A 127,500-nucleotide genomic window follows, 5' to 3' on the forward strand; every position below is an offset into this window, starting at 1 on the left:
TGTGTGTGTGTGTGTGTGTGTGTGTGTGTGTGTGTGTGTGTACTCACCTAGTTGTGACTGCGGGGGTCGATTCACAACTCCTGGCCCCGCCTTTTCACTGGCCGCTACTCGGTCACTCTTCCCACTCCATGAGCTAAATCATACCTCTTCTTAAAGCTATGTATGGATCCTGCTTCCACTACATCACTAACCAGGCTATTCCACTTCCTGACAACTATGTGACTGAAGAAATACTTCCTAACATCCCTGTGGTTCATCTGAGTCTTCAACTTCCAACTGTGACCCCTTGTTCCTGTGTCTCATCCCTGGAACATACTGTCTTTGTCCACCTTGTCTGGAACGCAGGCGGGAGAGATACATGATTATATACACCTGGAAAATCCTAGAGGGACTAGTACCGAACTTGCACACGAAAATCACTCACAACGAAAGCAAAAGACTTGGCAGACGATGCAACATCCCCCCAATGAAAAGCAGGGGTGTCACTAGCACGTTAAGAGACAATACAGAAAGTGTCAGGGGCCCGAGACTGTTCAACTGCCTCCCAGCATACATAAGGGGGATTACCAATAGACCCCTGGCAGTCTTCAAGCTGGCACTGGACAAGCACCTAAAGTCGGTACCTGACCAGCCGGGCTGTGGCTCGTACGTTGGATTGCGTGCAGCCAGCAGTAACAGCCTGGTTGATCAGGCTCTGATCCACCAGGAGGTCTGGTCACAGACCGGGCCGCGGGGGCGTTGACCCCCGGAACTCTCTCCAGGTAAACTCCAGGTAATACCTCTCGGTATTTTATATGCCATTATCATATCCCCCCTATCTCTCCTGTCTTCCAGTGTCGTCAAGTCGATTTCCCTTAACCTCTCCTCGTAGGACATACCCCTTAGCTCCGGGACTAGTGTTGCTGCAAACCTTTGCACTTTCTCTAGTTTCCTTACATGTTTGGCTAAGTGAGGGTTCCAAACTGATGCCGCATGCTCCAATATGGGCCTAACGTATACAGTGTACAGGGTCCTGAATAACTACTTAAATAGATGTCGGAAAGCTGTTCTTAGGTTTGCCAGGCGCTCGTATGCTGCAGCAGTTATTTGGTTGATGTGTGCCTCAGGAGATGTGCCTGGAGTTATACTCACACCAAGATCCTTTTCCTTGAATGAGGTTTGTAGGCTCCGGCCCCCTAGATTGTACTCCGTCTGTGGTCTTCTTTGCCCTTCCCTAATCTTCATGACTTTGCACTTGGTGGGGATGAACTCCAAGAGCCAGTTGCTGGAGCAGGTCTGCAGTATGTCTAGATCCTCTCTGTAGTTCTGCCTGGTCCTCGTCCGACTGAATTCTTTTTAACAAATTCACATCATATGCAAACATGGACACTTCGGAGTCCATTCCTTCCGTCATGTCGTTCACAAATACCAGAAACAGCACTGGTCCTAGGACTGACGCCTGTGGGACCCCGCTTGTCACAGGTGCCCACTCTGACACCTCGCCACGTACCATGACTCGCTGCTGTCTTCCTGACAAGTATTCCCTGATCCATTGTAGTGCCTTCCCTGTTATCCCTGCTTGGTCCTCCAGTTTTTGCACTAATCTCTTGTGTGGAACTGTGTCAAATGCCTTCTTACAGTCCAAGAAAATGCAATCTACCCACCTCTCTCTCTCTCTCTCTCTCTCTCTCTCTCTCTCTCTCTCTCTCTCTCTCTCTCTCTCTCTCTTGTCATACTGCCGTCACCCTATCATAGAACTCCAATAGGTTTGTGACTCAGGATTTCCCGTCCCTGAAGCCGTGCTGGCTGTCGTTGATAAGATCATTCCTTTCTAGGTGTTCCACCACTCTTCTGATAATTTTCTCCATGACTGTGCATACTATACACGTCAATGACACTGATCTGTAGCTTAATGCTTGTATCTTTGTGTGTGTGTGTGTGTGTGTGTGTGTGTGTGTGTGTGTGTGTGTGTGTGTGTATGTGTGTGTACTCACCTAGTTGTACTCACGTAGTTGAGGTTGCATGGGTCGAGTCCAAGCTCCTGGCCCCGCCTCTTCACTGGTCGCTACTAGGTCACTCTCCCTGAACCGTGAGCTTTATCATACCTCGGCTTAAAGTTATGTATGGATCCTGCCTCCACTACATCGCTTCCCAAACTATTCCACTTCCTGACTACTCTGTGGCTGAAGAAATACTTCCTAACATCCCTGTGATTCATCTGTGTCTTCAACTTCCAACTGTGTCCCCTTGTTACTGTGTCCAATCTCTGGAACATCCTGTCTTTGTCCACCTTGTGTGTGTGTGTGTGTGTGTGTGTGTGTGTGTGTGTGTGTGTGTGTGTGTGTGTGTGTGTGTGTTTGTTTGTTTGTACTGATGAAATCATGCGCAATAAAAGACTCTTGTGGATAACAACTAATTTATCATATGCATTTCTGATAAACTAACCGTAAGTATTACTAAGCTACTTAACTCTAAACTCAGAATAAATTTTATATTATTGCCTAGGTAATATTTTACATAAACATAAATGCAACTGGACAGATTGCAAATGATGTGATAAATTAAAAAAACAAATACATTGGAATTAAATCGGTTCAGTGACCCGAGTAACGTAGCATTGAACGGGATGTTGAAATCAGAGCATGAGAAATGATTGACGATCAATGGTTATAACATTTATGTGAGATATAATTGAAATATATGATAGTGCTTTTAACAGTATTAGTAAAGATAGAAAAAATTATTAACTCCATTTCGTCCACACAGTGGACTTGATCAAGGCACAAACAGTCCGTCTCACGTACAATCTACCCAACATTCTCCACTTGACTCTCCACACTATACATGCTCATGTACTATTCACCCAGGTAGATCTATTTGTGACTTGATAAAGCCCACTGTGTGGGCGAAACGTTGTCAATAAAGAATCACGTTTTCAGCATTTGTGTCTATTTTTCCATCGTGTCGGTATTTTATACCATTCATCTCCATATTAAAAAAGATGTAGGAAGACGGGGTACTTTATCCACTCTTATTATTGTATCAGTGGTACTTCACCTCGTTCTGAAGTCAAACTGACATGGGTTAATGATATTGTGTTTTGTTATGAAGTTGTGTATTTGTTTATGTATTATTTTTTTTCAAATATTTTTTACGTAAAGGCAACCTTCCAGTCGTCCTTCAATTACTGACTTCTGTTGGAACCACTTTTGATTATTGCTGTAAATCTCGTTAGTTTAATTATGTTAGGAATAGCATTGCCTTAACTTGATGTATTGAACAATTCTGTGATTATTGGGCATAACATGTAAGAAATATGTTATGCCTAATATAGGGAACAGGATAAAATATGAACCAGCTGTAAGCCAGCGATTTCATTCGGTCAGCAGACTGTACTTCGATGTGCTGGACGAGTTTAATACAGACCAGAGTCTTTCTCAGAATAATGTTTTTGAGAAGAGTACAGCCTGCGTGTAGTTTGCTTCTCATCTTGTGTAGAAGCTGTCTACTTCCTCTCCTCCTAGTGGAGTCTAATGTGGTTCCTTGACAATGCGGAATCTGATACAAATGTAGGCACAAGAGTATGCCATTAATTATGTAATGAATTTCGGGTAAGCTAATCATGTCTTACATATATACTGTATCAGTACAGCTTGTCTGAATCACTACACACACACACACACACACACACACACACACACACACACATACAATGACACTGGTTATGTGTGACAAATTCGTCAAGTACAAGCAAATTACATAGAATTTATATAAATTTAATGATTTACATTTTTATTCAGTGACGAAACTTGGTGGCGAAATGAAAGTATGAGAATTTACGAACAGTTAATAAATATAACATTTATGTGAGATTTAATAGAATTTTTTTAACAATACTAGTAAAGTTGTCGGCAGCTAGGAAACTCTTGGCATTTTCAGGAAGAGAATTCGAAATTTTTGGGCCTTTTATCTGCAAGAAATTTTTAAACAGTTTGAGACGTACAAGTAGAATGTCAAAGGGACATTTGTTCCTTGTACTGTGTCCATGTGTTCTGTTGCAGCTCTCCAGATAGAATTTAAACTCTTGAGTTAATGGTTGAGCTGAGAATCCTTTAGACATAACGTGCACATTTTATTCCTTGTACGTAACAGTTACACCAATCAACGAGACACTTGTGAAATGCCTCAGCATGCTAGTGACTTTCCTTGTAATTAATATTTTATATTATGTAAACCACACATTTCATTTCATTTATTCTGGAAACGTTTCACTACCCAGTGGATTCTTCAGTTCAGTGTAGAGAAAGGTGGAAGATAAGGAGGAACTCGAGGTAAACAGTCCCTGAGCCTGGAGTCGATGTGTCCAGTACATCAGTGTTGATGGACTGGACATAGATTGAAGATGCTCAAATGTTTCACATGTCTCATTCATCAGCTTGTCCGTTTTCCTAAACCATTTATTCAGTCAGACTACTCACGTCTCGCCGGTGTTTAAGGCTGGAATGACTGATCAATCCAGGCTGGGTCCAGGCGAGAGATGAGTCATCTTATGGGTTCTCTATTCTGTCCGGAAGACGCAGGTGTGACGAGGGGCAGCCAGTCCAAGTAAATGGAGCATACTCAAGGTGTGAGAGAGCGCTTGTGCCTTACACAGAGTTTTGTAGCTCCTAGTGACGAGCAGGTAAGAGTAAGTTTATTTAGGCACAGTTACACATATGTACAATTATCATACAGAGTGTAATTTACCTATGATATCCCAAAAGAGTCAAAGATCAACAAGGCACAATACCGTGGCTGGAACAAAGTCAAAGTGACTTCCATTTGGGTTTTTGTTACGCCTTAGTTCTGTTACCTCTCTCTCTCTCTCTCTCTCTCTCTCTCTCTCTCTCTCTCTCTCTCTCTCTCTCTCTCTCTCTCTCTCTGAGGAAGAACATAAGTGATAATGGTGGTACCTCAAGGTGATCCACCTGGCTGATGACTAGTTTTGCCAAGAGCTAGGTGACGCAAGCTGACCAAGGTGACGCAGGCTGACCAAGGTGATGCAAGCTGACCAAGGTGACGCAGGCTGACCAAGGTGACGCAGGCTGACCAAGGTGACGCAGGCTGACCAAGGTGACGCAGGCTGACTAAGGTGACGCAAGCTGACCAAGGTGACGCAGGCTGACCAAGGTGACGCAGGCTGACCAAGGTGATGCAAGCTGACCAAGGTGACGCAGGCTGACCAAGGTGACGCAGGCTGACCAAGGTGATGCAAGCTGACCAAGGTGACGCAGGCTGACCATGGTGATGCAAGCTGACAAAGGTGACGCAAGCTGACCAAAGTGACGCAAGCTGACCAGTCTGATGCAAGTTGGCTAGGATAACGCAAGGTGACGCAAGCTGACCAACCTGACGCAAGTGTGGGTCGCATCCCGGGACAAAGTTAACCTAATTTTCCCGAAATGTTCTGCTTAAAATTTACAAGTAGCTTTCTATATAGTAGTATGTCAATTGATGTCAGCGAGGCCCGTGTACCATTTACATGTAGTTGTAGTAAATAAAAATATTACATTATTATTACTACTACACCTCGGGAAAACGGAAGCCATACTCTTTGGCGCGAAAAATAAATTAAAAGGGGCAAATAATTTTAATGCCTCTTTGCAAATATACAGGGTCTAAAGCCAGCAACGAACGACAAAATACCTTTCATCCATTGACAGCTTGCAGAGGCAAATGCAATGTTCGCAGCTTTCACAGAGACACACATAAAGGATCACTTGGACAACGAAATATGGATCCCGGGTTACAACCTATACAGATGCGACAGAGTGAACAGGCAAAAGGGGGGGGGGGGGTTGTCCTGTATATCGCAGAGTCACTTATTTGCACAGAACTGCTTAATGCCTCAAATGATGTAGTTGAAGTTTTAGCAGTAAAGATCGAGAACCAAAATCTATAAAGTAAAAGGACACAAGTGCAACCAATGTGACATTTATTGTGGCAACGTTTCGCTCTCCAGGAGCTTTATCAAGCCATTACAACGGAACAATGCTCTTCTCCAGACTGAGGGACTGACCACCTCAAAACTTTAAGGGTGATGGACTGATTACATCGTCTTCAAGTATCTTCTGCTTCTATCAACTTTTCTGTACTCGACTGAAGAAGCCTACTGTGTAGGCGAAACGTTTCAAAATAAAGATACCTAACTGTTGCATATGTGTCTTACCTAACAATCTGTCGGTATTTTATACCATTTTAATGTTCAATACATGGACACAGAGGGTATATAAAGGCTCAGAGTGAGGTGAATACTAGTGAGGTACCATTTCGATGTTCACTAGTGGTAGTAGTAGTAGTAGTAGTAGTGGTAGTGACAAAAGTAATACAATATGGTAGAACAATTAATTCGTACATGAGTAAAAGGATATAAAAGCTATTACTTGGGTAACATAAAAATAGGATGGACAAATATAAACTGGAATGAGGCAGGTTGTTTCAGTGTTCACTCTCTGTGCTTTGTGTAGTATAACAGGAGAGACTATGTGATGGCAGGGTTTACTGTTTTCAGGAGGATTCTTGCTAAGACTTCGGAGATGGTAAAGCTGCCGTTGTTTTGTTTAATTGTATTCGAAACAGCGATCAGTGCTGATTCAAGGCACTTGCGTGTGCGGAAATTAGTTTCTTTTATCACTAATTGGGCGTCTCTGAATTTCATAAGATGATTGGTGGAATGTCGGTGTTGTACACAGGCGTTGTTTAAGTTGTCGTTCCTACATGCGTATATGTGTTCATTGAGGCGGGTGTCGAGGTTTCTTGCAAGAAACCTCGATGCAACATCCCCCCAATGAAAAGCAGGGGCGTCACTAGCACGTTAAGAGACCATACAATAAGTGTCAGGGGCCGAGACTGTTCAACTGCCTCCCAGCACACATAAGGGGGATTACCAACAGACCCCTGGCAGTCTTCAAGCTGGCACTGGACAAGCACCTAAAGTCAGTTCCTGATCAGCCGGGCTGTGGCTCGTACGTTGGTTTGCGTGAAGCCAGCAGCAACAGCCTGGTTGATCAGGCTCTGATCCACCAGGAGGCCTGGTCACAGACCGGGCCGCGGGGGCGTTGACCCCCGGAACTCTCTTCAGGTAAACTCCAGGCCCCTACAACAACAAAGAACATCATCGTGTGTAAGCTGGTAGTGGCCCCTACAACCACAACAACACCACCATCATGGCTTTGTTACGGATGTACGCTGCCAAGACTATCATCACTGGAGGACTCTTACGTAGTTATATTGACACTCATAAGTATGTACACACCTTGTTCTTGGTCACCAGTGTACGTGTGCATTAACACAGACATATATCAGTGGTCTGTATTATTATGGTGGCTGATGGTTCCTCGACTCCAGTGATGCTTCACTGTCTTTCTTGTAATAATAATCTTTATTTCTACAAATAAATGATACAACTTATACATACCGTAGCTGACATCAGTGACATACTACTATATAGAAAACCTCTTGATATGCAGAGAATTTCTGGGAAATTAGGTTAATTTTTGTCCCAAGGATGCGACCCACTCCAGTCGACTAACTTCCAGGTACCTACTTACTGCTACGTGAACAGGGGCAGCAGGTGTATTAAGGAAACATGCCCTAATGTTTCCGCCTGTACCGGTGATCAAACCACGGTGCTCATTGTGTGAGGCGAGTGCGCTACCAACTCTGCTATGGGTCACTCTTCCACTCCCTTATTACTGTATAAAAAAGATGTTTGAGGGTTGACCACCTGCTGTAGGTACTACAAGGTTGTAGATTAAGATATATGTGCAACAGTTGGGTATCTTTATTGATGAAATGTTCGCTTATACAGCAAGCTTCTTCAGTCATATACAAAGGCAGCAGGTGTAGTAGTGAAAGTTGATGTAATCAATCCATCAATCTTGGTGAAAAAGGATTTGAGGTAGTCAGTCCCTCAGCCTGGAGAAGAGTTTAGCTCCATGGAGCTGAACTGGCTTACAGTGGCTCAACATACACCAATAGGCGCTGGGCAGGCACCTGAAGTCAGTTCCTGACCATCCGGGCTGTGGTTCAACAGTAACAGCCTGATTGATCAAGCCCTGTTCGACCATAAGGCCTGGTCACAGACGGGGCTGCGGGGGCATTGACCCCCGAAACCCTCTCCAGGTATACTTCAGGTATCCTGATGGTTTCACACAGTCGTGTTATTCAGACAAATATTCAGTATTATACAAAACCTAAAGAAATCAGTTAAAGGCAAGCAAAATTCTAAATAATTCCAAATGTTATTACAAATCTTTTGTAATGATGCACATAGTAAATTTCTCTTTGACATCACTCCATGTAAATGCAGAACCTTTAATCATTGTTCATGTAACAGTCATCTCAGAGTTCCTAGTATTGAACAAGTGTTTCTTACTAACCAAAGATCAACTAGTAAAATAACTAGTAATCTTGATGTCTCACATACATACACTAACAAGGGAAGAATTCAAAGATGACTGAAAAGAATGAAACAAATTTCCTCTGCCATTACAGAACAAGTGGTCGTAACATCATCATCGACATCAAGTGGAACTGAAGGAACTCTGATTGCAATCAACCATTAACGATCAAAGCATTAATGATCAAAGTCATTAACTTTGTTGAGTGTCACTAATGATAGAACTGGCATTTCAGACAGGGCTGCTACTATCACTCTTTAGTCTGCTCTTGAAGACACAGGAGTTATACACCAGAATGATTTGCAGTAGTAGACAGAAACAAAATAAGGAGAGCCGGGAAGAAAATGAAATTAACCAGTCAGGAAAGATATACTGCTGAAACATCTTTGGAGAGTATCTACAGGCAGGCCTTGCTTTATAGCACTTTGCTCTACAGCACTTCAATGAAACAAGAGTTTTCAATTACTATACCCATTCTTCATTTATTCAGACTTCCTACAATAAACGTATTCGCCGCTCACTATTAACTAAGGATGAAATATTTTAAGGTAAGTAATGTGTGTCCTGTACAGTGGAAACTTGGTTTTCGTCATTAATTCGTTCCAGCAAGTCTGATGAAAACCAAATTTGACAAAAACTGAAGCGATATTTTCCATAAGAAATAGGGTAAATCCAATTAATCCGTTCCAGACACCCAAAAGTATTAACAAAAAATACATTTTATGGAGAATAACTATAGTTTTACATATAGAAAACAATGAGAAATAAATACAGCCTCTCCTCACTTAATGACAGATTCCTGTTCCTAATGCTGCAGCGGTAAACGAATTTGTCACTAAACAAGGAGAATACTATAATGGTAGTGGGTTTATGTGAACCAACTTTGATATTGCTTTAATGTCACCCTTGCACCATTTATAACATGTTTAGTATATTTTTAAATGTTTATAAAGTAGTGTACTGTATATTGTAATAAACAGAATAGAGGAAATCAGCTCTAATATACTACATTATTTAGGTATGCATGCTGGTCAGAGAGCCTGTCATAAGTCCGAATCATCGGTAAACGAGTATGTCTCCTTTGGGTTGTCTTTCTTCTGCCTTGTGTATTTGTTCCTTCTTTATTTATTTATTTCTTCCCCTCTTTGTTCTTGCTCTTACCCTCTGTGGGCATCTAACTCCCTTGCAGTGCTCCTCTTTCTTAATATTTGACTGGCCACGCCTCTTACTCCCGCCCACTACTACTTCCTTCCACCTCCACTACTACCACCTCCTGCCTATATATACCCATCTTGCTCTCCTTTTCGTTAGTGTGACTTTGTAAATGGTCCAAGTTGGACTGAAACGTTGTCGTAAGCTCCTCTCTTCTGTGTGCGGGTTATTTGTGTATCATTCCAGTCACGGTATTGTGCCTTTTTTGTTATTTAAAGACTAATGAAAGGGATAAATGAACATTTAATATCACTTTTACTTTTACTGAAGACTCTTGTTGGCATATGGAAGACACGAGGAGGGGAGAGGGAGAAGGACTTCAGGTATCAAGTCCCTATCCGGGGTTACTTCCCTTCTTTGTTTTTTACTGGCACTGGACCCCTGTCGCACAAAAAAATCTGTCCAGAGAGGTCTGTTTCTGATGTCTCCTTAAGATTTGCCTAAAATGGGATGAGGCATCGTCACAGAACATGTTGCAGACATGGCTTGCAACAGCTTTGTTCGGGTGATATTTCTCCACAAAACTTTGCAACTCACTCCACTTTGCACGCATGTCCTTAATCACTGAAGAAGGCACATTCTCCCCTCTCTCTTCCTCCTCTGAAGCAATTTCCTCAGCTGTGGTCTGTTGCTGTTCCAGTTGAAGGTGTTGCATCTCTTCAGTGGTTAGCTCTTCCCTGTGGTTGTCCCCCAACACTTCCACATCCTGGCCACTCACATCCAACCCCATGGACTTCCCCAAAGACACAATAGATTCCACAACAGGCTACTTTGCTACGAGTTCTTTCTTGAGTTCTTTCATGTTTTTCGCGTTCTTTATCAAAGGGCTGGCTCTCGGAACTTTCTTTGGCCCCATTGCTTATTTAGCAGTCACATTCGATGAACAAGCACAAAAAACAATGGATTATTGCAAAATGTTTCAGATGAACATGCAAGGTAATACTCACTCGATGAGAAACAAAGCCAGACTGACTCAGAACTCTTGGGATGCTTTGTGTTGGCGCTGGCAGGCGGACACGTTTGGTACAGCAGACCGACGAAAACTGGGACAAAATTTTGACGAAAAAAGTCGTCGAAAACCAAATTCAACGAAAACCAGGGCAAACGACAACCGAGGTTCCACTGTATATGCATTTTTTAGGCCTAGGTATATTGCTTACTTAATATATGATAGTGTAAACATGTTATCAGGCTTTTATATTCATTTGAATGTGAAAAAGTCTATGATTCAATTTACAGTTATTTTCACCTTACAGGGGTAGCCTGGAATGTAACTTACTGTATAAGTTTGGCCCTTCTTTATTTTGACAGAAGAAAGAATAAAGGTATAGTACTAGAAAAAAGTTGGGTGGTAAATGTTACCAAAAACTTATAACAGAAGAACACATCACTTTTAATTATTGGAAAAACATAAAAATACAGGATTGGCCCATTCTATAACCTAATTCCTGTGAATTTTGCCATATCTATCATAGTTTTATTTTTATGAATTGTTGAAAGCAAGTCCAAATAATCATTATTCCAGCTTTTGAGTGATTGGAAATCTCCCATTCCCAAGTCTGGAGCTACACAGTTGCACATCTTATCTCTTCACTTCCTTTGGGATGGAGTTAGAACTACAGTGGTACCCTGAGTTTAGAACTGCTCCCAGCTCGATCAATTATGTAAGTGTATTATTGTCAGTGCTTTTGTAAGCGTATTGTTGGGGGTCTGAAACGGACTAATCTAATTTACATTATTCCTTACGGGAACAAATTCACTCGATAACGGCATATGAACAGCCTTCTGGAACGAAGAAAGTTCGAAACTCGGGGCACCACTGTATCTGATTGATAACCTGAGGATGACAATGAGTTCTCTTATTAATTAGAGGCCTTAAACAGTCCCTTATCCAATAAAGGGTTCAAGAACCAGATTTGCAATTTTTAGGACATGTAACTCCCACGTAAAGCTCAGCTCAAAATGATGAATTAGACACCTGTACACCACTTGGGTATCTTCACTGTGGAAGCATTTTGCCAGCTAGTGGTTTCATCAGTCTAGTACAGAGAAGAAGGGTTCAAGATTAGGGGTTTGAGATAATCAGTCCCTCAACTTGGAGTTGATGTATTCAGTCCATCAATCTTGGTGGACTATTTCTAATTCATCATCATGTCTGTTCTCTGAGCCAGTCATCTTCATCAGCTCAAAATATTTCTTCCTTTTTGAAATTTTTTTTTGACCAGAAGGATATTGGTTCTACAGATATTCAGGTTACGATGTGTGGGACTGCAGTCAACACAGGTCCTAAAGGAGGCATCATAAAAATTATTGACAAAATAAGCAATGCGCTGCATATATCCAAAATCAAATTATTATTTTCACTATTATTTTTCACTCTTATTTTTCACTATTATTTTTAGATTTTGGTGGAAACTAAAGATAATGGTGTATGTTCCTAGGATTTGAAACTGGTTTAAAAGACATCACTATAATGTTATTCCTTGTTATTTATTTTTTATTATCACACTGGCCGATTCCCACCAAGGCAGGGTGGCCCGAAAAAGAAAAAACTGCAACATTAACACCCCTCCTTCAGAGTGCAGGCACTGTACTTCCCATCTCCAGGACTCAAGTCCGGCCTGCCGGTTTCCCTGAACCCCTTCATAAATGTTACTTTGCTCACACTCCAACAGCACGTCAAGTATTAAAAACCATTTGTCTCCATTCACTCCTATCAAACATGCTCACGCATGCCTGCTGGAAGTCCAAGCCCTTCGCACACAAAACCTCCTTTACCCCCTCCCTCCAACCTTTCCTAGGCCAACCCCTACCCCGCCTTCCTTCCACTACAGACTGATACACTCTTGAAGTCATTCTGTTTTGCTTCATTCTCTCTTCATGTCCGAACCACCTCAACAACCCTTCCTCAGCCCTCTGGACAACAGTTTTGGTAATCCCGCACCTCCTCCTAACTTCCAAACTACGAATTCTCTGCATTATATTCACACCACACATTGCCCTCAGACATGACATCTCCACTGCCTCCAGCCTTCTCCTCGCTGCAACATTCGTCACCCATGCTTCACACCCATATAAAAGCGTTGGTAAAACTATTCTCTCATACATTCCCCTCTTTGCCTCCAAGGACAAAGTTCTTTGTCTCCACAGACTCCTAAGTGCACCACTCACCCTTTTCCCCTCATCAATTCTATGATTCACCTCATCTTTCATAGACCCATCCGCTGACACGTCCACTCCCAAATATCTGAATACATTCACCTCCTCCATACTCTCTCCCTCCAATCTGATATCCAATCTTTCATCACCTAATCTTTTTGTTATCCTCATAACCTTACTCTTTCCTGTATTCACTTTTAATTTTCTTCTTTTGCACACCCTACCAAATTCATCCACCAATCTCTGCAACTTCTCTTCAGAATCTCCCAAGAGCACAGTGTCATCAGCAAAGAGCAACTGTGACAACTCCCACTTTATGTGTGATTCTTTATCTTTTAACTCCACGCCTCTTGCCAAGACCCTCGCATTTACTTCTCTTACAACCCCATCTATAAATATATTAAACAACCACGGTGACATCACACATCCTTGTCTAAGGCCTACTTTTACTGGGAAATAATTTCCCTCTTTCCTACATACTCTAACTTGAGCCTCACTATCCTCGTAAAAACTCTTCACTGCTTTCAGTAACCTACCTCCTACACCATACACCTGCAACATCTGTCACATTGCCCCCCTATCCACCCTGTCATACGCCTTTTCCAAATCCATAAATGCCACAAAGACCTCTTTAGCCTTATCTAAATACTGTTCACTTATATGTTTCACTGTAAACACCTGGTCCACACACCCCCTACCTTTCTTAAAGCCTCCTTGTTCATCTGCTATCCTATTCTCCGTCTTACTCTTAATTCTTTCAATAATAACTCTACCATACACTTTACCAGGTATACTCAACAGACTTCTTCTTCTTTCAACGTACCAGCCGTATCCCACTACTCAACAGACTTATCCCCCTATAATTTTTGCACTCTCTTTTGTCCCCTTTGCCTTTATACAAAGGAACTATGCATGCTCTCTGCCAATCCCTAGGTACCTTACCCTCTTCCATACATTTATTAAATAATTGCACCAACCACTCCAAAACTATATCACCACCTGCTTTTAACATTTCTATCTTTATCCCATCAATCCCGGCTGCCTTACCCCCTTTCATTTTACCTACTGCCTCACGAACTTCCCCCACACTCACAACTGGCTCTTCCTCACTCCTACAAGATGTTATTCCTCCTTGCCCTATACACGAAATCACAGCTTCCCTATCTTCATCAACATTTAACAATTCCTCAAAATATTCCCTCCATCTTCCCAATACCTCTAACTCTCCATTTAATAACTCTCCTCTCCTATTTTTAACTGACAAATCCATTTGTTCTCTAGGCTTCCTTAACTTGTTGATCTCACTCCAAAACTTTTTCTTATTTTAAACAAAATTTGTTGATAACATCTGACCCACTCCCTCATTTGCTCTCTTTTTACATTGCTTCACCACTCTCTTAACTCTCTCTTTTTCTCCATATACTCTTCCCTCCTTGCATCACTTCTACTTTGTAAAAACTTCTCATATGCTAACTTTTTCTCCCTTACTACTCTCTTTACATCATCATTCCACCAATCGCTCCTCTTCCCTCCCGCACCCACTTTCCTGTAACCACAAACTTCTTCTGAACACTCTAACACTACATTTTTAAACCTACCCCATACCTCTTCGACCCCATTGCCTATGCTCTCTGTTTATATCTTACCCTAACTGCCTCCTCTTTTAGTTTATAAACCTTCACCTCTCTTTTCCCTGACGCTTCTATTCTCCTTGTATCCCATCTACCTTTTACTCTCAGTGTAGCTACAACTAGAAAGTGATCTGATATATCTGTGGCCCCTCTATAAACATGTACATCCTGAAGTCTACTCAACAGTCTTTTATCTACCAATACATAATCCAACAAACTACTGTCATTTCGCCCTACATCATATCTTGTATACTTATTTATCCTCTTTTTCTTAAAATATGTATTACCTATAACTAATCCCCTTTCTATACAAAGTTCAATCAAAGGGCTCCCATTATCATTTACACCTGGCACCCCAAACTTACCTACCACACCCTCTCTAAAAGTTTCTCCTACTTTAGCATTCAGGTCCCCTACCACAATTACTCTCTCACTTGGTTCAAAGGCTCCTATACATTCACTTAACATCTCCCAAAATCTCTCTCTCTCCTCTGCATTCCTCTCTTCTCCAGGTGCATACACGCTTATTATGACCCACTTCTCGCATCCAACCTTTACTTTAATCCACATAATTCTTGAATTTACACATTCATATTCTCTTTTCTCCTTCCATAACTGATCATTCAACATTACTGCTACCCCTTCCTTTGCTCTAACTCTCTCAGATACTCCAGATTTAATCCCATTTATTTCCCCCCACCGAAACTCCCCTACCTTCTTCAGCTTTGTTTCGCTTAGGGCCAGGACATCCAACTTCTTTCCATTCATAACATCAGCAATCATCTGTTTCTTGTCATCCGCATTACATCCACGCACATTCGAGCATCCCAGTTTTATAAAGTTTTTCTTCTTCTCTTTTTTAGTAAATGTCTACAGGAGAAGGGGTTACTAGCCCATTGCTCCCGGCATTTTAGTCGCCTCATACGACACGCATGGCAACCTTGTTATTAAAATGAAATGTGATGAAATTTGCATTTATATATTTTTTGAAAATAAGAAACTTGATGTTTTGTATGGAAATTCAACCTGCTGGCAGTGGCAGACAATATTGTAAGTTTGTGGGATTGAAACCTAGGTGGCAAAAGCTCTCGCTTCACACGATGAGGGTCCGGGTTCGATTCCTTTCGAAGGGGTGGAAACATTGTACATGTTTCCTTACACCAGTTGTCTATGTTCACCCATCAGTGAAATGGGTACCTGGGTGTTAGTCGACTGATGTGGGTTGCATCCTGGGACAAAAAAGACCAAATTTGCCCGAAATGCTCTGCATAACAAGCGGATTTCTATAAACGTAGTAGTATGTTATTGATATCAGCTAGGCCTGTATACCTTGTATATATACTTGTAGTAAATAAAGATATTATTATTATTATTATTATTATTATTATTATTATTATTATTATTATTATTATAATTGTTATTATTCCTTGCTGTTATAACCAGTTTTAAAGATTTTGATGTATTTTTTTGTGTTTTGTATTTTGATTTAGTGGCAAAATATATTATCACAGGTCTCCAAGTAATTTTAACCCTTAAATGGTCCAAACGTATATATACGTTTTTTCAACATCTGAAAGTATGTAAAAAAATGTAGATCTTCTTTTTATGTTTTACATTTGAAAACGTGTAAAAAAAACTTTAATCTACATTTTTTTTTTTGTTATATTTGAGAATATGTAAAAAAAAAGTAGATCTACTTTTGTAGCACTATGAATTTGAACGTCAATCTCTTTGGACCATTTAAGGGTTAACATGGGTGTGCCACTTTTCCACAGTATTACAAAACGGAAATTGAAGAGTGCAAAAACACTTCCCTCACCATAGAATGTCCCAATATACAGGTGATCCTGGACTTATGATGTTTGAATTACGATATTTCAACTTTACATTGGTGATGAGACTTAAGATAATTACCCAGCATGCAGATGACAAGTCCTTAACTTGTATTCGTTTATTAACTTTTCAGTATTGGTACACCTACCATCCAACTTACGACCTGCTCGACTTACGACCACTTGACTTATGACCGTGTTTTTTATGCCAAATTTCTGGGAAATAAACAACTATTTGTGTTGTACACAGTGTTTATCCTAAACCTTACAGTATAAAATACAGTACTAACAGCATAAAAAGTAAAGTAAAACATGAAATACCAAAATAAAACAATAAAATAAAGTCATTACAAAAATGTGATGTTGATATTCAGTAGTAAAGTTTGACTTACGACCATTTCGACCTTCGAACGGTTTCTCGGAACCGAACTCGGTCGTAAGTCGGATGGTAGGTGTATTTAGTTAGTTATAGCAATTATTTGTTTATTTACTTACTCAAAGGCAGTATTTATTTATTTATCATATGTATATTCACATTCAACTTACGATTTTGATTTACAATGGGTTCGTTGGAACATAACCCCATAGTAAGTCAGGGAGCACCTGTATTGTTTTTATTTATTACTACATCACCATATTATACCAGAATTATAGAATTCCTAATCTGCCTCACAAAACTACGGTACAGGTCCACTTCCCTTTATCTGAAACTCTTGGGGTCAGTAGCGTTTTGAATTTCAGAATTTTTTGAGTTTCAGAATGAAGGTGGGATCTAGGGCAGCACCCCATAATCAAACATTAACCCTTTGACTGTCGAGACTCCAAATCCTGTCGCAAAATATTTATTTTTTCTTATGAAATGATAGAGAATCTTTTCGCAATGGTAATGACACCAAAAGTATGAAATTTAATGGAATACTTACGGAATTACGCTCTCATGAAGTTAGTGATCTCGGCAGTATTTACGTATCGGCAATTTTGCCAACTTTGAGCCCTATTTTCGGCTAATTCCCTTGTTCCAATCGACCAAACTCATAGCTATGTCTTTAGAACTCCATTTATTCTATCGATTTAGTACAAGAAAGAACCCATTTACCAATTTCAACTACCCAGTAAAGTGGTCAGAAATTGGCAATTTGGCCAATTTCACATAAATTAAAAAAGATGCCAGTTTCAAAATAGGGTCTAGAATAAACAATGCAGACATTCCTGGCACTAAAATAACATTTTCCCTGTTCATTAGTCATGTCTGCAGGCCCCTCTTACAGTATATTACTGTTGCTTTCTGTTTTGAATTTTTATTCACACAAAAAATAGGAGATTTACTGTTATGCAGACTACTGCATTATTGTAATAATTGTATAAATAATGTCAGCCCATTTGTGACTGCATATCAGAATGGCTAGTTGGACACTTATTGGACATTGGTTTACTCTTGAACGTCGGCAAAAATCGAACATTTCTGCTTCTTTGAAGTCAATTTCAAAGTCATTTTCCTCGTGAAACCAATCAAAATCATCTCTATTTCTGTAACGTCTTCCATTCTATCAAATGAGACCAAGAAAATGACAATACAACCAAAAATACTATACAAAAATACACTTCAAAGTCGGCGTTTTAATCTAGAAACCCAGTCAGAGTTTTTTTCTCTGATGTGCTTCGTGCTGCAAGATTTTTTTTTTTATACTGAGCACACTGACCACACACACCCATTCTCTCACATGTGGGCTTACCAGCTTTCTCCCACTTGATTTGAAGCCACTAGAATTTTGGCGTATTAATACGTCACCGACACTGGCTCGTAAGCTGTATATATATGACGCCGACAGTCAAAGGGTTAGCAATGCAGCAAAAGCATATGAATACTCATACTAAGTGGGATAAATAAAGACTACAAATACTACTACGGTTTATTTATAGAGTAATATATATTGATAAATGAAATAATGGGATAATTATAGACCAGGAACTTGATTCTCAAGACAATTGATGGATGGCATTTTTAAGGACTTCTTCAAGCGTCATTTGTCTTATTAATTAACAGATTTCTGTCTAAGCAATCTTAACAGAAGTTTTTTCACCACAGATTTTCAGACATTTTACACTATTATGCTTCTTAAAATTCTGCAGCCAACCATCTGAATATTGATACTTGCCTTCAATGTTCAGTTCTTCATGGTATATTCTAGCTTGTTTCATGACCAACAAACCAATCAGTGGCATATGTTCACTTTGTTGTCAAATCCACTCCATTAGCACACAGTCAAGATCTTTGTTTTTTTGCCGTATGCAGTGTTTTCCTATTTTTCATTAGTTTTGGGTCATTACTGTCACTATAATACAGTGGAACCCTGGTTTTTATCCTTAACCCTTTCAGGGTCCAAAGGCCAAATTTCAAATGCGCACCAGTGTCCAAGAATTTTCAAAAAATAATTTTGTTATGTTTTCTTATGAAATGGTAGAGAATCTTTTTCTGAAGGTAATAAAACGAAAAGTACGAAATTTGATGGAAAATTGACGAAATTACGCTCTTGCGAATTTTGTTGTGTCAGCGATATTTACGCATTGGCGATTTTGCTGACTTTGACTCCCATTTTCGGCCAATTATATTACTCCAGTTGACCAAATTCTTAGCTATTTCACTAGTATTACTTCTATTCTATCGATTGAGCACAAGAAATCACCAAGTCAACTGTTTCAACTACAAAATAAAGTGATTGGAAATTGGTAATTTGGCCAATTTAATGCAAAGTTCAAAATATTCTAATTTTAAAATAGGGTCCAGAATAAACAATGCAGGCATTCCTGGAACTAAACTAACATTTCCTCTGTTCATTAGTTACAGTTTCAGGCTTTACATATGAATTCCATATTGATTTTTTATTCACATAATGAATTTTTATTCAAACCAAAAAATAGAAGATTTACTGTTATGCAATACTGTAATAACTGTATAAATAATATCACCACATTTGTGAACGTATATTAGACCCACCAGCTGGCGTGTATTAGACGTGTGGGATCATTTGTTTACTTTTGAACATCGGCAAAAATTTAACATTTCTGCTATTTTGAGCTCAGTTTCAACCCATTTCCATTACTAAAGCCAATCAAAATCGTCTCTATTTCTGTAATATATCTTCCATTCTATCAAATGAGACCAAGAAATCACAAATACATCTATAAAAAACAAATGAAAAAACACTGCAAATTTGCTGTTTTAATCAAAAATTACAGTCTCAGTTTTTTTCTCTCATTATGCAGTGTGCTGCAGGATTTGTTTTATGTGGTTCACACATACCACATAGATGTGTTCTCTCATATCTAGGCCCAAATTTACCGCTCACAGCTTATCAGAGTGAGCTGAGCTCATGGCGTAGATCTACGGTTTGGGCCCTCAATGTAAAGCCGTAGATCTACGGCATGGACCCTGAAAGGGTTAATTCGTTCCAGAAGGTCGGTCAAAATCCTATATGGACGAAAACCGTAGTAATATTTCCCATTAGAAATAATGTAAATCCAATTAATCCGTTCCAGACACCCAAAAATATTAACAAAATATACATTTTATTGAGAACAACTATAGTCTTACATACAGAAAACATTGAGAAATTAATATAAATGACTAATTTTAATGGCTAAATGAACATTTCAATTACTATTACGTACCTTTATTGAAGACTCTTGTTGGCGTATGGAAGAAGGCGAGGAGGAGAGAGGGAGGAGAGGTTATTGTTTCGAATACATGTACATCCATTCATCCTGGCGAGCTTGGCCACACGTACGCCACTTTCGTATTTTGCTACAAGCTCTTTCTTGAATTCTATTGTGTTTCTCACCTTTTTTACCAAAGTGCTTGCACTAGGAACTTTCTTTGGCCCCATGGTGGCTTATTTCACAGTGGCACTCAATAAACAAGCACAAAAAACAATAGATTATTATGAAATGCTTTGGATGAATGCGCAGAGTTTTGCTCATTGAACAAGTGACAGAGGCAGACTGAGTCACGTATATGTGAGCAGCTGCACTCCGGGCGGGCGGACGTATCTGATATGGACGATTTTCGAGTGGAGGTACGAAACCCAGGATAAAATTTTGCCCAAAAAAGTGGTCGAAATCCGAATTGTACAATATCCGCACCAGACGAAATCCGGAGTTCCACTGTACTTCCGTAACTTGTCTTTCTGTTTCTTTAAATCATAAACAGTGGTAGTTCCAACACCATATTCTTCAGTAAGACACCGCACTGACACACCATGATCAAGCTTCTGCAATAACTCTACTTTCTGCGTTATTGATATCATCAGATGCTTCCTTTTCTTTTTCTCACTGTTACCCATAGGGGTATCTGCAGCTCTTTTTGACATTTTCACAGTGAAATTAAGCAGCCACAAAAAAAGCAAAAACAAAATATCAGCGAACAGCAGACACACACACGTGAACGCTACAAGCGCTGAGACACAGCTGATGCCTGCCACTCTGGCTGACATTCCACACTCCACGAGAAAACTTCAGTTTTCGGATCTTTTTGAATTTCAGATAAAAGGATGTGAACCTGCAATATCCCACTCTTGTGCTGTTTATAACTTTATTTTACAGTTTGAACCAAATTTTATTTCAATATTTTTGTATTCATGTTGGTTATTCTCACAAATTTCTCCCATTAGAGTGTTGTTAGTGGCGTGCAAGCAGACTATTGCCCAGCAACTTGGTCTTCCGGAGCCACCCAAGCGTCCATTAGTTCCACATTTACGATTTTTGAAACACTATCTGGAAGTAAACAAAATGAACTTTCCCGGTTTGACACACAGAGGTATGTCTATTTGACTTGGATAAGAATGTAATACAGCCTCTCCTCACTTAACGACAGAGTTCTGTTCCTAAGAGTAGATTGTTAAGCGAATTGGTTGTTAAGCGAGGAGCATACTATACTGGTAGTGGGTTTGTGTCAACCATCTTTAGATATTTTTTTAATGTCACCTTTGCACTGTTTATAACATTTCTAGTATATTTTTAAATGTTTAAACACTAGTGTACTGTTTACTGTAATAAACAGAACAGAGGAAATCAGCTCTAATATACATTACTGGTTGGAAAGCTGGTCATAAGTCCGAGTGTTCAGTAAACAAGTACGTCACTAAGTGAGAAGAGGCTGTATTGCAATTTCTAACTTAGAAAAATGCCTAAAGCTCCATAGATATCATCCCTGGAGGTTATTGCTGTGTGTTTTGTCATTGTCACTGTTGAAACTTTCTGTTTTAGGCAGGTGAATGCACAGTCTGACTCCACATTTGTTTAATAAGCAGTGAGCTGGGTATTAGTCACTGTCAGCCACTTCTTCTGACTCCAGGTTTGTTGAATAAGCAGTGAACTGGGTATTAGTCACTGTCAGTCACACTGCTCCTAGCTGACACTGAGGTAGAGGAGGTGATGGAGGCATTGTCAGCCACACTGCTCCTAACTGACTCCAGGTTTGTTTAATGAGCAATTAGCTAGGCATTATTCATTGTGAACCACACTGCTTCTAGCTGACTCCAGGTTTGTTTAACCCTTTCAGTCGCTGTTATGTAGACCTACATCATTAAGGCCAGGGTCCTTCACTTAGTTCTCTGTCGTGAGCTCAGCTTACTCAGGTAAGCTTTGAGCAGTAAATTTTGGCCTAGATATGAGAGAATGGGTCTGTGTGATGAGTGTGTATGGTATAAAAAAAAAGTCCTGGTGTCTTCAAGAAGGCACTGGACAGGCACCTATAGTCAGTACCTGACCAGCCGGGCTGTTGTTCGTAAATGAGTTTACTTGCAACCAGCAGTAACAGCCTAGTTGATCAGACCCTGATCCACCACAAGGCCTGGTCTCAGACCAGGCCACGGGGTGTTAACCCCCGAAACCCTCTCCAGGTATACTCCATGCAGTGCATGATGGAAAAAGCAAAACTCTGACCATTTGTTCGGCTTAAAATAGTGATGGGGTGTTTTCTAAGATGGTGTTTTATGATTTTGTTTACCATTTCTTAAATAACATTTGATAGAATGGAAGGCATACTACTGAAATGATTTTGGTTAGTTTCAGAACCAGTCCAGTTGAACCTTGACTTATGATATATGAGCCATCGCTCGGTCAGTTTTTTGCTCTGAGTTATGAGCCAAAATCCGAATTACGAACAAGCTTGCCAAATTTCTTTTTTCTAGCCATGGGTCCTAAGAAAGTAAGTGCAAAGGACAGAGCTGAGAAGAAAAAGAGGATGATGTCCATGAAATCATAGATAAACTCTCCATTTTCAGAAGGGGAAGAATGGGAAGGTATGGTCAGTGTGGGAGCGGGAGGTGCCGTCATCACTCACCATATTATGGCTTATTTTGTTTTTTAGAATATATATCATGTTTCTATGTTATTTATATTGTTTATTATGTCACTTTAGGTCAGTCGTGATAGGTAAATAAGTCGTAGAGTTGATATTAGCATTATGCTGAAGTACAGTGGACCCTCAGTTAATGACGTCATTGGATAGCGTAAAAATCGGATAACGACACATTTTTGTGTCAAAATATTGGCTCAGTTAACAACAAAGAACTCGGTTAAAGTCATTTGTCCCGAACGTGTCCGTGCGGCCTGAGCGGCTCGGCCACTCCATGTACAGCCAATGTTCCACTGTTTACAAACCAGTGAGGACGATTCCATGCGTACATGCAATACATTTGTATTATTCCATTATTTTAGTGCTTGTAACTGCTAAATAAGCCACCATGGGCCCAAAGAAAGCTTCTAGTGCCAACCAGCCCTTTGGTAAAGGGCTGAGAGAGATGGGGAAATGTGCCTTTTTTGGTGATTCTGCAATATGTACAATACTAAAGCAGCAGGAGTCTATAAAGGCTATAGCAGCAACCAGCAATAAAGTATAGCATTAACTGTAGCAAGTAGGTTAAGCGACTAATCAATAGAAAAAGGACAGCACGAACCTAACTCCTCCAGTGTTGTTAAAGTTATGTAGGGCGACTAACAACACCACCGTCTCTGCTGCCGCCTCCAAGACCACTATGTACGGCTTATGCTCTCAATGGGCCTTATACATCCAACAAGAACAACACAGCAACTCTCGTGACATACTTAATGACATATTTTATTCATTCTAGAGTATATATCATGTGTCTATGTTATTAATATTGTTTATTATGTCATATTAGAGGAATTGTGCTAGATAAATAAGCCGTAGAGCTGGTAAGACAGGACTATCTTGTCCTGTCTCCCAACACAATTCGTAACATACACCACAAACAAACCTCTCTGGAAAACTTTTTTGAGCAACAGGGGTCCAGTGGCTCTCAAGCTGGTCCTAGTGGCATTAAAAAACAAAGGAGGGAAGTAACCCAGGATAAGGACTTGGTACCTGAAGTCTTTATGGAGTGGGATTCCCCTTCCAAACAGTTTTAAACTCCTCCATCCTCTCCCCTCCTCCTATCTTCCATACATCACCATGTCTTCAATAAAGGTAAGTATGATGTTATTATTGTTTTATTCTTCATGTATCATTGTTTTCTGTGTAGGTAAATGCATATTTCACATAGAAAACATTTTTTTTTAATACTTTTGGGTGTCTGAAATGGATTAATTGGATTTCCATTATTTCTTATCCCTTTCAGGGTCCAGAGGCCAAATTTCAAAGTGCGCACCAGGGTCCAAGAATTTTCAAAAAATAGTTTTGTTATTTTTTCTTATGAAATGGTAGAGAATCTTTTTCTGAAGGTAATAAAACAAAAAGTACGAAATTTGATGGAAAATTGACGAAATTACACTTTCGCAAATTTTGATGTGTCAGCGATATTTGCGCATTGGCGATTTTGCCGACTTTGACTCCCATTTTAGGACAATTACCTTATTCCAGTCGACCAAATTCTTAGCTATTTCACTGGTATTACTTCTATTCTATCGATTGAGCACAAGAAATCATCAAGTCAACTGTTTCAACTACAAAATAAAGCGATTGGAAATTGGTAATTTGGCCAATTTAGTGCAGAGTTCAAAATATTCCAATTTCAAAGTAGGGTCCAGAATAAACAATGCAGGCATTCCTGGCACTAAACTAATATTTCTTCTGTTCATTAGTTATGTTTTCAGACTACAAATGAATTCCATTTTGATTTTTAATTCGCATAATGAATTTTTATTCAGACCAAAAAATCGAAGATTTACTGCCATGCAATATTGTAATAACTGTGTAAATAATATCAGCACATATGTGAATGTATATTAGACCCACCAGCTGGCATGTATTAGATGTGTGAGGTCATTTGTTTACTTTTGAACATCGACAAAAATTTAACATTTCCGCTACTTTGAGCTGAGTTTCAAGCCATTTTCTGTACTAAAACCAATGAAAATCATCTCTAGTTCTGTAATATATCTTCCATTCTATCAAATGAGACCAAAAAATTGCAAATACAAATATAAAAAACATACGAAAAAACACTACAAAGTCGCTGTTTTAATCGAAAATTACGGTCTCAGTTTTTTTCCTCTCATTATACACTGTGTGCTGCAGGATTCGTTTTATGTGGTGCACACATACCACATAGAAGTATTCTCTCATATCTAGGCCCAAATTTACCGCTCACAGCTTATCAGAGTGAGCTGAGCTCATGGCGTAGTTCTACAGTTTGGACCCTCAACGTTAAGCCGTAGATGTACGGCACGGACCCTGAAAGGGTTATGTGGGAAAATTAATTCAGATAACGACAGAATCGGTTAAAGGCAAGCTCTCTGGAACGGATTAATGTCGTTAACTGAGGGTCCACAATATTTTGTCCTGCCTCCTGAGAGCAGGAATTCCGCTGGAACGGATTAACCCCTTGACTGTCGTAACCCCAAATCTTGAGGTGTCTCTTGGTGTCGACACCAAAAGAATGAAATTTGATGGAAAACTTACAGAATTACGCTCTCGTCAAGTTAGCGACCTCGGCGATATTTACGATTCGGCGGTTTCGCTCAATTTGAGCCCTATTTTCAGCTAATTCCATTGTACTAGTTGACCAAACTCATAGCTATTTCTTTAGAATTCCTTTTGTTTTATCGATTGAGTACAACTACCCAATAACGTGGTCAGAGATTTGCAATTTGGCCAATTTCACGCAAAATAAAAAATATGACAATTTCAAAATAGGGTCCAGAATGAACAATGCAGGCATTCCTGGCTCTAAAATAACATTTTCTTTGTTCATGAGTCACATCTCCAGGTCCCTCTGATATTACTCTTGCCTTCTATTTTGAATTTTTATTCAAACAAAAAATAGAAGATTTACTTTTATGCAGACTACTGCAATATTATAATAATTGTATAAATAATGTCAACCCATTCATGACTGCATTTTAGAATGGCTAGTTAGACATTTATTGGACAATGACATCATTTGTTTACTTTTGAACATCGACAAAAATAAAATATTTCCCCTATTTTGAGCTCCATTTCAAGGTTCTTTTCATAGTAAAACCAATCAAAATCACCTCTATTTCTATAATATGTTTTCTATTCTATAAAATGAGATGATGAAAATGAGAATACAACCATAAATACTATATGAAAATATGCCACAAAGTCTGTGTTTTAATCCAAAAACACAGTCAGGTTTTTTTTTCTCATTATGCACTGCGTGCTGCAGGATTTTTTTTATATGGTGCACACTGACCACACAGACCCATTCTCTCACATGTGGGCCTACCAGCTTTCTCCTGCTTGATTTGAAGCCGCTAGAATTTATGAGTATATATACATCAAAAACGGTGGCTCGTAAGACGTATATATACGACCGAAACAGTCAAAGGGATAACATTTCTATTTTTATCCCATCAATCCCAGCTGATTTACCCCCTTTCATTCTACTCACTGCCCTCTGTACTTCCCCTACACTCACAACTGGTTCTTCCTCATTCCTATAAGATGTTTTTCCTCATTGCCCTATACATGAAATCACAGCTTCCCTATCTTTATCAACATTTAACAATTCCTCAAGATATTCCCTCCATCTTCCCGATACATCTAACTCACCTCTCATATTTTTCATTAACAAATCCATTCGTTCCCTAGGGTTTCTCAACTTATTAATCTCACTCCAAAACTTTTTCTTATTTTCAACAAAATTTGTTGATAACATCTCACCCACTGTCTCGTTTGCTCTCTTTTTTTACATTGCTTCATCACTCTCTTAACCTCTCTCTTTCTCTTCATATACTCCTCCCTCTTTGCATCACTTCTACTTTCTAAAAACCTCTCATATACTAACTTTTTCTCTCTTATTAATATCCTTACATCATCATTCTACCAGTCACTCTTCTTCCCTCCTGCACCCACTTTCCTGTAACCACAAACTTCTGCTGAACACTCTAACACTGTATTCTTAAACTTACCTCATACATTTTCTACCCCATTGCCTATACTCACACTAGCCCATCTGTCCTCCAACAGTTGTTTATATCTTACCCTAACTGCCTCCTCTTCTAGTTTATAAACCTTCACCTCTCTCTTACTTGCTGCCTCCATTTTCCTTGTGTCCCATTTAACTTACTCTCATTGTAGCTACAACTAGAAAGTGATCTGATATATCTGTGGCCCTTCTATAAACATGTACATCCAGATGTCTACCCAACAGCTTTTTATCTACCAATACATATTCCAACAAACTACTGTCATTAAGCCCTATATCATTTCTTGTATACTTATTTATCCTCTTTTTTTTAAAATATGTGTTACCTATAACCTAACCCCTTTCTATACAAAGTTCGGTCAGATACTTCCCATTATCATTTACACCTGGCACCCCAAACTTACCTACCACACCCTCTCTAAATGCTTCTTCTACTTTAGCATTTAGGTCCCCTACCACAATTACTCTCTCACTTGGCTCAAAAATTCCTACACACTTCCTTAACATCTCCCAAAAAATCTCTCTCTCCTCTACATTCCTCTCTTCTCCAGGTGCATACACACTTATTATGACCTGCTTTTCAGATCCAACCCTTATTTTAATCCACATAATCCTTGAATTTATACATGTATATTCCCTCTTCTCTCTCCATAACTGATCCATCAACATTATTGCTACCCCTTCCTTAGCTCAAACTCTCTGATACTCCTGACTTAATCCCATTTATTTCCCCCCACTGAAACACCCCTACCCCCTTCAGCTTTGTTTCGCTTAGGGCTAGGACATCCAACTTCTTTTCATTCATAACATTATCCATCATTTCTTTCTTATCATCTGCACTACATCCGTGCACATTCAAACATCCCAATTTTATAAAGTTTTTCTTTTCCTTGTTTTTAATAGTTTATGTAGGAGACTGGTTACTAGCCCATTGCTCCCGGCATTTAGTTGCCTCCTACGACACGTATAGCTTACGGAGGAAGAATTCTGTTCCACTTCCCCATGGAGAACAAGAACTAGGAAGAAAATAGAAGAAAACCCAGAGGGGTTAGTACATAAGGTCCACATCCTTTTTTCCGAAATTCTGAAATTCGAAAAGTTCTGAAAACTGAAGCTTTTTCGTGGAGTGTGGGGTGTCAGTCATCTCTGCATAACTCCAACACCACCATGTTGGAACTACCACTGTTTATGACTTAAAGAAACAGAAAGACAACTTACTGATGTACGTATTACAGTGACAGTGATGACCAAAAACTAATGAAAAATAGGATGATGATGATGATGACATTGTGAACACAGGTGAAAAAAGTCCGCATTGACGATATGGTGAAAATGTGTGATCAGTTAATTGCTGGTCTTGAACAACGTGCATTTATCAGTGAGAAAGAGATTATGGCAATTTACTCAGAGAGAGATTGCTTAGACAGAAGCTTTTGTTAATATGACAGATAACACTTGAAGTCTTTAACCCCTTGACTGTTGCAACCCCCACTCCTGAGGTGTCTCCTGGTGTTGCAAAATTTAAAAAGAAAAAAATATTTTTTCTTATGAAATGATAGAGAATCTTTTCCCGATTGTAATCACACCAAAAGAATGAAATTTGATGGAAAACTGATGGAATTACACTCTCGCGAAGTTAGCGACCTCGGCGATATTTACGAATCGGCGATTTCGCCCACTTTGATCCCTATTTTCGGCTAATTCCATTGTTCCAGTCGACCAAACTCATAGCTATTTCTTTAGAACTCTGTTTTTTTCTATTGCTTGAGTACAAGAAACTGCCCATTTACCAATTTCAACTACCTAGTAACGTGGTCAGAAATCTGCAATTTGGCCAATTTCACGAAAATTAAAAAATATGACAATTTCAAAATAAGGTCCATAATAAACAATGCAGACATTCCTGGCTCTAAAATAACATTTTCTTTGTTCATCAGTCACATCTCTAGGCCCCTCTGATGTTACTCTTGCTTTCTATTTTGAATTTTTTTTTTTAAACAAAAAATAGAAGATTTACTGTTATGCAGATTACTGCAATACTGTAATATAATTGCACAAATAATGTCAACCCATTCATGACTGCATTTTAGAATGGCTAGTTGGACATTTATTGGACAATGACATCATTTGTTTACTTTTGAACATCGGCAAAAATCAAACATTTCCCCTGCTTTGAGCTCCATTTCCAAGTTCTTTATATAGTAAAACCAATTAGAATCACCTCTATTTCCATAATATGTTTTCCATTCTATCAAATGAGACCAAGAAAACGAGAATACAACCATAAATACTATACAAAAATAGACCACAAAGTCGGCATCTTAATTAAAAAAAAATGGTTGGAGTTTTTTTTTCTCATTATGCGCTGTGTGCTGCAGTATTTTTTTTATATAGTGCACACTGACCACACAGACCTATTCTCTCACATGTGGGCCTACCAGCTTTCTCCTGCTTGATTTGAAGCCGCTAGAATTTGAGTATATATACGTCAAACACTGTGGCTTGTAAGACGTATATATACGACCGAAACAGTCAAAGAGTTAAAAACGCCGTCTGTCAATCGTCTTGAGAATCATGTTCCTGGTCTATAATTATCCCATTATTTCATTTATCATTATATTACTCTATAAATAAACCATGGTAGTATTTGTAGTCTTTATTTATGCCACTTAGTGTGAGTATTCATACGTTTTTGCTGCCGTGTTAATGTTTGATTATGGGGTGCTCCCGTAGACCCCACCTTCACTCTGAAATTCAAAAAATTCTGAAATTCGAAAGACCACTGGCCCCAAAGGTTTCGAATAAAGGGATGTGGACCTTATGTGTGCTTGTACATGCATGTGTATTGTGACCTAAGTGTAAGTAGAAGCAGCAAGACATACCTGCATCCTTGCATGTTTATGAGACAGAAAAAGACACTAGCAATCCTCCCATCATGCAAAACAATTACGGGCTTGTGTTCCACACTCATTTGGTCGGACGGTAGTGCCTCCCTGGGTGGTTGCTGTCTACCAACCTATTATCTAATACCAACTTAAATTTTGACTTAAATTTGGCTAAATCACTGATATGTAAATTACATGAAGACCACAAGCTTTGCACCTGTGTAATTCTGTAAATTTTCCATCAGATTTCGTACTTTTGGTGTCATTACTTTCAGTAAAAGACTTTCTACCATATCAAAAGATTTAAAAAAAAAAAAAAAGTGGAGACTGGGAGCACTATTAATTTCAGGGGTCTGGGCAGTGAAAGGGTTAACCCTTTGAGGGGTCCATGGTATAGTATTACAGCATTGAACTAAGGGTCTATAGCATAGTACTACAGCATTGAGCTCAGGGTCTGGTATAAACCTTGGTAATAAATACCGACAAGTTGGTTTAGAAAGACACGTAAGCAAACACTATGACATATTTATTAGAAAACGTTTCGGTCCTGGGACCTTGATCACTTCTGTGATCAAGGTCCCAGGACCGAAACGTTTTCTAATAAATATGTCATAGTGTTTGCTTACGTGTCTTTCTAAACCAGCTCAGGGTCTGTATCATAGTGCTACAGCATTGAACTCAGGGTCTGTGGCATAGTACTATGGCATTGAGCTTAGGGTCTGTGGCATATTAATGCAGCATTGAGCTCATGGCCTGTGGCATAGTAATAAGAACATAAGAATGTAGGAACACTGCAGAAGGCCTACTGGCCCATGCGAGGTAGGTCCTTATCAAAACGACCTCTACCTAAAGCTACCCAAGAAATAACTCCCGTACCCAATGACACCAATCAAACCAGCCCCTCCCACTCATATATTTGTCCAGTCTCTTCTTAAAGCTACCCAAGGTCCTAGCTCCTATCACCCCACTGGGAAGACTGTTCCACGCATCTACAACTCTGTTAGAAAACTAGTACTTACCTATGTCCTTTCTAAATCTAAATTTATCCAACTTAAATCCATTATTTCTGGTTCTTACTTGGTTCGACACCCTCAATACTTTATTAATATCTCCCTTGTTTATGCCCGTCATCCACTTATACACTTCAGTGATATCTCCCCTCAATCTACGCCTCTCCAGAGAGTGGAGATTTAAGGCTTTGAGTCTATCTTCATACGGGAGGTTCTTTACACAGTAAATCATTTTAGTCATTCTTCTCTGTATGTTCTCTAATGAGTCTCCATCCATCCTGTAGTAAGGGGACCAAAACTATGTTCTTATGTCCCCTTATGTCGCATTACTCTTATGAGTAATGCGACATTGAGCTCAGGGTCTGTGGCATAGTACAGTGGCATTGAGCTCATCTCACTCAGATAAGCTATGAGCAGTATGGTTTAAAATAGTGAATTAGCACTGTATTTTTGGATGGTTTTTATTTTTTTATTCTCAGTTTCGTTTGATAGAAAGGAAGACATATTACAGAAATAGAGGTGATTTTGATTGGTTTCAGAACTGAAAGTTGCTTGAAAATGAGCTGAAATTGGCAGAAATATTCAATTTTTGTCAATATTCCTGAAGACGCTAATCATGTCACTCGTCTAATACGTGTCCAAGTGGCTGATATGATTTGATTTTATGAATTTGCTGACATTATTTATACAGGTATTACAACAATGCAGTAGCCTGCATAACCATGGCCATATACTTTACATTTGGTTCCATCATCTGTGTGTCTGCCAGAAGTACTTGTAACCAGTCCTAAGCCTGACAACTACATCAGTCAGTCTTTTCATATCGTAAGTTTTTCCATAAAAGTACTTATCTACGTTCGTCTTATAGTGGGTTATAGACCTACTCAGGCTTCTAACTGGATTCCTATAACATGCAGTTTCATTATTTACTTTTAATTTTATTCCTAATGCTAGACACTGACACACCAAAGTTATAGCCTACATTTTCCTTCAGGGCACTTTTTTTTGGCTAACGTATGAAGCTTGGGTTGTAAATGCTGCAGCGAGGAGGCGGTAGGAGGCAGTGGAGATATCCTGTCTAAAGGCAATGTGTGGTGTAAATATTATGCAGAAAATTCGGAGTGTGGAAATTAGGAGGTGTGGAGTTAATAAAAGTATTAGTCAGAGGGCTGAAGAGGGGTTGTTGAGGTGGTTTGGTCATTTAGAGAGAATGGATCAAAGCAGAATGACATGGAGAGCATTTAAATCTGTAGGGGGAGGAAGGCGGGGTAGGGGTTGTCCTCGAAAAGGTTGGAAGGATGGGGTAAGGGAGGTTTTGTGGGCGAGGGGCTTGGACTTCCAGCAAGTGTGCATGAGCGTGTTCGATAAGAGTGAATGGAGATGAATGGTATTTGGGTCCTGACAAGCTGTTGGAGTGTGAGCAGGGTAATATTTAGTGAAGGGATTCAAGGAAACCAATTATTTTTATATAGCCGGACTTGAGTCCTGGAAATTGGAAGTACAATACCTGCACTCTAAAGGGAGGATTCGGGATATTGGCAGTTTGGAGAGATATGTTGTGTATCTTTATACGAATATGCTTCTAAGCTGTTGTATTCTGGGCACCTCTGCAAAAACAGTGATTATGTGTGAAAGTGTTGAATAATGATGAAAGTACAGTATTTTCTTTTTGGGGATTTTCTTTCTTTTTGGGTCACCCTGCCTCGGTGGGAGATGGCCGACTTGTTGGAAAAAAAAAAATCAATTTTATTATGAAGGAGTTATCCAGTGTGTGATGGAATCCATAATAAATATACATTAATTTATTTTTCGCATATTTATTAATATCTATACTGGCTTCTCCAATGAGCATGTTGATAGGGTCATTAAGTGAGTCAAGAGCCTTCAGTGATGACATAGAATCAGTAATAATCATAGAGTCAGGCTCAGTGTCATAAGTTAACTTTAACACCATTAGGATGGTAAACAATTCAGTTTGTAGTGTAGATGCCTAGTTGTTAATTCTTATGCCTAACTCAACATAGTTCCTATCATTCTTAATTAGGGAGGTGGCAGCAAGAGCAGATGCAGCCCTGCTAGTAAACTCTTGCTCAGATCCATCACTTGTGATCAATTATTTCTAAATGTAAGTGAGAAATTTCTTCCTGAGCAATTGCTTTTGCAAGTGATTTAAGAAAGGGATTACTAGTGGTGAACTTGTGAGGAACTTGCAGAAATGCTTTCTTTACAGTATGTAATTATTATCGTTATTATTATTTTTTTTTTTTTCAACAAACCGGCTATATCACATCGTGGCAGGGTGACCCAAAAAGAAAAACTAAAGTTTTTCTTTTAAAATTAAATAATTTATACAAGAGAAGAGATTACTAGCCTCTTGCTCCCGGCGTTTTAGTCGTCTCTTACGACACGCATGGCTTACAGAGGAAGAATTCTGTTCCACTTCCCCATGGCAAATTATTATTGTTACCATTATTATTATTATTATTATTATTATTATTATTATTATTATTATTATTATTATTATTATTATTGTTATTATTATTATTATTATTATTATTATTATTATTATTATTATTATTATTATTATTATTATTCTTTCAACACACCGGCCGTATCCTACCAAGGCAGGGTGGCCCAAAAGGAAAAACGAAAGTTTCTCCTTTTACATTTAGTAATATATACAGGAGAAGGGGTTACTAGCCCCTTGCTCCCCGCATTTTAGTCGCCTCTTACAACACGCATGGCTTATGGAGGAAGAATTCTGTTCCACTTCCCCATGGCAAATTATTATTGTTACCATTATTATTATTATTATTAAGTGATTTTAAATGAACACAGCTTCCTTGGAGGGGTGAAATGCTCTTGTTGTCTAGTGATACAGTTCATGCAAGTTATAAAATTTAATGGAATTCCATGTTTTTACAACTATCTGTGGTATTTTGGATTAGTTGAGAATTGTTCTTTCCATGGTATTGTGGATCAGTACAGTAGTGTGAGTTACTTGAGAATTGTTCTACTCTCGATACTATGGATTAATTGTGAGCTGTTCTAGTTATGGTGCTGTGGGTCAGTTGAGACTTGTTCTAGCCACAGTATTGTGGGTTAGTTGGGACTTGTTCTTGCCACAGTATTGTGGGTTAGTTGAGACTTGTTCTTGCCACAGTATTGTGGGTTAGTTGAGACTTGTTCTTGCCACATTATTGTGGGTTAGTTGAAACTTGTTCTTGCCACAGTATTGTGGGTCAGTTGAGACTTGTTCTAGCCACAGTATTGTGGGTCAGTTGAGACTTGGTCTTGCCACAGTATTGTGGGTTAGTTGAGACTTGTTCTTGCCACAGTATTGTGGGTTAGTTGAGACTTGTTCTTGCCACAGTATTATGGGTTAGTTGAGATTTGTTCTTGCCACAGTATTGTGGGTTAGTTGAGATTTGTTCTTGCCACAGTATTGTGGGTTAGTTGAAACTTGTTCTAGCCACAGTATTATGGGTTAGTTGAGACTTGTTCTAGTCACAATACTGTAGCTCAGTTCAGTTCAATTCAATTCAAGTTTATTCTCTATAAGGGTTACAATGTGGGGTTTACAGGTTTTGGGTATTGTGTGGTTTACATGTTATAAAATACTAATTACAGAGGGGTCCACTAGGACACCTAGCATGGCTAGGCATTTCGAGCAGACTTAGATTAATTTTTTTATTATTATTATTATCACACTGGCCGATTCCCACCAAGGCAGGGTGGCCCGAAAAAGAAAAACTTTCACCATCATTCACTCCATCACTGTCTTGCCAGAAGGGTGCTTTACACTACAGTTTTTAAACTGCAACATTAACACCACTCCTTCAGAGTGCAGGCACTGTACTTCCCATCTCCAGGACTCAAGTCCGGCCTGCCGGTTTCCCTGAATCCCTTCATAAATGTTACTTTGCTCACACTCCAACAGCACGTCAAGTATTAAAAACCATTTGTCTCCATTCACTCCTATCAAACACGCTCACGCATGCCTGCTGGAAGTCCAAGCCCCTTGCACACAAAACCTCCTTTACCTCCTCCCTCCAACCTTTCCTAGGCCGACCCCTACCCCGCCTTCCTTCCACTACAGACTGATACACTCTTGAAGTTATTCTGTTTCGCTCCATTCTCTCTACATGTCCGAACCACCTCAACAACCCTTCCTCAGTCCTCTGGACAACAGTTTTGGTAATCCTGCACCTCCTCCTAACTTCCAAACTACGAATTCTCTGCATTATATTCACACCACACATTGCTCTCAGACATGACATCTCCACTGCCTCCAGCCTTCTCCTTGCTGCAACATTCGTCACCCATGCTTCACACCCATATAAGAGTGTTGGTAAAACTATACTCTCATACATTCCCCTCTTTGCCTCCAAGGACAAAGCTCTTTGTCTCCACAGACTCCTAAGTGCACCACTCACCCTTTTCCCCTCATCAATTCTATGATTCACCTCATCTTTCATAGACCCATCCGCTGACACGTCCACTCCCAAATATCTGAATACATTCACCTCCTCCATACTCTCTCCCTCCAATCTGATATCCAATCTTTCATCACCTAATCTTTTTGTTATCCTCATAACCTTACTCTTTCCTGTATTCACTTTCAATTTTCTTCTTTTGCACACCCTACCAAATTCATCCACCAATCTCTGCAACTTCTCTTCAGAATCTCCCAAGAGCACAGTGTCATCAGCAAAGAGCAACTGTGACAACTCCCACTTTATGTGTGATTCTTTATCTTTTAACTCCACGCCTCTTGCCAAGACCCTCGCATTTACTTCTCTTACAACCCCATCTATAAATATATTAAACCACGGTGACATCACACATCCTTGTCTAAGGCCTACTTTTACTGGGAAATAATTTCCCTCTTTCCTACATACTCTAACTTGAGCCTCACTATCCTTGTAAAAACTCTTTACTGCTTTCAGTAACCTACCTCCTACACCATACACCTGCAACATCTGCCACATTGCCCCCTATCCACCCTGTCATACGCCTTTTCCAAATCCATAAATGCCACAAAGACCTCTTTAGCCTTATCTAAATACTGTTCACTTATATGTTTCACTGTAAACACCTGGTCCACACACCCCCTACCTTTCCTAAAGCCTCCTTGTTCATCTGCTATCCTATTCTCCGTCTTACTCTTAATTCTTTCAATAATAACTCTACCATACACTTTGCCAGGTATACTCAACAGACTTATCCCCCTATAATTTTTGCACTCTGTTTTATCCCCTTTGCCTTTATACAAAGGAACTATGCATGCTCTCTGCCAATCCCTAGGTACCTTACCCTCTTCCATACATTTATTAAATAATTGCACCAACCACTCCAAACTATATCCCCACCTGCTTTTAACATTTCTATCTTTATCCCATCAATCCCGGCTGCCTTACCCCCTTTCATTTTACCTACTGCCTCACGAACTTCCCCCACACTCACAACTGGCTCTTCCTCACTCCTACAAGATGTTGTTCCTCCTTGCCCTATACACGAAATCACAGCTTCCCTATCTTCATCAACATTTAACAATTCCTCAAAATATTCCCTCCATCTTCCCAATACCTCTAACTCTCCATTTAATAACTCTCCTCTCCTATTTTTAACTGACAAATCCATTTGTTCTCTAGGCTTTCTTAACTTGTTAATCTCACTCCAAAACTTTTTCTTATTTTCAACAAAATTTGTTGATAACATCTCACCCACTCTCTCATTTGCTCTCTTTTTACATTGCTTCACCACTCTCTTAACCTCTCTCCTTTTCTCCATATACTCTTCCCTCCTTGCATCACTTCTACTTTGTAAAAACTTCTCATATGCTAACTTTTTCTCCCTTACTACTCTCTTCACATCATCATTCCACCAATCGCTCCTCTTCCCTCCCACAAACTTCTGCTGAACACTCTAACACTACATTTTTAAACCTACCCCATACCTCTTCGACCCCATTGCCTATGCTCTCATTAGCCCATCTATCCTCCAATAGCTGTTTATATCTTACCCTAACTGCCTCCTCTTTTAGTTTATAAACCTTCACCTCTCTCTTCCCTGATGCTTCTATTCTCCTTGTATCCCATCTACCTTTTGCTCTCAGTGTAGCTACAACTAGAAAGTGATCTGATATATCTGTGGCCCCTCTATAAACATGTACATCCTGAAGTCTACTCAACAGTCTTTTATCTACCAATACATAATCCAACAAACTACTGTCATTTTGCCCTACATCATATCTTGTATACTTATTTATCCTCTTTTTCTTAAAATATGTATTACCTATAACTAAACCCCTTTCTATACAAAGTTCAATCAAAGGACTCCCATTATCATTTACACCTGGCACCCCAAACTTACCTACCACACCCTCTCTAAAAGTTTCTCCTACTTTAGCATTCAGGTCCCCTACCACAATTACTCTCTCACTTGGTTCAAAGGCTCCTATACATTCACTTAACATCTCCCAAAATCTCTCTCTCTCCTCTGCATTCCTCTCTTCTCCAGGTGCATACACGCTTATTATGACCCACTTCTCGCATCCAACCTTTACCTTAATCCACATAATTCTTGAATTTACACATTCATATTCTCTTTTCTCCTTCCATAACTGATCATTCAACATTACTGCTACCCCTTCCTTTGCTCTAACTCTCTCAGATACTCCAGATTTAATCCCATTTATTTCCCCCCACCGAAACTCCCCTACCCCCTTCAGCTTTGTTTCGCTTAGGGCCAGGACATCCAACTTCTTTCCATTCATAACATCAGCAATCATCTGTTTCTTGTCATCCGCACTACATCCACGCACATTCAAGCATCCCAGTTTTATAAAGTTTTTCTTCTTCTCTTTTTTAGTAAATGTCTACAGGAGAAGGGGTTACTAGCCCATTGCTCCCGGCATTTTAGTCACCTCATACGACACGCATGGCTTACGGAGGAAAGATTCTTTTCCACTTCCCCATGGACAATAGAAGAAATAAAGAGGAACAAGAGCTATTTAGAAAAAGGAGAAAAACCTAGATGTATGTATATATATATGCATGTGCGTGTCTGTGAAGTGTGACCAAAGTGTAAGTAGGAGTAGCAAGATATCCCTGTTATCTAGCGTGTTTATGAGACAGAAAAAGAAACCAGCAATCCTACCATCATGCAAAACAGTTACAGGTTTCTGTTTCACAGTCATCTGGCAGGACGGTAGTACTTCCCTGGGTGGTTGCTGTCTACCAACCTACTACCTATTAATTCTTAACATTAAATCCTTACAGATTATGGTATTAAGGCTAAGTGACTATATCATAATTTGTGAGTTTAGCAATGTGAATGCTTTTGTTTTGGCACAATACAAAGTGTCTGTATTGGAGTATCATAGGCAAACTTATGACTAGTAAGGATTTATTATTTTAAGATTAAGATTAGTATTTCTGGGTTTATAGTCAGTGGGTGAGTGAGTGTAATTGTGAACCACCAGGTGGTTATCATGTAGTTAGTTGTCGGGGTGGATCAGGGAGATAAGATGTTTTCTAACTGTAGTTTTGAAAGTGATGAATGTGTCTGCAGTTCTAGAGTTTTCAGGTAGGGTGTTCCAGATTTTAGGTCCTTTGAAATACATTGAATTTTTGTAAAGGTTTAATCGAACACGGGGAATGTCATAGAGATGTTTGTGTCTGGTGTTATGCCTGTGGATCCTGTCACAACTATCAAGAAAGCATTTTAGATCAAGGTTGATATTGGAATTTAAGGTCCTGTAGATATAGATTGCACAGTAGTAAGTGTGGATGTTCTGAACAGGGAGAAAGTTTAGATCTATGAAGAGTGGGGGGGGGGGGGTGTTGCCAGGGATGGGATTTAGTGATTATTCTTACTGCGGCTTTTTGTTGGGTTATTATTGGCTTTAGGTGTGTTGCTGCAGTTGAACCCCAAGCACAGATAGCATAGGTGAGGTATGGATATGTAAGTGAATGGTATAGTGTGAGAAGTGCAGTTTGCGGCACGTAGTATCGTATCTTGGAGAGGATCCCCACCATTTTGGATACTTTTTTTGTTATGTGTTGGATATGGGTGCTGAAATTTAGGTTGTTGTCGAGGTATAGGCCAAGAAATTTGCCCTCATTATGTCTGGCAATTAGAGTGTTGTCGATCTTGATGTTAAGTTGCGCAACACCTGCTCTGCTACCAAACATAATATAGTAGGTTTTGCCAGTGTTAAGTGTAAGTTTATTGGCTGTCATCCAAGTCGATATTTTGAGCAGCTCCTCGTTAACAATGGTGTTGAGGGTGGCAAGATTAGGGTGGGAGATGACATAAGTCGTGTCGTCAGCAAAGAGAATGGGTTTCAGGTGTTGGGATATGTTTGGAAGATCATTGATGTAAATGAGGAAGAGCAGGGGTCCAAGAACACTTCTCTGCAGAACTCTAGTATCAAGTGGCCGTATTGATGAGGCTGTGTCTTTAATGGTGACATACTGATACCTATTAGAAAGGTAGGATTTGAAATATGCAAGCATATGGCCTCTTATACCATAGTGGTCAAGTTTGTGGAGTAGGATGCCGTGGTCTACTGTGTCAAACGCTTTTCTTAGGTCAATAAAAATTCCTAGCGGATGTTCCTTATTTTCCAATGCTGTGTAAAGCAGGTCTAGCATTTTTATAATTGCATCGTTAGTGCTTTTATTTTTCCTGAATCCACATTGGCAGGGGTTGAGTATGTTTTGTGACGTTATAAATGAATGTAGTCTCCTGTGCACGAGTTTCTCGAAGATTTTGGATAGCAATGGTAAGTTTCATATTGGCCTATAGTTGTTTACATCTCTAGGGTCACCACCTTTATGTATTGGTGTAACCCTTGCTGTCTTGAGTAGTTGAAACTTGTTCTAGCCACAGTATTGTGGGTTAGTTGAGATTTGTTCTGGCCACAGTATTGTGGGTTAGTTGAGATTTGTTCTGGCCACAGTATTGTGGGTTAGTTGAGATTTGTTCTGGCCACAGTATTGTGGGTTAGTTGAGATTTGTTCTGGCCACAGTATTGTGGGTTAGTTGAGATTTGTTCTGGCCACAGTATTGTGGGTTAGTTGAGATTTGTTCTGGCCACAGTATTGTGGGTTAGTTGAGATTTGTTCTGGCCACAGTATTGTGGGTTAGTTGAGATGTTCTGCTCACAGTACTGTGGGTTAGTTGAGATGTTCTGCTCACAATACTGTGGGTTAGGTGAAACTTTCTCTAGCTATTATATTATTACTTTATTCTTCTTAATATTCAAACATTTTTGTATTTCAGAACTTTTCATTAAGACTTCACAACTTTGGAAATCTCTGGCTCCCACTGAAAAAGAGAAGTGGACATGTGAATATGAGAAAGATAAGATAATATATGATGACAGGTAGGTTAAGACACTTATCTTTGTGATATATGATAACAGTAGGTTATGACACTTTGTAATATATGATGACAGGTATGTCAAGACTCATTTTCAAATATATGATGACTAGTGCATAATTAAAGGTGAATACAGGAAAGAGTAAGGTTATGAGGATAACAAAAAGATTAGGTGATGAAAGATTGAATATCAGATTGGAGGGAGAGAGTATGGAGGAGGTGAACGTATTCAGATATTTGGGAGTGGACGTGTCAGCGGATGGGTCTATGAAAGATGAGGTGAATCATAGAATTGATGAGGGAAAAAGAGTGAGTGGTGCACTTAGGAGTCTGTGGAGACAAAGAACTTTGTCCTTGGAGGCAAAGAGGGGAATGTATGAGAGTATAGTTTTACCAACGCTCTTATATGGGTGTGAAGCGTGGGTGATGAATGTTGCAGCGAGGAGAAGGCTGGAGGCAGTGGAGATGTCATGTCTGAGGGCAATGTGTGGTGTGAATATAATGCAGAGAATTCGTAGTTTGGAAGTTAGGAGGAGGTGCGGGATTACCAAAACTGTTGTCCAGAGGGCTGAGGAAGGGTTGTTGAGGTGGTTCGGACATGTAGAGAGAATGGAGCGAAACAGAATGACTTCAAGAGTGTATCAGTCTGTAGTGGAAGGAAGGCGGGGTAGGGGTCGGCCTAGGAAGGGTTGGAGGGAGGGGGTAAAGGAGGTTTTGTGTGCGAGGGGCTTGGACTTCCAGCAGGCATGCGTGAGCGTGTTTGATAGGAGTGAATGGAGACAAATGGTTTTTAATACTTGACGTGCTGTTGGAGTGTGAGCAAAGTAACATTTATGAAGGGATTCAGGGAAACCGGCAGGCCGGACTTGAGTCCTGGAGATGGGAAGTACAGTGCCTGCACTCTGAAGGAGGGGTGTTAATGTTGCAGTTTAAAAACTGTAGTGTAAAGCACCCTTCTGGCAAGACAGTGATGGAGTGAATGATGGTGAAAGTTTTTCTTTTTCGGGCCACCCTGCCTTGGTGGGAATCGGCCGGTGTGATAATAAAAAAAAAAAAAAAAAAATAGTGCATAACAGCATTCATCTTTGTAATATATAATGAGAGGTTTTAAATATTTACCATTTTGTAGTCCTGATCTGTTAACTCATAACAGAATTCCAGGAGGGTCCCCCTTATACAGCATGTTAGTTTCCAGGCTACTGCTGTAGAGAGAAAATTGCTGTAAAGTGAAACATAGCCTTTTTTCACTTTCAAATGCATATAAAAGCCTGATAATATGTTTACACTGTCATATATTAAGTGAGCAGTAGAGCTAGGCCTTAACCCTTAAACTGTCTAAATGTTGCTCTACGTTTATGTGTGTAGCGTTTCGACCTTTATTTTCTCAATTTGAAAGAATGTAAAAAAAACATAGATCTACATTTGGAGCCCCCCCACACTTGGACGTAGATCTACGTTTGGACAGTTTAAGGGTTAAAAATGCATGTACTGTATATACATTACTTTTTCTTCTTCTTTCAATGCACTGGCAGTATCCCATCAAGGCAGGGTGGCACAAAAAGAAAAGCGAAAGATTCTCTTTTTAACTTTAGTAATGTATACAGAAGGGGTTAACATACATTACTTACCTTAAAATATTTTCATCCTTACCTTATAGTGAATGGTGAATACATTGTTGTAGGAAGTCTGAATAAATGAAGAATGGGTATAATTCACAGCTGCTGTATTAGTGAAATGCTATAAAGAAAAGCACTGTAAAGTGTGGCCTGCCTGTCCAGTTTGTTTATCTTGCAAATATTGTTCCATATGTTTAACTTTTTTTGACTAAAAGATTTTCCTCTTTTTATGCAGATTTGTTTTATGCAACTCATATGTTATGTGATGTATATTTTTGTTGTGAGGGTTGTATGAAAATATAAAAATACCTAACAATACAGAACAGTATATGAGCTAAGCACTAAGCCCACTTTTATACTATTATATCTAATTGATGCTTAGTGTGTCTCTCCTTCTCTCTCTCTCTCTCTATTTTTTTAACAGGGTTTCACAAGGTTAGGTTAAGGATCCCTAACTTTATTGACAAGTTAAGGATTCCTAACTTTATTGACAAGAGCTGTTACCTACATCAGCTCATTTGAAAGCATTTTTATTATTATGATACATACAAGTAGGGAACAGGATGAAGTTGGAGCCATCTGTGGGTCAGCATTTTCATGTGATTAACTGATTTTATCTCATTGATATCATTATACTGTATGAATGTGTTCTAGACTCGAGTCATCCTTGGGGATAAATGATCTCAGATGAAGTGATGTTCTGGAGAAGGGTACAGCCAGAGTGAAGTTGCTGCTTTCTGCCCATCTTATGGTATAGAAGCTTGCTTCTCGCTGTCCTCAAAGTGAGCCAAGTGTGGTACTTTGACAGTGTTGGCCTTGTAACAGTATGGCCACCCACATCCCTCCTATGTTGAAGGCTCTGCTGAAATGACAGATCTATCCAAGATGGATCCAGGCGAGAGATGAGACATCTTGCTCTGTTCTCTACTCTGTCAAGCAGTTGCAGGTGAGAGGAGGGGGGGGGGGCAGGCAAACCAAGAAAGTGGAGCATACTCAAGGTGTGAGCATACTTGTTCTTCATACAGAATCTTGCAACCCCTACTGTCAAGCAGATGTGAGATAGGACAAAGTGCTGTAAGCTTCCTGGCTGCCTTGTTTGCAAGATTTACAACGTGGTTCTTCATGGTCAGTTTGGAGTCAAATTTCACCCCAAGGATATCAACGTCTTCCCCAGGTATCAACACCCTCCCATTCATACTCACTAGTGCACTGGCATTACCATCATGGTGCCTAGAGACCATCATCATTTGTGTTTTCTCAGGTGCAAATGTTACTTGCCATCGGTTTCCCCAAGCTGATATAGCTCTTAGCTGGTGATTGATGTAGCTTAGAGCAGCTGGCATTTCTTGTCTTGGATAAGTGAATGTCAGAGTACAGTCATCTGCATATGCATGGGATTCCATCACATTGGTCCCAGCACACTTCCTTGTGGAACACTTGCCCCAGTAGAATGTCTTGCTGATTCTGTTCCATTGAGAACTGCCCTTAGAGATCCACCATGAAGGTAATCACTGAGGAGACATAGTGTAGAGCCTGCAATTCCCAGTGCTTGCAGTTTTACCAAGAGGCCCTGGTGCCACACTCGGTCAAAAACACCAGCAATGTCCAGTGCTACTACACAGCTGATTTTGGTTTCATCTAGTGACTGGTGCCATTTAGTGGACAGGTTTAACAACAGATCAGCAGCAGAGTAACCTTTCCTGAAGCCATATTGATGGCCACAAAGTAGTGAGTGGTAGTCAAAAAGCTCTGTCATTTGTGTTGAGATTATTGTCTCAAGGATCTTGCCAGTGATTGACAGGAGTGACACTGGCTTGTAGTTGCTGATTTCTGCTCTGCCTTTTTCCACAGAGAAGGCCATTTACACTGTACTAGGCAGTGCTGAAAGATACAAGTTAGAGGTGCTGCTAGCTGGTCTGCACATCTCAGCAAGCTTGGGCTCAACTTGTCTAAGCCCACAGCCTTTTCTTGGTCAAGCGATTTAAGAAGGAAATGCACTTCCTTCTGCCTTATTGTCACCACTAACAGTTTTGACACAGTTCTTGCAGCTAGCCAAGCAGGGTCCCTTGCTGGATCAGGAACTTGCATTTTGGTAGCAAAGTATTCGGCAAATAGGTGTTGACTACTAGTAGAGGTGGTCCCATCCTGTCAATTTAGAGGTGGAATGAATTCATCAGGCAGATAACCTTGTCTGTCCTTGACCAGGGACCACCAGGTTTTGGAGCCTACTCTACCTGATGCTAGCTTTCTTTTTGTGTCCTCCTTTCATTTAGCAATGGCCCAGTTTTGAACTTCACCCATATGCCTACAGGCATACCTGTGCAAGTTCCTGTTATAGGCTGTAGGATGTCTCTTATACCTTCACCATGCCTTGTACCTAGCAGTAACAGCCTCTCTACAATGAAAGCCAAACCAAGGCTTCGTCACATATTGCCGGTGAGGAATGTGTTCTTGTTGTAGATTAAGGATGTGTCCAGTGAAGGTTTTCACTTGGTTGTCAATATCCCCTTGGAGAAGAGCACTCCAATCGGTGGTGGTGAGCCCAGAGCAAAGGGCTTCATGGGACTGAAAAATTACCTGGGTGGGCTAAATTGGGATATCCTGACTATGGGTCAGGATATCCCTGACAACTTTTGTTCTGAGTAGGGAAATTAGATTTAACAAAAATGATCCCAAATGGATGAACAATAGATTAAAACATCTCACTGGTCAAAAGAGAGGCATATATAGGCATATCAAAAGAGGGGATGGGCAGTTAAGAAATCAATATATTCAATTAAAGAGAGAAATAAAGAAAGAAATAAGAAAAGCAAAAAGGGATTATGAGGCTAAGGTTGCAAGGGATTCAAAGACTAACCCAAAAGGGTTCTTTCAGGTATACAGAAGTAAGATTAGGGATAAGATTGGCCCACTTAAGAGTAACTCTGGTCAGATCACTGACAGTGATAAGGATATGTGTGAAATTCTTAATACCTACTGCCTCTCAGTTTTCACCCAGGAAAATACTAGCGATATTCCTGAAATAATAGATTATGTAGAACAGGATGATAAACTATATACGATTGCGGTAACTAGTGATATGGTCCTCAGACAAATAGAGAAACTAAAACCTAACAAATCCCCAGGTCCTGATGAACTGTTTGCAAGGGTGTTAAAGGAATGTAAAGAGGAACTTAGCATACCTTTGGCTAATCTTTTTAACATATCACTACAAACTGGCATAGTGCCTGATAATTGGAAAATGGCAAATGTAATACCTATTTACAAGGCATGTGACAGGTCCTTGGCTTTGAACTATAGACCAATAAGCCTTACCTCCATAGTGGGAAATTTTATGGAATCAATAATTGCCGAAGCAATTCGTAGCCATCTTGATGGGTTAAATTGATTAATGAATCTCAACACAGTTTTACAAAGGGGCATTCCTGTCTTACAAATTTACCAACTTTTTTCACTAAGGTGTTTGAGGAGGTAGATCATGGTAATGAATATGATATTGTGTATATGGGCTTCAGTAAGGCTTTCGATAGAGTTCCACACCAGAGGCTATTGAGGAAACTTAAAGCACACGGAATAGGAGGAGAAATTTTTTCCTGGGTAGAGGCATGGCTGACAAATAGACAGCAGAGAGTTGGCATAAATGGGGAGAAATCAGAATGGGGGCACGTCACAAGCAGTGTTCCTCAGGGGTCAGTGTTGGGCCCGTTGTTGTTCACAATTTACATAAACGACATAGATGAGGGAATACATAGCGAAATAAGCAAATTTGCTGATGACACCAAAATAGGCCGTCCAATTCATTCTAATGAGGACACTAGAGCACTCCAGGATGATTTGAATAAACTGATGCAATGGTCGGAGTAGTGGCAGATGCAGTTTAATATTGAAAAATGCAAAGTTCTAAATGTTGGACAGTTAAATAACCATGCCATATATAAACTAAATAATGTAGATCTTAATACTACTGATTGCAAAAAGGATTTAGGAGCTCTGGTTAGCAGTAATATAAAACCAAGACAACAACAGTGCATTAGTGTTCGCAATAAAGCCAACAGAATTCTTGGCTTCATATCTAGAAGTATAAATAATGGAAGTCCTCAGGTTGTTCTTCAACTCTATATATCCTTGGTTAGGCCTCATTTAGACTATGCTGCTCAGTTCTGGTCACTGTATTACAGAATGGATATAAATGCACTGGAAAACGTACAAAGGAGGATGACAAAGATGATCCCATGTATCAGAAATCTTCCCTATGAGGATAGACTGAGGGCCCTGAATCTGCACTCTCTCGAAAGGTGTAGAATTAGGGGGGATATGATCGAGGTGTATAAATGGAAAACAGGAATAAATAAAGGGGATGTAAATAACGTGCTGAAAATTTCCAGCCAAGACAGGACTTGCAGCAATGGTTTCAAGTTGGAAAAATTCAGATTCAGGAAGGATATAGGAAAGCACTGGTTTGGTAATAGAGTTGTGGATGAGTGGAACAAACTCCCGAGTACAGTTATTGAGGCTAAAACGTAGTGTAGTTTTAAAAATAGGGTAGATAAATACATGAGTGGGTGTGGGTGGGTGTGAGTTGGACCTGACTAGCTTGTGCTGCTGGGTCTGATGCAGTGCTCCATCCTTGAGTGGAGATGACCAGACTGGGTGGGTCATTGGGCTAATCCAGGGGGGGGGGTCATTGGTCTAATCTGGTGGGGGGGGACATGGACCTGCTCCACATGGGTCAGTAGGCCTGTTGCAGTGTTCCTTCTTTCTTATGTTCTTATGTTCTTAATTGCCTCTTTCCCATAGCCAGGTTGTGCATGTGGACTCCTCACCTCGTTCTGTTGGGATCTTAAGTGTTGTAACAACAGCCTTGTGGTCAGACAATCCAATGTATCTGAGGGGTTGACAAGTGACTATACCTTCTGCCAGATCACTCACTACTGGGTCAGGGGAGGAGCCAGAGATGTGAGTAGGGAAATCAACAAAGCTTCTCATGTCAAATACTGCAAGAAGGTCATCAAAGTCCCTCCGTATAAAGTATTGGTTGAGGTCACCAACAATTATGATATGTTGACAGTTGTGTTGGAGCAGAAGGGAGTCCACATTTTCCATTAGGAAGTTGATGGAGTCTGCACATGCACATGCTAGTACAGAAGTACTAGTGTTTATGCTTAGCTTGAAGAACATCAATGTGCTGGGCATGTACGCTTTTAGAGAAGCACACAACACCACCACCTTGCCCTTGCCTGTCTCTTCTCATCCATGAGATGTAGCCAGCAATTCTTGCAAAATTTTCTGGCGTCCTGTTGTCCAAAAATGTTTCAACAACAGCTATCATGTTGGGACGTCGAGTGTTCACAAAACTGTGTGTGAACACTCCAACATTAGTAATGAAACCTTTAATGTTGGCCGACAGGATGCTGATAGACTGGCTCCTCATGATGTGGTCAGCTTGAAGTGGTGGGTGTGTAAGGCATGTAAGGTGCCTGCCCTGCTCCCCATCCTGTTATGTAGAAGCTAACCTCTTGCTGTCCTAGGAGTGAAGTCAAGTATGGTACTTTGACAGTATTGGCTTTTTACATAACAGTAAGGCCACCTGCATCCCTCCAGTGTTGAAGGCTCTGCTGAAATGACAGATCTATCCAAGCTGGGTCCAGGCGAGAGATGAGGCATCTTGCTCTGTTCTCTTTTCTGTCAAGAAGTCACAGATGAAACGGAGGGCAGGCAGTCTAAGAAAGTGGAGCATTCTCAAGGTGCTAGCCTACTTGTGCCTTGTACAGAATCTTGCAGCCTCTGCTGTTGATCACATGCTAGATATGTTGAAGTGCTGTAAACTTTCTAGCCGCCTTGTTTGCAAGATTTACAACGTGGTTCTTCATAGTCAGTTTGGAGTCAGATTTCACCACAAGGATATCAACTTCATCCCTGTGTACCAACACTCTCCCATTCATACTTACTACTGCTTCAGCATTACCATCATGATGCCTAGAAACCATCATCATTTGTGTTTTCTCATTAGCAAATGTGACTTGCCATTGTTTTTCCCAGGCAGATTCAGCTGTAAACTGGTACAGTGGAACCTCAAAAATCGAACTTAATCCATTCCAGGAGCTAGTTCTAAATTCGAAAAGTCTGAAATTCAAAGCAATATTTCCCATAAGAAATAATGAAAATACAATTAATCCGTTCCAGAAACCCAAAAATATTCACACAAAAAATACATTTTATAGAGATTAATTACAGTTTTACATACAACAAATACTATAGTTTTTAATTATGTATAGTAATACAGTACATATAAAATAACATTTTTACTTACCTTTATTGAAGATTGGTGATGGCATCTGGAAGATAGGGAGGAGGAGAGAGGGAGTAGGGGTTAGTGTTTGGAAGGAGAATCCCCCTCCATTAGGACTTCAGGTAAAGCCCTCTCTGGGGTTACTTCCCTTCTCTGTTTTTTAATGCCACTAGGACCAGCTTGAGAGTCACTGGACCCCTGTCTCACAAAATAACTGTCCACAGTCCTCTGTTTCTGGCGCCTCTTTAACATTTCCCTAAAATGGGACATGGTTCTGTCACTGAACTTGTTGCAAAGATGGCTTGTTTCAGCTTTCTCTGGGTGGTACTTCTGCACAAACATTTGGACATCATTCCACTTGGCACAAATCTCCTTAATCTTTGAAGAAGGCACTTCATCCACTCCCTCTTCCTCCTCCTCTGAAGCAAGTTCCTCAGCTGTGGTCTGACACTGCTCCAGATGAAGCTCTTGCAGCTCTCAGTGGTTAGCTCTTCCCTGTGGTCTTCCACCAACTCTTCCACATCCTCACCACTCACCTCCAACCCCAGGGTGTTCCCCAATGCCACAATAGAGTCCACAACAGGCAGAGGGTGAGCTGGGTCAGGGTCAGGGTCAGCCTCAAACCCTTCAAAATCCCTCTTTTGGACACAATCTGGCCACAATTGTCTCCAAGCAGAGTTCAAAGTCCTGGAAGTCACTCCCTCCCAAGCCTTACCTATAAGGCTTATGGAGTTGTAGATGTTGAAGTGATTCCTCCAGAACTCTCTTAAGGTCAACTTAGTGTCTGTGGTCACTTCAAAGCACTTTTCAAACACTGCTTTTGTGTAGAGTTTTTTGAAGTTAGAAATGACCTGCTGGTCCATGGGCTGGAGGAGCGGAGTGGTGTTAGGAGACAAGAACTTCACTTTTATAAAACTGAAGTTCTTAGACAAGAGGTCTAATAAGTTTGGAGGATGAGCAGGAGCATTGTCCATTAACAGGAGGCACTTGAGTGGCAATCTCTTTTCCTGGAGGTATTTTTTCACACTGGGGCCCAACACTTCATAGACTCGCTCTTTGAAAATTTGTCTTGTGACACATGCCTTATGATTAGCTTTCCACAAGACACATAACTTGTTCTTAAAGACATTGTTTTTCTTAAGCACTCTGGGATTTTCTGAATGATACACAAGTAAAGGCTTCACTTTAAAATCACCACTAGCATTAGCACAGAACAAAAGAGTAAGCCTGTCTTTCATAGGCTTGTGTCCTGGCAGTGCCTTTTCCTCCTGTGTGATGAAGGTCCTTTTTGGCATTTACTTCCAAAACAAGCCTGTTTCCTCACAATTAAACACTTGTTCAGGTTTGAATTCTTCACTGTCTATGTACCCCTTAACCTGTAAACAGTCCAAACGTATATATACGTTTTTTCAACATTTGAAAGTACGTAAAAAAAAGTAGATCTTCTGTTTGTTTTTTTACATTTGAAAATGTGTAAAAAACTTTGGTCTACTTTTTTTTCTTTGTTACATTTGAAAATATGTAAAAAAAATGTATATCTACTTTTGTAGCACCACACATGTGAACGTAGATCAGCTTGGACCGTTTATGGGTTAACCCTTTCAGGGTCCGTCCCGTAGATCTACGGCTTTACGTTCAGGGTCCAAACCGTAGATCTACGCCATGAGCTCAGCTCACTCTGATAAACTGTGAGTGGTACATTTGGGCCTAGATATGAGAGAATACATCTATGTGGTATGTGTGCACCACATAAAACAGATCCTGCAGCACACTGTGTATAATGAGAGAAAAAAACTTAAATCATGATTTTTCGATTAAAACAGCAACTTTGCAGTGTTTTTTCGTATGTTTTTTATAGTTGTATTTGCGATTTCTTGGTCTCATTTGATAGAATGGAAGACATATTACAGAAATAGAGATGATTTTGATTGGTTTTAGCACTGGAAATGGCTTGAAACTGAGCTCAAAGTAGCGGATATGTTAAATTTTTGCCAATATTCAAGAGTAAACAAACGACCTCACACGTCTAATACACGCCAGCTGGTGGGTCTAATATACATCCACAAATATGGTGATGATATTTATACAATTATTACAGTATTGCATAACAGTAAATCTTCTATTTTTTGGTGTGAATAAAAATTCATTAAGTGAATAAAAAATCAAAATGGAATTTATTTGTAAAGCCTCAAAACATAACTAATGAACAGAGGAAATGTTAGTTTAGTGCCAGGAATGCCTACATTGTTTATTCTGGACCCTATTTTGAAATTGGAATATTTTGAACTTTGTGTTAAATTGGCCAAATTAACAATTTCCGATCACTTTATTTTGTAGTTGAAACAGTTGACTTGGCGATTTCTTGTGCTCAATCGATAGAATAGAAGTAATACTAGTGAAATAGCTAAGAATTTGGTTGATTGGAATAATGTAATTGGCCTAAAATGGGAGTCAAAGTCGGCAAAATCGCCGATTCGTAAATGTCGCTGACACATCAAAATTCGCGAGAGCATAATTTCGTCAATTTTCCACCAAATTTCGTACTTTTTGTTTTATTACCTTCACAAAAAGATTCTCTACGATTTCATAAGAAAAAATAACAAATTTTTTTTTTTTAAATTCTTGGACACTGGTGCGTGACTCCAGATTTGGGCCTTGGACCCTGAAAGGGTTAAACTCCTGTACAAACTTCTCAGCCGCCCGTTTTTCTGAACTGGCTGCCTCACCATGTCCTACAACATTGTGTATGCCACTACGCTTCTTAAATCTGTCAAACCAGCCTCTGCTGGCCTTAACCCTTTGAGGGTCGACAGGCCCTCTCCGAAACTCGTTCTCAGGGTCGGCCAAATTTAAAAAAAAAAAAAAAATATTTTCTCTTATGAAAAGATAGAGAATCTTTTCCCGATCATAAGGACACCAAAAGTTTGAAATTTGATGGAAAACTTACGGAATTATGCTCTCGCAAAGTTAGCGGTCTCGGCGATGTTTACGCATCGGAGATTTTGCCCACTTTGAGCCCCATTTTCGGCCAATTCCACTGTACTAGTCGACAAAAAAACATGAATATTTCGCTAGAACTCCATTTTTTCTATCGAATGGGTTCAAGAAACCACCCATTTATGAAATTCAACTATCCAGTACAGTGGTCAGAATTTAGCAATTTTGCCAATTTCACACAAATTTCAAAAGATGCCAATTTCCGAATAGGGTCCAGAATAAACAAGAAAGACATTCCTGGCACTAAAATGACATTTCCTCTGGTCATTAGTCACGTCTCAAGGCCCCTCTTATATTATTTTGCTTTCCACTTTGAATTTTTATTCTCACAAAAAATATAAGATTTACTGTTATGCAGACTACTGCATTAGTGTAAAAAATGGTATAAATATTATTGATGCACTTGAGAAAGAATATTAGACTCACCAGTTGACGTGTATTGCACGCTTGGCACGATTTGTTTACTTTTGAAATTTGGTAAAAATCGAACATTTCTGCTACTTTGAGCTCAATTTCAAGGTACCTTTCATTGTAAAACCAGTCAAAATCATCTCAATTTCTGTAATATGTCTTCCATTCTATAAAGTGAGACCAAGAAAACTAGAATACAACAATAAATGCCATACGAAAATACAGTGCAAAGTCGCTGTTTTATTCCAAAAAAATGGAAAAAGTTTTTTTTTTCTCATTATGCACTGTGTGCTGCAGGATTTTTTTTAGACTGTGCACACTGACCACATAGACCCATTCTTTCATATGAAGGCCTACCAGCTTTCTCCCACTAGATTTGAGGGCGCTAGAATTTAGGCGTACTAGTACGTCAAAAACCCTGGGTCGTAAGCCGTACTAGTACGTCCGAAACCCTCAAAGGGTTAAATTCACTATCAGCACTGGTTCCAGGAGTTTTCTGTAGCAGATCGGCATGCAACTTCCTTGCCTTTTCGCAAATAATCGTCTCTGAAACACTATCACCTGCAATCTCTTTATCCTTGATCCACACCAGCAACAACTTCTCAACCTCTTCAACTATTTGTGGTCTTTTTTTGGTTAGCATATTAACACCTTTTGCAACATCAGCTTCCTTGATTTGTTCTTTCTTAGACAGGATAGAACCAATGGTCAACTTGTTTTTCCCATACATCCTGGCAAGCTCAACAAGTCTCACACCACTCTCATACTTCTGTATTATTTCCTTCTTCACATCTATGGTGTTTCTTATTTTCTTTACCACAGGGGTACCACTAGCAAATTTCTTTGGGCCCATGGCAGCTTATTTCACAGTCCCACAAGCACTAAACACAACGAAATAATCGTAAAATGTGTGAATGAGAGCGCAGGTTAACGTTCACTCAAGCATAAACAAAGCTAGACTGCTCACGGCGCCTGCACGGGGATGCGGACAGAGCGGGCCCACAGACATGACCCGTACTCAGCGGTCCGAAAATAGGGGCGCGTTCGATAATAGGGACACAGTTTGTCCGAAAAAATGGTCCTATTTTCAAAACGTTCGATATTTGAGGTTCCACTGTAATTGATATAATTTTGAGCAGCTGGCATTTCATCTCTTGGATAAGTAAATGTCAGTGAGCAGTCATCTGCATATGCATGGGATTCTGGGATGAGATTGAGGAGGTCGTTGAAGTAGACATTCCATAAAAATGGCCCAAGCACACTTCCCTGTAGAGCATTTGCTCCAATAGGATGTCTTGCTGACTCTTTCCCATTGAGAACTACACATTAGAACATAAGAAAGAAGGAACACTGCAACAGGCCTACTGGCACATGCGAGGCAGGTCCAATTCATCCACCGACTTAAGCCGATGCCTTAACCCTTTCAGGGTTTCAGCCGTACTAGTACGGCTTACACCCCAGGGTTTTTGACATACTAGTACGCCTAACTTCTAGTGCCCTCAGATCTAATGAGAGAAAGCTGGTAGGCCTACATATGAAAGAATGGGTCTATGTGGTCAGTGTGCGCAGTATAAAAAAAATTCCTGCAGCACACAGTGTGTAATGAGAAAAAAAAACTTTGATCGTGTTTTTGGATTAACCCTTTCAGGGTCCATCCCGTAGATCTACGGCTTCACATTCAGGGTCCAAACCGTAGATCTATGCCAAAATTCTAGCGGTGTCAAATTTAGCGCGAAAAGGCTGGTAGGCCTACATATGAGAGAACGGGTCTGCGTGGTGTGTGTGTGTGCCATAAACAAAAATTCTAGGCACCCGCATAGCATTGTGGGAATGCTGGCTCAGTTACCTTTGTTCACCATGCCTCGTCGCAAGGCAGCTCTCACTCCAAGGAAAATTGGGACTCTCCTCTTCCTATCTGATAGTTCTGACTCTGATGGAAGTGGAAATGAAGACGAATTCTTTGGCTTTGATCAGTTAGTGACCGAAAGGAATGACCAGGATATTGATAATAGTGCAGAAAACCCTGATGATCCTCAACCTTCTACCTCTGGTGTGGGCATTCCTCAGTCACGGTCAGTTGTACCTCATCGCAAGAGAAAACTATTATTTTCACGTGGCCAGGCCTCTGGCTTCAGTAATGATGATGATAGTGATGTGGATTGTGATTTTATTGCTCTTGACGATCATTCGAGTAGTGATAATGAGGAAACATTCACCAGTGAAGCGTTGGTATGTACGCCGCCGCATGCGCTCGAGTAGTGTTCCCTATGCAGTGCCCAGGGGACGGAGTACATCCCGGAGTATATCCCGTGGCCCTACACCAGGAATAGACAGTGAAAGTGAGGATGATGTGGCTACACTTGGCATGGATAGACCACAGGCATCAGTAGGTGGTGGTAGTGGTGATGGTAGTGCCACGGCCATGCGTGACTCACCAGCCCAGGCTGGGACCCAAGCTGCTGACTCCTCAGTTCAAGGACAAAGCAGAGTGTCAGCCACCAGCCCACCACAACCACAACTACCTGCACAACCAGCCTATGATGTCCATTATCCAACAGCAAACCGTATCTGGGATTGGCAGCAAAATCCCAATTTTGTTCCCAAGCCCCACCACTTTGATGACTCTCAAAGTGGAATTCTACCTACTTGTCCCCTTGGAACCACGGCCAATGAACTGGAATTCTTTGAACTATTCTTTGACCAGCCCTTGATGGAAACTATTGTCAGGGAAAGTAACAAGTATTTTTAGTACACCATGGCAAATACGATCATATCACCACAGTCAAGACTACACCGGTGGAAAGAGACGACTGTTGCAGAAATGTATTTGCTTTTTGCAACAATAATGCTTATGCCTCATGTCTATAAGCATAATATAAAAGCATACTGGTCCACATATTGGCTGATTTCTACCCCGGTCTTCAGTGAAATCATCCCAGTGAACAGGTTTATCTTACTGTTACGTATGTTGCACTTCTCTGACAAAACCAGGCCTGACAGAAGTGACAGGTTATACAAGATTAGAAATGTTTTTATGTATCTGAAACAAAAGTTCAACATGTACTTTTATCCATTCAAGAATCTTGTAATTGACGAGTCTTTGATTTTGTTCAAAGGTAGACGTCGTTCAAGCAGTATATACCGAGTAAGAGGAAACGCTTTGGTATAAAACTGTTTGTACTCTGTGACTCTGACAGTGGTCTGGTATTGGATATTGTTGTATACACGGGATGTAAAACATTGAAAGATACCAGGCTCTTTTTGGGTATCTCAGGTGACATAGTGAGAAGCATGATGGCACCTTATCTTGGTAAGGGGCATACATTATGTACCGCTAACTGGTACACAAGCCCTTTACTCAGTGATTTCTTGCGAGTGAACAAGACAGATGTGTGTGGCACAGTGCATTCTAATCGTAAGTATATACCCAGGTTCAATGCAGGTGCTCGTAGTGATGAGGTGCAGGTGTTTATTGCCAATGACATCATGGCATTATGGTGGCATGACAAATGAGATGTCACATTGTTAACAACCATTCACCGTAACGAAATGCAAGACAGTGGCAAAGTTGATAGAGTGACTAATGAACATATTCGAAAACCAGTGACAGTGATTGATTATACACAAACATGCACTTGGTTGACAAATGTGACATGCACATTGGCTTTGTTGATTGTGTTCATAAGAGTTACAAGTGGTACATGAAACTTTTCTTCCATCTCATGGACATTTCAATGCTCAATGCATATAATATGTACCAAATGAAGACTGGCAACAGACCACTGTATGGTGAATTTTGTTTGTCTGTTGTCAGACAACTCATAATGAAGTACCAGGTAACAACACCTGCTATACAACAAGGTCCTCAAACTCCTCAGAATATACCCAAGCGTTTGAGGAGGGAAGGTGATCATTTCATAATACAGCTTCCTGCAACTAAGAAGAAATTTGCTCAGAAGAGATGCATTGTCTGTGCACAAACAAAACAGCGGCAACAAAGAAGCAAAGACACTCGGTTTATGTGCGAGGAATGTAAGGTACCTCTGTGCATGGTGCCTTGTTTCAAGAAGTTCCACAAGCTCCAGCAGTTCTAAAAACATGTCCAGCGATTGTAAATATATGATAGAACATTAGTATTATACAAGATTTGTGCATGTTTATTGTAATAAACAAAAGTGGTAAACAATAATATGATAATAACTTTCGTGCGGTTATTGTGTTCAATACAGTGAGTTTATATATATACATTATATACAGGCCTCAAATATCTCAGGCCCCAAATGTTAGTAGGAAAAGAAAAAATAGAAAAGAAAAAAACTACAAAAAACGTAAAATAAAATAATGCGCGTATGTGGAAATTGTCGATGTTGCCTCCACCTGGTCATTTTGGGTCAACTTCTCGGCACTGTATCTCGGTAAGTACTGATCAGAATTGTTTTTTGTTTTATTACCTTCACAAAAATACACTCTTTAATTCTGTAAGAATTTTTTTTTTTTTTTTTTCAAAATTTCTTGGACATTGGGGCACCAGTGTCAAAGAAAGTCGCTGTTTTAACCCTGAAAGGGTTAAAACAGCAACTTTGCATTGTATTTTCGTATGGTATTTATTGTTGTATTCTAGTTTTCCTCGTCTCATTTTATAGGATGGAAGACATATTACAGAAATTGAGATGATTTTGACTGGTTTTACAATGAAAAGTACCTTGAAATTGAGCTCAAAGTAGCAGAAATGTTCGATTTTTACCAAAGTTCAAAAGTAAACAAATCATGCCAAGCGTCCAATACACGTCAACTGGTGAGTCTAATATTCTTTCACAAGTGCACTGATATTATTTATACCATTTTTACACTAATGCTGTAGTCAGCATAACAGTAAATCTTCTATTTTTTTGTAAGAATAAAAATTCAAAGTGGAAAGCCAAAGAAATATAAGAGGGTCTTGGGGATGTGACTAACGAACAGAGAACTTGTTATTTTAGTGCCAGGAATGCCTTTCTTGTTTATTCTGGACCCTATTCGGAAATTGGCATCTTTTGAAATTTGTGTGAAATTGGCAAAATTGCTAAATTCTGGCTGCTTTATTGGATAGTTGAAATCGGTAAATGGGTGGTTTCTTGTACTCATTTGATAGAAAAAAAGGCGTTCTAGTGGGCAAAATCGCCGATGTGTAAACATCGTCGAGACCGATAACTTCCCGAGAACGTAATTCCGTAAATTTTCCATCAAATTTCATACTTTTGGTGTCATTATGATCAGGAAAAGATTCTCTTATCTTTTCATAAGAATAATTTTTTTTTTTCCGAAAAATTTTCGACCCTGAGAACAAGTTTTGGGGAGGGCCTCTCGACCCTGAAAGGGTTAAAGAATATCATTTCTAGGTGAGTAGGGATGGCAATATCAATGAGCTGGGCATGTACACTTTTAGAGAAGCATACAGCAACACCTCCTCCTTGCCTTTGCCTGTCTCTTCTGATCCATGAGGTGTAGCCAGCAATTCTTGCAAAATTTTCTGGAGTCCTGTCATCCAAAAATGTTTCATTTACAGCGATTATGTCAGGACGTTGAGTGTTCACAAAACTGTTTGTGAGCTCTCCAACATCGGTAATAAATCCTCTAATGTTGGCCAACAGGATGCTGATAGATTGGCTCTTCATGATTGTGTTCAGCTTGAGTTGGTGGGTGTGTAAGGTGCCTGCCCCTGAGACAGGTAGGACACCGGGTCAGCTGCTGGGATGTAGGTCTGTGGTCTTGTATGAGACACAAACCACCTGCTGGGCCGAGATAGGAGTAACTGGGTGGGTGACATATGAATATGTTCATCAGTTCAGAGATCCTGCAGGGGATCCTGTCTGCCAAGTTCCATTTTCTTCTGATACTGGTCCTCCTGATGTCCCCTCTTGTGACAGTAATTACACCTGGTATCTTGTCAGTGGTGTTTCCCCTCCAGTGACAGCAAGAGCACTGCCTAGGTGCCTGGGAGGGTGGACTCCTATGTGTTGTGCCTCTTGTGTTTTGCTGCTGATTCAGTAGCTGATATATCTGTAGGTTCTGCCACTGATGAGCCTGATGATTATAAACCTGGTGAATGTTTTCCTGGGACTGTGTTGGTGGGAATTGAGATGGCTGTAGGTGTCTTCTTCCTCTTCCACACCTTCTACTATGCCCTCGTTTAGTTCTGTCAGATATGTCCCTGCTGTTCGTACCTTGGTGCAGCACTTGTTCAGGTGCAGTGTTGGTCTCCTGATTATTAACTGCATCAATCTCTGGTGGAGAAAATCCTTACTCAGTATTGGCAGATGGAACACTGCTACCAGGTGTACTGGCAGGTGTCCTGGCAGTTGTTGGATCATTGATGTTATTTGTACTGTCAGGTGTTAAAGCAGTGATGTCAGGTGAACTGGAAGGTATGCTGTCAGGTGTGGGAGAGTTAACAGATCAAAGGTTTGCTTAATTGCTGGAAAATTGATCTGTTGCCTCTGTGGTGGTCAGAGGAACTGTGTTAGAATCACTAATTGCAGTGTTTTGAACTCTTTCTATCTGTGGAGCCCTAATGATGACAGAATTCCACCAGTTATTTACTTCTGAGTTGACTTTACTATGGGACTTGCAGTCCTTGTCAATAGTATCAGTATCAGGTCTTCATGAAATGCTTCCCTTTGATGGATTATCTTAGCTGCAACTTTACAACACAGTTCATAAGGGTAGTCTTGATTATTAGAGCCAGCAGTTCCCAGTGCTTGCAGTTTTGCCAAGAGTCCCTGGTGCCATACTTAGTCGAAAGCACCAGCAGAGTCCAGTGCTACTAAGCAGCTGACTTTGGATTCATCCAGTAAGTAGTGCCACTTAGAACATAAGAACATAAGAAAGAAGGAACACTGCAAAAGGCCTACTGACACATGCAGAGCAGGTCCATTCCCCCTCCCCCGATTAGACCAATGACTCACCCAGTCTGGTCACCTCCACTCAAGGATGGAGCACTGCACCAGATCCAGCAGCACAAGCTAGTGGAAAGGTTTAACAGCAGATCAGCAGCAGAGTGACATTTTCTGAAACCATATTGATGGTCGCAAAGAAGTGAGTGGTAGTCGAAAAATGTCATATGCTATGGGATTCGTGTACCCCTCAAGGAAGGTTCCTTGATTATGGTGAGGGGCTCTTGATTTAGGGAATTGGATCTGTGCTCCAGTTCCCCGAATTAAGCCTGAATGCCTTCCACATCCCCCCCCCCCAGGCGCTGTATAATCCTCCGGGTTTAGCGCTTCCCCCTTGATTATAATAATAATAATATGGGATTCGTGTCTCAATAATCTTGCCAGTGATTGATATGAGTGACATTGGTTTGAAGTTGCCGATTTCCACCCTACTTTTTTTTTTTGTGAACAGGGACTACATTTGCCTCTTTCCACAGAGAAGGCCAGTTACACTGTGCTAGGCAGTGCTAATAGATGTGAGTTAGAGGTGCTGCTAGCTGGTCTGCACATCTCAGCAATCTTTTGCTCAACTTATCTGGATCAACAGCTTTTTCTTTGTCCAGCAATTTAAGAAGATACATATCATCCTGCCTTATCACCACTGACAACTTTGACGGTTGTTGTGGCTGGCCAAGGAAGTTCCCTTGCTGGATCAGGAACTTGCATCTTGGCAACAAAGTGTTCAGCAAAGAGGTCAGCTTTCTCCTCACTGCTAGTAGAGATGGTTCCATCCTGCTGATTTAGAGCTGGAATAATTTCATCAGGTGAATTACCTTGTTTATCCTTGAGTAAGGACCACCAGGTTTTGGAGCCCACTTTGTCAGCTTCCTGTCTGGAGATGATCCAGTTTTGGACTAATTCCATTTGCCAACAGGCTTGCCTGTGCAGGGTTCCTATTATAGATAGTGGGATGCCTCTTATATTTTCTCCAAGCCTTGTACTTAGCAGTAGCAGCTCTCAGTGTAAGTTGAACCAAGGCTCAATATCATGAACATGGGTAAAACTTTATACTTAATCTCAGTACAGTGGAACCGCGGTTTTCATACGCCCTAGTCTATATGTAAAAACTATAGTTCTTTCTTTCTTTCAACACACCGGCCGTATCCCACCGAGGCGGGGTGGCCCAAAAGGAAAAATGAAAGTTTCTCCTTTTACATTTAGTAATATATACAGGAGAAGAGGTTACTAGCCCCTTGCTCCCGGCATTTTAGTCGCCTCTTACAACATGCATGGCTTATGGAGGAAGAATTCTGTTAAACTTCCCAATGGAGGTAAGAGGAAATAAACAAAAACAAGAACTAGAAAGAAAATAGAAGAAAACCCAGAGGGGTGTGTGTATATATATATATGCTTGTACATGTATGTGTAGTGTGACCTAAGTGTAAGTAGAAGTAGCAAGACATATCTGAAATCTTGCATGTGTATGAGACAGAATAAAAAGACACCAGAAATCCTACCATCATGTAAAACAATTACAGGCTTCCATTTTACACTCACTTGGCAGGACGGTAGTACCTCCCTGAGCGGTTGCTGTCTACCAACCTACTACCTAGAAAAAACTATAGTTATTCTCTATAAAATGTATTTTTTGTTGATATTTTTTGGGTGTCTGAAATGGATTAATTGGATTTACATTATTTCTTATTGGAAATATTAACAAAAAATACATTTTATAGAGAATAACGATAGTTTTACATACAGACTAGGGCATACGAAAACCAAGGTTCCACATTCATCTCAAATGTTAATTATTCCATTGTGTCCACCTAAGATTAATAATCAGAATTGTAATTCTTCTCTACAAAACTTAATAAAGCCATTTAGCACAACCTAATAGAATATTCAAAATGATCTTGTATTCATTTTAACTTACCCAATAACCATATGTACTGTTATTGCCTTATTAATCCTAAGTTTTAAGTTTGGCCAAAATGCTTTGAATATTAAGAGGCTTTTGGCATGTACACCCAACTATTATATTCCTATGTACAAACATACATCATGTTGAAATAAAATTTTATTATTATTATTATTAAGGCTGATCTGTAATTTTATTATTATTATTATTATTATTATTATTATTATTATTATTATTATTATTATTATTATTATTATTAAGGCTGATCTGTAGACTTTGTCATGTACTGCCAGTGAGGGATGTATTCTTTTTGAACATTAAGGATGTATTCTTTTTGAACATTAAGGATGTATTCATTGAAGGGAGTCACTTGGCTGTCAACATCACCTGGGAGAAGAGCATTCCAATCGGGGGTGGCAAGCTCAGAGTAAAGAGCCAGCCAGTTTCCTATTTCCCACATCCAGGTTGTGTGTGTGTGGACTCTTCATCTTGTTCTGTTGGAATCTTCATTGTTGTAAAGACAGCCTAGAGGTCAGATGATCCAACATAGCCAAGGATTGGCAAATGACTATGCCATCAGCTAGATCATTCACTCTTGGTCGAGGGAGGAGCCAGAGATGTCAGTAGGGAAATCAGCAAAGTTTCTTGTATCAAATACTGCAAGAAAGTCATCAGAATCTCTCTGTATGAGGTGTTGTTTGAGGCCACCAACAATTATAATATGTTGACATTTATGTTGAAGGAGGAGGAGGAGGGAGTCCACATTTTCCATCAGGAAGTTGATAGGGTCTGCATGTTGCTAATGAAGTCTGTATAATGCACATGCTAGTACAGAGGTACTAGTGTTTATGCATAGCTTGAAGAGCATCATTTCTAGGTGAGTAGGGATGACAGCATCAATGAGCTGGGCATGTACTCCTTTTGAAATATAACTCTGTGGTCTTGTATAAGGGACAAAGCCACCTGCTGAACCGAGATAGGAATACTAGGTGAACAATGTATGTGTTCACCAATTCTGAGATCCTGTTGGTGTGTTCCGAGAACAAATCTCTAAAAGAACTGGTGATCCTGTCGGTCAGGTTTCTTTTTCTTATGACACTGGTCCTCCCAATGTCCCATCCTGTGACAGTAATTGCACGTGGTGTCTTGTAGGTAGTTGTTAGGTTCTGCTGCTAGTGAGCTTGATGATTGTGTACCCAGTGAGCATTTTCCTGGGACTGTGTTGGTGGAAGGTGAGACAGCTGTAGGTGACTACCTCCTCTTCCACGACCTCATCCAGCTTTACCATCTATATCCCTGCTGTTCGTACTTTGGCCCAGCACTTGTTCAGGTGCATTGTTGGCCTGATTATTAGCTGCACCAATCTCTGGTGGAGAAAAACCTGACTTGGTATCGGCAGATGAAGCACTGCTGCTAGGTGTGCCAGCAGGTATTGGAGTGCTGATGTCAGGTGTACTGGCAGGTGTTAATGCAGTTATGGCAGATGTACTGTAAGGTGTTGGAGCAGTGATGGCAGATGTACTCTCCACTCTCTCCCTAACATGGACTGGTAGGCCTACTTCATTGCACCAACAGAGCACCATCCAGGGTGTGTGAGGTCACGTGTTGAAAATGTCTGGGCACTCAGACCTGCACAACTCATGGGCCCCTCCCCAGAGCTGACTGAAAATTTCCATTTGTGTCAGCATGTTGGCACTCAAAAAATGTTTTAGATATCAGAGCATTTCAAATTCTGGATTTTCAAATAAGGGATACTGAACCTGCATACTCATTAGCCACAGTTCTGCTGCTGTCTACATAATACCAGGACAGAAGCATAATTTTGGTAGTAGCAGTGATTCACCTCACCAAAACCCAAAACAGTGGAATGTGCACTTTGACTGTTCCCACATTGTCAATTATTTATATAATATGCATAATAAATTTGTTTGCCTAATCCTCCTTACACTACTCCCACTAATATCTACCAAGGTAACTAAAAAAAAACAAAAAGAGCACATTGTGTATTTTTCATTCAACTGTTGGCTTGTCAGATGTATGCTGGCATCAAAACTCAGATTTGTTGTTTCATGTCTTGGTTAAATGTTTTTGCAATTAATACTTCATTAATGACTTCAGGTACAAGAAGTATATGTCAACTCTTATTCCATCTCAAGTGGAGAGTATAAGGGATCTGAAGGAGAAACAGGCCAAGGATAAGATAAGGCAAGGAAAACGACGGGAGAAGAAAAAGGAAGCAAACATGCTGGGCAAACCCAGATACCCAGGCAATGGTTTTACATTGTTTATGATTTCACTCGACAGAGGAGAAACACCATCAAAGGTACATTATCACTTTTTTTTTTTTTTTTGCTTGATGAAAGTAACTTAACCCTTTCACTGTCCAGACCCCTGCTAGACAAACTTGCTCTCAATGTCGAAGAATTTAAAAACAAAAATATTTTTTTTTCATGAAATGATAATCTTTTCTCGATGATGGAGAACTTGCAGAATAATGCTCTTGTGAAGTTAGCGATCTCGGCAATGTTTATGCATCAGCGATTTTGACCATTTTGAGCCCCATATTCCGCCAGTTCCATTGTTCCAGTCAACCAAACTCATAGCTGTTTCACTAGAACTCGTTTTGTTCTAATGATTAAGTACAAAAATCTGCCCATTTATCTATTTCAGCTACCCAGTGAAGTGATCAGAAATTGGTAATTTGGCCAATTTCATATACAATTCAAGGAAAGTCAGTTTCAAAATAGGGTCCAGAATTGACAATGCAAACATACCTAACACTAAAATAGCGTATTCTCTGTTCATTAGTCATGTCTCCAGGCCCCTCTTATATTACGCTTGCTTTCCATTTTGAATTTTTATTTGCACAAAAAAATAGAAGATTTACTGTTAGGCAGACTACTGCATTGTTGTAACAATGGTATAAATAATGTCGGCACATTTGTGAAAGCATATTAGACCCACCGGTTGACGTATATTGGACGCGTGACCTGATTTGCTTACCCTGCTACTTTGAGCTCAATTTCAAGGTACTTTGAGCCTGTAAACCATTCAAAATCTTCTGTTTCTGTAATATATATCCCATTCTCTCAAATGAGACCAAGAAAATGAGAATAAACCAAAAATACCATATGAAATTGCACCGCAAAGTCGCTGTTTTAAACCAAAATCGCGGTCAGAGTTTTATTTTTCTCATTATGCACCGCTTGCTGCAGGATTTTTTTATACTGCGCACACTGACCACTCAGACCCATTCTCTCATTTGTAGGGCCTACCAGTTTTCTCTTGCAAGATTGGATGCCGCTAGAATTTTGGCATAGTAATACGGGACCGACACTGGCTTGCAAGCCGTAATATTTCAGGACCGACAGTGAAAGGGTTAATACCCTTCTTTAATTGTAATTTCTGTATGCAATGAGCTTGAACATGCAGCAGGCATGTGTGTGTTAGATAGGAGTGAATGGAGACAATTGTTTTTTAGGACCTGACAAGCAGTTGGTGAGTAAGGTAATATTTTGTGAAGGGATTTAGGGAAACTTGTTAGCTGGACTTGAGTCCTAGGGGTGGGAAGTACAATGCCTGCACATTAAAGGAAGAGGGATTTGACTGTTTAGAGTGACATCTAAACTGTCGTATCTGAGCGCCTCTGCAAAAACAGTGATTATGTGTAAGTGATGGCGAAAGTGTTGAATGGTGGTGAAAGTGTTTCTCTCTTTTTGATCACCTGCCTCAGTGGGAGACGGCCAACGTGTTGAAAAAAAAAAAGTGCTCCTCAACTTACGATGGGTTTATGCTCCGATGAACCGATCATAACTATGATACGATAAATAAATGAGTAAATAAATAACTATTGTCTCTGAATAAGTAAATAAACAGATAATTACTGTAACTAAATACCAGTAATGAAAAGTAAATGAATGAATACAAGCTTATCCTATCAATAAATGTACAGTACTGTACAGTATTGCTATCGCACTATTGTAAAGTCAAAATATTGTATGTTGAACCATCATAAAGTGAGGAGCAGCTGTATTTACTAGAAGAGTTTAAGAAACTAAAATGTAATCCTGACTACAACTCTATTGTAATGTACACTTACAATGAGCTTTTACTACTGTTTTGTGTATTATCTTGAACATGAATGGTGTTGCCAACATTAGTATGTTGAATGAATGCTCAGTCATTTCAGTACAATAATTGGTCAAACTCAAAAAATGTTAATCTAGGGGGTTTGCTGTTTTTTTTTTTTTTTTTTTAACAAGTCGGCCGTCTCCCACCGAGGCAGGGTGACCCAAAAAGAAAGAAAATCCCCAAAAAGAAAATACTTTCATCATCATTCAACGCTTTCACCTCACTCACACATAATCACTGTTTTTGCAGAGGTGCTCAGAACACAACAGTTTAGAAGCATATACGTATAAAGATACACAACATATCCCTGCAAACTGCTAATATCCCGAACCCCTCCTTTAGAGTGCAGGCATTGTACTTCCCATTTCCAGGACACAAGTCCGGCTATATAAAAATAACCAGTTTCCCTGAATCCCTTCACTAAATATTACCCTGCTCACATTCCAACAGATCGTCAGGTCCCAAATACCATTCGTCTCCATTCACTCCCATCGAATACGCTCATGCATGCCTGCTGGAAGTCCAAGCCCCTCGCCCACAAAACCTCCCTTACCCCTTCCTTCCAACCTTTTCGAGGATGACCCCTACCCCACCTTCCTTCTCCTACAGATTTAAATGCTTTCCATGTCATTCTACTTTGATCCATTCTCTCTAAATGACCAAACCACCTCAACAACCCCTCTCTAGCCCTCTGACTAATACTTTTATTAAATCCACACCTTCTCCTAATTTCCACACTCCGAATTTTCTGCATAATATTTACACCACATATTGCCCTTAGACAGGACATCTCCACTGCCTCCAACCGCCTCCTCGCTGCTGCATTCACAACCCAAGCTTCACACCCATATAAGAGTGTTGGTACTACTATACTTTCATACATTCCCTTCTTTGCCTCCATAGATAACGTTTTTTGACTCCACATATACCTCAACGCACCACTCACCTTTTTTCCCTCATCAATTCTATGATTTACCTCATCCTTCATAAATCCATCCACCGACACGTTGACTCCCAAGTATCTGAAAACATTCACTTCTTCCATACTCCTCCTCCCCAATTTGATATCCAATTTTTCTTTATCTAAATCATTTGATACCCTCATCACCTTACTCTTTTCTATGTTCACTTTCAACTTTCTACCTTTACACACACTCCCAAACTCATCCACTAACCTTTGCAATTTTTCTTTAGAATTTCCCATAAGCACAGTATCATCAGCAAAAAGTAACTGTGTCAATTCCCATTTTGTATTTGATTCCCCATAATTTAATCCCACCCCTCTCCCGAACACCCTAGCATTTACTTCTTTTACAACCCCATCTATAAATATATTAAACAACCTCTCTTCTACACACCCTAACCTGAGCCTCACTATCCTCATAAAAACTCTTTACAGCATTTAGTAACTTACCACCTATTCCATATACTTGCAACATCTGCCACATTGCTCCCCTATCCACTCTATCATATGCCTTTTCTAAATCCGTAAATGCAATAAAAACTTCCCTACCTTTATCTAAATACTGTTCACATATATGCTTCAATGTAAACACTTGATCTACACATCCCCTACCCACTCTGAAACCTCCTTGCTCATCCGCAATCCTACATTCTGTCTTACCTCTAATTCTTTCAATAATAACCCTACCGTACACTTTTCCTGGTATACTCAGTAAACTTATTCCCCTATAATCTTTACAATCTCTTTTGTCCCCCTTCCCTTTATATAAAGGGACTATACATGCTCTCCTCCAATCCCTAGATACCTTCCCCTCTTTCATACATTTATTAAACAAAAGTACCAACCACTCCAACATTATATCCCCCCCTGCTTTTAACATTTCTGTCATGAGCCCTTTCATTCTACGTAATACCTCACGTACCTCCCCCACACTTAGATTCTGCTCTTCTTCACTCCTAAAAGATGGTATACCTCCCTGGCCAGTGCATGAAATTACCACCTCCCTTTCTTCCTCAACATTTAAAAGTTCCTCAAAATATTCTTGCCATCTACCTAATGCCTCCCTCTCCCCATCTACTAACTCCCCTACTCTGTTTTTAACTGACAAATCCATACGTTCCCTAGGCTTTCTTAATTTGTTTAGCTCACTCCAAAAATTTTTCTTATTTTCATTAAAATTTCTTGACAGTGCCTTTCCACTCTATCATCTGCTCTCCTTTTGCACTCTCTCACCACTCTCTTCACCTTTCTTTTACTCTCCATATACTCTGCTCTTCTTATAACACTTCTGCTTTGTAAAAACCTCTCATAAGCTAACTTTTTCTCTTTTATCACACCCTTTACTTCATCATTCCACCAATCACTCCTTTTTCCTCCTGCCCCCACCCTCCTATAACCACAAACTTCTGCCCCACATTCTAATACTGCATTTTTAAAACTCATCCAACCCTCTTCAACCCCTCCACTACTCATCTTTGCACTAGCCCACCTTTCTGCCAATAGTCGCTTATATCTCACCCGGACTTCCTCCTCCCTTAGTTTATACACTTTCACTTCCCTCCTACTTGTCGTTGCCACCTTCCTCTTGTCCCATTTACCTCTTACTCTAACTGTAGCTACAACTAAATTATTATTTTTTTTTATTATCACACTGGCCGATTCCCACCAAGGCAGGGTGGCCCGAAAAAGAAAAACTTTCACCATCATTCACTCCATCACTGTCTTGCCAGAAGGGTGCTTTACATTACAGTTTTTAAACTGCAACATTAACACCCCTCCTTCAGAGTGCAGGCACTGTACTTCCCATCTCCAGGACTCAAGTCCGGCCTGCCGGTTTCCCTGAATCCCTTCATAAATGTTACTTTGCTCACACTCCAACAGCACGTCAAGTATTAAAAACCATTTGTCTCCATTCACTCCTATCAAACACGCTCACGCATGCCTGCTGGAAGTCCAAGCCCCTCGCACACAAAACCTCCTTTACCCCCTCCCTCCAACCCTTCCTAGGCCGACCCCTACCCCGCCTTCCTTCCACTACAGACAGATACACTCTTGAAGTCATTCTGTTTCGCTCCATTCTCTCTACATGTCCGAACCACCTCAACAACCCTTCCTCAGCCCTCTGGACAACAGTTTTGGTAATCCCGCACCTCCTCCTAACTTCCAAACTACGAATTCTCTGCATTATATTCACACCACACATTGCCCTCAGACATGACATCTCCACTGCCTCCAGCCTTCTCCTCGCTGCAACATTCATCACCCACGCTTCACACCCATATAAGAGCGTTGGTAAAACTATACTCTCATACATTCCCCTCTTTGCCTCCAAGGACAAAGTTCTTTGTCTCCACAGACTCCTAAGTGCACCACTCACTCTTTTTCCCTCATCAATTCTATGATTCACCTCATCTTTCATAGACCCATCCGCTGACACGTCCACTCCCAAATATCTGAATACGTTCACCTCCTCCATACTCTCTCCCTCCAATCTGATATTCAATCTTTCATCACCTAATCTTTTTGTTATCCTCATAACCTTACTCTTTCCTGTATTCACCTTTAATTTTCTTCTTTTGCACACCCTACCAAATTCATCCACCAATCTCTGCAACTTCTCTTCAGAATCTCCCAAGAGCACAGTGTCATCAGCAAAGAGCAGCTGTGACAACTTCCATTTTGTGTGTGATTCTTTATCTTTTAACTCCACGCCTCTTGCCAAGACCCTCGCATTTACTTCTCTTACAACCCCATCTATAAATATATTAAACAACCACGGTGACATCACACATCCTTGTCTAAGGCCTACCTTTACTGGGAAAAAATTTCCCTCTTTCCTACATACTCTAACTTGAGCCTCACTATCCTCGTAAAAACTCTTCACTGCTTTCAGTAACCTACCTCCTACACCATACACTTGCAACATCTGCCACATTGCCCCCCTATCCACCCTGTCATACGCCTTTTCCAAATCCATAAATGCCACAAAGACCTCTTTAGCCTTATCTAAATACTGTTCACTTATATGTTTCACTGTAAACACCTGGTCCACACACCCCCTACCTTTCCTAAAGCCTCCTTGTTCATCTGCTATCCTATTCTCCGTCTTACTCTTAATTCTTTCAATTATAACTCTACCATACACCTTACCAGGTACACTCAACAGACTTCTCCCCCTATAATTTTTGCACTCTCTTTTATCCCCTTTGCTTTTATACAAAGGAACTATGCATGCTCTCTGCCAATCCCTAGGTACCTTACCCTCTTCCATACATTTATTAAATAATTGCACCAACCACTCCAAAACTATATCCCCACCTGCTTTTAACATTTCTATCTTTATCCCATCAATCCCGGCTGCCTTACCCCCTTTCATTTTACCTACTGCCTCACGAACTTCCCCCACACTCACAACTGGCTCTTCCTCACTCCTACAAGATGTTATTCCTCCTTGCCCTATACACGAAATCACAGCTTCCCTATCTTCATCAACATTTAACAATTCCTCAAAATATTCCCTCCATCTTCCCAATACCTCTAACTCTCCATTTAATAACTCTCCTCTCCTATTTTTAACTGACAAATCCATTTGTTCTCTAGGCTTTCTTAACTTGTTAATCTCACTCCAAAACTTTTTCTTATTTTCAACAAAATTTGTTGATAACATCTCACCCACTCTCTCATTTGCTCTCTTTTTACATTGCTTCACCACTCTCTTAACTTCTCTCTTTTTCTCCATATACTCTTCCCTCCTTGCATCACTTCTACTTTGTAAAAACTTCTCATATGCTAACTTTTTCTCCCTTACTACTCTCTTTACATCATCATTCCACCAATCGCTCCTCTTCCCTCCTGCACCCACTTTCCTGTAACCACAAACTTCTGCTGAACACTCTAACACTACATTTTTAAACCTAGCCCATACCTCTTCGACCCCATTGCCTATGCTCTCATTAGCCCATCTATCCTCCAATAGCTGTTTATATCTTACCCTAACTGCCTCCTCTTTTAGTTTATAAACCTTCACCTCTCTCTTCCCTGATGCTTCTATTCTCCTTGTATCCCATCTACCTTTTACTCTCAGTGTAGCTACAACTAGAAAGTGATCTGATATATCTGTGGCCCCTCTATAAACATGTACATCCTGAAGTCTACTCAACAGTCTTTTATCTACCAATACATAATCCAACAAACTACTGTCATTTCGCCCTACATCATATCGTGTATACTTATTTATCCTCTTTTTCTTAAAATATGTATTACCTATAACTAAACCCCTTTCTATACAAAGTTCAATCAAAGGGCTCCCATTATCATTTACACCTGGCACCCCAAACTTACCTACCACACCCTCTCTAAAGGTTTCTCCTACTTTAGCATTCAGGTCCCCTACCACAATTACTCTCTCATTTGGTTCAAAGGCTCCTATACATTCACTTAACATCTCCCAAAATCTCTCTCTCTCCTCTGCATTTCTCTCTTCTCCAGGTGCATACACGCTTATTATGACCCACTTCTCGCATCCAACCTTTACTTTAATCCACATAATTCTTGAATTTACACATTCATATTCTCTTTTCTCCTTCCATAACTGATCATTTAACATTACTGCTACCCCTTCCTTTGCTCTAACTCTCTCAGATACTCCAGATTTAATCCCATTTATTTCCCCCCACTGAAACTCTCCTACCCCCTTCAGCTTTGTTTCGCTTAGGGCCAGGACATCCAACTTCTTTTCATTCATAACATCAGCAATCATCTGTTTCTTGTCATCCGCACTACATCCACGCACATTTAAGCAACCCAGTTTTATAAAGTTTTTCTTCTTCTCTTTTTTAGTAAATGTATACAGGAGAAGGGGTTACTAGCCCATTGCTCCCGGCATTTTAGTCGCCTCATACGACACGCATGGCTTACGGAGGAAAGATTCTTTTCCACTTCCCCATGGACAATAGAAGAAATAAAAAAGAACAAGAGCTATTTAGAAAAAGGAGAAAAACCTAGATGTATGTATATATATATATGCATGTGCGTGTCTGTGAAGTGTGACCAAAGTGTAAGTAGGAGTAGCAAGATATCCCTGTTATCTTAGCGTGTTTATGAGACAGAAAAAGAAAACCAGCAATCCTACCATCATGTAAAACAGTTACAGGTTTCTGTTTCACAGTCATCTGGCAGGACGGTAGTACTTCCCTGGGTGGTTGCTGTCTACCAACCTACTACCTAATGATCTGATATATCAGTTGCCCCTCTATAAACATGTAAATCCTGGAGCCTACCCGTTAACCTTTTATCCACCAATACATAATCTAACAAACTACAGTGGTCCCTCGCTTTTCGTAGTTCTCGGGAATCATAGATTTTGGAAATCATAGGGATATTTTCGTATAAACATGGGCTCGCTAACCATAGGTTGACTCGCGAATAGTAGTTCGTCCGGGACGCGTACACACGGTGTGAGCCGGGGCGGCCTCCCTACCCAGCCAGTCTGGCATTGTTTACCAGTGAGCGAAGGTCCCCTCACGTGCTCCTATGAAATATTTCATAATATTCCACTCATTTTATTGCTTGCAAGTACAGTGGACCCCCGGTTAACGATATTTTTTCATTCCAGAAGTATGTTCAGGTGCCAGTACTGACATACACGTACAAACGCACTTACATAAATACACTTACATAATTGGTCGCATTGGGAGGTGATCGTTAAGCGGGAGTCCACTGTACTAAATAAGCTACCATGGCTCCAAAGAAAGCTCCTAGTGCCAAGCCTGTGGTAAAGAAGGTGAGAAATATGATTGAATTTAAGAACAGCAACAGATCGCAGCTCAGAATCTTGCTGCAGAGGTGGAGGAAGAGAGATGGAAGAAGGTGCCTTCTTCAGAAATTAAAGAGATTTTTGCTATGTGGGGTAAGATGGAAAGCTTTATGGAGAAACATCACCCTGACAAGGTTGTTGCAAGCAATGTTGGCAACATGTACAGTGACAAAGTCTTGGGCCATTTTAGAGAAGTGTTAAAGAGACGCCAGAAACAGAGCTCTCTCCACAGTTATTTTGCGAGACAAGACTCCAGTGGCTCTCAAGGTGGTCCTAGTGGCATTAAGAAACAGAGAAGAGAAGCAACCCCAGAAAAGCAATTGGTACCTGAGGTGTTGCTGGAAGGGGATTCCCCTTCCAAACTGTAAACAATCTAATCTCTCTCCTCCTCCAGTCTCCCATAGACTAAGAAGAATCTCCAATAAAGGTAAGTGTTATGCTGTTAATGTTTCATTTATCATTTCCCATTGTATTGTTTATGTACTACATCTATATTTCATGTAAAAAATCTTTTTGTTTTAGTACTTCTGGGTGTCAGGAACGGATTAATTGTATTTACATTATTTCTTATGGGGAAAATTGATACACAAATCGTAGATTTCGATAATAGTAGCAACTCCAGGAATGGATTAACTACGAAAAACGAGGGACCACTGTACTTTCATTAAGTGCTACATCATACCTTGTATATTTATTTATCCTCTTTTTCATAAAATATGTGTTACTTATTACCAAATCTCTTTCTACACATAGCTTAATTAAAGGCTCCCCATTTACATTTACCCCCTGGCACCCCCAAATTTACCTACTACTCCCTCCACAACATTTTTAGCCACTTTAGCATTGAAATCCCCAACCACAAGTACTCTCACACTTGGTTCAAAACTTCCCACGCATTCACTCAACATTTCTCAAAATCTCTCTCTCTGCTCTATGCTCTACACTTCTCTCTTCTCCAGGTGCATATATGCTTACTATAACCCACTTTTCACATCCAACCTTTATTTTACTCCACATATTCCTTGAATTAATACATTTATAGTCCATCTTTTCCTGCCATAACTTATCCTTTAACATTATTGCTACTCCTCCTTTAGCTCTAACTCTATTTGAAACCCCTGACCTAATCCCATTTATTCCTCTCCATTGAAACTCTCCCACCCCCTTCAGCTTTTTTTTTTTATTTTTTTTTTATTATCACACTGGCCGATTCCCACCAAGGCAGGGTGGCCCGAAAAAGAAAAACTTTCACCATCATTCACTCCATCACTGTCTTGCCAGAAGGGTGCTTTACACTGCAGTTTTTAATCTGCAACATTAACACCCCTCCTTCAGAGTGCAGGCACTGTACTTCCCATCTCCAGGACTCAAGTCCGGCCTGCCGGTTTCCCTGAACCCCTTCATAAATGTTACTTTGCTCACACTCCAACAGCACGTCAAGTATTAAAAACCATTTGTCTCCATTCACTCCTATCAAACACGCTCACGCATGCCTGCTGGAAGTCCAAGCCCCTCGCACACAAAACCTCCTTTACCCCCTCCCTCCAACCTTTCCTAGGCCGACCCCTACCCCGCCTTCCTTCCACTACAGACTGATACACTCTTGAAGCCATTCTGTTTCGCTCCATTCTCTCTTCAGCTTTGTTTCACTTAAAGCCAGGACATCCAGCTTCTTCTCATTCATAACATCCACAATCATCTCTTTCTTATCATTTGCACAACATCCATGCACATTCAGACTTCCCACTTTGACAATTTTCTTCTTCTTATTCTTTTTAGTAACCTTTACAGGAAAAGGGGTTACTAGCCCATTGTTCCCGGCATTTTAGTTGACTTTTACAACACGCATGGCTTACGGAGGAAATATTCTTATTCCACTTCCCCATGGATATAAAAGGAAAAGTAATAAGGGTTTGCTGTTATCACTTAAAATTATACATTTTCACAAACTCTTATTTATGCCTGAAATGCTTATTTATTTATGTCTTGATTGCTTATTATTGTCATTTGTTCTTTTAATATTCATTTATTTCTTTACTGTTTGTTTATTCTTCAAATAGCACTGATTTATTTCTTTAACACTCATTTGTTCCTTTAACATTTTTCTTTTATTTTTGTATACTGACTTATTCCATTCATGCTCATTTGTTCCTTCAATATTCATTTATTTCTTTAACTCCTAAGGTTGCCATCACATACTGATACATCCATGATATACTTGTATGTACACATTATTCACACCATCCTTAAATTTACTGTGAGTGGCAAACTCTGGCCTAGACATGAGAGAGTGGGTTTGACCAGTATAAACAAAGTCCTGCCTCACACAGTGCATAAAAATTGTAAATTTGGGGCATTTTCTAGAATGGTTTTCATGCTTTTATTGACTGTTTCTTGATGCCGGTGGATACACTGGAAGACATTTTAGTCTAAAGGAAAAGCGTTGGTAAGACAGGAAGTGGTCTGAAATAGGCATCAGATTGGCAATAAATGGTCGATTTTGGGCACACTTCCATGGGAAATGTGGGACCCACTCTTCTCTCAGGTTTGTTCAGTGGGTTTTTACTAGATCATCTTCAATTATAATTATTGGGATGGTTTAAACAATGGCTAAGTATTCTTGGTTATGATTTATAGGCCAAAAAAGTGGAAGAAAGTTTTTTTGATAATGGTTTCAAAATGGAGACCTGGGGGTGTGATTAATGAACTGAGGGAAGGTTACTTTAGTTGCTGGAATACCTACAGTGTTGGGTTTGGACTGTTTTTAAAATGGAATTTGTTGAAAGTAGTGTAAAATTGGCTGAATTGCTGACTTCTGTGCACTTAATAGGATAGTTCTGTTAAATTGGGTGCTTCTTATTACGGAATGTACTAAAGGTTTGCTGCGCTGCCACTCAGAGGACCTACTCTGTAACAAGAATAATGACATCAGTGTTAAAAGCAAGTAACTGGCCAGCCTTGACATCACTGAACTGTATATAGGAGTCACTACTGATCAAGCTACTTAGTTTGCTGAAAATAGAGAATTGACATGAACCTGCCAATACCCTGCCAGAACTTTGTGGAGCTTATGTAGCTTTATATAAATTTCATTTGCTTTTCTTCAGTGGTTCTTTCTATAGACAGAAGTCTATAGAACCTATACACAGAATCACTAGAGACTGCACATATTCCTGACTTCATACTAAAAGCAGTCACATGGATATACCATGTGTGTGATATTCTTATATGGCTCCTGGAAGATTCAACCTTGACAACTTCAGAAATAACCTCAACACAATCTAACCTTCTAAGCAGTTCACTCTTGAAGAGAAGACAGATGCTATTCTTACTTCGATATCCCACTCATTAATCAATTGCCATTTCAAGTTCAGGGTTTACCATAACCAACAAGCACTAAACCCATTTGGGTCATTCAGCACAAGATGTGATGGAGACTTGATCCTCCACCTGCTGAGCACATGACAGACATGCTTCCTATTTGTGCTCACCAATATGAAACCACAAGTAAAAATAACCTTATGCAGGAACCAAGTACTGTATACAAAACAATCCCCATGCTCAAAGACGAGAACACTGATAAAAGACTTATCTTTCCTTCAGGCCACACTTCATAATACATCACACCAGTTTGCTCAAAGATTAATGTAAGAGCCACGTTCATAACATCTAATACCGTTAAAACCTTGCCAAATATAAATCCAAACACTCAGACCATGGCAATGCAGGGGTCTACTTAATGCCTTGCAGAATCCGCACCAAGAAGTATATAAGCAAGACATCCAGTAGTCCAGTAGCTAGGGTGCAAGAAGACCAGAATGCATGAGTAATGTCTGTGTTATATACACAAACAAGTCTTCATATTTGATGTCCTGGAAAGATGTGGAATTAGCACTGATGGGGACATGACAAAAATGCTTGGAAGCTGCCCTAATTTGCACACAGAATACCACGGAGCCGAACCAGTGAGCCGCCTTCTTAGCTAACCCTTTGCTCTTCTGTTTCAAAACAAACAGTCTACACAAAATGTAGTGTTGAGTAGGCTTCCTGCAGTGCTCCCTGGTTCAACCAGCAGGTCACCTGCAGTGCTCCCTGGTTCAACCAGCAGGTCACCTGCAGTACTCCCTGGTTCAACCAGCAGGTCACCTGCAGTACTCCCTGGTTCAACCAGCAGGTCACCTGCAGTACTCCCTGGCTCAGCCAGCAGGTCACCTGCAGTGCTCCCTGGTTCAACCAGCAGGTCACCTGCAGTACTCCCTGGTTCAACCAGCAGGTCACCTGTAGTACTCCCTGGTTCAACCAGCAGGTCACCTGCAGTGCTCCCTGGTTCAACCAGCAGGTCACCTGCAGTACTCCCTGGTTCAACCAGCAGGTCACCTGCAGTACTCCCTGGTTCAACCAGCAGGTCACCTGCAGTACTCCCTGGTTCAACCAGCAGGTCACCTGCAGTACTCCCTGGTTCAACCAGCAGGTCACCTGCAGTACTCCCTGGTTCAACCAGCAGGTCACCTGTAGTACTCCCTGGTTCAACCAGCAGGTCACCTGCAGTACTCCCTGGTTCAACCAGCAGGTCACCTGTAGTACTCCCTGGTTCAACCAGCAGGTCACCTGCAGTACTCCCTGGTTCAACCAGCAGGTCACCTGCAGTACTCCCTGGTTCAACCAGCAGGTCACCTGTAGTACTCCCTGCAGTACTCCCTGGTTCAACCAGCAGGTCACCTGTAGTACTCCCTGGTTCAACCAGCAGGTCACCTGCAGTACTCCCTGGTTCAACCAGCAGGTCACCTGCAGTACTCCCTGGTTCAACCAGCAGGTCACCTGCAGTACTCCCTGGTTCAACCAGCAGGTCACCTGCAGTGCTCCCTTGTTCAACCAGCAGGTCACCTGCAGTACTCCCTGGTTCAACCAGCAGGTCACCTGCAGTACTCCCTGGTTCAACCAGCAGGTCACCTGTAGTACTCCCTGGTTCAACCAGCAGGTCACCTGCAGTGCTCCCTGGTTCAACCAGCAGGTCACCTGTAGTACTCCCTGGTTCAACCAGCAGGTCACCTGCAGTACTCCCTGGTTCAACCAGCAGGTCACCTGCAGTACTCCCTGGTTCAACCAGCAGGTCACCTGCAGTACTCCCTGGTTCAACCAGCAGGTCACCTGCAGTGCTCCCTGGTTCAACCAGCAGGTCACCTGCAGTACTCCCTGGTTCAACCAGCAGGTCACCTGCAGTACTCCCTGGTTCAACCAGCAGGTCACCTGTAGTACTCCCTGGTTCAACCAGCAGGTCACCTGCAGTACTCCCTGGTTCAACCAGCAGGTCACCTGCAGTGCTCCCTGGTTCAACCAGCAGGTCACCTGCAGTACTCCCTGGTTCAACCAGCAGGTCACCTGCAGTACTCCCTGGTTCAACCAGCAGGTCACCTGCAGTACTCCCTGGTTCAACCAGCAGGTCACCTGTAGTGCTCCCTGGTTCAACCAGCAGGTCACCTGTAGTACTCCCTGGTTCAACCAGCAGGTCACCTGCAGTACTCCCTGGTTCAACCAGCAGGTCACCTGCAGTACTCCCTGGTTCAACCAGCAGGTCACCTGCAGTACTCCCTGGTTCAACCAGCAGGTCACCTGCAGTACTCCCTGGTTCAACCAGCAGGTCACCTGCAGTACTCCCTGGTTCAACCAGCAGGTCACATGCAGTACTCCCTGGTTCAGCCAGCAGGTCACATGCAGTACTCCCTGGTTCAACCAGCAGGTCACATGCAGTACTCCCTGGTTCAACCAGCAGGTCACATGCAGTACTCCCTGGTTCAGCCAGCAGGTCACATGCAGTACTCCCTAGATCAACCAGCAGGTCACATGCAGTACTCCCTGGCTCAGCCAGCAGGTCACCTGCAGTACTCCCTGGTTCAACCAGCAGGTCACATGCAGTACTCCCTGGTTCAGCCAGCAGGTCACCTGCAATACTCCCTGGTTCAACCAGCAGGTCACCTGCAGTACTCCCTGGTTCAACCAGCAGGTCACCTGCAATGCTCCCTGGTTCAACCAGCAGGTCACCTGCAGTACTCCCTGGTTCAACCAGCAGGTCACCTGCAGTGCTCCCTGGTTCAACCAGCAGGTCACCTGCAGTGCTCCCTGGTTCAACCAGCAGGTCACCTGCAGTACTCCCTGGTTCAATCAGTAGGTCACATGCGGTACTCCCTGGTTCAACCAGCAGGTCACCTGCAGTACTCTCTGGTTCAACCAGCAGGTCACCTGCAGTGCTCCCTGGTTCAACCAGCAGGTCACATGCAGTACTCCCTAGTTCAACCAGCAGGTCACATGCAGTACTCCCTGGTTCAACCAGCAGGTCACATGCAGTACTCCCTGGTTCAGCCAGCAGGTCACCTGCAATACTCCCTGGTTCAACCAGCAGGTCACCTGCAGTGCTCCCTGGTTCAACCAGCAGGTCACCTGCAGTGCTCCCTGGTTCAACCAGCAGGTCACCTGCAGTACTCCCTGGTTCAACCAGCAGGTCACCTGCAGTGCTCCCTGGTTCAACCAGCAGGTCACATGCAGTACTCCCTGGTTCAACCAGCAGGTCACCTGCAGTGCTCCCTGGTTCAACCAGCAGGTCACCTGCAGTACTCCCTGGTTCAACCAGCAGGTCACCTGCAGTACTCCCTGGTTCAACCAGCAGGTCACCTGCAGTACTCTCTGGTTCAACCAGTAGGTCACCTGCAGTGCTCCCTGGTTCAACCAGCAGGTCACCTGCAGTACTCCCTGGTTCAACCAGCAGGTCACCTGCAGTGCTCCCTGGTTCAACCAGCAGGTCACCTGCAGTACTCCCTGGTTCAACCAGCAGGTCACCTGCAGTACTCCCTGGTTCAACCAGCAGGTCACCTGCAGTGCTCCCTTGTTCAACCAGCAGGTCACCTGCAGTACTCCCTGGTTCAACCAGCAGGTCACCTGCAGTACTCCCTGGTTCAACCAGCAGGTCACCTGCAGTACTCCCTGGTTCAACCAGCAGGTCACCTGCAGTACTCCCTGGTTCAACCAGCAGGTCACCTGCAGTACTCCCTGGTTCAACCAGCAGGTCACCTGCAGTACTCCCTGGTTCAACCAGCAGGTCACCTGCAGTACTCCCTGGTTCAACCAGCAGGTCACCTGCAGTACTCCCTGGTTCAACCAGCAGGTCACCTGCAGTGCTCCCTTGTTCAACCAGCAGGTCACCTGCAGTACTCCCTGGTTCAACCAGCAGGTCACCTGCAGTACTCCCTGGTTCAACCAGCAGGTCACCTGCAGTACTCCCTGGTTCAACCAGCAGGTCACCTGCAGTACTCCCTGGTTCAACCAGCAGGTCACCTGCAGTACTCCCTGGTTCAACCAGCAGGTCACCTGCAGTACTCCCTGGTTCAACCAGCAGGTCACCTGCAGTACTCCCTGGTTCAACCAGCAGGTCACCTGCAGTACTCCCTGGTTCAACCAGCAGGTCACCTGCAGTGCTCCCTGGTTCAACCAGCAGGTCACCTGCAGTACTCCCTGGTTCAACCAGCAGGTCACCTGCAGTACTCCCTGGTTCAACCAGCAGGTCACCTGCAGTACTCCCTGGTTCAACCAGCAGGTCACCTGCAGTGCTCCCTTGTTCAACCAGCAGGTCACCTGCAGTACTCCCTGGTTCAACCAGCAGGTCACCTACAACACTCCACCACTCACTATGATCTCACACCTCACCTCCATAACTACTCACGGGCTCACATTTAACCACTTGCTGTGTTGATATAAGAAAAAAGCTTGTTCTGCAGGCAAAATATTGTCTCGGTAAAAGTTTTGCTCTACATTTGTATTTCGTCCATGCTGTCATCTTTCCCCAGTGATAAACTCAAAGATGATGTGTTAGATTTTATTGCTGCCTAGTAATATTTTCCTTGCTGCTCAATTTTTGTGGGGAAAACCAGTAGTCAAATGTTATCTCTGAATGTTATTTTAAGTTCAGCCTTTGATACTGACTTAAAAAGCAGAAGACATTGAGGATGAGTAAGTAGATATGATTATATATCTTATGCTTCACCGACTGAAAATTATGTCATGTTATGCTTCATTAACTGAAGATTATGTCATGTTATACTTCATATGACTGAAAATAAGTCTGTAGATTATGTTAAAAAACTTACAATAGCCTCATTAAGTCACTATGAGTAATGATGAAGCACTCTGAAATATATTTAATGATACTTTACATATTAAGATTCCTACACTTTTTTTTGTGAATTTTCCCTCACTAAATAACAGGAATTTCTAAGCATGTATTAACTTGAAAGCAAAATTCAAGAGGATAATTGTTAATCTATGAAATGATAAGACTGCTAGAATATTTCTTTGAAGTTTAAGGTAATTTTATGACATATTTAAACCAGCTGCCACTCCCAGGTTGTGTTGATGCTGGCATATTGGTTTTGTCTAACACTGACACAACCTCTCAATAGGTGACCAGTAACTCAATGGTAGAGCATTCAGAACACAACCAGTGGCACCCAGATTTGATTGCCTGGCAGGGTTATACATATAAGCCTTAACATGCTGCCCCATGTTAACTTAGCAGTAAATAGGTTCCTGGGTGTTTATAGACTGTTATGATATAAACCTTGGTAATAAATACTGACAAGTTGGTTTAGAAAAACAAGTAAGCAGACACTAGGACATATTTATTAGAAAATGTTTTGGTCCTGGGACCTTGATCACTTCTAACATACAGAGGTTGAAAGACATTATATAAAGGCAGAGAGTGAGGTGTGAGTGACGTATGGTGACCTGAAGAATGCCATATTGGGATGAGGACGAGTAGACGATGAGATCACGTGACTCCTGTGTGGGGCTGTGTTTCGTAGTGAGGTCTTTGATAAATGATGTGTTTATGGTGGAAACATTTATGTTGCACTCGCTGGACACTTGCTAAGAGTAACATAAATGTTTCCACCATAAACACATCATCTATCAAAGACCTCACTACGAGGTGCAGCTTCACACATCTAACTTCCACAGCAGGCGTCTACACCATCCCCTGTAGATTCTGTCCCAAGAAATATGTAGGCGAAACAGGCAGAGTTCTTGCAGTCCATCTGAACAAGCATCGAAGTGCCAGTAACAGAGATGATTTAAGGTATGCTTGTGTCCTCCACAGAGACTCGACGGGGCATTTGATGAACTGGGATGAGGCACAACTCATTTTCACCGAACAAGATTTTAGGCGCCAACCATGTCTAGAAGCCTCGCTAATTGCCATCACCAACACAATAGAATGTAACACTAGGAACCACAAAATTTCTAAAATACAGTGGACCCCCGCATAACGATCACCTCCGAATGCGACCAATTATGTAAGTGTATTTATGTAAGAGCGTTTGTACGTGTATGTTTGGGGGTCTGAAATGGACTAATCTACTTCACAATATTCCTTATGGGAACAAATTCGGTCAGTACTGGCACCTGAACATACTTCTGGAGTGAAAAAATATCGTTAAGCGGGGGTCCACTGTATTAGCATATATGTTGCTCAACCAGGCAACGCACCACCTACCCAGCAACACAAGAGTCACATGATCTCATCGTCTACCCGTCCTCATCCCAATATGGCGTCCTTCAGGTCACCATGCGTCACTCACACTTCACTCTCCACCTATATATAATATCTTTCAACCTATGTATGTTAGAAGTGATCAAGGTCCCAGAACCAAAACGTTTTCTAATAAATATGTCCTAGTATTTGATTGACTGTTACAAGTTGCATCTTGTAAGGGTGATGGCATATTATACCTTTGGTAGGGATGGACTTTGAAATGAGCTGAGGCCAAATAACAGCTCATAGCAAGTCAGTTTAACATTGTAACAATTATTTTTGGGGCTTTATGAACTCTTTTTGAATTGGCTCTTTACCACTCATTTATAGTAAGATAGTGTATTATTAACCCTTTTAGGGTTGGTCCCGTACTTGTACGGCTTGAGAGCCAGGGTTGGTGTTATACTTATACGTGTAAATTCTAGCGCCTTCAAATCGAGCGGGAGAAAGCTGGTAGGCCTACACATGAGAGAATGGGTCTGCGTGGTCAGTGTGTGCAGTATAAAAAAATCGGGGCACCCGCATTGCATTACGGGAGTGGTCACCAAGCTAGGTGGTAAGGAATACCTCACTCTCCAGTGCATTGGGACTCTTCCCTTCTCAGATGATGGTTCTAACGCAGACTAATGTGTCAGTGAAGATGAATCTAATGGTTTTGAGGAGTTTGTGAGAGAAAGTAATGACCAGGATACCAGAAATAGTGATGAAAACCACATCATTATCAACCTTCCACCAAAAAAGTCAGACAGAGTGACTTATTTGCATGTGTGTGGTGGGGAAGACAGTGTGGGTAGAGGAGATGGCAGTGTGGGTAGTGGGGAAGGGAGCATCTGTGGTGGTGAAGACAGTGTGGGTTTGTGTAAACAACATGGCTGGCCGGCTGGCTGATTGACTTTGGCTGTATCTATATCCGTCTCTGTCTATCTCTGTCTCTGTCTCACAGGTACACATAAATACAATTATACATAGTGTAAATTATCTAGGATAACCCAAAAAAATCCAGACAAAGTGCTATGCTGTGCTTGTAGATATAATGCATAGTAAGGCATGATTGGCAAGTAATACGTATTTACACTTGCTCAGGAATCAGACTGGGTCGTAATACTTGTTGGTTCACAAGTGGCACTCTCTGAGACAGAGAGAGACAACTAGAGAGACAGAGAGAGAAGCAGACAGAGAGCTAGACAGACAGCTAGACAAAGAGCTAGACAAACAGACAGACAGATAGACAGACATGTTTATGTGTAACTGTGAAAACAAATAAAGGCAAGGCATTACACGCTTATCAAATGTCACCACTGCTGCACTGTGTCAGTAGTGTGGAGCGACACTTGTCTTACACCATGCTTCAAGGAAACATTATTATTATTATTACATACTCCCACATATCCAAAACATTGCTGGGACCTATAAATACTATGTATATATTTCTAGACAATAATGTGTGACTAAGGTACATGAAAATGTTCTCCTGTCAATGTTTGTGCGGTTATTTTGTAGCATTCGAGTGAATATATACAAAATATATCTTATATTGCTCTCACAGGCCATAAAAGTACACTTGAAAAAATAAAATGTTAAAAAATAAAAGAAAAAAGTAGAAAAAATAACTACCACATGACCGGCAGTCGGCAATGTTGCTGTAAGTGGTTCATTTTCTGTCAACTTCGTGTGTTCATATCTCGGTAAGTATTGATCGCAATTTTTTTTTTTTTTGCCTATAACACTCACAAAAACATTCTCTGTCATTTCATAAGAATTTTATTTTTTTTTTTTTTCAAATATTTTTTGACCCTGAGAATGAGTTTCAGAGAGGGCCTCTAGACCCTGCAATGCACTTGACAAGTACATTGCAGTAATACAGTAATTTGTATTTTTAAGAGGACTTAGTAATAGTGTGGTACACAAGATCTTTCTATATATGCTGCCTTTAATGCAGTTATTTTTAAAAATATACATTGGTTATTTCCTACCAAGGTATGGTGACCTCCCAAAGAAAGAAGTACATTCATCTTTACTTATTCTTTGAATGTCTTGTCAGAAGTTCACTGACAAGTTTAAATGACCCACCAGACACTATCATTCACACCCAGCCTCATTTATTACTACCAAGCAACAATGACCCACTAAACCCCATTATTCACACCCAGCCTCATTTATTACTGCAGAGCAGCAATAACCCACCAGACCCCATCATTAACACCCAACCTCATTTATTACTGCAGAGCAGCAATAACCCACCAGACCCCATTATTAACACCCAACCTCAGTTATTACTGCAGAGCAGCAATGAAAAAGTTGTGATAAATTTCTCTCTCCCTAACTGAAAGACTCATAAGATTTCTGTTTATGCAAAAAATATATTTGATTGTATTTCTTGTTTTAGGATTTCATGGCAGGAGTAGCAAAACTGTGGCATGATTTACCTCAAGAAACAAAGAATACATATCATACAAAAGCCAAGGAAAATCTTGAACAGTATAATCAAGAACTTATGAAGTGGGAAGTCAAGTAAGTAGAAAAAATTATTCTTTATTTATCAATAGTTAGTAGGTTGGTAGACAGTAATTACTCAGGGAGGTATTATGGCACTCTCCTGTCATACAGGTGTGAAACAGGGGCTTGTAAAATGGTTTCCACTCTGGTAAGCTTACTGGTGTTTTCTTTCCACAAGTAAGATAGCTGATAAATCTTACAAACTTTTACTTATAATCAGTTTACACTTATCTTTGCTTTCCTGTGTGTTTCATGGTAGTTGTTTGTGAAGTACTTCTTTTTCCAGTTAAGGATGCTTTTTCACAAATAACCCAACCTTGAGAGAGGAAAATTGCGATGTTTGTCTGTCCTGGACCACTGTCAAGTCACATTTCTCAAATTATCCAGCAAACTTTTATTCTTCTTGAGGAGACTTTATCTGAGACTTGGCTACTAGGGATATTTTTGCCAGAACCATTAACAGATGTAACAGATATTATCACTACAGCCTTTTCCACATATTTTAGTTCGTTACTCAAAAATTAACAAAAGCTCATCTATGTGAACAACTGCTACACCATATAAAATATTTTGATATTTTATAATGTGGCTATCCCTCAAGAGAGGTTCATTGATGCCGGTAAAGGGGCTTTTAGTCCAAGGAATTAGACCTGCCTTTCCCTCAAGTACAGCTTACAGCTATCAGCCTGGGAAAAGTGATGGCAGGTTACCTTTGCTTCTGAGAAAACACAAATGATGATTGTCTCTAGGTATCATGAGGGTAATGCTGGAGGAATGGTAAGAAAGAGTGAGAGAGTGTTGGAACCCAAGGATGAGGTTGATATCCTAGGGGTGAGGCTTGATTCCAAATTGTATATGAAGAGCCACATGGTAAATCTTGCAAACAACGCAGCCAAGAAACTAACAGTGCTAAAGTGTATCTCATTCCTGCTCAGCAGTAGAGACTGCCAAAACTCTGTTCAGGGCTCACATCTTGAGCATGGTTCACTTTGTTGGAGTGTCTTCCTTCCTCCTCCTCCCCATCTCATAGTATTTCTGGACAGAAAAGAGAACTAAGCAAGATGACTTATCCCTTGCCTGGATCCAGCCTAGATAAATCTGTCATTCCAGCAGAACCTTCAGCACCAGAGATGTGGGTGGTCTTTTCATGTATAAGCCCAATATTGTCAAGGTACCACACTTGGCTCCACTTTGTGGAAGGTGAGAAGATAGTTTGTATATAACAATATGGGCAGCAAGAACATCACTTCATCTGGGATCATTCATTCCTAGAATGGCTCGGATCTGACGAAAATGAATTGATCAAATGAAATTGCTGGCTCACAGCTGGCTTCAACTTCCTCCTCTTCTTTATTTGCATGTTTAATAGCAATAAAAAAGCTTTCAAATAAGCTGGGGTAGGTAATAGCTCTTAGCTTGTAAACAAGTTATGAACTCTTAACATAATCCTGTAAAAGCCCTTGTGTAAATAAAAGGAAAGAAAGAGTGAGTAATGTTATTTTATATGTTTATGCATCAAATTTAAGCAAATTCAAATTCATTTTATGTTACAGCATCAGATATATGATGGAGAAAATGTCATGTATTTCATGGGCAGCAAATTTAAAAAAATTTATTGCCATTTAAGGGCCAAATGATGGTCCTATTGCCTAAAACCTTCAACATAACATACCCCAGTTTTGTGCCAGATTTTATTATAAAAGCCCCAGTATTTCCAAATATTTCACATATTTGCTGAACTATAACAATTATTTACACTTGGCTTAAAACTCCAGAAAAATTAAAAGTACTTAACACCTTCCAGGACCTTTCTCCTCTACACTTATCATTCTCATGAACATAAACAGTAACTTTTACCCAGTTCTCATATCCCCACTTCATTATAAACTACACATTTCATAAACATTTATTCCCTGTCTTTAGCTTGCACATTTGTTGTTGTACTCTTATTATCTCAGTAAACATGTCACAACTCCCTTTTAATCATTCTTACTGTATTCAGTCTTTCATTAACCTTTGAACTTTCTTTTGCTCAGTGGTAAGACATACTGTGCAATTCTCATATACAACATGAACAATACATATTATGTTTTGTTACCCCATTGACCATTTTTCACAACCAAAGAGGGAAATACATTCACTATGATTCACTCAACAGCTGTAGTGTTGGAAGTCCGTGGGCATCACTATACAAATGACCTCCCTGAACCAAAACATCTATTCATAAGTGTGCAGGCACTCTACTTGCCACCTTTACAACTCAAGTCTAATTAACTTTCTTCCAGCAATATAGGCTAGCTTCTTAACCCTTTGACTGTTTTGGTCGTATATATACGTCTTACAAGCCAGTGTTTCGGACGTATTAATACGCATAAATTCTAGCGGCTTCAAATCAAGCAGGAGAAAGCTGTTAGGCCCACATGTGAGAGAATGGGTCTGTGTGGTCAATGTGCACCACATAAAAAAAAATTCTGCAGCATGCAGTGCATAATGAGAAAAAAAAACTGACTGTTTTTTTGGATTAAAACGCCGACTTTGAGGTATATTTTCGTATAGTATTTATCATTGTATTCTCGTTTTCATGGTCTCACATGATAAAATGGAAAACATATTACAGATATAGAGATGATTTTGATTAGTTTCACGATGAAAACGACCTGAAAATTGAGCTGAAGGTAGTGGAAATGTTCGATTTTTACCAATGTTCAGGAGTAAGCAAATCACACCACACGTCCAATACATGTCAACTGGGGAGTCGAGTATTCTTTCACTAGTGCACTGATATTATTTATACCACTTTTACAATAATGCAGTAGTCTGCATAACAGTAAATTTTGTATTTTTTGTATGAATAAAAAATCAAAATAGAAAGCAATAGTAATATTAGAGGGGCCTAGAGACGTGACTAATGAACAGAGGATATGTTATTTTAGTGCCAAGAATGTCTACATTATTTATTCTGGACCCTATTTTGAAATTGGCATTTTTTTAAATTTGCGTGAAATTGGCCAAATTGCCAATTTCTGACCACTTTATTGGGTAGTTCAAATCGGTAAATGGGTGGTTTTTTGCACTCAACTGATAGAGAAAATGGAGTTCTAAAGAAATAGCTATGAGTTTGGTCAATTGGAACAACGGAATTGGCCAAAAACAGGGCTCAAAGTCGGCGAAATCACCGATGCATATATGTCCCCGAGACCGCTAACTTTGTGGGAGCCTAATTCCGGGAGTTTTCGACCAAATTTCGTACTTTTGGTGTCATTACCATTTTTTTTTTTCCCAAAAATTTTGCAACATAGAATGTCAGTTTCAGAAAGAGTCTTGTGACAGTCAAAGGGTTAAACAAATTAAGGAATGATTTAGTATATATAAGAAAACTGTTTTAACTTTTCCATAACTTTTTTCAGAATGTTGAAAGATGGCCGAGATGATCTGGTTCGTAGGTGTAAGCTTGAGGGCGAATTAAAATTTATTGCACAATCCCAGAAACATCAAAAACAGTAGTGGCAAGGTTAAGGTGGTAGTGAGGAAGAGCCATTTTCTCAAGATTTAGCTGTAAGTTTTTTTCAGCTGTAACTGAAAATGAAAATAGAAAATATTAGCCAAGTGGAAAAAAAAATCTCAGGTACATTATTGAAAGAAGCAGGTAAGAGAGAGAAAAAAAATGTCTAAGTTTCTAACATAGATATGAGTACAAAAGGACAAAAAAGGAAAAAAAAATATGAAACAGAGGAAGTAAATACTAATAATTATGTTGAGTGGAGGTACTGCAAGAATTAAGTAGTAATATCATGCTCAAACAGACTAACTGTCTAGAACTAAAGTGTCAATAGGAGGGTCATGTAATTGTGAATAAGAACACATATTTCAGACTTGAAAAATCATCACCTGATAATGTATTGAATAATTTATGCAACACCCATGTTAATTTAGATGTGTTTGTTAAACCTATAATATTTGAGACAAAAATTAAAGCGAGGTTATAGCTTTTTAAATTCACATACTAAATTTTATATATTGAAAATTTCAATGAATTTAATGTCAATTAAGTGATGATTAATTGTTATTTACAAAAGAAAAGAAATACTACAAGAAGTGTTAATTAAAAATACAGTAAGTTTCAAGCCAGCAGTGTAGGTGTTTATGTTTAAGTGAGGTTGATGTGAAGAAAGTTGAGCAGCTAATGTGCAACCACCATGCAACACAAGGGTCGCTAGTGCAGTTCCTTGCAACACGTTTTTCACCACCTACTAATAAACAAGGTAAACATATGCAAAACAACCACTGTGAAAATAAAAAGTGAAATTCGAAGTGCTTTTGTGATTTCTCACATAGGGTTGATAATGTGAGAAATCATAATAGCACTTGGAATTTCACTATTTTTTCAGTGGTTGTTTTGTGATATCATCTGTATACTGCTATCTTATTGCAAGATAAACATTCAGGTAGTACCCATTGATGGACACGGTAAACATATTTAGGCAATACCCACTGATGAACAAGGTAAACATATTTATTTAGGGAGTACCAAGCATGGTTCATGTTTACTAGTAGTTACTCCATGTAGTTCAGTTTTTAATGATATACAAGTGTTGCAATAATGGGTTAAAATGTGTAAAACTTCGAGCATCAGCTAACAATGAAGTCACATGATTGAAAAGTAATGTGGAAGTTAACTTGGCAGTACATTAATAGGCATTAATGGAATCAGTGAAGCTTTGCATCGTCTGGCATTCATTGATTCAGATAATTATTCTTATTGCCCAAACTTGAGTCTCTTTACTGTATATGTGAATACATTACTATAAATGTTTTTTACATAATAAATATTATTTGCCTTGTAAAAATCTCAGTGCATTTTTTTTTTTACCTTGGATTCATGTTTTGGAAAACCCACCTTCTGTTCTCTGCATTTTTCTCCACATGTGAATTTAAATGCTAAATGCTGTTATCCTGCCTTGGCTCATTTTAAAGTCCGGCCCTTTCTAGGGTATATAACCATCCCCGCAAGATAGCTCCTTGCCCGGTAGTAGCACACTCAGCTCACAAATAAAAGACCTGGCTTCAATCTGTGTTGCATGGAAACATTGGACATGATTCATTACCCCTATTATTCCTGTTGACATAGTAGTAAGTAAGTAGCATCCTGAGGAAGAGGACTCAAAGGATAGCAGTAGAAATAACTAAAACATTGTTTTTCTTGGGATATGATAGAGTTGATAGGAGAGCAATGTGGCAGATGTTGCAAGTGTATAGAATAGGTAGTAAGTTATTAAATGCTGTAAGGAGTTTTTATGATAGTGAGGCTCAGGTTGCTGTGTGTGGGAAAGAGGGAGAATACTTCTCAGTAAAAGTAGGCTTAGATATGGATGTGTAATGTCAAAATGGTTGTTTAACACCAGCACCAAGGAAGGTTCCTTGGTGTTGGTGAGGGGCTCTTGATCTAGGGAATTGGATCTGTGCTCCAGTTCCCTGAATTAAACCTGAATACCTTCCACATCCCCCCACAAGCACTGTATAATCCTACGGGTTTAGCGCTTCCCCCTTGATTATAATAATAATAATGAAAAAGAAGTAAATGCTTGGGTGTTGGGGAGAGGGGTGGGATTAAATTATGGGAAATCAAATACCAAATGGAAGTTGACACAGTTACTTTTTGCTGATGATACTGTGCTTATGGGAGATTCTAAAGAAAAGTTGCTAAGGTTAGCGGACAAGTTTGGATGTGTAGTGTAAATATTATGCAGAGAATTCGTAGTGTGGAAATTAAGAGGAGGTGTGGAGTTGCTAAAAGTATTAGTCAGAGGGCTGAAGAGGAGTTGTTGAAGTGTTTTGGTTATTTAGAGAGGATGAAACAAAGTAGAATGACTTGGAGAGCATATAAGTAATTCTGTAGTGGAAGGAAGGCAGGGTAGGGGTCATCCCATGAATGGTTGGAGGGAGGGGGTAAAGGAGGTTTTGTGGGCAAGTGGCTTGGACTTCCAGCAAGCATGAGTGTCTTAGATAGGAGTGAATGGAGACAAATGATTTTTGGGATGTGACAACCTGTTGGAGTGTGAGCAGGGTAATACGTATTTTGTAGAGGGATTCAGGGAAACCAGTTAGCTGGACTTGAGTCCCGGAGGTGGGAAGTACAATGCCTGCACTTTAAAGGAGGGGTTTGGGATTTTGGCTGTTTGGAGTGACACATAAACTGTTGTATCTGAGCACCTCTGCAAAGACAGTGATTATGTATGAATGATAGTGAAAGTGTTGAATGATGAAAGTTTTTTCTTTCTCTTTGGGTTTTTCTTTCTTTTTGGGTCACCTGCCTTGGTGGGAAATGGCCGGCATGTTCAAAGAAAATGAAAAACCTTTTGTTACTTAACCTCCATGTTAATGACCTTAATAAAGTCTCTTCATTTTCCCGCCAAGAAAGTAAGCTAACATCTGGGTATTTATTTACAGTGGTACCTCAGTAAACATCCTTAATTCATTCCAGGACCTTGGATTTATACCAAACAGGACGTATACCAAACAAATTTTCCCTTAAGAAATATAGGGAAAATGATTAATCCATTCCCATGAAAAAATAATCCTATTGTTATTGGTATATTATACATTGATGGGGTTGTATAAAATAATTTAAACACTTCTTAATACTAAAATAGATACATAAATACAAAAGAATTAGATGAAATAAATGCAAATTTAACCTACCTTTACTTTGTAATAAAGTTGGTAGAATTACCGACAATATGTAAAGTAAAAGGACACAAGTGCAACTAATGTGACATTTATTGTGGCAACGTTTCGCTCTCCAGGAGCTTTATCAAGCTTGATAAAGCTCCTGGAGAGCAAAACGTTGCCACAATAAATGTCACATTAGTTGCACTTGTGTCCTTTTACTTTACATATCTTTACTTTGCTGAAAGAGTCAAGTGCCTACTAGGATAGTGCTGAAAAGAGAGGAGGAGGAAATGTTACTGTTTAGAAAGAGAGTCCCCTTCTCTTTTCTGTCTCTTTATCCTATTTGGATCTGGTTGAAGCCCACCAGGTTTGACTTATACTAAAAATCTGTCCAAAGAACTTTGTTTCTGCCTTCTTCTCAGGATGTTTTGGAAATGTGACATTGTCTGGTCATTCCAGACAATGCTATTATGGCTTGTTTGGGTTTTGTTGGGGGTGGTACTTCTCTGAAAAGCTTTTGATGTCTGTGGCATGCAAAGAGTACGTTACACTTTATTCAGCATATGTACACACACTCATATAGGCTGCCTCCCAACCAGCAAACCGGGTGCTAAAGTTTTAATGATTCTACAGGGCCCCATCGTTAAATCAGTACCTTGGTTCATTAACCAATCATAAGGTGGGTCTGACAATTGCTGAGGTGATGTGGATCACTCACGGTCAGCACTTGCCAGACTCATACAGCCGCTGGTTGAACACGGTTCTCTCTGGCTTTTGTCTTTGCTTGATTACTGTGTGATACACTTATAAGCCATTCTTGTACACAAATACAAGAAGATGTACAAGAAGGAAAATGCAAGTTAAAGACTACTGCTGTGTTTATTTTTGCTCCAAGTCCCATTATGACCAGGTCAACAGGCCATCATTACCTGTGTGTGTAATGTGGGAAACCCTGTCCGGGAGCTGGTGCTGGAGCTAGTCTTGTATAAACCATACCACGGGCGGGATTGAACCCGCGGTCAGAGAGTCTCGAAACTCCAGACCGTCGCGTACCATTCAGATAGCCTTGCTATCGCTCGGCACTGTGTGTCAACTTTGCCATCACTTCCGTTATTGCGTGTCAGCCTTGCAATTGTGTTTATGTGTATCCTGCAGTCGTACTGTGCAATGTTTGTTGTGTGTATTGCAAACAGCATATTATGTTGGGGTTAATGCCACCTACACAAGTCAGGCGATTGGTGTCTGAATTCACTCTACTAAATCTGCCCAAATTCTCTCTACAGCATTCTTGGCAAATTGCTCATTCTCTTGGTATAGAGTATCAAAACACTCTTACTGCTGTGCAGCTTTGTGACATTATTTGCACAAAGCTAAAAGCTGAAACAACTATGGTGCACCAAATTGACGCATCTCTCACTACAGGAGCTGTTAATCACAGATCCTTGCTTAGGTTCCTTCCTAATATGGGAGGGACAACACCAGAGCAATCTGACCAGCAGTCTCGTGAAACAACAGGTGTGTTGGATTTGTCTAAGGGAGAGTTCACTTCATTGGCGCTTGAGTTAGCCAAACTCAATCTTGAAACGACCAGGGAGCAGCGAGCATATGCTAGGGAAGACTTTGATAGAGAAAGGAGAGAAGGCAATTCAAGAGGACTGTAGATGACTTTAGTTTGCAAAAGGCAGTATCGCTAGTTTCTCGTTTTGTTGAAGCCGAGCCTGAACAGTTTTTCGAGGCATTTGAAAACCAGGCTCGAGCATCGAGGTGGCCGGAGGTGCACTGGGCAACATTGGTGCATACAGCATTGTATGGTAAAGCACAGGAGTTTACATCTGTGTTGAACAATGACGACTTTATCAACTATCGAGTAGTGGAAACCATGGTTTTGGGGCTTATCAGTGTATTCCTGCCAAGTACAGGCAAATGACAGCCGGGTCAGTCTCATGCCGACTTTGTAAGGCAGCAGTCGAAAGCCTTTACCAAGTGGTATAAGGCAAGTGGTGTCACTAATTTCTCGGACATTGTCCATTGCTCTTGGTTGATAACTTGCTGGAATCTGTTGGACTGGAGGTTCAAGTCTTTCTTGAAGATCATTCATTGGCCACTGCATTGGAAGCAGCCAGGTTAGCTGATACTTTTGAGACTAACCACTCCTTGTCCAAGCGGTCTTATCTTTCTTCTCAATAGCCTGGCATGAGCAGAGATCGTCAAAGAAGAGTTCCTGACTGGAGGAATCCTCCGGGTTTAGCGCTTCCCCCTTGATTATAATAATAATAATAATAATCCTGACTGGAGGACGAAGTGGCAGGACGAAGGTGAACAACAATGCCAAACAACTAAGTCACCTGGTGAGTCACATTATCCAACTCATGGTCAACCTGGTGACCCATGTTATCCAACTTATGGTCATCCTGCTCGTGCTGAATACGGTAATCAGAGACATCAGTATACAGACTGGTGCCAATCATAAAATCAGCAGGGAGCCAAGGTAATATGTTATCATTGCCATAAACCAGGCCATGTTAAACTGAACTGCCCAGAAAAAACCCAACCATTAGGGAGAATTACTAATCTCCCTGTTGAAACGAATCAGAAAGAAATAGAGTATGGGATGGCCCCATACTACCATACTTGTCATATCTCCCTTCAGGAGAATTCAAAGAAAACTGAATTGAGAACATTTAGGGATACCGGAGCTTATAGCTCCCTTATAAGATAGGGAGTACTTCCCCTCTCTGAACAAACGTCATTGCACTCATCAGTTCTTTTAGAAGTATTTGGTGGAGCAGTATTTTCTGTCCCTTTACATAAAATATATGTGCAGAGTAAATATTACACTGAGGAGGGGTTGTTGAGGTGGTTCGGACATACAGAGAGAATGGAACAAAACAGAATGACTTCGAGAGTGTATAAATCTGTAGTGGAGGGAAGGCGGGGTAGGGGTCGGCCTAGGAAGGGCTGGAGGGAGGGGGTAAAGGAGGTTTTGTGTGCGAGGGGCTTGGACTTCCAGCAAGCATGCATGAGTGTATTTGACAGGAGTGAATGGAGACAAATGGTCTTTAATACTTGACGTGCTGTTGGAGTATGAGCAAAGTAACATTTACAAAGGGATTCAGGGAAACCGGCAGGCCGGACTTGAGTCCTGGAAATGGGAAGTACACTGTCTGCACTCTGAAGGAGGGATGTTAATGTTGCAGTTTTATAACTGTAGTGTAAAGCACCCCTCTGGCAAGACAGTGATGGAGTGAACGATGATGAAAGTTTTTCTTTTTCGGGCCACCCTGCCTTGGTGGGAATTGGCTGATGTGTTAATAAAATAAATATTTGACTAGGTGTTTCTGATGGATTTCCTGTGAAAGATGCTGTATCATTACTGGGTAATAACATTAAGTCTATTAGGTGTCCAGAACCTATAATGACTAATTCTTCTCCGATGTTGGCCATAACTCGGGCAAAATCCCAAGGGATGTCTGATGGGAATACTAACCCATCCTTGGAGCCAATTTGTTTTACGAGGAAAACTGGCCAGGGTCTCGTAAATTTAATGAACAGACCCTGATCAAGCCTTCTTATTCCAGGGTTACAGGATTGTCCGATATCTCTGTCTCCATGCCTGAGGGACTGTCCTTTCGGGAAGATCAGCGAAAAGACCCTTCCTTGAATTTTTCTTTTCAGGCAGCCATGGGTGAATCTACCTCAGATCACCCAGTCAAATATAAAATTAAAAACGACTTCTTAATCTGCACTGAGAGTAGTAAGGAGGCAGAGGGAAGGCAAAAGACATAGATTGGTAGTTCCTAAAAAGTTTCGATCACAAATGTTAAATGTAGCTCATAATTCTTCGCTAGGAGGACACTTAGGGACTACCAAAACCTTGTATAGAATATTAAAAGAATTCTATTTGCCAAAGCTAAGGCAAGATGTGAAGAATCACATCCATTGTTGTAGGGGATGTCAGCAAGTAGGGAAACCTGGACACCCCATTAAACCTGCAAGACTTCGTCCCATACCCGCGGATGGAGAACCTTTTACAGAGTTAATTATAGATTGTGTAGGTCTGTTACCTAAGTCCAAGTCTGGGAATCAGTACTTATTCACTATTGTGGAGAAAGTTAAGAGATATCCAGAAGCAATCCCAATGCATAGTATCAATACCAAAGCTATTCTTAAAGCCTTAACTAGGTTCATCTCCTGCGTTGGCATTTTTAAGTCTATTCAGAGTGACCAAGGTATAATTTTACTGCCAAAGCATTTAGGGAAGCATTAACTAGGCTAGGAATAATTCATAAATTATCCACTGCCTATCATCCTCAGCTCCAAGATGCCTTGGAAAGATTTCATCAGACATTAAAAACCATGATGAGAACTTATTGCATGCATTTTCCTACAGACTGGGATGAATCACTTCCTCTGTTGCTGTTCACAGTGAGAGAAACTGCGCAGGAGTCCACAGGGTGGACTCCTGCGCAGGTGGGATGTCAGTTGGCTAAGACTAACTTAAAAACATCTCAAAATACTATGAAACAGAGGTATGACAGAAACTCAAAATTTCTCTCCTTCCATCCAGAAGACAAAGTACTTGTGCAGGAACCTATATGTGGCCATACCTTAAAAGCTAGAATTATTGGACCTATGCAAATTGTAAGTGAACTATCTGATGTAAACTATATGGTAGCTCCCCTTGACAAGTCCTCAAAGAGTAAAACATACCACATAAATCAGATTAAAGCATTTCAAACTTCAAGTAAAGTCCCAGTAATGACTGTCCTCTGCCTCTGTAGATAACCCTGGCTCCTTGCATCCTATTCCTGAAATTCAAGTAAAGCTTCCCAACTCTGTCCTCCTCAATGACCTTTAATGGTGGGGCTGTCTTAGAATCAAGTAACAAGTTTAACTGCACTCCTACTGTGGAAAATACTGTATATTTTTTTTTTTTTTTTTTTTTTTTTTTTTTTTCAACAAGTCGGCCGTCTCCCACCGAGGCAGGGTGACCCAAAAAAGAAAGAAAATCCCCAAAAAGAAAATACTTTCATCATCATTCAACACTTTCACCACACTCGCACATTATCACTGTTTTTGCAGAGGTGCTCAGAATACAACAGTCTAGAAGCATAAACATATAAAGATACACAACATATCCCTCCAAACTGCCAATATCCCAAACCCCTCCTTTAAAGTGCAGGCATTGTACTTCCCATTTCCAGGACTCAAGTCCGACTATATGAAAATAACCGGTTTCCCTGAATCCCTTCACTAAATATTACCCTGCTCACACTCCAACAGATCGTCAGGTCCCAAGTACCATTCGTCTCCATTCACTCCTATCTAACACGCTCACGCACGCTTGCTGGAAGTCCAAGCCCCTTACCCACAAAACCTCCTTTACCCCCTCTCTCCAACCCTTTCGAGGACGACCCCTACCCCGCCTTCCTTCCCCTATAGATTTATATGCTTTCCATGTCATTCTACTGTGATCCATTCTCTCTAAATGACCAAACCACCTCAACAACCCCTCTTCTGCCCTCTGACTAATACTTTTATTAACTCCACACCTTCTCCTAATTTCCACACTCCGAATTTTCTGCATAATATTTACACCACACATTGCCCTTAAACAGGACATCTCCGCTGCCTCCAACCGTCTCCTCGCTGCTGCATTTACCACCCAAGCTTCACACCCATATAAGAGTGTTGGTACTACTATACTTTCATACATTCCCTTCTTTGCCTCCATAGATAACGTTTTTTGACTCCACATATACCTCAACGCACCACTCACCTTTTTTCCCTCATCAATTCTATGATTAACCTCATCCTTCATAAATCCATCCGCCGACACGTCAACTCCCAAGTATCTGAAAACATTCACTTCTTCCATACTCCTCCTCCCCAATTTGATATCCAATTTTTCTTTATCTAAATCATTTGACACCCTCATCACCTTACTCTTTTCTATGTTCACTTTCAACTTTCTACCTTTACACACATTCCCAAACTCATCCACTAACCTTTGCAATTTTTCTTTAGAATCTCCCATAAGCACAGTATCATCAGCAAAAAGTAACTGTGTCAATTCCCATTTTGAATTTGATTCCCCATAATTTAATCCCACCCCTCTCCCAAACACCCTAGCATTTACTTCCTTTACAACCCCATCTATAAATATATTAAACAACCATGGTGACATTACACATCCCTGTCTAAGACCTACTTTTACCGGGAAGTAGTCTCCCTCTCTTCTACACACCCTAACCTGAGCCTCACTATCCTCATAAAAACTCTTTACAGCATTTAATAACAACCACCCAGGGAGGTACTACCGTCCTGCCAAGTGAGTGTAAAACGAAGCCTGTGATTGTTTTACATGATGGTAGGATTGCTGATGTCTTTTGTCTGTCTCATAAATATGCAAGATTACAGGCATGTCTTGCTACTTCTACTTACACTTAGGTCACACTACACATACATGTACACATTTATTTATACACACTCATCTGAGTTTTCTTTGATTTTATCTTAATAGTTCTTGGTCTTATTAATTTTCCTTTTATATCCATGGGGAAGTGGAATAAGAATCTTTCCTCCGTAAGCCATGCGTGTTGTAAAAGTCAACTAAAATGCCGGGAACAATGGGCTAGTAACCCCTTTTCCTGTAAAGATTACTAAAAAGAATAAGAAGAAGAAAATTGTCAAAGTGGGAAGTCTGAATGTGCGTGGATGTTGTGCAGATGATAAGAAAGAGATGATTGTGGATGTTATGAATGAGAAGAAGCTGGATGTCCTGGCTTTAAGTGAAACAAAGCTGAAGGGGGTGGGAGAGTTTCAGTGGAGAGGAATAAATGGGATTAGGTCAGGGGTTTCAAATAGAGTTAGAGCTAAAGAAGGAGTAGCAATAATGTTGAAGGATAAGCTATGGCAGGAAAAGAGGGACTATAAATGTATTAATTCAAGGATTATGTGGAGTAAAATAAAGATTGGATGTGAAAAGTGGGTTATAATAAGCGTGTATGCACCTGGAGAAGAGAGAAGTGTAGAGGAGAGAGAGAGATTTTGGGAAATGTTGAGTGAATGCGTGGGGAGTTTTGAATCAAGTGTGAGAGTAATGGTGGTTGGGGATTTTAATGCTAAAGTGGGTAAAAATGTTATGGAGGGAGTAGTAGGTAAATTTGGGGTGCCAGGGGTAAATGTAAATGGGGAGCCTTTAATTGAGCTATGTGTAGAAAGAAATTTGGTAATAAGTAATACATATTTTATGAAAAAGAGGATAAATAAATATACAAGGTATGATGTAGCACGTAATGAAAGTAGTTTATTAGATTATGTATTGGTGGATAAAAGGTTGATGGGTAGGCTCCAGGATGTACATGTTTATAGAGGGGCAACTGATATATCGGATCATTATTTAGTTGTAGCTACAGTTAGAGTAAGAGGTAGATGGGAAAAGAGGAAGGTGGCAACAACAAGTAAGAGGGAAGTGAAAGTGTATAAACTAAGGGAGGAGGAAGTTCGGGTGAGATATAAGCGACTATTGGCAGAAAGGTGGGCTAGTGCAAAGATGAGTAGTGGGGGGGTTGAAGAGGGTTGGAATAGTTTTAAAAATGCAGTATTAGAATGTGGGGCAGAAGTTTGTGGTTATAGGAGGGTGGGGGCAGGAGGAAAGAGGAGTGATTGGTGGAATGATGAAGTAAAGGGTGTGATAAAAGAGAAAAAGGTAGCTTATGAGAGGTTTTTACAAAGCAGAAGTGTTATAAGAAGAGCAGAGTATATGGAGAGTAAAAGAAAGGTAAAGAGAGTGGTGAGAGAGTGCAAAAGGAGAGCAGATGATAGAGTGGGAGAGGCACTGTCAAGAAATTTTAATGAAAATAAGAAAAAATTTTGGAGTGAGTTAAACAAGTTAAGAAAGCCTAGGGAAAGTATGGATTTGTCAGTTAACCCTTTCAGGGTCCGTCCCGTAGATCTACGGCTTTATGTTCAGGGTCCAAACCGTAGATCTACGCCATGAGCTCAGCTCACTCTGATAAACTGTGAGTTTTACATTTGGGCCTAGATATGAGAGAATACATCTATGTGGTATGTGTGCACCACATAAAACAGATCCTGCAGCACACTGTGCATAATGAGAGAAAAAAAATGAAATCATGATTTTTCGATTAAAACAGCAACTTTGCAGTGTTTTTTCGTATGTTTTTTATAGTTGTATTTGCGATTTCTTGGTCTCATTTGATAGAATGGAAGACATATTACAGAAATAGAGATGATTTTGATTGGTTTTAGCATTGGAAATGGCTTGAAACTGAGCTCAAAGTAGCGGAAATGTTAAATTTTTGCCGATATTCAAAAGTAAACAAACGACCTCACACATCTAATACACGTCAGCTGGTAGGTCTAATATACATTCACAAATATGGTGATGATATTTATACAATTATTACAGTATTGCATAACAGTAAATCTTCTATTTTTTGGTGTGAATAAAAATTCATTATGTGAATAAAAAATCAAAATGGAATTTATTTGTAAAGCCTCAAAACATAACTAATGAACAGAGGAAATGTTAGTTTAGTGCCAGGAATGCCTACATTGTTCATTCTGGACCCTATTTTGAAATTGGAATATTTTGAACTTTGTGTTAAATTGGCCAAATTAACAATTTCCGATCACTTTATTTTGTAGTTGAAACAGTTGACTTGGCGATTTCTTGTGCTCAATCGATAGAATAGAAGTAATACTAGTGAAATAGCTAAGAATTTGGTTGATTGGAATAATGTAATTGGCCTAAAATGGGAGTCAAAGTCGGCAAAATCGCCGATTCGTAAATATCGCTGACACATCAAAATTCGCGAGAGCATAATTTCGTCAATTTTCCACCAATTTTCGTACTTTTTGTTTTATTACCTTCACAAAAAGATTCTCTACGATTTCATAAGAAAAAATAACAAATTTTTTTTTTGAAATATCTTGGACACTGGTGCGTGACTCCAGATTTGGGCCTTGGACCCTGAAAGGGTTAAAAACAGAGTAGGGGAGTTAGTAGATGGGGAGATGGAGGTATTGGGTAGATGGCGAGAATATTTTGAGGAACTTTTAAATGTTAAGGAAGAAACAGAGGCAGTAATTTCATGCACTGGTCAGGGAGGTATACCATCTTTTAGGAGTGAAGAAGAGCAGAATGTAAGTGTGGGGGAGGTACGTGAGGCATTACGTAAAATGAAAGGGGGTAAAGCAGCTGGAACTGATGGGATCATGACAGAAATGTTAAAAGCAGGGGGGGATATAGTGTTGGAGTGGTTGGTACTTTTGTTTAATAAATGTATGAAAGAGGGGAAGGTACCTAGGGATTGGCAGAGAGCATGTATAGTCCCTTTATATAAAGGGAAAGGGGACAAAAGAGACTGTAAAAATTATAGAGGAATAAGCTTACTGAGTATACCAGGAAAAGTGTACGGTAGGGTTATAATTGAAAGAATTAGAGGTAAGACAGAATGTAGGATTGCGGATGAGCAAGGAGGTTTTAGAGTGGGTAGGGGATGTGTAGATCAGGTGTTTACATTGAAGCATATATGTGAACAGTATTTAGATAAAGATAGGGAAGTTTTTATTGCATTTATGGATTTAGAAAAGGCATATGATAGAGTGGATAGAGGAGCAATACTGTATATATTTTCCGGAAATACGGTAATTTATAGGTAAATAGATGCCCTATATTGTATTTTTAAAAGAAGCATGTTATCGAAAAAAAGAAGAGACGCTCGCCATCTTAGTTTTGAATTGAACAGAACGTTAGAGTGAATGGGAAGAATTTTTCGTGCTCTAGAGGTTAAAATTGGGCTGACACCTCTCAAATAGTAGGCGAAATTGGTGGATGTGCATTCCTGCATAACTTGAGATATCAGACGACTGGACAAGACAGCTCCAGGAACCTCAGATAAGCTCTCTAGATTTGTGTGTAATTCTGGCCAGCATTATTTTCATAGATTTCGTTAGAGTGAGGTTTTCTGAGTATGATACACATTAATCTCCAGTCAAATTGGTGAGTGATATTAAGATATATTTTCCTTCTGTTATGTAATTGTGTATATATATAACCATTTATTATTTTTAATACACAGTCCACAAATTTATATATTTACCAGTATTCCTTGTGTATGTATATTTCATTTGATTAATAGGTCCAGAGCAACTTGTGGTTATGACAGTGGTAGGTATCGAAGGGGGACATTTTTTGCGACCTAGGTGTCCCAAATTCCTACTTGTCTATGTAACATTGATAAATAATAATTATCTTTGTTATCATTTACTGTTATGTACATAATTAGTTACATTCAGATAAATGCAATTTTCCACATTTAATTTGCCCGTTGGTCCTTCGAACCGGATGTAATTAGTGAAGTCATTAATTGGTTAATTGCTTAATAATTATATGTGAAATGACAGAAGGAGGTGGATGTTAAGTTCACAAATTTATTTAATGTGTAGTGGATTATAATTATTACAATATTAATTTTGATAAGTCAAGTCTGGCTAAGTTTATTAATTTGTATAATATTAATTTTGATGAGCCAAGTTTGTATTAATGTACATTTAAAATTTATATTACAATTTTTTACATGTAATTGCTGAGCTCAAGTAGCTGGGATTTATTCAAAGGTAGGTTGTGTCAGTGTTGTGAGTTGTAATCAGTGTTATTAATTGGGTTGAATTTAATACATTGCATCATGGCTGAAAATGAGGAAATTAATAAAGACAAACATATGGAATATAGAGTAAAGAAAGCATCACTACAGGCTAAGAAAGTTCATGTAACCAAGGCATATAATAAGTGCTTGGAATTAATGAATCGAGAAACTGTGAATACTGATGATTTAAAATTGTATTTAGATGCTTTAGGTAATAGATATGATTCATACAAATTACATTACAACAAATATGAAGGAGATTTGTTAGTAAAATGTGTAGATGAGACTGAAGTAGATCAGTATTATGAATTAGAGGAAATGATTCTTTCTTGTAAAAGTCAGGCCTTGAATAAATTAAAATGTGTAAACCAGGCAGTTAATCAGTCTGCTCCAAGTTTATGTTTACCTGTGTTTAATCCCGGAGAAAATTAGGAGGAATTTTGGTCAATTTTTAAAGCAGCTGTGCATGACAGGAGTGACCTAGCCTGTGTAACTAAATTATTTTACCTCAAAGGACAGGTAAGAGGAGAGGCTCACATACTGATACAAGCCTTTCCCAATGTAGATGACTCTTACAAGGAAGCAGTTGACTTGTTGCAGGTCACTTATGGTAATATAGAACAAAGTAGGTTGGATCTAGTGAATATCATTGTTAATTTAAAATCTCCAGATCACACTTACAAAGGTTTACAACAGTTTAGAGTTAAACTGCAGAGCACTCTCAAAACTTTAAGTAATAAATATAATCTGAAGGAATCAGACTGGTTATTGAGTGCCATGGTACAGAATAAATTAAGCTGTAAAACACTTGAATGGCTCTCGAATAAATATCACAAGGGTTATTTTGGTCTGGAGGAAATAAGACTAGGTCTACAAGAATTAATTGCTCAGTTGCAGACCAGCCAACCAACTCATTTTAAAGATGCAACACATCATAACTCTGAGGTATCTGTCAAGTTTCACAAAGGGAAAAATTATCCCAATGTTAATAATCAAATTTCATTTCCTAAAAAGAGTTGCATAGGTGCATATCAAGTAGCAGGAATCAGAAATAATGATTCTCCACAAGGTAAGAAAAATAAGTACCCTCCTAAGAGTAGCCCAGTTAATAAGAAACCTGTCAAAGAAAGGAGAGATTGTCTCTTCTGCAAGGGTAAGATAAGATAAGATAAGATTTTGTTTAGATTTTTAACCCCGGAGGGTTAGCCACCCAGGATAACCCAAGAAAGTCAGTGCGTCATCGAGGACTGTCTAACTTATTTCCATTGGGGTCCTTAATCTTGTCCCCCAGGATGCGACCCACACCAGTCGACTAACACCCAGGTACCTATTTGCTGCTAGGTGAACAGGACAACAGGTGTAAGGAAACGTGTCAAAATGTTTCCACCAGCCGGGAATCGAACCCGGGCCCTCCGTGTGTGAAGCGGGAGCTTTAGCCACCAGGCCACTGGGCCACAGTTTTTATGCCAACAGCATTTGGTGTTCCCAGGCGGTCACCCATCCAAGTACTAACCAAACCCAACGTTGCTTAACTTCGCTGATCGGACGAGAAGCGGTGCGTTCAACGTGGTACTCATTTTTCTAAGAATTGCAATGCATACAATTCATGGAATGATAAAGTTGAAAGATTGGAGGAACTTGACAGATGTATCAGGTGTTTGGGTAATCACAATGTAAAGGATTGTTATGCCAAATTAAACTTCTGTTATCAATGTCACAAAGGAAGACACCATATAGTCATGTGTAAAGGTCTATATGATAATGTTGATAATAATGATAATGTTGACAATCCTGACACAACAGTGGCTAATGTAAAAATTGCTGCTAATGTTAATAATGATGGTTTTGCTGAAGTAGCCTTACCTGTGTTACAGGTAAAAATTGATGATAGGCATAAATCAAAAAATGTAACTGCATTATTAGACCAAGGATCCCAACGTACTTTCATTAAACGTAAATGTCTTGATGGTATGAAAGTACAGATGGGAGATCCCACAACTTTAGAATTATCTGGTTTTCTCTCGGATAAAAGGGCTCAATTGTATGACACTGTTTATGTAACTGTCAGGTTAGGCAATGAGAAAAAACGTGTTAATGCAGTAATTGTAGATAGACTTCCAGAGAAAATATCTACAGTAGAACTTAGTAAAGCTACAGAAAGACTCTCACATAATGTAAATTTAGCACCTTCTGGTGTAAGTGATGATTCTGTAGGCCCAATAAATATTTTGATAGGTAGTGACTATTATGCCTCCTTTGTAAAGGGTATGGTAAAGAAATGTGGTGTCACCCTTTTGAAGACTGCTGGAGGCCATGTAATGTATGGTAGGATTCCTCGTAATAATAATTCATGACTAGAGGAAACTACAAATACCATAACTGTGTGTCTTACTCATGAAGTTGTACCCCAGTATAATTCTTCCATAGAGGATGGTGTTGAGCCAGTGCATAAATTGTGGGAATTAGACAGCATTGGAATAAATGTAAATGAAGAAAGTCCAGATGATTCTTTTACTCAGGAGCAATACCTGAGAGATGTAAAATTTGAATCTGGACAATACTTGGTACGACTTCCGTGGAGACTGAACCATCCAGAATTGCCCACTAATTACAGAATGGCATATGGACAATTAAAGGCTCAGCTCTGCGAACTGAGTAAGACACCAGAATTGTTAACTGCCTATAATGATATAATTGCTGAGCAGTTAATTAATAAATTTATAGAAGAGGTACCTCCTGAGCAAGCCAAAATTTATGGTCACTATTTGCCACATCACAGAGTGAAGAAGGATTCTAAGACCACTCCTCTGAGAATTGTGTTTAATTGTAGTGCCAGGAGTAACAAAAATGTACCTAGTTTAAATGACTGTTTGATGACAGGTCCGTCGTTGATGGAAAAATTAGGAGATATCTTATTAAATTTCAGGATGAAAAATTATGCCTTTATGGCTGACATAAGTGAAGCTTTCCTAAGAGTGGGTTTACAAGAGGCTGACTGGGATTGTACGCGCTTCTTATGGCCTGAGAATCCTATTGACCCACTTGGCCCTCTGAAAACTTTTCGCTTTAGGAGCGTATTATTTGGTGCTACATCCAGTCCGTTCCTACTTCAAGCGACGATAAATGCACACCTTAAATGTATGAGAAGCCCATTGAGTAAAGTAATGAGCAAACAATTTTGTGGACAATTTCCTGGGTGTGATGTCAACTGAAGAGGAACTGTTAATGACTTATGGAGAGGCTAATAAAATAATGCAAAGTGCAAATATGCCTCTGAGAGAATGGAATAGTAATTCGTCCAAATTGAAGGACAAAATAAGTAAAGATTACCCTGGAGATGAAGTGCCAAAATGTAGTAATGTATTGGGTTTAAATTGGGATACTGAGAGAGATTTGTTAATGTTAAAACCTAATAATTACAGTCTGCACAATAAATTAACTAAGAGAGTTTTGCTTGCTGAAGTTTCCAAATGTTTTGATCCACTAGGTTTAGTGTCACCCCTTACTATAAGAGGGAAATTATTAATACAGGAAGCATGGAAACTTAAATGTTCTTGGGATGAAATACTACCTGAGGAATTCATTAACAGGTGGGATGAATTAATTGGTGATTATGAAAAAATTCCAATGTTGGAGTTTCCACGCCAGGTGGCCAATCCAAATGGGAAAAATGTACTCCACATTTTTTGTGATGCTTCAAAATTGGCATACGGAGCAGTTACTTACCTTCAATGTAATAGTGTTATTTCTCTTGTTATGTCTAAGGCTAAAGTGTCTCCAATTAAATCACGTACCTTGCCTCATTTGGAATTAACAGCCATTTATGTAGGTGTCAAATTAGCTAATTATATAAGAAATAAGTTGCAGGAGATAAATATTAGCGACACTGTAATTTGGTCTGATAATGAGGTATCCTTACAATGGATTCGTAATGGAAACAGTAAAATTGTGTACGTACAAAACAGAGTCGCTGAAATTAATCAGATGCAAGAGAAGTATAATAGTTTGGGTCAGCATATGTTAACATTTAATCATATACCTGGTGAGGAGAATCCAGCTGATTTCTTGTCTCGAGGTTTACCTTATGCTAAATTTGTAAATGCTGTATTATGGTTTAAAGGACCGAGCTGGTTGGTAAATAAAGCTAATTGGCCTGTACAAAAGGCGTATATTTCTCCTGTTGAAATTACTGTGACCACCGCTCCAATAGTTTGTCCTTCCTTAGCCATTGATATAAATAGGTATTCTTCTTTACCCAAACTAATCAATGTAACTAAGTTGGTGTTTAAATTTCTAAACAAGATGAATATTTCATATAAGTTTTCACATCCTCTTGAATATTGGATAAAGAGGGTACAGGAGGAATTCTATGGAAATGAGATTAAATTGATGATGGAAAGAAAAATTTTGAAAGGTTCTATAATAGAGAAATTGGGGCTGTATTTAGAGAACAATGTAATTAGGTACAGAGGTAGGTTACAAAATGCTGAATTGGGTGATTATGCTAAACACCCTATCTTACTGCCCAAAACTCATCATCTAACAAATTTGATTGTTCTAAATGCCCATAAAAATGTAATGCATGGTGGGGTACAAGATACCTTAAATTGTATTAGGGAAACTTTCTGGATTCCACAAGGATGGCAAAGTGTAAAAAGGGTGATTAAATCTTTTGTAATATGTCGCCGTGTGGATGCCAGATCCTATATGTACCCAGGTCCTCCACCATTGCCAAAGGAGTGTGTACAATTAGTGAAACCATTTGATGTAACAGGTGTAGACTATAGTGGTCCAATAATTTTAACAGGTACTTCAGATGGTGTTCCACTAAAAGTGTATGTTTGTTTGTTCACCTGTACTACTACTAGGGCAGTTCATTTAGAAGTGGCACAGGACTTGTCTGCAGAACAGTTTATACAGCTGTTTCGAAAATTTGCAGCTAGGAGATCCTGTCCGAGATTGATGATTTCTGATGCCACAAATTTTGTAGCAGGTGCTCAGCACTTGATAGAATTAAATAATAGTAACGATGTTCAATCTCTGTTAACCCAGCGAGGGTGTACCTGGAAATTTATTACTCCTAGAGCCCCTTGGCATGGGGGGCTGTACGAAAGACTGATAGGCACAGTGAAGAGGTGTCTCTGTAAAGTACTACACCGGAAGAGAATTAATTTGGAAGAATTCCGTGCAGTGTTAGTGGAGGCGGAAAATCGTATAAATAATAGGCCTCTCTCGTACATGAGTGATACACCTGATGCAGATGTATTAACACCTTCTCACCTAATATGTGGAAGGAAATTGGAAGCTGCCCTTGTCTATAGAGATAATCCGGAAGAAAGTGATGAAGATAACAATGATGCGGCAGTGTTGTGTAATAAATTTAAAATGTTAAATAAAGTAATTGATCATTGGTCTAATGTGTGGCATAAGGAATATCTTCTTGCACTACGTGAACACTTTTATGGTGCGACCGAGACAGTAAATCGACAGACCATTCAACCAGGTGACATTGTGTTAATTGACACTGAACAACATCGAACATTGTGGCCTCTGGGCAAAGTATTGACATTGTACCCAGATGCACAAGGTGTTGTCAGGAATGTCAAAGTGTTGTGTCATGGCCAGGAAAGTTTACGCACAATTAATAAATTAATTCCCTTGGAATTAGGTGCTCAATCAAATGTAAATGAAAATCTGAGGGAAAGTGACACAAGTGATATGGAAGATAACGCTGACCAAATGATGCCGGAAGATGAAATCATAGTAAGACCTACTAGGAGAACAGCCACTCAAGCCAGAACTGGCTGGAATCGTCTCCTAAAGGAAGGAGTAATTTGAGTCGTTTAGCAACGAACTCCGGCCGGCCGCAGTGTGGAAAATACTGTATATATTTTCCGGAAATACGGTAATTTATAGGTAAATAGATGCCCTATATTGTATTTTTAAAAGAAATATGTTATCGAAAAAAAGAAGAGATGCTCGCCATCTTGGTTTTGAATTGAACAGAACGTTAGAGTGAATGGGAAGAATTTTTCGTGCTCTAGAGGTTAAAATTGGGCTGACACCTCTCAAATAGGAGGCGAAATTGGTGGATGTGCATTCCTGCATAACTTGAGATATCAGACGACTGGACAAGACAGCTCCATGAACCTCAGATAAGCTCTCTAGATTTGTGTGTAATTCTGGCCAGCATTATTTTCATAGATTTCGTTAGAGTGAGGTTTTCTGAGTATGATACACATTTATCTCCAGTCAAATTGGTGAGTGATATTAAGATATATTTTCCTTCTGTTATGTAATTGTGTATATTACCATTTATTATTTTTAATATACAGTCCACAAATTTATATATTTACCAGTATTCCTTGTGTATGTATATTTCATTTGATTAATAGGTCCAGAGCAACTTGTGGTTATGACAGTGGTAGGTATCGAAGGGGGACATTTTTTGCGACCTAGGTGTCCCAAATTCCTACTTGTCTATGTAACATTGATAAATAATAATTATCTTTGTTATCATTTACTGTTATGTACATAATTAGTTACATTCAGATAAATGCAATTTTCCACACCTACAATCTTACCCTGACATTTTTTCGAATGTTCCGAAAAAATGTAAACTAGGATATCATGATGTAGCTAATCCTGAAAAACAGAGGCTACTTCAGCAGAAGGTAGCATTTCTGTTAGAACATGGGCTAGTGGAGGAGTCATCTAGTCCATGGGCTTTACTGTACATCCTTGTTTAGAAGTCTGATGGAGGTTTTCAAATGTGTGTAGACTACTGTAAGGTGAATGAGGTCACTATTCCAGATGCTTACCCTCGGCCACGTTTGGATGATGTAATTGACTTCGTGGGTAAGTCTACTTAAGTTTTAAAGCTTACTATCAGGTACCTTTGACAGATAAGGCAAAGGAAATTTCTTCCCTCATAATTCCAGGAGGTCATCAATATACAGTAACCCCCGTCGGAATGAAAAACTCGCTGTCATCATTCCAAAAGCTGATCCATCAGGCTATTAAAGGACGTGAGGGCTCAGCCGCTTACCTAGATGATGTTTCGGATACTTGGGACCAACATATGTCCGGACTTAAAGTTCTCTTGGAGAAATTTCAGAGTTTCCAATTAACTGTTAATTTATCTAAGTCATCCTTTGGCCAAGCTACTGTTAGTTTTTTGGGCCTGAAGTAGGAAGTGGCAAAGCGGCCCCTAAATTTGCTAAAATTCTTGTCATTAAAAATTATCCAGTACTTCATGATAGGAAATCCCTCCAACGTTTCTTAGGTATGGTAGGGTTTTATAGACGATTCTGTAAGAATTTTGCAGATGTTATAGCCCATCCCCCTAACCTCACTTACCAGTCAAAAATCCCAGTTTCATTGGACCCCAGACTGCAATGATGCATTTAGAAAAACCAAATGTTTACTTTGTACCGCACTCATTCTCCTGTCTCCTGATTTTTCAAAATCTTTTACATTACAGGTTGATGCTTTTGAGTTAGAGGTAGGGGCAGTACTTCCACAAAAAGCTGATGATGAGCATTTGCAGCCTGTATCTTATTTTTCGGCCAGGTACCAACCGCACCAGAGGGCCTGCTCCACAATTGAAAAAGAAGCCCTTGCTCTGATACTGGCATTAGAACATTTCGAGGTCTACGTGGGGCAGTCATCCCAAGTGGTCACAGTCTATAGTGACCATAACTCTCTGGTCTACCTCAGCTCCGTGAAGAACCATAACACGTGCCTTATGCACTGGAGTCTCAGGCTGTAAACCTTACAATTGTCATATTGTACATATTGCCAGCAAGGATAATAAGCTGGCTGATTCTCATTCAAGAATTTAAAATTAAAATGTGTTAGGTTAGGATGTGTTAGGGACTATGGGTAGAATAGCTCTTTTTCTGCTACTGTTCACAAGTATCTTGAGCCTACATTAACCCTACTGTCTGCTGTCTCGCTGTAAGTTTAGAGTTTGACTTTATGTCTCGAGAAAAGTTGAGCTCTATCTAATGAGTTGCCATGGTGGCACTCTACCCACGGAGGTGGAAGCCTAGTCCTAGCCATTAGAGCCCTTTTGGGGTGGGGATTTGGCATGCAAAGAGTACGTTGTACAAGAATGGTATACAATACCGACAAGATGAAATTGAGACACATGTGCAACATCTGGGTATCTTTATTGTAGACGTTTTGCCATCCAGTGGCTTTATCAATACAAATTCCAGGACATAACTTGAAGACAGGAGAACTATGTACAGAAGATGAGGTAATCAGTCCCTCAACCTAGCAGTAGGTGCGAAGAGCACCATAGTCGTGGAGATTCTGAAGCAGAAGCAAGGCACCTGACGCTTATATAGTAACGTCAGGTGGAAATGGGACGGGTAGCAGACGAGGGCATAGTCACTGGTAGGCTGGATTCCCCAGTGGAAGTAGGTCCTACCCAAAGAGATGGGTTAGTTGTAGTGTAGATGTCGTAGTTGTGAAGGGAATCCCGCCTACCAGTGACTATGCCCTCGTCTGTTACCCGTCCCATTTCCACCTGACATTACTATATAAGCATCAGGTGCCTTGCTTCTGCTTCAGAATCTCCACGACTATGGTGCTCTTCGCACCTACTGCTAGGTTGAGGGACTGATTACCTCATCTTCTGTACATAGTTCTCCTGTCTTCAAGTTATGTCCTGGAATTTGTATTGATAAAGCCACTGGATAGCGAAACGTCTACAATAAAGATACCCAGATGTTGCACATGTGTCTCAAAGAGTACGTTACACTTTCTTCGGCGTATGTACACACTCCCTTCTGTTGTTTTTCTCGTAATAAAGCACTAAATGTATAACATTCCCTTGATGCTCTTCTTAAAAAAACAAGATGTAATGGGATCTTGTGTAAACCTTACTGATAAAGGTCACAGAAAATTTCATAGTGCAGCCAGAGTAACTTTGGTAATGAACACTGCAAATATAAAAATAAATAGACCAATCTGTGATATTTGGATAATATCCTTCGTAGGTTTTCACAATCTGCTATTAAGAGACAGTAGGTGGAGGTGTTATTATGACTGGGGAGAGGTGTGCTATTATGACTGGGGGGAGGGGTGCTATTATGAGTAGGTGGAGATGTGTTATTATGAGTAGGTGGATGTGTGCAATTGTGAGTAGGTGGAGGTGTGCTATTATGAGTAGGTGGAGGTGTGCTATTATGAGTAGGTGGAGGTGTGCTATAATGAGTAGATTGAGGTGTGTTATTATGAGTAGGTGGATGTGTGTAATTGTGAGTAGGTGGAGGTGTGATAAATTATGAGTAGGTGGAGGTATGCTGTTCTTTAACTACAATATCAGATCTTTAAGCAAGCATTACGATGACCTCATAGCATTACTAAATTCCTTACATGCCAATATGTCCATCATTACACTAACTGAAACCTGGCTAAAGCCTGATACTACAGATGTCTATACCATTCCTGGTTACACAGCCATACACAACTGTAGGCCAGACCAACAAGGGGGTGGCACAGCCATATACTACTCAGACCAACTAGAATGTATCACTAATACTTGCACAAGAGATGAACATGGGGAATATATAATAGCCAAATTCAAATCCAAATACCTACAAAAACCTCTCACATTGATAAACATCTACAGAGTTCCACAGTCAAACATTAGCCAATTTAGTCAAAACCTAGGAAGTATGATAACTGATGCACGCATGAACAAAGATCACTTACTACTCTCAGGTGACTTCAATATAAATCTCCTGCAAGACCAGGACCCACACGTTACTGAATTCACAAACACAATGAGTAACTGTATGTTGCTACCAACAGTAACAAAACCTACAAGAGTTACAGAGACTAGTGTTTCCCTACTTGACCACATCTGGACCAACACCATATCCCCTTTAAAATCAGGCATAATTACAGATAATACCACAGACCACTACCCTACTTTCCTCATAACAACTCTTGGTAAATTACCCCAAGACACTACTAAAGTCACCTTCAGACTTCACAATGAGGCAGCCATTAATAACTTCACAACAGCATTAGCAAACATTGATTGGCACACTGAGCTAGAAATCAATACAGATATTGACGAATGTATTAATAATTTTCTAAAAAAGACTCAATACCTCTATAACAAGCACTGCCCTAAAAAAACTAAGCAGATGACAGCTAAGAGACTGAACAGTCCCTGGCTAACACCCAGCATTCTCAAATCCATAAATACAAAACACCAATATGAAAAACAGTACAGAATGGGTCACATAACCAGAGACCAAACAAAACGTTACTCGTCAATCCTAACCAGCCTGATAAGAAGGGCAAAAAAATTGTATTATGAGAACAGATTATCCAACTTACGAGGTGATATAAAAAAGACCTGGAAAACCCTATCAGAAATTCTGGGAACAAAAAAGATATCACGAAATAGCGAAATAAAATTAGCAAAATCAGATGAACCCCAACTCCCACCAACAGAAACAGCAAACAGACTCAATGATTTCTTCTCCACTATAGGACAAAACCTTGCCAATAAAATCCCAAGCTCAGATACCCCACCAAATGACTACCTCACCGGCAACTACCCGAACACACTGTTCCTAGCTCCGACTAACCCATACGAAGTCTCCCTTATTATCAACGCACTAAAAAACAAGGCAGGAGATTTAAATACCTTACCACCCTTTATATACAAAAAAGTGTCACAAGTGCTATCACCAATCATTGCAACACTCTTTAACAAATCCATTGAATCCTCCACCTTCCCTACAGTACTCAAAATAGCAAGGGTCACCCCGATCCACAAAGGAGGAGACCAAACAGAGTTGAATAACTATAGGCCAATATCCAACTTACACCCTCTCTCAAAAATCTTCGAAAAATTAATTCATAAACGAATCTACTCCTACCTTATCTCCCAAAACATACTCAACCCCTGCCAATTTGGATTCAGGCCTAATAAAAATACTAATGATGCTATTATACACATGCTAGAACATATATACACTGCAATAGAGAAAAAAGAAGTCCCACTGGGGATCTTCATTGACTTACGTAAAGCTTTTGATACAGTTGACCATGACTTGCTCCACGTAAAATTATCACACTATGGTATAAGAGGGCACTCCCTCAACTACCTCAAGTCATACCTCAGCAACAGAAGCCAATATGTGTACGCAAATGGGGCAAACTCTTCTGCACAACCAATTACAGTTGGTGTCCCACAGGGAAGTGTCCTTGGCCCTCTTCTCTTTCTCCTATACATAAATGACCTACCAAATGCTTCTCAATTACTCAAACCCACACTATTTGCTGATGACACAACATACGTCTTCTCCCACCCGAGCCCAGTCACGCTAGCCAATACTGTAAATACCGAATTACAGAAAATATCTACCTGGATGAGTACTAACAAACTTACACTAAACATTGACAAAACCTACTTCATTCAGTTTGGTAACAGAGCTACAGATGTCCCTCTTAACATAATGATAAACGGATCACCTATCACAAAGCTAACAGAGGGAAAATTCTTAGGAATCCACCTTGATAATAGACTCAAATTTCATACACATATACAACAAATTTCTAAGAAAATTTCCAAGACTGTAGGCATACTATCGAAGATACGGTACTATGCTCCACAGTCAGCCCTCCTGGCCCTATATCACTCTCTTATTTACCCCTATCTCACCTATGGAATTTGTGCATGGGGCTCAACAACAAGTAACCATCTCAGACCACTAATTACCCAACAAAAGGCTGCAGTTAGAATGATAACAAATTCTCACTACAGGCAGCACACTCCACCAATATTCAATACACTCAACCTACTCACCATACAAAACATCCATACTTATTACTGCACCTATTACATACATAGAACACTCAACTCTGATATTAACCCTCCCCTCAAACATCTCCTTGCCAACCTCAACAGAACACATGACCATAACACAAGGCACAGATCACTCTTTGATATTCCTCGTGTCCATCTCACGCTATGCAAAAACTCAATGCACATAAAAGGCCCTAAAATCTGGAATTCATTACCTGTTAATATAAAAGAAACACTACCTGTTTATAAATTCAAGTCTCTTCTCAAAGATCACTTACTCACCCAAAACCAAATAAATACTGAATAACTGAACCTTATAAATTGTATATCTTAAATGTTTCTCACAATTATATCACATAAATGTTAAACCTAAAACCCAATCTAACTTTATTATTTTTTAAATTCACTACCTAACAGAATACTCCATTCTACTGAATTTACAACAATGCATGCAACCATATGACCTGTCTTTGTAATACTCACTTGTGCTTTATAGTAATCAGTTTACATTAATGTTTTTCACTGATTTCATCATTGCTTAGTTAATCTTAAGTTAATTTTAAGCCAGCCCGTAATGCTATGCATAGTATAAGTGGCTTTGGCATGCTGCTCTTATCTGTATTTTTTTTTGTACCTCTGTAAGTGTGCTCAAATTATAAAATGAGTAGGTGGAGGTGCGCTGTTATGAGTAGGTGGAGGTGTGTTGTTATGAGTAGGTGGAGGTGTGCTATTATGAGTAGGTGAAGGTATGCAATTTTGAGTAGGTTGAGGTGTGCTATTATGACTTGGTAAAGGTATGCTATTATGAGTAGGTGGAGGTATGCTATTGTAGACAGCCTATACTGTCTGTATAGACAGCCTATACTGTCTGTATAGACAGCCTATGCTGTCTGCTAGCTGAGTTCATATTTTGCACCATGCTCGTGTTGCCATCTGTAGACTTTTCAGTGGACATGCCACTTGAAACGTCATCACACTGCCTCTCCCTCACTTGGCGTCCAGGCATCCTAGAGTCAACAGGCCTACTCCTCTCTCCCTCGCTGGGCATGGCCCCTCCAGGCCATGGACACAAACACCGCCTGTGTACCCAGATTTCGCAAATAAAGAAGCCTCCGAAGCCTTATCATTGAACTCCGCCTTGCAAGAACGACCCAATAAATTCGTGAACATTGGTGACAGCAGTGCCTCGCAGCAAGTGTGTACCAGGAGAGAGGAAGGAAGAGGAATGAAGTCGTCTTCACTTCATTGCCCCATACAAGATGCATCTGTCTCTCAACGAGTTATCCTGATGTCGTGTCTTCACGTTTCAGCATCCAGACACAGCTACACACAGGATCTAGCCATAATTTGTCGAATTTCTTCAAGAAATTAAGTGGCATCCCTGGGACTACACGCCACAGCGCCCCATGCTGTTTCTCAAGTCACACGTTCAGCATCACTTGTATGTTGCTGTTGTTGTTTTTTAGCTCAGCACGGCTATTTCAGCAAGTCAAGAGGCGAGTTTGTGGTGATTTCTGCGTCCATTGTGAGTGTTTCTCCCGTGTTTGTGGGTGGGAGAGTAGGAAGTGGCCGATCCTTGACTCACCTACGCTCGCCCTAGTATACACCACTCACCACTACCAACTCCCTCTCTGCTGTTTTCTGTGTGAATGCTTTGCTAGAGCTGTGTATCCAAGTGCCCGCAGTCACTCGAAGCCACGTGGATCACTATGCCACATGTGGATGAAGCCACACGGATCTACAAGCCACTTGGGTTACCTAGCCAGATGTCCCAAGCCACATGCTGTGTTCTGCTGCCCGACTTCACAACATCACGATATCTGCCTCTGCCTGACGTCACCTCGTGATGTCATCTCATGACATCTTTCATGACGTCACCTCGAGACATCTGCTGACGTCACCATGCTGATGTCACCTCGTAATGTCACCCCATGACACCACCTCACATCGTCACGTCGGACATCACCAAAGGATGTCATACCGACAGTGTTAGTTTCACAGTGAGCAACATGCTGTGTTTTCGAGAAGATTTAGAGAAGATATATATCATGTGTTAATTCCAGTCAGTGTTCTCACATGTTCGTGTATAGCTTAGTGTCGGTTTTTGAACAGAAAAGCATCATTTGCTAGTAAGCCATGTTGTACCTCATGTACAGTGTAGGTGTGTGCAGTTTTCCGTGTGTCCTGTCTGGTCTTGAGCCCAGCTGTTTGTGGACATAGGTCTGCACCCGGACCACTGTGTAGCACCTTGTGTTACTTGTCACCCGGTGTGACCCAAATGTTTGACAGCTGACATTAGCCAGTCCCGAGCGTCTGAGCCCCTTGTACAGAAAGCTTTTTATGTTCGCCGCTCGTGATGCCCTGCAGAATTGTACCCGCTATGATTCCCATAGAGATTTGTTTCATTTCACCTCCTGACCTTCAGAGCAGTTACATGTAGACCAGTCTGGGGATGCTTAGACTAACCTTTGCTATAACTCCAACTGCCGAGAAAATGACACTCGTCAAGCCGCAGTTAGCCCTGTCACCAGGCACTGTGTCAGCCTCATGTCACAGCTTCAGTGAGTTCCTGCACAAAGATGATGTCACTTTGGCTGCTAGCCTGCTCACTCCAGTATGGTGTATGCTGTTATGACCTCCAGATGTTTCGCCGAGTCGTCCCTACCACAACTCACTTCTCACTTGCCAGCAGTGAAAGCCCCAGCAACAGTACCAGTAGAGAAATGTCCCCCTGAGTCGCTTGCCAGAGGAAGCCCTGCCTAGTTGCCGAGTATTGATGACGCCTCATTCGAGGGCACCAGCAGGTTGTGCCCCAGGATGAGTGAACCCTGCAGCGACTACTACGATGACTGCTTCACCACTCCAGAATAGACCGTACCCTGTTACATCACAGCTCAGATGCAGCGTTGTTTCCTGTGTTGTAGTATCTGTCCAGATGCAGGATGGCATGCAGTGATGCCCATCGACACTCACCGCCTTAGACCACAATGTTTAGCACACCCCACCTGTTTTTTTCTTTCCTCCCTTCCCTCCCATGTCCACACATTTTATATATATACATATATATATATATATATATATATATATATATATATATATATATATATATATATATATATATATATATATATATATATATATATATATATTCAACAAGTCGGTCGTCTCTCACCGAGGCAGGGTGACCCAAAAAAGAAAGAAAATCCCCAAAAAGAAAATACTTTCATCATCATTCAACACTTTCACCACACTCACACATAATCACTGCTTTTGCAGAGGTGCTCAGAATACAACAGCTTAGAAGCATATACGTATAAAGATACACAACATATCCCTCCAAACTGCCAATATCCCAAACCCCTCCTTTAAAGTGCAGGCATTGTATATATATATATATATATATATATATATATATATATATATATATATATATATATATATATATATATATATATATATATATATATATATATACAGTGGACCCTCGACTAACGCTATTAATCCGTTCCTGAGAGCTCATCGTTAGTCAGAATAATCGTTAGTCAAGTTAATTTTCCCCATAAGAAATAATGGAAATCAAATTAATCCGTGCAAGACACCCAAAAGTATTGAAAAAAAAATTTTAACACATGAAATATTAATTTTAACACACACAAACTGAAGAAAACATGCACAGTTACATGACATTTACCTTCATTGAAGATCTGGTGATGATTGATGGGATGGGAAGAGGGGAGTGTGTTGATGGTCTTAGTGTTTAGAAGGGGAATCCCCTTCCATTAGGACTTGAGGAGGCAAGTCCTTTTTCGGGGTTACTTCCCTTCTTCTTTTAATGCCACTAGGACCAGCTTGAGAGTCACTCGACCTCTGTCGCACAACATATCTGCCCATAGAGGCCTGTACCTCCCGTTCCTTTATGACATTCCTAAAGTGTTTCACAACATTGTCAGTTTCACCATTAAACACTTGTTCAGGTTTCAGTCCTTCACTGTCTATGTACTCCTTGAATTCCTGCACATATTTTTCAGCTGCTGTTTGGTCCAAACTGGCAGCCTCACCATGCCTTATCACACTATGTATGCCACTACGATTCTTAAATCTCTCAAACCAACCTTTGCTGGCCTTAAATTCACTCACATCACCACTAGTTGCTGGCATTTTTCTAATTAAATCGTCATGCAACTTCCTAGCCTTTTCACATATGATTGCTTGAGAGATGCTATCTCCTGCTATCTGTTTTTTGTTTATCCATACCAATAACAGTCTCTCAACATCTTCTATCACTTGCGATCTCAGTTTCGAAAACATAGTTGCACCTTTGGCAAGAACAGCTTCCTTGATTGCCGTTTTCTTGGCCACAATAGCAGCGATGGTTGATTGGGGTTTTGTGTACAGCCTGGCCAGCTCGGAGACATGCACTCCACTTTCATACTTAGCAATGATCTCTTTCTTCATATCCATAGTAATTCTCACCCTTTTTGCTGTAGGGTTGGCACTAGAAGCTTTCTTGGGGGTCATGGTGACTTATTTTGCAAGTGCAATCACTAAAAAGGCTGTGATAATATGAAATGTTCCAATTGTATGCTTGGAAGCGACCGCGGTGGCTGGCTGGCTTGTAAACACTGGCCAGAAGAGGACGCGTCTCAGACGGAAGGAATAGTGTTGGTCGAGTTTTTTAGCGCTAATCGAGGCAAAATTTTTGCGATAAAATGTATCGCTAGTCAGATTTATCGTTAATCGATGCCATCGCTGGTCGAGGGTCCACTGTATATATATATATATATTATTTTTATTTTGTGTTCTGTGCCCTGTTCCTGCGAGAGAGAGAGACCGAGATTTTTTTTTTTACTGCCAGTCATGGTCGGGGTCAACCATGGTGGTGCGTGGCCAAACGAATGTAGACAGCCTATACTGTCTGCATAGACAACCAATGCTGTCTGCCAGCTGAGTTCGTATTTCGTTCCATGCTCGTGCTGCCACCTGTAGGCCTTTCATTGGGCATGCCACTTGAAACGGTATCACCCTGCTTCTCCCTCACTTGGCTTCCAGGCATCATAGAGTCAGCAGGCCTACTCCTCTCTTCCTCGCTGGGCATGGCCCCTCCAGGCCATGGGCACCAACACTGCCTGTGTACCCAGATTTCGCAAATAAAGTAAGAATCCTCTGAAGCCTTATCATGAAGCCCGGATGCAACAACGTGACAAATAACCATTTTCGTAAACACTATTATGAGTAGGTGAAGGTGTGCTATTATGAATAGGTGGAAGTGTGCTATTATGAGTAGGTGGAAGTGTGATATTATGAGTAGGTTAAGGTATGCTGTTATGACTAGGTAGAGGTGTGCTATTATGAGTAGGTAAAGGTGTGCTATTATGAGTAGGTGAAGGTGTGATATGAGTAGGTGGAAGTGTGCTGTTATGAGTAGGTGGAGATTTGTTATTATGAGAGTCTGTCGGAGGACAGAGCTGAGTCCACAGTGTGAGTCTCGGGTCTTGTAGCTACAAGTTGACGGGTCTTGTAAGAGTCATCGAATGAGAATTATATCGTATACTGTAAGTTAATGTTCCATTTCGTTAGCTAATTATATTCCTCTGTCTCAATATTCATGTATTTCCCCCCGTCCCAGGTTATCTTAGTAACAGATCCCTTTCTCTCTGACCAATTATACTGTTGTAATAAGTATTAAAAATTTATAAATGGGTGGAATATTATGTTAACCCGGTGTTTTGTGGCTACAAGAGTGATGGTAACTTGGCTTCCTGGGTGGAGCTCCACCTTATGTACGACCACAATAACTTTCCCTTCTCTAACTTATGATTTCTCTTTGTTTTAAACTTTGTTAACTCTTTTTCCCATTGACCCCATGTAAGGTGAACGCTCGGCTATTATTACATTGCTGTTGCCAAGAAAATTGCAATGAACAGTGACAAAGTTGTCTTAGTGCAAGGTCGTTAACTTAAGTCAGTGCAAGGTAGCCAGTGCAAGACGTCCTGCTAAGCTTAGTTAAGTTAGTTATTTCGAGATAATTTACTTAGTGGGAGGTAGTTTATGAACTTCAGGATCACGGACCAGCTGAAGGAGGTTCAGAGCTTCCTGGTGGAGTCAGGTGTGACTTTAAACTTTTGGAAACACTCAAGGCGTCATGAAAGTGATGATTGGTTGCATCATGGGGGTAGTAAACTGAGTTCAGTCTCTGTACGAGAACTGTTCAGGCTTAGTAAACACATATATAACTCTAAATGGACTGTGAAAACTTGCAATTATGTTAAATTTTATAACTTTCATGAACTGTATCACTGTAGACAAGAGCACTTCACCTCTCTATGTAAGATGTTTTCATATAATACCACATCCCAGCAAGCCCCTCCCAAGAAGATTATCACTGGTAATTCCAATTATCACTTTCATAGGCAACTGATCAAAAATGAAATTGTTAGCTTAACTGTATAATTTATCACAGGTTATATAGACTAATGGATCTAAGCAGGAGACTGCTAGCAGGGCTGCATCTGCTCTTGTTGCCACCTCCCTAGATAAGAACGACAGGAACTCTGTCGTTCTTATCTAGGGAGTTAGTCATCAGCATTAACCAGTGGACATCTACACTACAAACTGAATTGTTTGCCATCCTAATGACGCTAAAATAAACTTATGGCACTGAGCTTGATTCTATGATTATTCCTGATTCTATGTCAACACTGAAGAGACTTGACTCACGTAATGACTCTAAACAACTTGCTCATTGGCGAAGCCTCATATATACATTAACAAATCCGGGAAAGAGGAATTAGTGCACACTTTTTTATGCCATGATTCCATCATACATTGGATTACTGCCTATTACAACCCAGGATTCCAAATGGCCTGTTACCCCGGGTGTAATGGGAGCAAATAAACACAGTAGAAAAAGTTTAGACTTATATTATCCTTCACCAATTTATAACAGCAATATGTACACTATGTACAGTGATAAATATAGTGCACTCCACGGTAAGCAAAGCAGAAATAGAAGCCACAAGATAGCAGACCGTGCTTCAACCAGCTCTAGAATGGGAATGACAAGGGCAGACAGGAGAGCGGTACCCACATAACCTCTGCGATTGCCAAAACCATCTTCTTATTGGCTAGAACCTGGTCACTAGTTGAACGACGGGGCCCCATCATCAACTCTTAGCAACCTGGTTCGCTGGTTGGGGGAGATAGCCTGTAAATGAGGGTGTGTACATGCGCCGAATAAAGGTTACGTACTCTTTGCATGCCACACTGCTTCACGATAAAGTTGACAAATTATCCATAAAAAGTACCCTGAAGAAAAATGTATAGTAATAACTTTGGTGTGTGCGCCCAGCATTATGAATAATATTAGAGAAGTAAACAATAAAATTTAATATTATTGGAATACAGTTAGAAGCTTGAACAGATCTGTCACCATAACATGAAAGTAGGTAAGTACGTTTATGGAGCAACTTGCAATATGAAAAAATGACAAATGTTGCAGTAGCCAGGCTTAGGCTTGGCAGATACTTAGATGATGACAAAACCAAATACAAAGTATGTGGCCAACCTTACGGCCATTATCTTGAACACTATGTGCTTTTTTGACAACTTATTGAGGAATATAGAGATAGTATAATAACCTATGTGATACGCCAAGAAATCTTATTAATGAAAATATGATACTAGATATATTAGGCAAATTTCCCAAATTTGCTTGCAACAGATAATAGATATTAATCCAGATGGACTCCTGTAATCTCTTTTGGGGCCTAGTTCCTAGAGCTTTTGTGTATCCATATGCTCTTGCAACAACGTCCAAAGAATGGATATGGAGTGTACAATAAACTAGCCTCTTCAGCGCCAAAATCCAATCTTTGTGAGAAATGGGTAGTATCCTTTAGAGTTAGTCTTAAGTTGAATTTGATGCTATATGATTCATATGGATTTAGGGCTTTCTTGTGAACATGGTGATATTATGGAGTGACCTAAGATAGGATAAGAGCTGTAATCATGTATATTAAAGTGTAGCATGTTAGAATGCTTATTTGATTTACCCTAGTTATGGAAAGTAATCAGCGCGTCACCAGCATCTCGTAAACACTTGCAGTAACTTTTTATGATGCCAGTGAAAGTCAGTTTCTCCAGAGTGTTGGTTCCGCTGCTCGACTTGTGATTAACAACAGACATTACTTCAGAGTAGTAGTAGTAGTAGTGAGAATGTAGCCTCTGATAGGTCATGTCCCTCTCAGATCCAACACTTCTCACTTGAAAAGCTTGTCCAAGGTGTTTTCTGTACCAAGATGCCATGTGTTGCAGTGTCTGACAAGATGAACATCAAAATGGTATACAATACCGACAGGTTGTTAGGTAAGACACATATGCAACAGTTAGACAACTTTAAAGTTGCTGTATTACCGTCATGTCTAAGTTTTTCCCTTAAATATAATTACCGTCAATGGAAGGAGGCTGGTCAAAGTAATGTTCATAAATGACCAGGAAAGAGCAGCATAGCTTAATAGAAACACCACACGAAGTGAGAACACCAGCTTCAAAAGTAATCTTGTACGAAGATCTGATAATAAAACGAAGGAATACAAGACGAGGGGAAGAGACAACATAAATCATATGAGAAAGAAAAGAAGCATTACCTTTGTAACTAGTTCAGCTATCATAACTTTGGGGTCCAGTCCCTGGACCCATTATGTACCTTTGTAATCTTTTGACTACCGCCCACAGGATGGGTATGAGGTGCATAATAAAGATATTAAACTAACTAACATCGTCACCATAATAAAATGCACCTTCCTCCCACTAACGTTCTCAGTGGCACAGGAAAACAATCTCGATTTCCTGTGCAAATCACCTCACAAACAAACAAACAATAAATTTGATTTCTTTGCATTGGTTACAATGTTTAAAGCATATGGGTACAAAGAAAGCAACTAACATGCTGGGGTATTTCGGGCAAGCCACGAGATGGCATTGATGAAAAGGCAAACTAAAAGATGCATGAAAAGAAACGGAAAATCATACAGTCACAGCCAAAAATGTCGATGATGTCAAATGCATTATACCCAAGAGGATACAAAGTGATAAGAAGACAAACACAAGAGAGGCGCAAAGAAGTTTAGGACAGGTCGCTCGTGCCTCCTACCTGGAGTTTACCTGGAGAGAGTTCCGGGGGTCAACGCCCCCGCGGCCCGGTCTGAGACCAGGCCTCCTGGTGGATCAGAGCCTGATCAACCAGGCTGTTGCTGCTGGCTGCACGCAAACCAACATACGAGCCACAGCCCGGCTGATCCGGAACTGACTTTAGGTGCTTGTCCAGTGCCAGCTTGAAGACTGCCAGGGGTCTGTTGGTAATCCCCCTTATGTGTGCTGGGAGGCAGTTGAACAGTCTCGGGCCCCTGACACTTATTGTATGGTCTCTTAACGTGCTAGTGACACCCCTGCTTTTCATTGGGGGGATGGTGCATCGTCTGCCAAGTCTTTTGCTTTCGTAATTGCTAGAGTATTATAACATAGTCTGGGATATGCTGGAAGATGTGGATCTAGTGGATAATAGCTCAGTGAAAGCCTTCAAGAAATGCGACCATAGGATAACAGCACACTAAATGCTCAAAAGAGAAAGAATCTATTTTATTAATATATTGATATAGTGAGTGGTAGCTGGAAGAAAATAATAATTTACGATTTTTCGGACTATTTCCTGTTTAACACTTAAAATATTTTGAGTAAAAATCCATTATTTTAGATTTTAATGGACTTCTAATATGATTTTTAAAAAATACTTGGAAAATAAAAGTGAGCCAAAAAGACATCAGAAAATACCATGGCTGGAACAATACCATGGCTGGAACAATACCATGGTTGGAACAATACCGTGGCTGGAACAATACCATGGTTGGAACAATACCGTGGCTGGAACAATACCATGGCTGGAACAATACCATGGCTGGAACAATACCATGGATGGAACAAAAACTAGGGAGGCCAGGCCCATGATGACACTCTTTAGGTCACTTGTTCTATCTAGGCTGGAATATTGCTGCACACTAACAGCACCTTTCAAGGCAGGTGAAATTGCCGACCTGGAAAATGTACAGAGAACTTTCACGGCGCGCATAACGGAGATAAAACACCTCAATTACTGGGAGCGCTTGAGGTTCCTAAACCTGTATTCCCTGGAACGCAGGAGGGAGAGATACATGATTTTATACACCTGGAAAATCCTAGAGGGACTAGTACCGAACTTGCACACGAAAATCACTCACTACGAAAGCAAAAGACTTGGCAGACGATGCACCATCCCCCCAATGAAAAGCAGGGGTGTCACTAGCACGTTAAGAGACCATACAATAAGTGTCAGGGGCCCGAAACTGTTCAACTGCCTCCCAGCACACATAAGGGGGATTACCAACAGACCCCTGGCAGTCTTCAAGCTGGCACTGGACAAGCACCTAAAGTCAGTTCCTGATCAGCCCGGCTGTGGCTCGTACGTTGGCTTGCGTGCAGCCAGCAGCAACAGCCTGGTTGATCAGGCTCTGATCCACCAGGAGGCCTGGTCACAGACCGGGCCGCGGGGGCGTTGACCCCCGGAACTCTCTCCAGGTAACTCCAGGTAATACCATGGCTGGAACAATACCATGGATGGAACAATACCATGGCTGGAACAATACCATGGATGGAACAATACCATGGATGGAACAATACCATGACTGGAACAATACCATGGATGGAACAATACCATGGATGGAACAATACCATGGATGGAACAATACCATGGATGGAACAATACCATGGATGGAACAATACCGTGGATGGAACAATACCATGGATGGAACAATACCGTGGATGGAACAATACCGTGGATGGAACAATACCATGGATGGAACAATACCATGGATGGAACAATACCATGGATGGAACAATACCATGGATGGAACAATACCATGGATGGAACAATACCGTGGATGGAACAATACCATGGATGGAACAATACCATGGATGGAACAATACCATGGATGGAACAATACCATGGATGGAACAATACCATGGATGGAACAATACCGTGGATGGAACAATACCATGGATGGAACAATACCATGGATGGAACAATACCGTGGATGGAACAATACCATGGATGGAACAATACCGTGGATGGAACAATACCATGGATGGAACAATACCGTGGATGGAACAATACCGTGGATGGATATAAAAGACTGGTTATAAATGACCATAATTTTTAAAGGGGTGGACCGGTAAGCCAGCGGAAGGCCTCGGTCAGATGACCAAAAGCTCCAAAGGCGGGTCATCATCTGACTAAGACCCGCGTCAGGAAACATTTGTCCTGTTTCCTGACGAACCTTACCTAACCTAACCTAACCTAACCTAACCTAACCTAACCTAACCTAACCTTACCTAACCTAACCTTACCTAACCTATCCTAACCGTGGATGGAACAATACCGTGGATGGAACAATACCATGGATGGAACAATACCATGGATGGAACAATACCATGGATGGAACAATACCGTGGATGGAACAATACCATGGCTGGAACAATACCATGGCTGGAACAATACCGTGGCAGGAACAATACAGTGACTGGAATAATACGATGGATGGAACAATATCATGGGTGAAACAATACCATGACTGGAACAATACCATGGCTGGAACAATGCCATGGATGGAACAATACCGTGGCAGGAACAATACAGTGGCTGGAACAATACGATGGATGGAACAATATCATGGCTGAAACAATAACATAACTGGAATAATACTATAGCTGGAACAATACTATGGTTGGAGGAATGCCATGCCTGGAACAATATCATGGCCGGAACAAACAATACCATGGCTGAAACAATATCCTGGGTTGAACAGTACCATGGCTGGAACAATGTTATGGTTGGACCAATACCATGGCTGGAACAATACCCTGGGTTGAACAATACTGTGGCTGGAACAATATCGTGGCTGGAAGAATTCTGTGCCTGGGACAAAACTATGGTTAGAACAATACCCTGGGTAGAACAGTACCATGGCTAGAACAATACCATGGCTGGAGCAATACAATCGCTGGATCAATATTGTGACTGGAACAATATCCTGACTGGAACAATACTATGGCTGGATGAATACCATGGCTGGAACAATATTCTGGGTGGAGCAAAACCATGGCTGGAACAGTGCCATGGATGGAACAATAACCTGGCTGGAACAATACTATTGCTGGAACAAATCTGTAGCTGGAACAATACTCTGGGTGGAACAAAGCCATGGTTGGAACAGTAACATGGCTGGAACAATACCCTGGCTGGAGCAATGCTATGGCTCGAACAATACCGTAGCTGGAGCAATACCCTGGCTGGAACAATACCCTGGCTGGAACAATACCCAAGCAGGAATACACGGGCTTGAACAATATTGTGGCTGCAACAATACCGTCGGTGGAACAATACCATGGCTGAAACAATACATAACTGGAGCAATACCCTGGCTGTAACAGTACCATGGCTGGAACAATATCATGGTTGGGAAAATACCATGGTTGTAACAATACCTCGGCTGGAACAATACCATGGCTGGAACAATACCATGGTTGCAACAATACCCTGGCTGGAACAATATCCTGGCTGGAACAATATCCTGGCTGGAGCAATACCATGGCTGGAATAATACCATAGTTGGAACAATATCATTGCTATAACAATACCATGGCTGAAGCAATACCCTGGCAGGGATAATACCAAGGCTGGAACAATACCATCTCTTGAACAATACCTTGGCTGGAACAATACCATTGCTGGAACAATACCATGGCTGGAACAACACAGTGGTTGGAGCAATGCCCTGGCTGGAACAATACCATGACTGGAACAAAATCATGTCTGGAACATTACCATGGCTCTAAATACCCTGGCTGGAGCAATACTATGGCTGGAATAATACCATGGTTGGAACAATACCATGCTTGGAACAATACCCTTGCTAGAATAATACCATGGCTGGAACAAAACGATGGAGGGAACAATACCATGGCTGGAACAATACCATGGCTCGAACAGTACCATTCCTGGAACAATACCCTGGCTGGGACAATACTATGGCTGGAACAATACCGTGGCTGGAAGAATACAATGGCTGGAACAATACCCTGCCTTTATAAATAATATGGCTGGAACATTACCCTGGCTGGAACAATACCATGGCTGGAACAATGCCCTGGCTGGAAGAATACCATTGCTGGAACAGTCCACTGGCTGGAACAATACCATTGCTAGAGCATTACCCTGGCGGGAACAATACCCTGCCTTGAACAATACCATGGCTGGAACAATGTCCTGGCTGGAACATACCGTGGCTGGAACAATACCCTGGTTGGAACAGTACTATGGCTGGAACAAAATCATTCTTGGAACAATACCCTGGTTGGATTAATACTATGGCTGAAACAATACCATGGCTGGAACAATAACCTGTCTGCAACAATACCATAGCTGGAAAAATACCCTAACTGGAACAATACCCTGGCTGGAAAAATACCATAGCTGTAACAATACCATGGCTGGAACAATACCATGGATGGAACATTACCATGACTTGAACAATACCATGGGTAGAGAAATACTATGGCTGGAACAATACCATGGGTGGAACAATAACATGATTTGAACAACACCCTGGGTGGAGAAATATTATGGCTGGAATATTACCATGGATGGAACAATATTATAGTTGGAACAATGCTCTGGAACAATACCATGACTGGAACAATGCCATGGCTGGAACAATACCGTGACTGGAGCAATACCATTGCTGGAACAATACCGCGGCTGGAACAATACCATGACTGGAATAATACCATGGCTGGAACAAAACGATAGCGGGAACAATACCATGGCTGGAACAATACAATAGCTGGAACAATAACATGGCTCGAACAGTACCATTTCTGCAACAATACCCTGGCTGGGACAATACTATGGCTGGAAGAATACCCTGGCTGGAACGATACTCTGGCTGGAACAATACCGTGGCTGGCATAATACAATGGCTGGAACAATGCCCTGCCTTTAGAAATACCATGGCTGGAACATTACCCTGGCTGAAACAATGCCATGGCTGGAACAATACCCTGGCTGGAAGAATACCATTGCTGGAACAGTCCACTGCTGGAGCAATACCATGACTGGAACAATGCAATGACTGGAACAATACCGTGACTGGAACAATACCATGACTGGAATAATACCATGGTTGGAACAATACCATGGAGCAAAACTACCCTTGCTGGAATAATACCATGGCTGGAACAAAACGATGTCGGGAACAATACCATGGCTGGAACAATACAATAGCTGGAACAATACCATGGCTGGAACAATACAATAGCTGGAACAATACCCTGGCTGGAACAATACCACGGCTCGAACAGTACCATTCCAGAAACAATACCCTTGCTGGGACAATAATATTGCTGGAAGAATACCCTGGCTGGAATGATACCCTGGCTGGAACAATACCGTGGCTGGAAGAATACAATGGCTGGAACAATGCCCTGCCTTTAGAAATACCATGGCTGGAACATTACCCTGGCTGGAACAATACCATGGCTTTAAGAATGCCCTGGTTGGAACAATACCATGGCTAAAACAAAACCATTCCTGGAACAATACCCTGGATGGATTAATTCTATGGTTGAAACAATAACCTGTCTGCAACAATACCATGACTGGAACAATATCATGACTGGAACAATGTCATGGCTGGAACAATATCATGACTGGAACAATATTATGACTGGAACCATATCATGACTGGAACAATATCATGACTGGAACAATATCATGACTGGAACAATATCATTACTCGAACAATATCATGGCTGGAACAATATCATAACTGGAACAATATCATGACTGGAACAATATCATGGCTGGAACAATGTCATGGCTGGAACAATACCATGGCTGGAACAATACGATAGCTGTAACAATACTATGGCTATAGAAATTCCCAGGCTGGAACATCACCATGGTTAGAACAATACCATGACTGGAACAATACCATGACTGGAACAATACCATGACTGGAACAATACGCTGGGTGGAGCAATAATATGGTTGGAACAATGCCCTGGATGGAACAATGCCATTGCTGGAACAATACCGTGGCTGGAACAATACCATGACTGAAATAATACCATGGTTGGAATAATACCCTGGTT

The 127,500-nt window shown here is 40.5% G+C and overlaps 1 protein-coding gene and 1 pseudogene across 1 annotated transcript; one reads left to right on the forward strand and one right to left on the reverse strand.

Annotated features, from left to right (window-relative positions):
- The first annotated feature begins 6,955 nt into the window (after positions 1 to 6,955).
- On the forward strand, positions 6,956 to 87,928 carry LOC128688897 (transcription factor A, mitochondrial). The gene is made up of 6 exons (XM_053776925.2): positions 6,956 to 7,261; positions 20,922 to 21,067; positions 39,853 to 39,955; positions 62,212 to 62,416; positions 82,967 to 83,091; positions 86,484 to 87,928. The coding sequence occupies exons 1-6, from the start codon at positions 7,185 to 7,187 to the stop codon at positions 86,578 to 86,580; spliced, it is 753 nt and encodes a 250-aa protein (XP_053632900.2). The 5' UTR covers positions 6,956 to 7,184; the 3' UTR covers positions 86,581 to 87,928.
- A 13,957-nt stretch (positions 87,929 to 101,885) lies between these two features.
- On the reverse strand, positions 101,886 to 102,002 carry LOC138853410 (5S ribosomal RNA; annotated as a pseudogene).
- Between the last annotated feature and the right edge of the window lie 25,498 nt (positions 102,003 to 127,500).

The sequence above is a fragment of the Cherax quadricarinatus genome, chromosome 29 (genome assembly GCF_038502225.1).
Source record: "Cherax quadricarinatus isolate ZL_2023a chromosome 29, ASM3850222v1, whole genome shotgun sequence".
Classification (NCBI taxonomy): domain Eukaryota; kingdom Metazoa; phylum Arthropoda; class Malacostraca; order Decapoda; family Parastacidae; genus Cherax; species Cherax quadricarinatus.

Coding starts and splice junctions, on each gene's coding strand:
- LOC128688897 (XM_053776925.2), top strand. CDS start 7,185: ATGGCTTTGTTACGGATGTACGCTGCCAAGACTATCATCACTGGAGGA. Junction 7,262..20,921: donor AGTTATATTGACACTCATAA/GTATGTACACAC, acceptor TTCTCCCATTAG/AGTGTTGTTAGTGGCGTGCA. Junction 39,956..62,211: donor AAGATAATATATGATGACAG/GTAGGTTAAGAC, acceptor TAATGACTTCAG/GTACAAGAAGTATATGTCAA.